Consider the following 121896-nt stretch of genomic DNA (forward strand, 5'->3'; position numbering starts at 1 on the left):
CCCCCTGGAATTATTCTGTAAAATTTTACTGTTTATTGTCCCCCCCAACTATGACATGGGATTTTCACCCCTGCTTTTGTCCATATGTACATTTTTAGTATACGCATTGATTTGTAGATGTAGATGTAGAAATTCAATCCAGGAAGTGAAGATGCAGCTTCCAGAAATGTGAAGGCCAACCTGAAGACTGAACAATGCCAACTATTTATAGTAGTGTGCGACTGGATTTTACAACTGTGAAAACTTTTCATAGTGACAGTCTTTTACCTTTGCTTTGGAATCCAGCAATGTAAGCAGTGATCGGCCAAAACGGTGTAATGCCAGATGAGATCACACTGTTTAGCTGACATCCTTGCATTTTTTTTACCTGCGGCCTCTGCCACTGCCTTAGCATCTCTATCGTGTCAACACTGTGCCTCATTAAATGAATGGGGTTGAGGCTTTTGCGTTGCATGGTTTATTGGAAGAGTAAATTCCATTTAATCCAGTGAAAATTGCTCACAGGTTTGTCAAACACATGTCAAATAAAGTTCCACTCTTCCACACGCACAGTGGTGGAAGTATTCTTATCTTTTAGTGTATTTAAGTAAATATAACAGTGTAAAAATACTCACACATACATTAGTATTAGCATTAAAAGAAGTACTCATTATGCTGTGTGGCCTGTTTCAGATTCATGTATGTTGATCATAATTAGGGATGCATCACTGTGTACATCACTATACTGTTGCAGCTCAAACGGATGATTTTAATTATTTTATATACTGCTAAATAAATAGATAGATAAAATAAATTAATTTGAAATTATATAATTCAAATTAGAATTAAATTAAATTAAACTAAATTAGATAATAATAATAACAGTAGTAGTGTAGTAAAAAGTACAATAATTGACTTTCAAAATGTAGTGCAGTAGAAGTATAGTAGTAGCATACTGTGTGGTACACTTTGAATGAAACATTTGTTTGATTCATTTAGTCTAGGCTGGTTTCAGTGCTGCTGAATTCTGGTCCAAACAACTGCTCTGAGCAGAAGCCTGAAGAGGAAAGGTTTCAGTCCAAGCAAACTCTAAATGGCAGTAGCAGAGGCTCAAAAGGCCTCAGGCTGGTCCTCGGGTGGGTACATTCTCTGTCATCAATCCAGTGAGTAGAAAGCACCACACATGCAGGCACACACACATACACACACACACACACACACACACACACACAGATATACAAATCACGCATCAGCACCATCCATGCAAGCATCCTCTTTCATGTAAGCTTGTGATGAATACAGTGTTGTTGAAAACAGCATTATGTGGCACCAGGGACCTGGCTAAAAAGGATGCCTGCTCCATCGAGGTAGATGGTTCCATTGAGCAGTGAAGTGTACATTCATGACACTGATGCTTTGGGATACTGTCTGTTCCACCAACCAAGCAGATAACATTACTGTATGTAATTCATAATTACACTGTAAACTTCATTCTTAGGATGCAGATACAATACTCCATTGTCTGTCCATATTACTTTGTCATTAGTATTGCCTTTATCTGCACCATGAAGTCAAACTACACAGATGTGTGTCCAGATTTTGCCACCAGTATAAAGGCACTCTGTTCGGACATGATTGACCGGCTCTTTTGGCACTGATCCTACGTATACAAGCACAAGTCCAGATGGACACAGATTATTAAAACAAAACAGAAAGAGGGGATGAGAGGCAGACAGAGAAAGACAGAAACCAAAGTGAGGCAGTGTTAAAAGCTTTAAATGGGTTCTCCTCATTATTTCTTCTCATACGCCAAACAATGTAAGTTGCGTGGGGGTGCAGGCGCATGTCAGGTGTCTACGCAAAGTATGTCCAACTGAAAGAGAGAGATGCATGCCAGAGAGAACGCCTCTGCCTGGCAACCACATACGATGCACTCTTGAATGCTTTGAACTGTATGTTTGCAGTATTTCTATCCCAACAGCATTAAAATGCACCCTTTTCTCTCAATCTCTGCCCCAAGACCTAACCGCAAGGCTGCTTGAAATTTTTTCTACAGTTAAAGGGCTTACAAAAGATTAAAGGTGTCAGTGTTGCATTGCACATATCAACTGCCATTGCTGTTGCATTATGCAAGAGAAATACAAGGTATGTAAATGTCTCCTGCATTGCATTAACTCTTGACAGTCTAGAACCATAGAAAATTCTGCATTCTCCAGTGCCTATGAATCAAAATGCATACCTGTCATTTCACATTGATCTGTATTTCACATTCCAACCACAGAAAGAAAGGACTTGTGAACTTACAGGGTCAGTTGCACGGCCATGTTTCTACAGTAGAATAGAACGGAAATAACAAACACTGGCTTTAGAAAGGGCGATATACATTTTCTCAGTGGCCACAACAGTTAGCAGCTCCTCTGCAACGAGCTGTCGGGAAAACACTGATTTTTTTAACGTGACACTGCTTTATTCAGGCCATGTTTACACGAAAACGATCCGCTGAAAACGGAATAGTTTCTCATTTTCGTTTTGAAAGAAGTTCCGTGTTCAGACGACAATGTATTGATAACAATCACCCTGCACACGGATCTGCAAAAATGACCAAAAACGCTGTAGTAGGTCTGTACATGCCAAGCCAGTAGTTGGCGGTATGATTTTGTGATGAAACAACACACGCCTGCACACATGCACTTCCTTCGACAGAGCGGTGATGTATAAATAAACAAAACCGCACAAATGTTTGTCTGGACGGACGACGAGGTGGAGTTGCTACAGTAAATCTATACTTTGCTGGAGAAGCGTCAATAATTTCAACAGGCTGAGCAGCACAAACAGAGCTCAGGAGTCCGCCAATGTTGTTGTGATGGTTGACTTTCTTGCGCATGCCTAGTGACTGGAACCCGTTATGTGCATGTGCTGAACTGCAAATCGCAAGTTTACATGACAACAGACATGATGCTGTTTCCAACTACTATCTGCAAAATCTTCTCCATCTCCTAAATCTTCGTAAGCATGGGTCAAAGTTTCTTCTATCAAGTCTGTTTTTATAGATCACAACTTTTGCGTGGAAAGTAGCGTACGCCTCTTTCAAGCCCTGTTTTGTGCATATGCAATGTTTAGAAATAAGACCCCTGGTCCGTATGTTTTAGAGAGACCTCTGTGGATAATTCGGCTCCTGCTAAAACCCCCTTAACAATGAACAGTAGAGAAATCCCAGCTGGGAGTTAAAGGAAATAAACTGGGTTCTCATTCACAAAACAATGCGTAGGATCCATACTTAACTTGTACATATGGACAAAAGTCAGAAATGATGTGCACCAAATTTTTTTTTAACAATTTCAACCATCAGGCTTCCACCTCATCATCTGCATCGTCGATTTCCTGTCTCCACACTGTTCATTAGTATGGGTTAAAGTTTCTCTCATCAAATCTGTTTTTATAGACCACAACTTTTCCGTAGAAAGTGGCCCATGCAATGTTTATAAATGCGACCATTTGTTTTGGAGAGAAAGAGACCTCTGTGGATAATCCAGCTCCCACCAAAAAACCCCTGAACAATGAACACTTGAGAAATCCCAACTGGGACGTCATGCTTGGCACATGGGAGAAGTGAATCCCACACACTGCTCCTTTAACTGCAAGGATTCTCATGGTAGCTCCTTAGACTAACCTGTTACGTTTTTTAATTAAGGTCATTACATTTAGCTGCCAGTGGTTGCTTCCCTCTCCTGCCTTCGTTAAACCCATGGAGACCCACAGATTGGACGCACCTCTTCAGAAACCAAGGGACAATGAGAAACAATTAGCGCATAATTAGGCCTCTCTGGCTGTGAGTGACACTTGCCACAATGCCACTCAAACACTGTCGTAAGCAACATTTACAACCCAGTGCCTAACTTGTCTAGCTCGTCTAATCAGCTAAGCATCTGCTTAATTATGCCTTGTCCATTAAGCCCTTAACAGTGACCACAGCTGATGCTGGTGGATCAGAATCAGTGCAGCACAATCAATAGCTTCACTTCCGCCCCCCCATGTCTGCAATGATGTGACTGACACTGCTGCGTCTGATGTGTTTGAATTTCAGCCAAGGCAGATCATCTTCTTAAATCCCTGTGGTCCTAATGTTGCTTTCCTCCCCTCCCTCTTGTTATAAAACATGAACACACACAGTATACACACTCTGCTGCAAAAAACAAGTGGGAGAAAAAAAAAAAATCAGGAGGATGCGCCAGAGACTTGGCTTAAAAACTGTTACGAGGGACTGTTACATAAGGACTTCAGAGGCTTTAACTTTGTGAAATATTAAACCAGGCTTTTCTCAACTCTTCTCACAAGCCTACACAAGAAACATGTAAGTAGCAACACCTCCATGAGCGACTAAGTTAGGTCATTTATGCCGAAGTGAAAGGGCGATTGGGAGGTTGTGGGAAAATGTTTATTAATTCCTGTTATGCCTCACACATGCAAAGCTCCCAGCAGAACTGACAAATGACTGTTCTGTAGGATTAGCTAACATCCAATCAGCAGCATGCAGCCTGGTGGAAAGAGGGGGGAGAAAACATGTCTCAGTTCAGCCAAGCTCAGCTCAGCTTGGTTCGGTGATTCGCCCCCGCTGCTCGGCGTCTGCCTTTTGATTTAACAATTGTTTGGGATTTAGAGCAAAAATATGTATAGTCTTTCCATTAGTTATTAGATGCAGTGTATAACATGTGTTGTTGCAAGGGCTATGTTGTCCATAAAATAAAGTCCCCCGTTAATAACTGATTTAAATCATAAAGTGATGCTATATTTCCTTTAATGCCTGCATAGCACTGACCTCTCTTGGCAGGTGTATGGCAACACCATTGAGCTGACATTCAAGCTCTGCATGAAATACTGATAAACCAAATTTTAAATACAAAGATAGGCTACTAGAAGTCCTCTGCAGGACTGTTGTTGATTCCAAAATCAGCATCAGTGACTCCCTACGTTATGTCAGTAGTGCTACATGCCAATACAGCAATTTTCTTTCAACAGCACACACACACACACACACACACACACACACACACACACACAGCCTGTGGTCTGAATGGCAGGTGGAATATTGGATGCTGACTATTGGCGGGCTAGTTGAGGATTAGTCAGATGAGCTCATCTCCCCCAACAAGCCGAAATAGAAATGAGGGCTTTAATCCGAAGTGGAAGGGCCACTGGCACAGAGGGGAATATATGTGATTTGGTATTGTTTCCCACATTTATAATCCACAGTTACAATGGCACTGAGTTTTGAGCCTGTCTGTGTGTATGCAATATAGCCTACCAGTGACAAATAAAGCTCAGGCGGTCCATCTCACTGACCCACAGTAATTTAATCCTCGCAGGGTGACACAGTTAATGGGCTACAAAAAGTATGAATGGACACAGTCATGGCTTCAAACATTATTATGCACAGTGAGGAGAGTCACTCACTCCGTAATGTCAGCGGTGCTTGATAAACAGCTGAATAAATGCATGTGCAGTGACATTAAATTTTAAAAGGTGAGTGTGTATGCAATTGACCCAGCTGGCCACGGCAGGTCTTGGTCAGCAGTTTTATAATGTATGAGTGAAATATATATCCAGTCTCTTGGCTTAACTCAGCTCAGAGTGAAGGTATATACTTAAACTATGTGGTATATATTTAATGGTAAATACTTAATAGAGCACCCAGTGGATATTGTATGAGCTAATCCCTCTCCTGGTGTGAAGATGCACAGAGTTAAGCACAAAATTCAGTCAATAAATGCCCATGTAGCATTCATTCATGATCCCTGTGGTTGTGATGTCAACATTTTTAGTGATCTATTTTTGTACTCTTGGATTTATGCCAGCACACACTCCTACTAATATGCTGATACTGCCATCTCATGGTGTTAAGTGGAACTGCATGTTGTATTTGTGCTCCAACTTGGACATGGATGGACACAACGAATGTAGACTGTGAGGAATTTATTATGGATCTAATGGCATAAACAGAAGCTTAAATATTAGTGCTTACTGCATACTAATGACCAGCATTGGAGTTTTATTGGATTTCATTCAATATCTGTGGAAGTCAAAAATAACCTCAGTAATGTCACCAGTGTTACCTCGTCTTGTGCTGCAGGTCTACGCATTTCTAACAGAAAACCTGCATTAGAAATGGGGTTCATGGATTGTTAGCAGCACTGACATGGGCATTTACCAGATACTGAAGAGGTGCTATAAAGGTAAGAAGGTGCGTAAGTATTTTATTTTATAAAGTGCCCCTAAAAAACAGGCAAACATTGATGAGAAATTGAACAAAACATAGATGGACAAGAGCAGAGAATATATGTTGGAATGCTACTACACAAGTAACCCCAGTGAAAGGGGCTACATGCAGAGGATGTGGAACATATGGATGCTTCGAATGAACCATCATGGAAGGACAAGCCCCTGCACCTCATGTACCACCAACACATTGAAGAAGTGGCAGACATCAAGACATCCTACCAGTAGCTGGAATGGCTGGACTGAAAGAGAAGCACTAATCCTGGCAGCACAAGAGCAGGGGGTCTACCACACCAGACAGGATCCCAGGTGCAGGCTGTGCAAAGATGCTCCTGAGACGGTTCAGCACATACAGTGATAGCAGGATGTAAGACGCAGGCAAGAACAGCATACATGGTGGCTGGCGTAGTGTACGGGAACATCTGCACTAAGTATAGGCTGGAAGTCTAAGTCAGAATGGAAGATACATCCTGAGGTGGTTGAGAATGACCAAGCCAAGATCCTGTGGGACTTCCAGATCCAGAGTGACAAACTGGTTATGGCTAACCAACCACACATCATGTTGATTAACAAACAACAGAAGAAATGGGGATTAAAGGCAACAGTGGTGCCAGTTGTAATCGGAGCACTTGGGGCTGTGACCCCCAAACTGGGAGAGTGGCTCTAGCAGATTCCAGGTACAACATCTGAGGTCTCCGTCTGGAGGAGTGCTTGGAACAGCTAAAATGATGTGCAGATACTGTACCTCAAACTTCCAGGCCTCTGGTAGAGAACCCAAGCTTGATAAATACCCACCTCTTTGTATCTATAATCTCTGGATGAACATTAAAAGCAATAAAGCAGAGTCAGTTTACTTGAATGTTTGCACATACTTGACCAATAATGCTGATTCTGAACTTTTATTTTAAGTTAACGGCAGTTTAAATTATGTAATGATTCAACAGTAAAACGTGAACTGTGTCTTTATGTCATTGTGAAATACTGACAGGTGTTTGATTTCTATAACAGTTCTTTTTTTTTTTTTACCTTTCCTCTTGTCCTCAGGCAGCTGACAACATTCATTACCTTTGCTGAACATCACATCAGTGTTGCCCACCGAGTCGTTAGGGATCATTTTAGTTCTCGTCAGCACCAGCACCTCTGTAGAAAATATGTCATGTGATTGCACCTTGTGTCATCATCGTGGGTTGTTGAGAGGCTGTGAAAACTGCAGATTCAGACACTTTTCTGTGATATTAACCAATCTTTTGAGGCTTGTGTTTTGCACACTAGTTTCACCACTTCTTTGAGGTACATTATTACAGGAGTTTATGAAAACCTGTTACGTAAAAATACAAAAAAAGTCGAACTTTCACTGCTATCTTCGCATCTTACTTGGAACAATGTGACATCATACAAAACACAACAGAGGAACAGATTATATGTCTGTATTTATTTTCATCAGAACACAATTTTAATCATTGTAGCAGTAGTTTTCATACTTTTCGAAAAGATCATGACTTGTGAGACTGTTTTATAAATCATTTCATCAAAGTTGTTTGTAAAAAAATTAAAGAAGTTACTTGAACTAAAGCATCTATAATATTACAATATACTGGTAGTATAATAGTAATCATAATAATCATAATCGCAATGATACTTCTATATGACTTTGAACCTTTTTCATTTCTATAATCATAAATCTTTCGCTTCCACACACACAGAACCACAACCTCTCACAATAAGGTTGCGAAGCTGAGGGCGAGTCTATTGGTTAAACCTCCCCACATTCTCTTTTAACATCAATGATTTCAGACGCTCGAAATAAAATTAAAAAAAAAAAAAAGAATTAGAAGAAGAAGAAGAAAGTAACAGCATGACATCAACTTAAAGTACACAAGGAAACCTGGACGCAAAGACATACATTGTTCAGCATACTAAGGAACGTATTTACAACCAAAAAAGGAATGGGCTTCTGCATAGATCCACAGGATAGAGAACGGAACTATTGTGAAAACAGAGAGAGGCTGAGAGGGAGTGAAAGAGGGCAATATTTGTGTACATACCATTTGGCGGTGGGTGCACGGGAGGGGGGGTTGGGGGCAAGAGGCATACATAGTCTATATGTGCAGGGGGGGGGAACACAAAATTAGTTTTTGTAGGTTGGTGTATTATGGAATGTGACAGACCATACCCTACGACTGCTACAGACCATTGTCGGGGATCTAGACTGAATCTATAGGACCCTACACAATTTCTTCTCAGTATAATGCAGTAAAAAGTGACAAACCAAAACACACAGGAAAATAAAAAGTTATCACAGCAGAGTAACTGTTGCGTGCATGCCTGCATTACCAACAAAAGTCAAATCAGAGATTTACATCAGTCAAATCTAATTCTATTATTGTCTGTGGAAGAAACCTTGCACACAAGGTCCGTCCTTGGTGCTGACATGTCTGAAGCAGCATGAAGGACAACGTATATGCACAGCATTCGCACCCATGCAACCGCGGTGAGGATGCATTCCTGCATGTAAAGCAGCCTCTGCATGACTTTATTGTATGAACACATGTCTGACAGTTGGTTTGTGATGACATCACAGCGTCAACTGCTGACATGATAGGCAGAATGGAATCACATGTACGTCTTGAGGAGATCCCTTACATGTGTTCATGGCGAGGGTTGTGTGAGGCTTATGAGATGCAATCCATATATTGCTAACATGGCACATTTCTCCGACACTGACAGACCCCGTTTTCCTCCTGTTGCGTGTCGTATTAGATTTGAATTGGGTTTGTTTTACTCAGGAACAAGGTATGCTTTGGCACCAGTTTCGGGTCATTGTCCACTTCATTCTCCCTGACCTTCTGTGCATCATCTCATTTCAGACAAGGGCTCGGGGATTATTCTAACAGGCAAGTGCTGTGGAAAAAATAGATCTACCCCTACCCTAGTCTGTGTGGGGGTCTCTGGGCACTGACACACTTATTACACATTGTACAGTACAGTGGTTTCATACTACAGTCCATGCAGCTTTAGGGCTGCAGTGAATAATGAGACGATTAATGTAGCAGGTCCCCGTGGGTCTAAAGACAGTGGTGGTTTGCCACACCTGTCCTGCAGGCCCCAAGGTCGTAGCAACGCTAATGAGCTCTCCAGAGAACACACGGCAATTAGCCACAGACACAAACACACATTTCTGCATATGCACACACACACACACACACACACACACACACACAACAGCGCACTTTTACCCACAGGCCCATCATTTTATCCTCTGAGCTCAGCCTTCCTGACTCTGTGTATATGACAGTCCTTGTGTGATAGGTCTTCAGCAGCGGTAGCAATATAAAAGAATAAAAATATCTCCATCTACTGGTGACCAATAGAATAGCAGCATTTTTCTATCACTGACTGCGGTCATCCGAGATGGGCATGGGTGTGCTGTGCTGAATGACAATGAGTAGTTATGCAAGCAGGAATGGTGATGTCTAGAGTGGGGCAGGGTCTAAACAGAGTAAGTGTCAAAAATAAGCCAATATATTGGTTATATAGACGTAAAATGTGAATAATGATGAATTTTAAATCCTCATATAAGCTGTATAATAAAATTCTTGACATCAGATATCAGATTGGACATCTCATTTATGTAATCAACATACTCGAGAGTGGAAAAAATGCATTCAATAACATCTGTTTGTCTTCAAATACCTGATCTCACAGCCTTGTTCATCGAAGAGACAAAATAAAATCTAGAAACTAAAGAAGAAGTCAGCCCTTAAGGTCACGCCATTCCTTTCTGTTCACATGCTGGTCAACATTTAGAAAAGAAACATAAGTGTCAGCTGACTTAGACGATTACCAGGTTATACCATTAGTGCTTACACAAACAATGACACGCTCCTCTCTCTCTCTAGATTTCTGCTCCTGCTCTCCAGCAGCAGCCAGTGGAATGCCTCTGCACTGCAGGTATTATACCAGTTAAAAAAGAAACAGGAAGTGAGCCATGTTTTTACCCTTTGTCTGCTAACAATTTGGATGTGCATGTTGTTAAGTGTGTCTGACTGTGTGTGATGATCATGTTTGTACTGTGTATCTTAATAAGCCCTTTACTTAATGAGACGCTAGTTTGATGTTTGGAGGAGAAAAGTACGAGACAGTGGGCATGCTACAGGAGCTGATTTGGGATTGGATGTGGTGCGAAGTGGGGCTGAGGACAATCAACAAAAGAGGCCATCATAACCTTGCACAGAGCCTCCACATGCAGTTCATGAGAGTCGATTACACATTTCGATTTAACAGAAACAAAGTGACCAATCTAAACAAATCGTCTCAGTGTTGGTGATATGTTGAGTGTCTTTCTGTACCTACTGTATGGCCAGGGAGCAGGGTTATAGTGTAATATACCTATCAGTGGACAGGGGATTTTCCCTCACACTACCTGAGGTAGCATGCTACCTTTCCTAGTGAGACGTTGACATTTTATCTTCATCATAACTGCACGGGAATTACAGTTTACCAATTATAAAAAGTCCTTAAAGGTAACATCCAGTCATCATTTTTCGTGTGAATAAAAAGGCCTGAGGTTAAAATGACACCACTGATATAGGCATCAGTAATGGTTCCGGGGCAAAGGTTAAATTTAGTTTGTGTTTTCAAGTAGTGGTGATAGAAAAAAAATCTTTATAGGTGAGCTGCAGGGAATAGGAAAAGGCTTTTGAGGCAGAGGAGACATAGGAACTTTCAGTAACCATCATTCTTATATTGCGGACATTAATTTTTGACTGGATAGTACCTTTAAAATCAAAAATAACAAAGCTTCTTCATCTGGAACAACAGTGAATAACATTGATCCAGTGCTATAACCCTGATGTCACTTAACTCTGCAGAGCAACGTTGCTGAGAAGTGACCACAATCTGACTGGGTTTTGTTAAAACGCCTGAAATAACATCTTTGGTTAAGACAAGCTTAACACAGCTTCATGTTTTTTTATATGAGATAAAATTGTCCTACCTGTGCTTTTTTAAAGCTTCCAGTGCAGTAGTTGCTAACAACTGGCTACATGTTCATGGTATTATTCAGGCTTTAATGGCTAACAGTTAACCCAGGTATAATATTTTATTAACTAGTATGATTTAAAGGGAGTAGTTAAAAAAATAACAGCAGCAACATAAAGATCCCCTCCTTTAATTTTAATAGAGTGTCTAATAAAAGCTTTCTACACATTCTTTGGCATCTAACCAGGTGGTCCTGCCTTGTCTTTTGGCAGCCTAATCACCAGAATAAATATTGGCATTGTGTATTTATGCAAACAACAGACATTTGCACATTTCATACAGTGTGTAGTTGATATGTTGAAACTTTACATTTCAACAATGCTGTGATTAACATGTGGTTAAGTATAGGCACAAAAACAACTAGTTATGGTTGGGCAGTGGGCTGCAGTGGGCCGCTGCTTGGCTGCTGTCTTGCCTGAATGTCACATCCACCATCCCCTCCTCCTCCTGATGACCAAATCAGCTCATATGCATGTGATCATAACTAACTAACATCCACATGTAACATAACCTTTGTTGGAGACATTGTTTTGAATTGTGTGAAATGTAATATCCCACCACGCCACTAGGTGGCTTATGTCGCTGGCTGAGGCAGGCCATGGTATTAAAGTTCATCCCAGTAAGCACAGGTGTTGCTGATGTTAGGGCGCAAACAGTATGTATTTATTGGAAGTTTGCGTTGAAAGTTGTTGGAAGTTATGTTCAGAGGTGAGGAAATAAACCAATAATGATATACAGCATTCAAAAAGATTGGGAGTAGTTTTCTGAGAACAAGTCCAATCAATTCAGCCAATTAGCAACTGCTAAGTATAGAGCGAGTCACTATCACCATGGTTTGCATAAATGTACAATGCCAAAAATTTTCCTTTGGCGACTCGGCCACTTTTGTTCATCTTCATTCAAAGCACAGGAGAGTGCAACCTGATGAGTGCTGATCCTAATGCTTTAGTTTAGCATCTTTAAAGCATGATCATTCAACACATAACTAAAATTAACAGTCAAGTTATTTTGTACGATCATTCTGATTCAGTTTCCATTCATTTGGCTCAGCCCCACTGTAGTGTTAAGCCTGAAGCTTAAATATTCACTCAGGTTTAATACAGCTTGGGCCTCACTTTTATAGTTTTGGCAGTCACTTTTATTGATAATGACAAGGTTTTACCCAACAAACTAACTGCTGAGATCTGGCAACACGTCAGCATTGTTACAACGAAGTCTAATGGAGCAAGAAAAGTGGTCAGATGAAATATTTGATATATATTCAAATGCATGTTTATAATATATTGTATTTGGTATACAAATTTAAAGTGAGTGATGTTGAAATGTTTGTAAAAATCTGTCATTGCAAAGGAAAACTGTCTTCATTTTATCTGCCACATAAGTTTGGTTGGTTTTAGGTTTGTCTAAACTGATTGCTTATGTCTCTTCCCCTGTCAGACTTCATTTTATCAGTCGTCCCAGAAAGCATAAACATGGTGAGTACAGCGCCGTAAAAGGAATCACAGTCAAAACCAAGAAAATAGTTCCCTAGTTGTAATAAAATTTGGATAGATCCTGATGTGTTTCACAGTTTAGCCAGGTGTTAGCTTTTCACTGATGCTAATTACTAAAATGTTTTGATCCTTTAAAACAGTGTTACCAGGCGAATATTATCTCATAAAGCAAAGTGTAGGACCATAAACCTGTGTTAAACACAGTGCTTATTATGGACATCAGAACCACATCCAAAACCCAGTGAAGTTAAAATGGGATAGTGGCCAACAAACCAGCATGGCAGAGCTAAGTGACATCTGGGTGTGTGTGTGTGTGTGTGTTGGGGGGGGGGACGACTCCATAAAAACATCATCGCTGCACCAGCCTGTTAGCTAGACTTTTAGGGTACGTGTCAGCAACACACACTCCTCCTCTCTCACACACACACACACACACATTTAAAGACATGCATACAAGCACACACACGCCCACACATACTCACGCACACGGTAAATCTAGAAACACAAACCATCTCACACAAACTTGCAGCTAATTAATTTTTTTTTTTACACATTATCTGTCTTAGTTAGAGAACACATTTTCTTCCTGTATGAGAGACCCAGAAACAAACACAAAGGATGAACATTAGAAAGAGAATATGATTGTGTTATTCCATAGTCAGCCAGTGCAACAGAAACCAATAATTGGAACACAGTGTAAAAAAGCGTAGTGAGAGAAACTCAGCCATGGGGAAGCCGACCTTCCCACTCAACAAAGGCTGTGGCATTGTCCCCTTTCTATCTAAGGGACTGGTTGAGTCCCTCAGTGTGTCTGTTTGTTTACTTATTTATTTGTTTTGATTGATTTGTGTGTCTTTCGTCTCAAAGCGTCCCACATTTTCCATTTGCCAGAAAGCGTTGCAGAATGTCCACAGGCACACAGCTCCAGCCGTTCGCACAACTGTGGCTGTATTTTTCCACACCGGTTGCCATGGTGAGGGAATCCCCCACCCCAACAACCTCACCTCCTCCTGGCAGCTCTATCACTCCTCGTTGGCGGGGCTCTCCTCCAGAGGCGTGATGGCGGGGAGGCCCAGTCCTGTTGCATTGTGGGATGCAGTGAGGCTGGCAACAGTGTGTAGGAGGACGAGGACCAGCAGGCAGAGTTTGAGCCGGCTGTTACACAGTCTGCAGGCTGCCGAGGAGCTGAGGGAGGTACGGTGCTGGCATGGCGGGTGAGTTCTTTTCAGGGTCCCCCGGGAACGGTTGTCCACTTTCAAGTCCCACCGCACGTCGCAGCACTCTGCTTTCGGGTCAACACCTGATGGATGGTCCTCCAGCAGCCCTGGGGTTTGTTTTTGGGGGAAGGGGGTGGTGGTGGGAGTGGAGATTTAAAATGTTAGCACACATGTTGTCTTAACATTTACTTTATAAATCCTGTCCTTGCCTCCTGTTACAAAAAGAATATTGCAGCTAATCCAGCTTCGCCCACTAAAAAAAAAAAGATAAAAGACAAAATAACATTAATACATTCCTATGACTTTGATCATGAAATTATGGTTTGAAAGCACTGTGGCCAAGAGAGCTCAGTGATCTGCAATGTAAGAAAATGCAAGCAAATGAAAAGAAAACTCACAAGTAAATACTGTTACCCAATTTACCAAGGAAAAAGTCTTTTACATGCTTATCAGTTTTTAGTGTCCCCCAAAAAACATATTTATTTGCAACTGGAGTTGAAATGAAGGTTATGATATTGTAACCTTAGTTCTATTAGCACAAGCAGAGCTCTTTACCTAAGCACTCTGTTGCTCCTACTCTGCTAGCTACAGACAGAGTAGGATGCTAAGACTGTCAGGCTCCTCTACATTCTGTGGGCTCTGCACATATTCAGGTAGGCACGTGCTGATTTGCCAGCTACCTTTATTCAAATTTCAGTGGTGATTGTAATTGGAAGAGTAAAACCCATAGAGTCCAGAAGAGGGTGGAGGGTGTTATTCTACATTTTCTATATTGTCAGAAAAGCCTGTGGAACGACCAAATCCAATTAAATGATCCAGATAACAAGTACTGTCAGTGTAGTTTATTCTAATGAGACGCAGAGCCCCATAACTGTCCCAAAAATATTAAAAACACACCAATGAGCTGCACTTTTACACTGGCAGGTAAGTTTCTTCATTACAATGAACATGACAGGCTGTAGCCTATTTTGACTCAACCCCATATACATCACCCTAAATACTCACTAGTGCAGTGGATCTGTATTAATCTTAAAATTACCAGACCATTGTACCTTTTTCTCCTGTCTGAGGAAGATTTGACGAAACCTACAGTGCTCAGCTGTTTTAGATCTTCAAGACAAATTTGATCTATCTCAGTTCCATTTATTCTGGCCATGTCAAACAAACATGCTCACATTTCAGCCTAGCATGGAGGAAAATGGAAGTCATGTCATTTTTATTGCAGGAACTGAGAGGTGATTTGCTTGAAGCTTTCATGGTAATTATCATCATAGGGTCCCATATACATACACACATAGACAATATGATAATGACTGTAAGCAAATATATATGTGTGTGTGACCCATTTTTAAATATTTCTTCCAATGAGATGAAGGGGCTTGGAGTTGAGAGCTACAGACAGGCTGGAGGCATCAGCTACTATTAAAAACAGACTAACATAGTTGGTCTTTTGTTGATGATTGTAAAAATGTGACAGAATATTGCCAGCCTTATCCTTCAGTTTCAAAGAGTGAGAAAAGCAGCCTTGTTTTGTATTCTTAATGAATACATACATTTGTTGATTAATAGAAAAACTTAACTAGTTATGACAAACACTTTGAATTTCTTCTTTTATACTGTACATGAATGTAACCTGATGCTCAATATGACCACTAGAGGGCGGCATCAACACATGATGTGAGTGTGTGTCTTTGTATTAATCAAGTTCTGGGGACAAAAGTCTGGTCACACAGTAAAACTGTGCTCCTGCTTATTTACCTTCCATGTACATTGACAAAAAAAAGGTCATCATGTGTGAATAAGCACCACATTCACTAACACTGACCAACAGAGTGCAGTACAGGCAGAACATACAGGTAGTGCTCCACTGTACAGCTGTCTCCTGGTGCTGTGAATGAATTGCTAAAAATTTGTTGTAATGGTGTATCACCTTGTTAGTCAGGTGATTAAACAGAACATCCTGTAACTGTAAAGTCACAAGTGTTCACTGTGAGACCATCAAAGGGTTGTGTTCTACTGAAGTATCATTGAGCAGGACCCTACGTTCAAATGTGTTAACAATGTGTTTGCTCATTGTACAATCCCAGTACACTGTTTGGCCCTTTCAAGTCTAAGGGAGGAGTGTCCTGATTCTTGTTGGGATAGAGGTGTAGGGCAAAGTGTTAGGGCTACATGGCCCTCAATACTAAGGTTTTTCAGAGGCACATTTCAAACCGAGTGTTATGAGAAATCATCAGAAAGATGGCTGTACAAAGAACAAAAGAAACTCCTAATTGTATTTTCTATGTTAAAAAACATTTAAAATTACGATACTCCTCCGAGAATCGCCATATTAACATGGCAGAAAGGTTTACATGTCCCTGTGATCGTGGGAGCTGTGTTGTCTGGGGCTAATAGCCCCTGGTAGGGTCTCCCAAGGCAAAGTGGTGTCAGGGGAGGCGCCAGACTAAGAGTGACTCAGGAAGACCTAGATTATTTGGCATATTGGGACTGCGAGTACCTCGCCCAGTATGGGGACACCAGCCCCAGTAGGCAGGGGACTCGCCAGTGAGCATCTGATGGCTGGGCCTAAGCCATCAGACCCTGTCACACTCAGCCCAAATAAATGACATGGAGCCACTGCCCTTTGGGCCCACCACCTGCAGGAACGGGTATCGGGGTCAGGTGCTTTGTGTGCAGAGCGGTAGGGGCAGTGCACTAGGTGTGTTCTTCTGGGGGGACTTCAACATTCACGTGGGCAACCATGGAGAAACCTGGCAGGGAGTGGAGGAACAGCAGGACTTCTGTGCGAGTCATGGCTTGGCCATAACAAATACCATATTCAAGTACAGGGAGATTCATAAGTGTACCTGGTACCAGAACACTCCAAAGATTGATGATTGACTTTGTGGTTGTATCATCAGATCTGTGGCTGTATGTCTTGGACACTTGGGTGAAGAGCGGAGCAGAGCTGTCAACTGATCCCCACTTGGTGGTGAGTTGGATCAGATGCTAGGGAGGCTGGCAAACCCAAGTGTGTATTGAGGGTGAACTGTGGAGAAGGACTTTTGGTTGGCATGAAGCAAGTTCTTGCAAACCATTAGACACCTCAGGAAGCGAAAGCAGGGCTCATCTCAGGCTGTGCTCAGCAGGGGAGGAAAACTGCCTGCCTGGACTGGGGATATTGTTGAGTCTAAAGACTTGAGAAAACTCTCGTCCACATCCCTGGCAGAGGTCACTGAGGTAGTCAAAAAGCTTCCCAGTGCCAAGGCGCCGGGTGTGGATGAGATTTGCCCTGAGATGCTGAAGGCTCTTGACATTGTTGGGCTGTCTTTGCTGACACGCCTCTTTAGAGTCGCGTAGAGGTCAGGTACAGTGCCTGTAGAGTGGCAGATCAGGATGGTGGTTCCCACTTTAAAAAATAGGGGACCAGAAGGTGAGCTCCAATTATCGGGGTGTCACACTGCTCAGGGTCCTGGGGAAAGTTTACTCCAGGGTGCTGGAAAGGAGGCTCTGACCTTGGATTCAAGAGGAGCAATGCCAATTCTGCCCTGACCATGAACCAGTGGACCAGCTCTTTACTCTTGCAGGGTTGCTGGAGGGGTTGTGGGAGTTTGCTCATCCAGTCTACACGTGCTTCGTGGACTTGGAGACAGAAGCTGCAGGATTATGGGGTACCTGGATCATTGATATAAGCCATCCTGTCCCTGTATGACCAAAGTGAGTTGCCTATTTCTCACTTTAAATATTGTCAGAAACATGCTTAGCTCACTGCTGATGTCTATGCTCTTTAAGTTATGAGCAATGGACTAGCATCCATGCTTTCCGATATCTATCAGATAAATTACAGGCAAATGTCACTGTGATAATACCATTATTGCAATCATCACGTCTATTTATGTAAATACCATTCATGACGATGCTGATGATGTTTCAGGGTCTTAAAGTGTTATCCCATTTTATAGTTGAAGATTTCCACCCCTTGAAACTGTTCAAAGGGGCACTCAAAACTAGGGGTAGGGGTAAAAAGAAATGGGATGGGGCCTAAGTTTCACAGGTGAAGAGCATGATCTATAGTACATAGGGTGGGCAGAAGCAGTAGAGATTTGAGATGCTTGTTGCTGTGGCTTCGAATCCTGGGATTTAAGGAAGTAATGCTCCTTTATCCCTCACATAGTCAACAAAGCACTTCGCTCCAAGTGCTCAGTTGAGTTGCTGAGCACTGAAGTGAGACTGGGCAGCTGCATGTGATACTAATCTTTAAAATAAGGTTAAAAGGAAACACGCACAGGAGCTTTATACAAACAGATGAATGCAAACACTGTAAGATATTTTTTGTACCTGTGCATATAAAACTGGGGCTGCCTCCATGAATGAGATCATCATTGTCGGGCAGGACGAAGGGGCACCGCTGCTGCACCTCCAGGCAGTACTGACCACAGGGGATTCGCTTACTGCAGTGCATCTGGGTGGTCTGGAAGTACTGAGAACACAGCCAGGGCTTATAAACCATCTAGGTGGGAGACAGAGAGGTGAGGGCAGGGGAGAGAGAAAGACAGGCGGAGGGGGTGCAGAGAGAGAGGATATTGATGAGTTAGGGAGGGTTGCTTCGGATGATACGCAGTCACACACATGCACACTCTCACATGTATGTGCATCATCCATGACCTCTACAGCTACTGATTCACAAAGAACTGAGCAGATATCCTGGTGATCCTGATAGCCACTGTTTAATGAATGTGGCTGTTGCTGGGCAGCTGGTCAATATACAGTATTACACAACTTCCTCTTTAGAACAACTGTATCAATGTGTGCTGTGCTGCAGCTGCATTTCACAGTCTTCAGAGGCATAATTCAGATTTGTATTATCCAGTGATGCTCAAAATACACAGAGAATCCACTTCTATTATGTACACCCTAAGTAAACTGTGAGTCAGTAAAAGCTAGTAGCTTGTAATTGTTCCTTCAGAAATCAAAACACCAAATTGGATGATCCATCACTACAACATTTACAGCTCTTTTCATACAATCTCTTTATATCAAATATGATAAATTCTAAGCTGATGCTGTTAGGTTGGTTTACACCAGCAATGCTTGTAAACACAGCAGGAGAATTGTCTTATTTTTTGAATCATCATCAGTTCACTAACATTTCATAGCAAAAACACAGGTGTGTTAAAAGGACAGTCCACCCCCAAATCAAAAGTGCATATTTTTTTCTTATCTGTAGTGCTATTTAGCAATTTGGATTATTTTGGTGTGAGTTGCCGGGTGTCTGCCTTCTCTCAAATATAATGGAACTAGATGGCACTCAGCTTGTGGTCCTCAAAGTGCCAAAAATACATTTGTAAAACTCAACAGCCATGTCTCTTTCCAGAAACAGAAATACATAGATAATCCACAGACATTATTGCGAGCAGTTTCATCCAGGAACTATTTTCTTTCCACCGAACTACTAATGCCAAACGCGTTACCATGCAGAAGGAAGAGTGCATCTACTCATGGATGAGAGGCTCGTGGTTGTGAATAAACATTAATTAATGATGCCCTTCTTAGCTGAGCTGTAACGTGAGCTAACAGTAGATGCACACTTCCTTTTGTGTGGCAACACCGTTGGCAAGTGTACTTCAGTGGAGAGAAAATAGTTCCTTTAAGAAACTGCTCCCAACAAGGTTTGTAGATTAACCTGAGTAACTGGGTCAAGATTTCTGGAAAGAGACATCAATGTAGAGTTTTTCAATTTTTGTAATGTAATTTTTTGGCCCTCTGAGCACCACAAGCTGAGTGCAACTAAATTCCATTACACTAAAGAGAAGAAAGTCTCTACATCCGATATCTTCAACACTCAGCAACTCACACCAAAACAATTGGTAAGAGGAAAAATATGTATTTTTGAAAACAAACTGAACTGTAAATTAAACTGTAAATGTGAGATTATCTTAAATGTGCAGTATATGTTAAAAAAAGGTTCATATTACATAATGTTGATGTTTGTGTACAGTAATTTCCTAATTCTTTTCTCACTTATTTTCTCAGCTCTACCAGTGCACAAGTGGGGACAAATGATTTACTTAGCACCTTATTTTTTTCCTTCCTCATGCAATAAACTTGTCACCTCATTGTGAGGTATTATCACCTGCAGCAATTTACTGGTATTTCCTGTGAAACACTCCAGGGATCGCAAGGCAAGCTAGCACCTGCTTGGAGCTAATCATCGCGCCTAAAAACAGTGCACCAAACCATGTCACTCCCCCATAGATACTTACTGTACATGTTACTGTTGTGGTGGTGTCCACGTGTGTGTGTGTGTGTGTGTGTGTGTGTGTGTGTGTGTGTGTGTGTGTGTGTGTGTGTGAGTGTGAGTGCCAGAAAGAGGAGAGCAAGATCAAATGTGTATGTTGAAATACAGTATTTATGTAATAGTAATGTATAGATTCTTTTGGATGACACATAAATACCAATAAATAAATAATCCCTGAACATAGCAAAGGAAAAATACACACAAGCACACAAAACAGAATGATCATTGATAAAAACTATTTGTCGAAGTGTAGATGTAAATGGTTGCAATCCAGCCAAGATGTAGCCTAAGTAATGTAAAGCAGAGGAGAGGAGAGGAAAAGAAAAGAAAATGATGGTTAAATAATATTCTTGAAGAGCAGACATTGCAGGCTATGTCTGGGATAATAGAGCTAATGATAATTAGCATTAACATCATAGCATAACATAATTAATGGGCTTATTATTTAAACATTTTTGCATAATGGAGGCGCTAACATTTCCTTTTGCATTACTATTTAAGGCATAGTTACAGCCTCATCACTCATTCTGTTGTCTTTTCCAGGGTTGCAGCAGTATACTGTGAACCCATATGAAAATTGACGGTTACCATACTGTGTACATTTGCTTGTCTTGCTATGGTCTTGCTTGGTAGTAAATGACAGCCTGTCAGACTTTTCACACATACTTTCATTTTAAAAAAAAGTTTCAGGTTTCAATTAAAGTGTTTGTTCAACCAACAAAAATCCTTATGTTTTTGTTGCTTTAAGCGTCATTGTAACTGATTATAATACCTTATATGCCATATATTGTCATGATCATGGGTTTGTTTATAGTCTGTCATCCTATGGACTTTGTTTTCTAGTTTTCTGTTTGTGTCCCTTGTTTCATGTTATTCATTCACGTTTAATCTGCTTCCTGTTTTATTTTGTAGATTCTTTCCTCATGTGTTGTGTCTGGTTTTACTTCCTGTCTTTGTGTGTTTTCTGCTGTCACACCTGTCACGTTAGTCCTTCCCTGTTCCCAGAGTCTTCCCTTCACACCTGTTGTGTATTAGTATTGTTTGCTTCACCCTCGTGTTCCCCTCCACACCCTTGTTGATAGCCAATCTCCATTTCCCTGTGTGTCAATTTCCCTGAGCTGTGTCTCGCTCTTGTGATTAGTTTTCTGTGTATATATACCTGTGTGTTTCCCTTTATTCTTTGTCAGCTCGTCTATGTTCATCTCTATGTATTCCTGAGCTCGTCGCTGTGTTCTTGATGTTGTCCATGCTCCGTATCCCATGTGATTTTCAATTTATTTTTTGTTCTGCTTTCATTTGGACTTTGTTACCTGTTGTATCTGGATGTTTTTTTATTGGCTGTATTAAAGCTCGCTTTTTATCACCTCAACCAGCCTGTTAGTCTGCATCTGGGTCTTCCTTGAACTGTTAAGTAGCAATATATGTTGTAATACATATAATAATAGTAATAACAGTGTAAGACTGCTCTGTAATACAGCATTAGTGTATGCTTGTGTGTCATTTTACAAATTAGTCCTCATATAAATGGGGAAAAGAGAAGGCAATATGTGATTCAAATGAGGGGAAAAAATGCAATGCATCAGAAAACTATTCTTAGAAAATGTCTGCCTTTGATTCATGTTAGTAAATTATTCAGAACTTGAGTGGGGGCATATTACTGTAAGTCAAAATGTTGCTGGAATAATAAAGAGAAGTTTAACAATTGCCTTTATTGTGACAAGTACCTATTGTCTGGTACTCAAATATCCTTTGTGCTTGTAATGGCCACACTGAGATGTCATTTTGTAGCATCTGAAATTTATCATAGTATTATATCATTATGCAAATATCACTTCAACATAACATGACTGCTCGGTTGAGTCATCTGTCATGCCTGTTGTAGACTGAGAGGCATATACTATATGCATGACTGAACATGTGCACCAATGGACATCCTGTACACATGCACAGATGCTGTACAGTAAATTGCTGTGCGCTAATAATTGGATTTGCAGTAGAAGATAAGGTTGCTTCCTGAGGACACCACACACACACACACACACACACACACAGAGGCACGTACACTGCCCTTCTGTCACTGTGTGAATGTCACAAATGAAAATGGCCTAATGTCACATCGTGTACATACAGCATCAGATGATTATTTCTAAATTATTAACATGCTGTGCATCTGCGTATGTGAGAATAGAAGCGTCCATGTATGTGTGAGTCTTTTGCATTTCGCTTGTGCAACACATTTTCCACCTCATGTCCTCCTGTTCCCTGTGTATGGACGACTTCTCCTAATGTAGCTGTCAGCACGAGGAGATAAAGACAAACTGAGTGAAATTCAGCAACGCATCACGTTAGACTAACAATGTCACAGGCAGTGAGTGTCAAGTGGTGTCTGTTTTGGTATTTATCAGACATTTCCCATACTCAGCAGAACGTCAGACAACAATGTTAAAGTCTGTCTGGTTGCACCGAGGCTCGGACATAAATCAAAAAATGAAAAGCTGAATAATCAATAACATCACAACTAAAGAGATTATCATTAAACAACGCCTCAAGCAGCCCCTTAGCTCTCACTTGAGTATGGCAACCATTTCCTAGCAGAATTGAGGTCAGTGTTCAGTAGTGGAACTTTCTATAGGCAACATAGGCCCCCATTTTTTTTTTAAGTTACACTTTACATCTATACCTGTCCAGACCCATATGTAGCCATGACAGTTGACAATACTTCAAATACGGATGTTGCTGCAAAGAAGCTAGATATTCTAAAACATGGTTGCTTCACACACATCTTCCGCCCGGCAGCACACCGAAGTCGTCGAAATCCGGCGCTTGGGCAGTGACTTACAGTGTCAGACACCAACGAAAAAGCCGTCCTCTGACTTCAGCATGATACACTGCGTCAGGGGGAAACGCGGCGAGACAAGGACGAAAGTTAATGTCCGAGTGGGCCAGGTGGGAAGGTTATGGATGGGTCTACCAAATGCTGACTTTCACCCAAGAGAGCGGTGTTTGTGTCCCGTATGATTCTCAAGATTCTCTCTAAACCTAACCATGTGCTTTTGTTGCCTAAACCCAACCATGTGTGTTTGCTGTTGAAGGAAAAACACTCAATTCGCGGAGTTGTACCGACATAGTGCGTTTATTTTGAAAGCGTTAAAACGATAAAAACTTCCTGTGAAAACGCATGTGTATCTTAAGAGAAGACAATGTATGTAGCAGGCAGAACTTGTCATGGTGTCCAGAACGTCACCAACCAGCGCACCCAGGGTACCTTGCACATTGTATGTGGACGTGGAATGTCCATGACTAAGCACGTCAATATGTGACGAGGTCGTTGTGAGAATGTGTTAGAACAGAAGGTCAGCACAGTTTCAAAATGGACACCCAAGATTAGTGTCACCAATTCTGTATCTGACCAGATATCTCTCCTACTGTTCCTGCATTATTAAGTTTCATAATGGCCAGCAATGCATTTTTCATAACACTACAATGTAACGGTGAAAGTGACCTTTGACCTTGTGGATATAAAATGTCACCTCACCATTTTATTCTATTATCTATTTGTGTGAAATTTTGACATAATTAGCAAATGAATTTTTAAGTTTAAGCCAAAAACATGTTTTTTAAGGCCACAGTGACCTTGACCTTTTGATAAAATCTTATCAGTTCATCCTTGAGTCCAAGTGGACGTTTGTGCCAAAGTTGAGGAAATTCCCTCAAGGCCCAATTTAAATATCATGTTCACAAGAATGAGATAAATGCAAGGTCACAGTGATCTTGACCTTTCACCACCAAATTCTAATCAGTTCAGCGTCGAGTCCAAGTGGATATTTGTGCCAAATTTGAAGGATGGATCGACAGATGGACGGATGGACGGACCAATGTATGGACTGCCAGACTACCCAGAAACATAATGCCTCTACCCACGTCTATCACCGGCGCTGAGGCCGGAAAACAAGAACACAAATTTTTCAAATTTGCACATAAAGTGTTCGCTTATTGTTTTTTGTTTTAATTCAATTTGTTTGCAATGTTGTTTCTATTGTTTTTTTTGTGTTGATTTATATAAAAAGATAAAAAGATAACAGCAGTAATTGGGGCGCAGGAGGAGCTTGCCTAGGATGCCGAAAGTGCTAGGCCCAGCACTGTCAGTGTAACTAATGCTTATTCACAAGGACAAAGAAGTAGGTTGGATCTAGGTGACTCTCAGACCACATGACCAGAACAAAAAAGGGCAAGCATGCCCCGTGAGCCTGCCAGTCACCAGAACATCTGTTTGAAGTGCAACAGATGTGGTGTAGAAACCACAGCTCTTTTTGGCCCTTCGTCACACAGTCATATCCTTTTGCACTCAGTCCCAGTTAGTGAGGCCCACTGCTGCTGCTGCACACGAGATCTCCACTCCCTCAACCATCAGTCTTCTGTAGACGCATGACTAGTAATTTATCATCCTGCTGTCAAATCTCAGAGAGGAAGAAAGAGATGGCAAGTGGGAGAGACAGGGAGAGGAGTGTCATGATAGAGATAGTGGTGGGATGAATTCTTTCTTTCCTTTATGTAACTTTTTTCCAATCTGGTGTCTTCTCTCGACCCCCTTGGGGAGAGAGTAAAATACTGCCTTCTCCTCAATCACCGGCTCAGTGAGTTAGAGGTCAGCCAGCTGGCTCTCAAATTTTCATTCCCCCTTTTCTGTCACCTTTCACTTCCTTTTACATCTCCCATCCACTTTTGCTGTGCTGAACTCCTGTCACTGTGTCATCTTTCCCATCGAAGGTGCGACTAACACGGTCTCACAACACAGGCGTCATGGTTCGATTTACTAGTGATGCTTTTACCGTAAATTCTCAAGTAGAGGCACACACGAAAAAAATGGAAAATGTATTTTCAAATAATGGAGGAGAACTTAATGGATCACAACACTTATTCACTACTTCAGTATTTATTTATCAAAAGTAGCCGACAATAATTAATGTCAGTGTGAAGTAAATACTATATCAATACAAGAACAAAGTGTGTCACAATGACTGCTGTGTTGTTTTGAAATTCTCTTTTTAACAGAACTATTGTTCTCACACACTAATCATTTATGATTGCCTCTACTTAGCTGTTTTTCTGTGCTTTTCATGCATGTTTGTGTGGTGGAAAATGTATGCTGCTTTGGATAAAAACAACTGCCAGATTACTGTATATAAATGCAATGCATGTAGTGTATGAGAATGCCCTCGTGAAGATACAGAACAAATGTATGTCATCATCTTGCTGTGCCAACACAACTGAGGTGGCAATGTGCAGTGTCTCTGCTGCCTGCTGACAATGGGCGCAGCAAAGGTGGTAGATTTTCTAAATCAATGGTTCCCAACTGGTGGATGGTGGGTCCATCCTGAATGGACTGCAAGTGACTCCAGAATGTTTTGAGTTTGTAAAGAACACATTTTATTTTGCACTGAATTTACAGCACAGAGCTTTTATTTTGAAGTGATGTTTCCTGCTGTAGAGTGAGTGACTAAGGGACAGCGACCACACAGAGACAGCAAACTAGCTCAATGCCAAACGCAAGTATGCGTTTGGCATTGACTATATTAAAATGTGTGGACCTTTAACTAATGACTGAGGAGAAATCTGGACACCGTGGCTGGACCAATTGGGAACCACTGTTCTAAATCATCTCAGCTAATTGATAACAAAGTTTGGAGAACGTCACCACAGTAATGACAACTTGTTTACATCTATTTGCGCAATGCAGCGATATCTAGAGGCTGCATGAATTTCAAACAAAGGTAATGGTCAGAAGACTGCAGAGATGAACAGATGCAGATGTGCTGAAGGTGAAAACACATCTGCTAAAGTTCATAATGACAACATTTTTATGAGCATACGGGGAACATGGATTGTATAAAGAGATACAGCTTGAGTCAAATTGGTCTGGTCTGAAAATTTGCTTTTGTAATTTAAAAATTGACTGAAAAGATTTAACTGATACTACAATCCAGTCTTTGGCTCTACAATGCATATCATTTTTGTATTGCAAAATATAATGCCACAATATTTTGTGATGGCCGGCTCCTCCCCCTGCTCTCCACTGGTTTGCTTGACTTGGTGATCTGCAGAGTTGACACTCAGCTGTCTCCTGGATTGGATTATTTCATAACGATTAGGCTAATAAGGTTGTAATTGATGGAAGGCCTTACTCTGCCCTGTGGTATTGGTTTTAAGTGGCCCCGGATGGCCCTGCCTTGTCAGTGCCTCGTCTTTAATGTTTTATCTGGACTTGTGGTTGTGGCTAAACTGCTGACAGAGGCTGAGGGAGATGGTAGCAACGCACCACTTTACTGCAACTCATTTCTCTTCAGCATGCAGTGCAGTGCAGTGGAGCTACAGAGAGGCACAGACACACATAAACACATGCAGAGTCTCATGAGCCGCCTTGTCAATTACAACTAACAGCCATTCACTGCTTCGATGCATTTGGGCTGTCCTCTTTTCTTGTATCCTCTTTTCTGCTCTGCTTATTTAAATGATCCTCAGCTTAAATAATGGACCAGGACAAGTGTACAGCACAATAGCCTGGTATTAGCATATTTGTAAGTTGTGTCAGACTGCAGCATGGGAGTAAAACAACAGAAGGATGTGATGAAAAACTTGTAATTGAGGTTACAAGTTTCACAGAAAAATACACTTTCATTTGGTTTTCTACACCAGATTTTTACACTGATTTGAACTGATTATATTTTGTCTCCCTGCACCAAACATTGTAAGTCCAGTCAACAGGCACAGCTAAGAAAATCTTTGGAGACAGAAAACGCAAATTCACGGCCCACTCTCACTGAAAAACGACCACAAAGGTTGACTGTGCAAGCAGCGTATTACGACCCATATTTAGATTTATTGTAAGGTGATGCCCTCTAGTGGCCGTAGTAAGCTAATTAGTACAGGACCAGAGAAGGAGGTGACGTGACATAACAAAAAAAAAGTGACAAAGTCGATGTAATGATGTACAAATATTAGGGATGAGGGGGAAATTAATCATTGGATGCATCGAGATGTGGACATGGACGATTCAGCACCAATTTGCAAATGTCAGTAATCGATTATCTCAATGTTTGTAAACCTGATGTTGAGCACAAAAGTCAGCAGTTGCAAGCATGTTTAAATTCAGTGTCTGATGATTACATTTTTTGCAAGATGAATATGAAGTATATTGTGTACACTTGCTATGCCATCACCCACAGTTACATTAGTTACATTAACAGTGCAGAGCAGCAATCAGCAGTAATATTAACAAACTAGACCAGCTGACCAACACACACAGCAGCATCAAGCAACTTATAACACCTCTGTGGTGAAGAAAATAACTCTGAGCTCAGTCTTTTTCACCTCAAAAACCCTGTACGTGGCATGCTGAGCGGCTTGGCTTTCCATGCTGCAGAGGCTGCTCGAGAAGTAAAGTTAACAACACAGAGGAGCACTCTGCCTTCCCTCATTTCGTTATTCTCATACAGGCAGAACACAGTAAGGTGTTTTCACATTAATTAATTCCTAAATGAATGCAGTTAACCTTTTAAAATAAAAAGGTTGCAAACCAATCATTAATCAACAGTATGTTAATTACATACTGTGTCCAGTGAAATATTACTGTATGCAAATACTAGACACAATATCCTTCAGTGGGTTAGCATGACCGACTGCAGATGGATACAATCTGACTGCCACTCCCTGGTTTAACAGCCAGGGCGTGGACCTAGACAAAAGCCACACTTTATGCAAGTAAATTCATATTTTTATTTAATTATAGATCATTGAAAATGCAGATGCACGCAATGTTTTAAAAGTATCAGGTAGTCGCACAGTGTCAAAAATAAATCATGAATAGAAATTGAAAATTTCGATGCATCAAGATGTATCGATAATTTTCTTAAAATCAAATCGTGGCCCTCTGAATCGTAATCGATTGAATCCTGAGGTGCCTGGAGCCTCCCACCCCTAACAAATATCAAAGAAACCCCTATAAGGTGGAAGGAAGGGGTGCTCGATGGGTCAAACAAACACAGCACTTTCACCCAGGAGACTGCTGTTTGTGTCCCAGAGTCAATGTTGACTTATTTTAATAAAAACTAGGCCTGTCAAGGGATTAAAAAAAAAGTATCTAAATTAATCGCATACGTCAACTTTTGCTGTGAAAGTATTTTTAAAAATTCAGTTCAAATAAGTTTTGGCAGATGTGTCATAGTAAAGCTGCTGGATTTTGGACACAATTGTCTCCCTGTCCTCTACCACCAAAACTGGCCTGGAGTCCATTGCAATCCATTTTGCAAGGGAGTTAATTAGTCGGTCACAGGTGGACTTACTCAGTTTGAACGCCTGGTCGAGCGTGGCTTGGCCAGACTAGCTGCTAGTGCTAGCGTCAGAGGCTGTGCTAGCTCAGACCTCCAGGCTTGCTTCTAAATGCTTTGCAATGAGGTGATATTTTTGGCTTGAAGCACTCCGATGGTATGAAAATTTCTTACTGCAGAAATTGCAGAGGACAGTGCTCCTGTCGGTGCTGTAGCATTGTTCCGACCTCCCATGGTTCCGACCTCCCATTAGTCTGACGTCCCGTTGTTCCGATACTGTATTTGTGTACCATAGAGGATCAGCAACGCAATAAAAGTAGGCTACTGGTCGAGATACAAGTGTCACCATAACCTCCTGTTATTAACTCTGGGGTCCAGGTTGTGTGGGGAGTTTTCCGCGGTGCTGAATGGATCCCAGTGGGCGTATTTCTGCCTTGATGGTGCGCCGCGACTGGCTTTGGGTCAGCTGGGAAAGGCTTGAGGCGAAGCAGGCTCACGGCTTATGTGTTTGCCACTTTCTTTTTCATTTTAACCCACACCATGATCTTTTCCTGACCCTAACCAAGTGTTTTTTGTGCCTAAACCTAACCAGACCTTAACCACAGGGCATCATGATGATTTCGGAACAACGGGACTTCGGAACAATGGGTTTAATATGGTTGGAACAATGGGATGTCGGACCAATGGGCTGTCGGACCAATGGGCAGACCCCCTCCTATCAACACTTCCATCTCTCCATTTTTTAAATGTAAATGTTCCACTCATGGGGCCAAGTAGCGCCTTTTGTCTGCCTCCATCATGTGACAAAGCAACTGTTATTTTGACAGCCCAGCCCTAAAAAAACGTAGCCTAGTATGCTGACATATGTTAGTGACAAAAGTACTTACAGTATTTAATGCCAAACCATGATGTTTTTCTTTAACCTAATCACATAGGTTTAAACCACAATTGTGTGCGCTTGGTGACACTAATCACCTGGTCAAAACTGCGACTGTTATGACAGTAATACCATTTTGGAGTCGGTCACATTAGTTCTTCAGAAAGTCAGTGAAATTCAACCTGTTCTGTTGTTTATGTGTGAGACAGCATTGCAAAATCGTCATACTTCCTCTGAGTATATTAAAGAACTAGAAATGGTTAAAGAGAATGCTTTTGGATTTGTGTCTCTTTGGATTTTCCTGCTTATTTTAAGACATTTTTTTGACCCTATGCACTATATACTGTCCGCTGATGAAAATGTAATTCCCCACACCCAGTCCACAGAAGCACAGATTATCATTCTGCATGCTCTCCACAGCGTTGGATAAAATGAGCAGTCCATTCAAGCAGTGACACTAGGGCAGTCCAACATGTGCGGGGTCAAATAGAGGTTGTTCTTTAGTAGGAGCCAGCACGTAAACTATCGCTTTAATTCCTACACCAGCAGCAGCAGCAGCAGTAGCAATGCCCCATGGGAGCTGCACCACAAGATGGGGGCTGAAGGGTCAAATCGCAAAGGTTACACCAAATATAATCTGTAAAAAAAACATCCACACTCACATATACAAACAAACGAGTGTGCATGGCTAAACACGTCGGTACGTCAATGAATGTGATCAAGCGTGAACTCAAACACAAAGAAAAAACAAACCATGGGTCCCCTGCAAGGAAAGTGCATGTATAATCAATATCACAGCAGAAACACCCCGCTAACTTCAGCAGATAACATTTAATTGGCTGGGATGTATTTATGTGCGTTTTCTTTTATGTACAGTGAAAACATGCATGTGTGTATATTGACTAGCCTGAGGCGCCAGCAGCTGGCAAGCACACCATGTCAACAGCAGTTACATAGAGAAAATGTTACATAGCTAATGATCTAAACAACAAGACAGGCTAAAATAAAAAGGCAGGTTTAGCCAAGGTGGTTAGAGGAAGCAGTAAGAGCGCGATTGTAAAACAAAAGGATGAGAGAGGCTGCTGGCAGACTGCAGCCACAACACAATGCATTGACTGAAAAGAGAAGTGGCGCAGAAAGAACGCGTGCAACTCCCTGAGAGGCACCTATTCAATTACATTCATGTTATATTTGAATGACTGTGTGGACACATGAGGCCTGGTTTTTCATTATGACCCACCTGCTGTTTGTGGCAGATGCACAGCTTAAACACACACAGCACACATACACACACACATGCAACAACAGCTAAACATATCTTTTTAATATGGGCTGCTCGTTTGTCAAACAAAAGCCATGCTAATGTAATTACCACACACCAAGGACATACAGTATTACATTAAGTGAGGTTATTAAAAGGAGAATATATGCAAACAAATAGAGGGACAGAGGGAGACGTGTGTAAAAAAAATTAGAATAACCTCAGAGTACAGACTGCACCGAGTTCACCAGACTGTTATGCTGAGACGTTGCCGGGCCATGTTTCAGTGTAGTGCGCTACTGAAAAGGGAAAAATACAACAAATATGATGAGTGCTGAATCGCAAAATAGGAGCGGTACAGGGAAACATGAAAAATTAATGAATGAAAGATACGGTCATGGCAGTGTGTGAATTAATAATGAAAGAATGAATTTCCTCCAAGCAGGAGGTGTTCACTGCCTGCAAGAGTGTGTCAGGTTGTGCAGGTGTGAGCCTCTGAGACGAGTTGATAGACCAGTTGATAAAGTTACCATGGAGCTCCCATCACACACACATTTATAAACATGAACTGTGCGAGAAGAGCGCAGAAAACTTCATTGTGATTCCATTAAGGTGGTGACTGTATTATCATGTTAAAAAGGAAAACCAGTTGCAGTGGTTTGTCTGATGTGTGCTTGGTGTGGAGTTCTGATTCAGGACATTTTCTCAGATTCAGACTTTTTCTCTATTAAGACTTTTCCATTGGTGTTTTTGGCCGCAGTCAAACCATGCAACATTGACTTAAGTTTCCATTACCAGTTTAAAAACACAGAGGTGTGCCAAGATATGCCTGAAATGGGCCGTCTCTGGAGTTGGGCCAACAGTGCGCCCAACCATACAGACTGAGGTGACTTCAGACGGGCTTCATCCAAAGCATCAAATTTCAATGTCAATCAATCAGTAAATTTAACTGTCAAATCATACAAGGTACAACTGAAGTTAAATGCAGCCCCCTCAGCTTCTCCAACTTGTGTAGATCAATTCAAATTGAGCACAGATGTTTAAATAAAGTGCATTAGGATTTTAAAGAAATGTCAGAGAGGCACATTTTATATACGTATAGTTAGCTAGCCTGAGAAAAAATAATTTAATCCACTGTGCCACTCAAAGTCTACTGGCAACTACAAGCAATTTACGCGCAGGCCGCACTGCCTGTGTGAGACGCACTGCTCCTGCGTGGCTCGGCTGCTGTTCAGAGATCCAGAGTCTCGCCTAGCTTTTCTGTGTGCGACAGGCAGGAAAAATAGACAGTGAAAATGGTTCTTTGATAATCATATTGACATCACACCACCTTTCACTACAGCTTCAACGTCTCAATTTAACATCTGTATAAAATTTTATTTTTACTTAACACTTTCTACGCTTTATGGTGAAATATTTGGATGTTTGTGTTGCTGACGAGTGTTTATTTGATATCATCCTTCATTCATTCAGTCATTATCCATAAAAGCTTATACTACTCAGGGTCACTGGGGGGCTGGAGCCTGACAGAAAGCATTCATGCTCACATTCACATTAGTGGACAATTTACGACAGTGCTAACCACCTGACTTCCTCACTTGGAGACAAAAAGTGAAAGAGCGTTACTCTGGTGTGCTCCAGCAGCACTACACCACTTCTGAGACACTGCAAGCAAGCTAAAGGAGATGGGCATGCAGTGTAAGGGAGAATTAAAAAAAAAAAAAAACAGCGGGCAGAAAAACGTACACAATGTGAAATAACATGGTTCACAAGGAAAGTTAGCACATCATCTGAAGACACACCCTCAAGCGGGGATCCCTGCTATATGGAGATTCCACACTGGGCTGACGTGCCGAGTCAAACTGAGTCAAGCCAAGCCATTTGTATAGAAAAGCCCTATAGCACTGCCAGTAGGTTGACATAACAAATGAAGCTTGGCAAAAGTTCAAACAGGAGGGCTTTCTTCATTCTTACTCTATTTATTCTCTCTTTCTCCCTCCTCTGTTTCCCACTTACAACTCAATCAGCTGACTGAGAGCGTCACACAAATCGTATTTTGCCACAGTCTCTGTCAGCCAATCATCTCGTTGATGCTGAATTTTAAAGCTGCTGCTTTCTCTGCTGCTGTCAGCTGTCATTTCAGCGTGAGATTGATGCAACCCTTTTCCACCCCATTCACCTCCCGTTGTCATCACAACCAGCACCCATGGGTTGTTCCTGCGAGCTCATCAGAAGTTTTGCTCCACGTCAGATCCATCCAGATCTTCAGCCATTGCTCTACAACCATTCACCATTAACTATACTGCATCACTGGATATTCCTGTGCAGCTCACAGCATCACTACAGCTTTAAAATAATAATGTCACAATGGGGTAGAACTGCCAAAGTCTCCCCTCATATTTCTTCAACTTTTCTATTGTGCACTATGTCAAATAAATCAATTCAGGTCTCTCCTGTCTGAACTATCGGATGGACTGCCATGAACTTTGGTACAGATATCCCTGCCTGTATATCTCATCATACAGTATTTGTCTCGTAAAGTTAACAGCTTTCCAGTCAAGCCAAAAAGTCTTTAAAAAAGAGGTCAGGACACTGAGATTTTTGTTCTTTTAGTCTGCTCTGAAAGTTTGTGATCCTGGTACTCTAAACCGTAAAACTCCTCTGTAAGAATAGAGAACGCAGAGACAGAGAGAGTGTCAGGGAAAGACGCAGCGATGAGAAATTCTGAATGTGAGGATGGAGATGGATGAAGAAGAAAGAGGACATTTTCTACAGGCAGCACATCCATATGCACAAAACATTTGCCCTAAAACTCATTTTGTTGATTAATCGAGGTTATCTGGATGTAATTCATCGGCACTGTCAGGCTGACACTTACACTGATAATTAATTTGACAAAGATAATTATCAGCAAGATGGGCCTACTGTGAGTGAGAGTGATGAATCAACACCCACTGCAGTCATACAGCCTGCTGTTAGCTCTACTGGGCCATGCTTGTATGCATGTGTGACGTGTACCTGCAGCTCAGTTATCAGCTCTTCCTGCCTCTGTGGGGTCCCATTCCTGCATCCCCAGCCATGCAAACCTGTTAAACACAGCGAGTAATCCCGGCAACAGACAACTGTTCACCATTACCGCACAGTATCGCAGGAAAATCCCTTCCTTCTCGCGCGACTGCTGTCTCTCCTGCTGCTATACATGCCTCCCCCCCACCCCTACCTCACTCCCCCCTTGTCTCCCTCTGCAGTGTGTACTGCAGCAAGTGGATGAAAAATGGCCTGGAAGGGGGGGCTGGCGCAAGGTTGCCAGCAGAGACATAACAGATATACACACTCACCTTCAGACATACACTGTGCTCTCTTTCTAGCTTCGCAGTGCTATTTCTCTAGCTTGCTCTCTTTCTGTCTCATTTACAGGAGAAGCAAACACACATGTAGAACAGAGAGACAGAGAAGGAGGGATGGTGGTGTCTTTCCAGGTCTTTACAGTATTAATATCCTACAGTTGTCACTAGCTTGTTGTCAGAGAGTTTTCCTCCCACGGGTGTCACTGACCCAGCCAGGCGAGCCATGTCAGGCCCGGTGGATCGGATCGTTTGAAACTGAGCTCATGTCCTAAATTGGCCAGCTGAATACCTTCTCTGTTTTAAAGGTGCACAGTACAAACACATGTGCATCCACATACATTAAACATTTCCTTTAATAACTCCCCTCAGATGTTTTGCTATTCAAATCCTCATAAAAAGAAAATCATTCAATCCGTGTTTATCTGGCACAGGCGTGAAAGATAAAGTCAGGGAGAGAGAGGAGAGAGGGATCTTCAAAGGGTGTCACTGAAGTTTATCTCCGCTTCAGTAATGAATACTTTGATTTTGTGTACAATTTGGGACCAAACTGTCAGCTTTTTTTCCAACAAAAATTGTTGCTCCCTGTAAAGATAGACTCTAATGATTCCAAGGTCATGCAGTAACCGTGTGCCGATGCCCCGTTTGTGTCCCAGTTGTTTCTGCTTGAGTCAGCAAAACCTCCTCACTGCTGCCACAGGGTGACGTGACACCTTATGCAGATAACAGTTCTTAAAACATTTCGCCATGTAAAGATATCATAATAATAAGTATAATTATGTTCACTGCAGCTAACAAAGTTCCAGCATAGCTTTAATTTCATTCTTTTGTTGCCAGAGTTGCTGAGCTGCATTCAAGTGTAAGAGGGACGGTCCAGTTACTGCATTGTATTCTTCTATTCATGAAACTGTGTCTTTAATCTTATTGTCTTTATTCCAGCCTCCCCATTACTAATGTGACCTTTAAAAGTCAATCTCTCACTCAGTGTCCCAAATCCCTCTTTAGCTGATAAAACAGAATAATTTTATAATAATAATAAACAGTATGAACACACAAATAGTTCACTCATTTTCTATAGCACTTACTGTCTGCAATAATGACAACACTGTCTCCTAGAAATGACCTCTATATACAGTACTAAATGGTTTTGGCCTATATGCTTTAGAGGTTTAAATGTGTATAAACAATATCAGTCAATATGATTACAAAAGTGGCACATACATTAATGCATCTGATGCTTTACCACAAGATGAACATGCGCTGTAGTGTGAGTAGATTTAGTTCAATATGAATGAGGTGTTTTCAGCATGAAGCCTGGAACATGTAAGAAACAAAAGCAAATACTGATGTTTGTGTACATGCTTGAAGTACACACACAAACACATGTACATGGGCAATCTCTAACACGGCAGAAAATCAGCACTATCAACTGTTTAATTATCAGATGAGCAGCTACCAGAGCTAAGGGGGCATTGATAATGGAGGTCTTGTCTGGGCAGGTCCAGCCACAGGCTTGCTGTGAACCCATGACTGGCTGCTAAAGCACATCATCACACACAACAAATCCGGTGTAGAGGCCAGCGCCACTGACAAGAGGTTTGACTCTGAACCTCTCATATAAAACAATGCTGTAATGAATTCTACTTTTGTGAAGCTCACAATGTTCAGTCTTTGTTGAAACTGTGTCACAGCGGTTTTTATTCAACTAACTCTGGTCATGTTTTCGGTTGTGGCTCATGGTGGTGTTCGCGCAGGGTTATTCCTGTGTTCCCTGTGTTGTCAGGGCCCTATGTTCTCAGGGTCCTATGTTCCCAAGGTCCTAAGTTCTTGGGGTCATATGTTCGGAGAGTCCTATGTTCCCAGGGTCCTATGCTCTCAGAATCCTGTGTTCACAGGGTTATATGATCTCAGGGTCATGTGTTCCCAGGATCCTACGTTCTTGGGGTCATATGTTCCCAAAGTTCTATGTTGTCAGGGTTCTCTGTTCCCATGGTCCTATGCTCTCAGGGTCCTGTGTACTCAGGGACCTATGTTCCCAGGATCCTTTCTTTTCAGGGTCATATGTTCCCAAGGTACTATGTTCTCAGTGCCCTGTGTTCCCAAGGTCCTGTGTTTCCAGGGTTATGATCTCAGGGTCCTTTGTTCCCAGGATCCTAAGTTCTTGGGGTCACATGTTCTGAAAGTCCTATGTTCTCAGGGTTATATGATCCCAGGGTCCTATGTTCACAGGATCCTACTGTAAGTTCTTTGGGTCGTATGTTCCGAAAGTCCTATGTTCTCATGGACCTATGTTCCCCGGGTTCTATGTTCCCAAGGTCCTATGTTCTCAGTGTCCTATGTTCCTTGGGCCCTGTGTTCCCAGGGTCCTCAGGGCCCTATGTTCCCAATGTAATATGTTCCCAGGGGTCTATATTCTCAAGGTCCTATGTTTTCATGTTCCTTTGTCACCATAGACCTATGCTCTCAGGGTCCCATGTTCACAGGGTTCTATGTTTCCAAGGTCCTAAGGTCCCAGGGTCCTATGTTTTTGGGGTCATATATCCCCAAGGTCCTTTGTTCCCATGGTCCTATGTTCCCAGGGGTCTATATTCCCAAGGGTCTATGTTCCCATCGTCCTTTGTTCCCTGAGTCCTATGCTCTAAGGGTCCAATATTACTAGGGTCTTTTGTCCTCTGGATCCTATGTTCTCAGGGTCCTGTGTTCTCAGGGTCCTATGTCCTCTAGTCTTTAGGTTAGAGGACTAGAATCAATTGCACTTGCACACTTGCACAGATCTTAGTCTAGATAATAGTTACTTTTATGTATGAAGAACAATTTCCAAACAGATTTCATCCCTAAAATCAATATTAATTAAGCAATTAAACGAGAGCAGAAAAACAAAGGATAAAAAAAGAGACAGGCAAAACTTGACCAGAACACAAAAGCAGGGATAATGTGTTTTACAGAACACTGAACTGGGAGCACAGGACCCTGGGAACATAGATACACTCCCATTTGGACTCCAGAACAGTAAAATGTGTCTCAGATTTCACTTTTATGATATCATTATTACAATACATTTATGCACCGTAACACCGTAAGAAAGTTTGTATATTCAAATATGTTTGACAGCATCCAGTGAGTGGTTTCAGATTTACACATTGCTAGCATCTGCTATCAGACAGCTACAGTTTTCCTTCTTCATATAAGCTCATTTATTCTAATAAATATGTTTTAATATCTTACATTAGCATCAAAACAACTTCCAAATTTGTCCTCAGACTTGGTTGGAGGTCATGAAAAACGATAAATTAAATGCAGACTCGTTTAAATAGCTAGCAAATTAAATGATGAATTGAGTATAATGTTATCATATTAAATGTTGAACCAAATTAAATGCAATTAAATTAAATACTGAAGTGTTGCAACCAATTACCCAAATTACATGATTTCACGGCGATCAAATGAAATTGTAAACAAATCATTTTATGAATATATTTGATCAGCCTGACATTTATTTTTCAACAAGAAATTTAAGCAGGTTGATGCAGTGCAATTTTGCTCACCACTGACTTTTTTTTTTTAAACTCGTCGCTGCACTTAATTTAATATTGCTTTCAACACCACCTCATCTGAGTTGATATCAGTTTAATTGTGTGTCATTCAAGCTGACATCTTATCACCCATCAACGTCATGTGTCCAGGCACTTGATAATGAACACATCTTGCCATTTAAAATGTCGTCCAAGTGGAATTGCACACATGTATATTTTAATGTGTACTTGTGTGGGGTGTAACACATTGTGATGGTCTCTAACATGACCTATTGAAATCGTCTTTGCTTCTAGTTGCATTACAAATCACGTAGACGAACGCATTTGGAATGGCAGGGCAGAAATTTGACTGAAATATGAAGTTGAGTTAAATAATATGACCTTAAACGCACCCTCTAATTAAAGGTGATAGCGATAGCAAAAATCTAATTAACTGCAGATGCACCATATCATTTGATAGCTATCGATTCCACCCCTCAAATCAGATTATAGGATACGATGGTGCACAGTGTATATAGTGGTTGTACCTATTGGCGGTGTATGACAATGCAGAGTCTGTTTTGACAATTTTATGCTGCTAATTTGAAGTCAGTGCAGGACAGAAGCAGGCAGAAGCATGGTTTCGTGAATTAGGATGAATTTAGTTTTGTATTCTTACAGAGGTTGATACACGTGCCCTGCCAGACTATTAATACACACATGAAATGCTGTGTAAGTTTCGTCAACTGGTGTTGCTTTCAACATAGAGCCTACCTAGAGGTGTGTGTGTGACAGTTGAGGTGAAACACTTCCTGATCAAAGTGCTGAACCTGCCATCACACAGCTTGTGTCTGCGAGACTGCTCAACTAACCAGGATCTCACTATATTCTGATGTTGTAGATTGTGAAACATGAATGCCAGCTCCTTAACCACAACATTACTAACAGCAAAAGTCTGTGTTTATTTTGGGGTGTTTTTGGAACAGCTCAGGTCAAACAAAACATGCTTTGTCAGCAACGCTTCTGAGGAGATTAATTTCTAATAGCATTATCCCATAAAGAAGGAGCAAACTCAAGGGCAATGCTCCATGTTATGTTTAAATGTGTTTATGTATGCACACGCTCGCATGGATACACAGTATACACATGCATGCACACACACTACATGAAACATGTCACTGCAGTGCAGTCAAGCTCTCTGTTCCCCAGATGTTGCAGTTTGAATCATCATATAACCTAGAGCTTTTGCACCGATCAAAATAAGCTCTTCATTCCCACAGAGGGAGATGTAATGGTTCCTATGGGAATCAATCCCAGTGATTCTGGGTCTCCATAGAGCCAGAGAGGTCAGGAGTGCCTGTATTGACCTCAATGAATCATTAACCCAAGTCACAACCCCCTAAATCCCTCAACATGTCTTCTCCTGTCACTTTTCCCTCTTATTCCCATTTCAACTGGTTTCTCTAGTTGCAGCGTGGCATCTGCTAAAAGATCACTGATCTCTTCTCTTTCACACATTCCTCCTCACCCAAAGCACACATCTATTGACTCACACATTTGTACACAGAGACAACATTTTCGACTCTTTCTAGCAACAGCACTACAGAACGCAGGTAGCTTTTCTTCTCTATCATTTTTACCCAACTCCCTCTATCATAGCGTTCCATCTTTTCATTTGTCTCTGATGTTGTCTTTTTTATCTCACATATGGACGGGAAAGTGGGCCAGGATTGGCCAGTGTCTGAAATGCAGGACAAAATTAGAAAGGAATGGTAGAATCCGATGGGGTCACAACGTCTGGGCCAAGCCTGAGACACGGCAGCTTTGCTGCCCCCAATTAGACTAAAAACTACAGGCAGAAAGTCTGAGTCTGATATATTCAACCAGGCCACATTCCGCCCCTGTGCTTCTATCTGTCAGAGAAAGAAAGGAAGTGGGAGAGCAAGAGAGAAATGGGGAGATGCAAACATTAGAAGAGGAGGAAGGAGAGACTGAAGATAAATTGGTCAGCCCTCCCCCCACCTCTCTCCCTCCCTCTGCCTCTCTCTCTGCCTCTCTCTCTCGGGACTGCTGTGTGCGAGACTGCAGATAGATTCTGATGTTCTCATTTATGTCTTAATGATTGGGTTAGTATGCAGCTTGTGCTCTGCAATGCTGCGCTTAGACAGAAAGCAAGATCACAGAGGCACACAAGCATACATGGGCGCTCACACACACACACACACACACACACACACACACACACACACACACACACACACACTGCGAGATAAAAGGATTAACAGAGAGATCTGATGCATGCAGTGCCACATATGTAGATGCATGTTTTAGTGGAGCCAGAGATGACGTTGTATTTTGCAAAGCTCACTGGTCGCAGCAGTAAGTCATATATTAGTTGGAATTCTGCAGTGCATTATTCTAAAATACACCACAAGTGAAGGAAAGTACATGATGCACAGACAGCCTCAGAGCGCTCTCGTATGCAAAGGGGGGATTGAGGTGAGAGGGAGGGAGGCAGTCACAGAGAGAGATGGTACTTGTAATGACATGTCATATCATCATGGGTGGTTAATGCTTGAAATTCCAGGATGAGTGTCCTTTTAGTAAACAGCCGTATCATTTGAATATTTCATTGAGGACAATTACTAGCTTGTTTACTTATTAATCTGATTGCTGCTGCCAGAATAAGCTGCGGCTCTGTATCATGGATAGAATGAGAGTTTGTGCAAGCAGAGGAGAGCAGAACAGAGCAGCCCCCACACTGCTGGTAGGCCTACTGCAGGGAGACGCATCACATTTACACTGAATTATAATGATAGCTTGGAGAATATTATCAGGATCCAGTTAAGCATTCAAGGCCTTCGAAGATATGCACACAAATGCATGCTCGGTGTGTATCCATGACCACCGTAAACTTATCAACCCAGGTGGACAACAGTACTGCTCCAATAGGAAAACAAGAAAAGCACAAACAGCTATGAATGAAAAGCTAACATTTCAGAATAACACAAAGTAACAGACTGTTTACTAAAGCCTTCCTCTTCAAATTACCCAATCATAGCTGAGCAACTGTAACTAGGCACAGTAGGCCTGTCAAGCTTTGGATTTCTAAAGGTGCTGAAGCAGTGTGCATGGTGCTCTTTTTTTTAACTCTCCAAAAACAAACATGTAACAGCAAAATTAGCATAAGGAAAGGATTAAACACTGTGTTTACCAACTCTACTGCAAACCTCCATTGTTAGCATGATTAGCTGACAAGGTCATCTACCTCCATTAGTAACTTAGCATCACTTCCAAGGCTAAGAGTTAGCATGCCATTAGCTAACTATATTATCGTGTGGTCACAGTGGCAGTGGAAAAAGCCCTGACCAGATGCTACTAAACAAATCAGTCTTTAGAATAACATTAGCCTTGCTCTCTGTTGGATTTGGGGAAGTTTACTCATGTTTCCTTAATAGTGTAGCTAACCAGGCTAACAAGCTGCTTCTTTATCACCATGTCTTAGATATGATTTATCATGGGGTGAAGATACTTTTACATGCGGCCATTAAACTTTAGCCTTTTTGCATCTTCATTACATAGAGATTAGCCATTAAATGCATATTAAGACCCTTTTTCTTTGGGCTTACTCACATATGAATCCGCTAGAAACATTCAAAAGTCAAATAGAGAGTTTTCAACCAACCAAACGTAATTTAGCTATAACTAAACTCTGCCAACACACTCTCACTCCGACCTCATCACATATCGATGTTTGGTCATGGACTTTCCACGTCCAGGTACGATGTGAAAGGTACCCTGGGTGCGTTGGATGATGATGCACTGGGACACTGTGTCAAGTTCTGCCTGTTATATGCATTGTCTTCTTTCAAAGTACGCCTCCGTTCTCACAGGAAATTTACAGTTTACATACAGTCTCTTTCAAAATATAATAATAATATAATAAGTCGATTGGTAAAAAACATTGACATTTTTTTGCCTTCAACTAACGCACATGGTTGAGTTTAGGAAAAAAAAAACGGGGTTTGGCTTTATAATCTTACGGGACAAGAACACCGCTCTCCTGGGTGAAAGTCGATGTTTGCTGGACCCATCCACAACCCCTGACACCCGCCCTGCTTGGACTTTCGTCGCCTTAACTTTCGATCGTGCTCCTCTGACACCACAGAGTGCCAATAATCTATAACAGCGACTGGCCACGTATCATACCAACGTTGAGGGATGGCTCTTTCGTCAGTGTCTGATGCCACAAGTCATTGCGAAAGCAACGGATTTCGAAGTCTTCGGATTGAGCCTGGGTTGAAATAGTCATCTCTGAACTTGAAACCCTTCATTTGTCTAATTTTTTTCCTAAATCAAAGACCCATGGTTAAAAAAAAAACAGTACAAATTTAGAGCGAACTGACCACCACTATCATTATAAAATGCATACTAGCAGAGGCAGAGTGAACAGCCACAGCAACAATAACTTAAAGGGCAACTACGCCCATTTTCAAAATTCATCCGTGTTATTTCTATGGTCTAAGACAGTCCAAAATTATAAGTAAACATAAACTACTCTCCCAAATCCAAAAACTAGAGAGCTAAAACTCAAATTTGTGATGTCATAAAGTATAATGTCAGGTGTATATGGGTACATTTTCTTTACTGAGAACACTATAACAAAATAAAGCTCATTTGGTTATAAAAAAAAAAAAAAAAAGGCAGCAAACATTCTGTGTGTACACAGAATCAGTTTCCCATCCATTGTTTATGGAGCAGCTCCAGACTTTATACTTGATGACATCACAAGTTTAAGACTTACCTCTCCGGTTTCTGTCTTTGATGAAACTGTCCTATACCATGGCAGTAATAAAGGGGTATTTTTTATTTAGGTGGTATTACCCTTTTTTGGTCAAACACAACACATGCCTTATTTTAGGGTAAGAATAAAGAAAAAATCACTTGAATAATAGATTTTGCGATACAAAGGTACACAGGCAGAGATAAGTAGGACAAGATGTGATTTTCCCAAAACAGCAACTTTGAAGATAAGTCAGGATAAAACAAAATATGAAGTGTTGATTAACGGTTTTCTCACATAAGCAGGAAATTATAAAACAAAAACATCTGAATGATGCTTCGGGATTTTTTTGCTTATCTGCTGGAAAATATTCTGAACTGAACTTCTCAGGTGAGTGTGGACCATATGTTCAGACCAAGCAATGACAGGTCCATTAATCTGAGCTATATATCCCATTACAAGAGGCTGTGTAGGAACATGGCTGCGTCCCATTACCTGCTGGCTCATTACAACTCAAGGGCCTACTCATACCACCTCGCCTATCATCTCATATCATCGATCTACACCGTGGTGTCACGTGTACCAGAACACGTATTTTACGCTCACATTCAAAGAAAAGCAGAGAAAATGGGCCAGGGTGGCAGAGGAAGGTGCACCGTGGTGTTCCAAAGCTTCCTTCGTCACATCCAATATTTATCTGAGACAGGAACATGGCTGTAATTCCATTGAGCTGTGATAACAAAATGGACCATCTAATAGCGTCATTGGCTGGGAGAGAGCGAGCCTGGGGGCCCTGCTCACCACTGCTTAGGGGAGTTGATATATGAGAGGATGAGAAGGGAGCATAAGGGAGGAGAGGAGCTTAGGGGCAGCAGCAGTTTCCCATAATAGTAACACGGCAATACCTGCAATACCCATGAGCACTATGTTGTGTGTACAGCACAGGTGCACAGAGTTTTACATAAATGGGGTGAGTGGAGCATGTGTGTACCGGTGTGTGTGTGTGTTTGTATGTGTGTGCGCATGTGTGCATTTCCCTGGGTCAGGCTCTTCATAATCCAGAGATTTTCCACTCTGCTGCCTCCATTGTGAGGAGGAGAGAACACAGGAACTCTTGGTGCACTCTGCTCCACTTCCAAACACAAGCTCCATGTAACAAAGGCTAATACTACACTTCAGCCTCATCAAGTATATGTGTCCTCTTCAGCACTAATCACTGTCACCCACTCATGGAGGGCTTGCTTAATGAGGAACATTCAACTGTCTGCGGTGATGAAAGTGCAACATTCTTTTCTGTGCGCAGCAATAATAGATAACCCATATCTGGCTTCAATAATTGATAGCCTGTATCTCTGCTGTTCAAGGTCTGGTCAGGTGGACGTTGCAAGAGCTTGGGGCCCTTTCACATATATCTTCCAAGAATAGGGGTTAGCACTTGGCTGTCTGCAGGATCACATATCAGGTCACGTGACAATTTTCATTCCAAAATTGGGCGCAGCATTCTGTATTTGTATTTGTTAACAAATCCTGTGAGAAGACAAAAACCAACAGTGCATAAGTCCGTCTCTCCATGTTTTCTGACTCACTGCGTCTGTGGCTTTCAGCCCCAAGCCAATTCATCGCTATTGAGGACATAAATCTTTAAATACAGGTCGAGATACCGTATATACTTTCATTTATTGTATAGGGCATATATAACAAGGCTGGGGCAGCATGGTGGTGCAGTGGTTAGCATTGTGGCCTCAAAGAAAGAGGGTCCCTGGTTCGACCCAGGCGTGGAGGAGCTCCTCTGTGTGGAGTTTGCATGTTCTCCCCGGGTTTTCTCCCGGTACTCTGGCTTCCTCCCACAGTCCAAAGACATGCAGGCAAATTGGTGACTCTAAATTGTGTGAATGATTGTCTGTCTCTACGTGTCAGACGACCTGTCTAGGGTGTACCCCGACTCTTGCCCAGTATCAGCTGGGATAGGCTCCAGCCCCATCACGACCCCTAACAAGATAAGCAATCATGGAAAATGAACAACCTGTAGTGCTTGGCACATGTTACTCAAACAGAAGTAAATAGCGCATTTGTTAGGGACTATTTTCAGCAGCAGGACATGCTCATGTTTTTGGTAACAAAGGAAGCTTTCACAGTGCAACAGTGTGGCTCTTTGGTGTGCTTTAAATAGGTTTTTTCAACAATGATGGTGCTCTGTGGTGCAAAGGAATACCAGGCTTTAGCTGCAGGCAATACTGCCTCCAATTTACCATTAACAGTATGTGCCTGCCTTCTTTTCTTCCATGCTCAAAAATATTCATGTTGACTTACAACCTAATTGCTAGAATACATGTCATGGTATGTTTTTGCAAACCGTGGATATGTTACATTTGTATGTTTCATAGGTAGCTGATATGTTAAAACTTTTCGTTTCTTTATGTTTCACTTTTCAGTTTTATTATTTAACGCTTATTTAACACTGTTGTTACCGTGTGATTAGGTTTAGGTACAAAAACCACTTAGTTAAGATGAGGAAAACATCATGTTTGGCTTAAAATACCTGGTCAGTCACTAGAAAAGCATCTGGAAATGTCCTGACCTGTCCTTAAAAAATAGTCTAACATATAGCTGTCTTGCCTAGATGACAATATCCACCATCCCTTCCTGTCCTGATGAGAAAGTCATTTCATATGTGTGCAATCTGAGCTACATCATAAATGCACAACATAACATATCCACAGAAATGTACAATGCCAACATCTTATGGTGACTTGGCTGTAAAATGTTCAGCCACACTGACCTGCCGGTGGGTTAATCACTGCAAGCATTTGTGCGGACAAAATTTGTTCAAATGAATAAACTTTATTTTAAACTCAAGCCAAGAACCCATAGTTTCCAAAGAAACAGGACACACTAAGATGCATTTGAAATAATGTGTATAAAATTATCCCAAAGACATCTCGTAAAATCCCCAAATCCATGTGAGTAAAACACTGATGAATGAATGTGACCTTTAAGAAATAACTGAGATTTGATTTGATTATTCATGTAAAGACTGTAAAGGTTTGCTTAGTCATTAAGACCTGTAATGTTCTCTTTAGAAATTAAGTACAGAGTTTAGCCGGGATGCTATGTTACCTGTGGGGCTATGATCACACACTGTGTTGCTGCAAATAATCCCAGTGAGATGAACCATCTGTTGGTGATAGACTGTACATTTGGCAACCAATTAATCTCTTTTATTCCAGTGATCTCCCAGTGTTGCACTCACTCGCATTTGTTTTTCTTTTTTTTTTTAACTGACCTTGACTACTACTCCTTCTTTCCCAATTTCAGAGCTTTTTTTAACCACTTTCCTTCTCTTTCATGTTCTCTCGTGTGTTTTTGCTCACTCAGTCCCTCTAATTTGCCACTGCTTACAGTCCTACAAATAAAGGAGGGGTGTAAGTATGATAGATCCTGTGTGAAAGAGTAGTATCTGAGTGTGGAGACACAGTTTGCTGAGCCATGACAATGTTTTTTATGGAACTGAAAATTTGGAGCATATTTCTGCAGACTCACAATCTCCAATGACTCTGTTCTTTTCCATTATGTAAATCAGTCTGTAAGAGTTACTCCTGGGAATTTATGAAAGCGGGGCAGGCTTTTATAAAGAGCGGACATATGCTTTGTCCTCCACTGGCTGCAGAGGCTGGACTTGTGGCTAACAGAGTTACCGTGACATTATGAATGGACAGTAATCAACAGCTTTGGAAAATGTAAGAAACCTGCGCTTGCTGTAGCTGGCACAACAAGTGTGCTGACCTTCTTCAGGTCACTCTCTGGTAGCCGTAATGATCCCACCAGGTCCTGCCCTTGGAGATCTTTACTGACAACAACTAATCATGGTTAATATACTCAGGCCTCTAAACATCCCTGTGCACACATACAGTACACAGCCCGCTTTCCTCGCCACTCCTGGTGTCTCTGCACTCTCCTAGAAGCTCACATTCCCAACATTTGCATTTAAATTGGAAACAGAGTAAGTAATTCTTTAATTCCCTGAGAATCCATGGTCCCAGATGACCCCACTCCACAGTGTCCTCCCACACACATCTACAAGAACAGAACAATCTTTTCCTGGATACCACTGTGTGCTTGACACCTCCTCTTCCTCCCCCGCATACTATGCACAAAAGGGTGTGCATACACGTGCGTGCATGCACATGCATGAATAAACAGGCTGAGCACACTCGTACACACGGCAAGCAATGTAAGCGTCAGAAGAGGATGTACGAGGATCTGTGTTGTCATGGGGGGTGCACAATGACTCCTGCACCGCTGTGAGCTCTTTGCTTTCTTAGTGATGAGTGTGTTATGTGGGCAGCGGCTGTGGTCTGAGGACACTCTTTGTCTGCTGCGTTCCATCAAGCAGGCAAATGATGCTTAGGAAGGCACAATTAACTCATGCAAAATGTAGTAAGTCCCTTTGTACCATACTGACATAATGTTGAATGGATTCAATCACAGTGTTGACATTGCCAGGCTCCTGCTTTTAACAGTCTGTTGAAACACATAAACCCGTATCACCCCTGCTTAGACTCATCCGAACTGTTTCATAAGCAATTTGCTCTTTTCAAGGCTTGATACCTGTTTACAGATTGTAAAGCCCTCTAAGGGTTACATAAAAAAGCTGATCCAAAGGGCCACTGGAAGCAATACTTTTTTGAATGTGTCATTTTGAATATGGTGCACTGCAGACAGGAGATTTGAAGCATCAGCAGTGCTTTCACCTGCGTTTCAACCCTGTGGGATGCATGAATGAAATGAAGTTAAACGGTTTGGGCTGTTACCTTTCCCTCATATCTGGTGACTAGTTTGAAGCACAGGTAAGTACAGTGTATACTGTTATTATATTACATATTTCAGTCAGCTGACTCACATGGAATGGACTGTATGTGAACGCTGTCTATCGGCAGACAGCCTGTCTCAAAGTGGCCCACCCTTAATTGTGTGTAACATTAAGCCTTAATAAAATGTTAACAGATGAGTTGTATATACACTCACTCCATGTGCAGTTGAGACCAATAGCGACTAAAACCTTTTTTGGACTTGGCTCTAAACATGTTTATTTCTGCCAGGCATTTTAACATGGTCTGAGGAGATTGACTGGCTTCTGGTGCCAACCTCTAGTGGCTGTTCAAAGAACTGCAGCTTTTCGCACTTTCGTGTTTGCTTCATTTTTTTAGCCCTGGACGTTGCTTGGTACAGCATTAGGGCTCTGACCTTGTTGCGCTTCACAAGGAAACCTTAAGCTCAGCACACCAGGAAATGGACAGCAACTATGTTATCTTCAGGGTAAAGGTGGACTCAGAGCCTAAAGGTGGATGCTGGAGTGATTTTCAAATGCTGTAGGCAGTAGGTATGCAGCAGAAGAGGAAGCAGAGCACTGATGGGTTAAGTACACTGCCATGATACAAAGGGTGCATTCAATATACTGTACGTTGCAGAGCAGGTGGTTCTCATGCACTGTTCATACGTATACCTACGAAAAATAATAATAACACCGCACCTCATACAACCCACTTCATTATGAGCCAGTAATTTGTGTATACTCTATGTAATCGGGAAGGCTGCAATTACATGACCAATGTGCTGACAGGAGTAGTATAAAGGGAGAAGGTCCATGTAAGAAGGCAGGCTGGGGTGGTGGATGGGCCAAACAATGCAGGACCTTCCCCAAGGACACCGGTGTTTGGAACTGTGTGAAACAAAATTAACTTTAAATTGTTTTAAGGTTTGTCGTCACCATGTTTCTTTTCCTAAATCTAACCTACGCATCTTTACTTCACTCGTAAGGCGTTCATTTTGTTAGATATCATACGAACCGTTGTAGAGTTCAGTGGTTGAATTGAGTTGGGCTACCTGAACTTGCTAGCAGTCTTTGCTACATTTTGTTCACAATATTGTAATTCAGCTTTTGCATAATCTATCAATCAAACTGTCTTTATAGAGCACCATCGATAAAAAAAAAAAGATGTTAAAAATGGTAGTCCTGTGAGTCCTTCTTGAAGCGGCCCAGGTTTGACTCTGACCTATAGGTACTCCAGATCCACTGGAAGATTGTTTTAGCAACTTGGATTATAATGGCTGAAAGCAGCATTGCCAAATGTTTTGTTCTGCTTTGTGGCACAGTTAAAAGATCAGACCTTGAGGATTTGAGGAGCCTGCTTGGTTCATAAAAAGCATTTCTGACAGACAGCCAGGTATAGCCTTAGCCTTAACTAATAAAATAACTTAAAAATCAATATTATACAGGTAACATGTAAAGACTTTAAAATAGCTGTAATGTGTGCTCTCCTTTGAGTCTTAGCACTCATGCAGCAGAATCTTGAATTCATTTCAGCTGATTTATTGTTAGAAGAGTGTAACAATAGTCAAACCTGCTAGTTATAAAAGCGTACATCAGTGTCTCTGTGTGGCTCAGAGAGAGAAATAGCCTCACTTTGAAGATGTTCTTCAAATGATAAAATGCTGTTTTTGTGACACCCAGTACCTTGAACCTTGAAATTGAAATCAGAATCAAAAATAACTGCTAGATTTCTTGCTTCTTTGCTCCTGCTGAGACCTTTTGTATTTAGTTTGGAGTCCAGTCTCTCTGTCTGAGGCTTTGGACCATTGATCGGTACTTCTTTTTATCCTTGTTGTGCGGGAAAAAAATTCTGTGACATCCAGGCCTTTATATCTATAATACCTGCTAAATCACTGGTCACTGAATTAATTTTCTCTCATCTGAATTTGTGAGTCGAAGTCAAGGTCTGCTTTGGTTTGTTCGTAGAGTTAGAAAAAAATTTAGTGGAAAAAAATGTGTGGAGCTCCAGGTGATAATCATGCAGGACTGTGATACATAGTATGTGGTGCTGAGTCACGGCAACAGCAACCACGCCATGCTTTCATATGACACATGACATATGATACTGCACTGGCCCACCAAAAACATTTAGGGTGTGTGAAAACACGTGCGTCTGCTGCCTCAGGTGCACCATGGCCTTAAATGTTCCACAGTGTACAAGTGGTTACATAACACAGAAATGCCAGGATGTGTATCGCCTGCCTTCTCGCTGGTCTCTGCCAGTGTCAGCTTTGTGGCATCACAGCGGATTGTGTCATCTGTATGTGACTACTGCCCCCCACCCCAACCTCCACCGCTGTCTGTCTGCCTGGCAGCTCTACAGGCCTGCTGAACAGCATGCTGGAGCATAAACACCAGCAGGCCTCACTTCTCCTCTCATTTACCTCCCATCCTTTCTCACAATGGAAAGATATGCGTGTAACTTAACACCTTGGAGATATCAAAACAGGAACAAATCATTAAAGGTATCTGCAGACTCTCTCAATCTATGTTCTGCTTTACCCGACTGACATGCACAGCATAGATAAGTCGATTTTTAAATAACAAGCAGGGTGTGAAATCCCTCTATCAATTTAAGAAATAACACACAGGCACTGGTGTGGAGTTATTTTCCTCTTTACTGGAGCTTATTCTGGGACTTCCTCTGTACAAGATGCAGCGATGACAAATGTGTATGATAATAGAGCAAACAAGCACGTCTCTCGGGGATTCGTTCCACTTATCCACATTATTGGGTTTGATATTATGACTTTGGTCTGCCAGCTTACAGCCATGTCTTAATGTCTCCATCATCTAAATAAAGTCCCCTGACTCCGCACTCAGCTAAATGTCATCAGCATGCGAACGCAGTAGCCACAAACCTCCCATAAGTGGCTTCTGCCTCTAAGCCTTGAAGAAAAAGGTTCCTACCTTAATATGCTAAGTAAAGATGAGCGCCCCAGTGCTCTCCTGGCCTGTATCAATTATTAATAAAAGAGCTAAGAGGTCCGCTCTCTGGGGTTCTGATCAATGCTGAATCGCTTAATGTAGTTTAGTGGGCCTGTGTGTGTATCTGTGTGTGTATGAGCGTGTGTGTGTGTGTGCATGTTTACACGACTACATACAGAAGCCATTATATGTGGTTTAGATTTATTTACTTCTTGTATGAACATGATAGATGAAGGCTTGACCTTTAGGGTTATATAGCTTAAAAAATAATATTGCAATATTTTTAGGCTATATCGCAACATTTTAAAATCTCCTCTAAACTACTGTAGACGACTAAAATACAAAACTAATCAAGAAACTACAGTTACACTCAATTCAAATTATGTCGCTACTGTCATAAGAAAGTTAAATATGGTGCTGTTAAAATGAAATTAAATAAAATACTCTGAATGAAGTTCAATAAAATATTGTTAATACATTTTAAAAATTGAAGCGTAACCACTGGTGCTCTTATTTTGAAGCATCAGGCCAGCAGTGTTGGTGTTTTTGCTCTAAACTTGAAGCCTCCAGGAAACTATCAGATGTTAGCAATTAGCATAAAGTTGAACTATTAACGCAGCACCTTTAAACGTGAGGATTTATTCACTGCGAGCTGGAAAAGTGGTGGTCTGGAGCAAAACCACACACATCACCTGCTCACTCTATCAGCCATGCGAGAGTGGTTTGGATGGGCGAAGGAGTCTGAGATGAGGTGACAATTTATACTTGACATTCATGATAAAGTCATTTTACACATCCCACATGGAACACCCTGCGATACATCAAGTATAATCAATATATCACCGACCCCTAGCTTGACCTATGATTAAGAGGGTGACATGCAATGTGAAATATTAACACCTAAATATTAACACATTGTAGAATGTGATTACTGACACATTAATGTTATACAATGCAGACAATATACAGCCTCCAAATTCTGTGTTTTTTGGGGAATCCTCAATATTTTGGGGGGGATTCAGGGGTTGTAGTAATATTCCACTTCCAAAAAAAAAGAAGAAAAAACACACAGTGAGTATTTAACAGACTTATATTAGTATTGTAGACTAGGTTTGGACCAGCGTACAAATGTTCAAACCAGTTTTATATTAGGAGCCAGATCAGATCAGTATACCAAATTTACCAGGTGTGGCACTTGACTCAGCAGCCACGCCTGAGTGGAACAAATTTGCACGTGTCCTAATAGCATACAAGTGTCAGACTATTGCGTCACATTGAATGTTACCAGAGCTCTCTGTCCACACTGAATACATTAACTATGCACTTCTGTTACTTCATGTAAAATATCAGCTGTGCACTTCAGATAAGACTGAATACATAACAACTTAAAAGATGGATGATTAACTGACTTGCTATCTTCCTACCAGAGTTGGGTATACAACAATACAAAGTAACGCGTTAGAGTACTTGGATTACTTTTTGCAGTAACAAGTAACCTAACGCGTTAGTTTGCTGTTTGAGTAATCAAATACTTAAGTACATTTTCAAACAAGACATCAGCTACTTCAGTTACTTTTAGAACGCTGGTCCTTCAGCTCCGAAACAGCAATGGCTGTTGTTTGGTTCTAATAACAGAGATAACGTTAAACCTATCAGTCTGAAAGAAGCCACGGAGCTTGTGGCTCGCTATGTGGTCGGAGAAATGCTGCCGTTGTCTACGGTGGAGTCTAAATAGGTGGAGTGGACTCGCTGACAGACATATTTCAGACTCAGGACTTGCATTATGCCTGGTACACGCTACACGCTGGTACTCACCAATTATCCCCGGTCGTCTTTCACGGCGTGTGTGATGTCATCAGATTATTCTTGTCTTGTTTTTATTACTTTGACTATTATTTGAGTCACTGTGTGTGTTCATGTGCCAGCCGACATGTTGTTGTAGTCACCTAAAAGCGTCAGCAGATGGCATGAGCTACATTTGAAGCGCATATGTAAACTAACAAGTTACTGTATCTTCCACAGGAAGTTCTGACAAATGTTTCAGAATAAAAGCCTATTTAGAAAATGGAGGGATTCTCTCAGCTGAGGTTATAAGGGGCTTTTAATGTGAAACTAGTGTTGAGTTTGAAATGATGGTGCGATATGTTAACTTTATAAAGACAACAGAGCAGATAAAAAGTAAATATATGAACACACAGAGGGATTAATAAATAACGGACCATCTACAATGTAGTTTGTTTCAAATGAAGCTGGGAGCCTCTGCAGTTGTGGTGAGTAAAAGCCCCGCCGCTATTTGTTAATGTTATTACTTTATGTCCGACCGTGAGGATGTACCATTGTTTGCTAGCTTGATGCTAATCACAGTAACGTTAACTCAGCGGGTTGACAAAGTGCCTCTGCTGTTTCACACCATCATTTCCCCTTTTACTCTGTGTGGTAACATCCCTAGAGGAAATATTAAAAACGCTGGGGTGTTGTTGTCATACAGTTGTCTACGGCAGCAGATCGTTGTGTGTTTCTACTGGTCAAAGTGACTGCTGTGATGGGAGAATTGGATCTCAGTGAAGGGCAAGTGGTCCATAACTTTAATTTTGGAGACAAAAAAATGTAGGCTTAGCGCCCTGTGGTCCATTGCCCAATAGGAAATGTAGAATACTCAAAAGTACTTTAAAAGTGCTTGAGTTACTTTTCTCAGGGAGTAACGCAGTAAAGTAACTCCTTACCTTTTTAGAAAGTAACGCAGTAATGTACTTTGATTACTTTTAAAGTAACCCTTACCCAACACTGGTCGCTTCACAGCAGGAGGAACCTGGGGTTGGGGTTTCAAACTCTGTGATGGGGTAGGCCTTCTATGCAGATTTTGCATGTTCTCCCTGTGTCAGTGTGGGTTTTCTCCGGGTACACCAGCTTCCTCCCACAGTCCAAAGACATGCAGGTTAATTGGTGACTCTAAATTGGCCATAGGTGTGAGTGAGAGCGTCTGTCTCTATGTGTCAGCCCTGTGCTAGCATGGCGACCTGTCCAGGGTGTACCCTGCCTCTCTCCCAGTGTCAGCTGGGATAGGCTCCAGACTTAGACCATTTAATTTTGACTACTTTTTGGGTGTTGTCAGAGGTGAAGCAGGATAAAAGCCAGCTATCATGCGTCTTCCCTTCTAAATGTCTCCATGTCTCCCATCAAGAGCTCCATCCTAACTTTTTCTTTAGGGACAAAGTCAAGGCTCAACTTGTTTTCTCAAACAGCTGGCCCTCTCTTTTGGCTTTCCTTGGATATAAGTGCTTGAAATAAACATGGGGACAAAATCCAGTTTGAAAATTTGACACTTGATTAAATTTGAAGTAAAACGTCCTTGACTGAGGGTGTTTTAACATCAGGATCACACTTCAAATAGTAGCTGTAGTTGCTCAATTCTCACTTCACTTCTCACTGTACCAGCCTTACCAAGTATGTAGCAAGCACAGAGCAAAGGAGGGGCGTCCCGAGGTGCCAATGAGTTAAAACAACTCAAAAGAAAAGACTGCATGTCTCCTCACCGATGGTTGAGATGCCAACTTTTGACAGAGAGGTGTGATGTGGAAGAGAAGAGGATAAGGATGCAGCATGGTCGAAATAAATAAACCCATGAGTGTTTTTAGCTGACAAAGAGACCAGCTGCCTCAAACACATCTCTCCGCCAAACAACCAAGCACAGGTGAAATCTGCCCATTCATTTCCTCAGTGCGAGCTGCTGCTGGAGCTGTTTAGAAATGTTAGCTACAGTAGCAGGTTATCACTCCCTTGGCACACATAAACAAACCAACATCACAGGCCAGTGTGATGCGAGTAAGCTACATTGCTTCCAGCTCCTGAAGGTGTGCAAATGTGTGTGTGTCTGTGTGTGCATGTACACAAACAAGGTCTGTTTATATGACAAAGTGTGTGTAATGCTCATGATTCTTACTTCCTATTTCAGTCTTTCCACTTCAATTTTTTCAGGTTTAATAATTTAATTTTTTTCTGTTTTGTTTCTCCTTATTAGCCATATTTATTATTATCATTTCTGTTGTTTCCTGCAGACAAAATACATAATTACAGAATTGTTTTAAATGATTATTGCCTGTGCTGTAAAAGGGATATATTTATTTAGTTTACCTGTGTGTCTTTCCTTACAGCACCTGCAGCACGGAGATAAACAAGCAGCAGCTGAGCCACAACCGCTTGTCTTAGATGAAGATAAGCAAACACAAAGAGACCATAGATCCCAGACCATTATTAAATTATTAAGCTTGTTTTTATGTCGCTTTCTATCTGGGTCCCACTTTCATTATTGAACACAGCTAGAGAAGGACTTGAGTTTGACTGCAGTATTGTGAGAGCTCTTGAGATCTAAATTAGCACTATATACATGCTTTTTCCTATGGAGCTAAAAAAAACATCCTCGTTTTTCTGTGTTATGGCAACGCATTTGGTGATAAGGAATTCTTTGCATTTACTTCCTATCACTTAAACAGTTACTGCAGCACTGTACCCGGGCAACAGCAGCTCCATATCCTCAGGCAAACAACAATAGGTTGTACTATTGAGATGACTACAAATGACTGTGCTCTCAAAAAGAATTACAATTCAAGGAACACTTCTGTATGGTGTTCAAGAGGACATGGACAAGTTACACATTTTGACGTTTAATTTGGAGGACTTGTTGGGTCGACTACAGTTTATCCTCCAAAAAATGCCAGTTGTTTCTCAAACATTATTTATGACCCATTCAAACCAAAGCTAGCATGGTGTTTGACCTTAGAGGGCACAGATCAACTACATAACCAGGTTTAAAGCCTTCTAATTCCCACCACTAATTCTGTTGGGCTTGGGTATATGAAATGGTGAACCAAGGTTACTGTCTATATACAGTGCATACAGTATAAATACAGTATAAAAAACTTCAGCCCAAATTTTTCTCAATCACAAAATAGTTTCAGCTTGATTGCAGAAAGCCACCTGTTCCATTATTATTTTTCATAAGGTGACACCATAAAGAAACACAATCCTGTTAAGCTACAACAGATTGTACACACCATACAGAGGGCTGAATCTCCACTGTAAAAAAAAGGAAAATATCACAAACAGCACCTTACATCACAAGTGTAAGGAAAGTGTAAGCCGAACCTCTGAGGGCATCCTTGTTTTATGACACATCCATACAAGAACAAGAGGAATATATCAATGGAACCTCAGGGCGCCCCTACTTTGCTGCACTGTTGGTCCACCACTTTGGTACGGAATGAAATATCTCAGCAGCTATGGGACCAGGGGTCGCGTTAACCGGATATTCTCGGTCACTGACCGTTTTTTTACAACAATGACTGGAAAATCTGAAGGCCGTCAGTCATTTTGACCAGTTGCATTTACCACCCCTGCCCACTCCAGTGGCGGAGTGCACAGTCAGTGGTTTAAGTGGCTGCCGTTTTCACACTGCAAAGAAAAAGTCATTCATCTGCTTCATGTAGCGTTGTTGACATAACGGCCTGGACACACCAGATGCGTTAGTGCTGCAGAAGTCCTGAGAGTATACTCACAGGCGCTTGACTGTCCACACAGGCAGCGCATTTGTCCTGCGCTCTCCGCGCCGGTTAAACATCGACTCCACTCGTCTGTTCCCGTCAGTACACGTTTTTCACATCAACAGTTAATGACAGTTTGTCATTGCATATCCATGTATTGAGCGTGTTGGATAAACACTGAATGAATAGGGCATATTGTTCTGACCATTTAATTCATGTAGTTATGTCTGTAGGCTCGGTGACACAGAATTAAAATTGTAATGAAATGATTAGAGTATTGAAAAATGTGTTCAGTTATGCACTGTTGTGTTATTTTAAATTATAAACACGGTATTTTCTCCTCACGTTCATCGTGCATGCTGTTGTTATTTTATTTTGAAAATTGGCTGGATTCTCTCGTCTTTTCTGTGTCCGACTTTCTGTTTGGTATGATCCACTCTATCCAGCTTGACAGAAGCGCTCACGGCTCGCGTGAAAAATAGACCAGATGTCAAACTGAAGCGCTGCGGTGTATGGATGTCTGTTCATCTTTTCGTTCATGTCCTTATTAATGCACACTTTATAACTTGCTTGTTGGACTTATTAAAAACGAACGAATGAAAACGAAATGTCTTTGAATATCTTTATTATCATTTAAAAGCGAAAATTTAAATGACCAGTAAAAATAGATTATGACCGGATTTTTATGACCCTGTCGGTCAAAATGACGACAAAGTCGAAAAAGTCTAGCACAATGTCTGTATGGGACAGATTGCCATTTGATTGCTCAGGATCAGTTGTGATAAATTTTGTGTTGCCAAGATGTTTCATGAAGCACCATCATTAGGTAAAAACTCTGGTTTTCCCATTTAATCTCTGTCCATTTCATGTGCCTGAAAACACATAACACATCATGACCATTCACATACATTAGATGCCCGTACTGACTGTCTACTCTCTGACTGGTTGCTACGAAAAATACTGCGGATATGGAGAAAAGTAAGACCACAGAGGAATCGGTGGTCTTACTTTTCTCCATATCTGCAGTATGTTTTGTTTTTGTTTTATTGATAATGAGTATAAAATGGCCGAGGCATTGGAAAACAGACTGAGTCGTTGCAAAGCAAATGCAGCGACATATTAGAGCAGTACCTGCACCAAGGGAAGTACCCACACAAGAAGGTTGAAAATCACAAAGGGGTTGTAGACCTTGTTATGATGTTTTTTGGCTTAACATGCCATGAATTATAAGACCCAACCAAGAAGTGGACATCAGTGTCTGTGTCATCGTTTTCTGAGGTCTCCATTTTCACCCATCCACACTAAAACGCAACCACGGAGTTTTAAAACTAAAATGGATCATCAGTGTTTCAAATTGTCTGTTTAAGGGGTTCCAAAATGCAGAAGAGTGTGGATGCTAGATGTCAACTTAGCAATAGTTACGCATTTTTAAACAAATAGTAGAGTAACGTGAGGGTTCAATGTGTTGTGGTTGGGGCACTCTTGTAGAGAGTACACAGCAGGATGGAGACAGATATTCTCTTAGGCACTTTACTGTTCTCACACTTCAGCAGCTTCACAACAACATTTCGTAATTACTCTTCTTTGTTATGGGTCACATGTCTCTTAACTAACCAATGAGAAGCTAGAAGGACTTAGACTGAGGTCAATGTATGTGAGAATTACTAAGGCAGATCAAGAAAATTATTTAACTGTTTTTAACAATGCTGCTGCGAATATTTTAATATTTAAGTATGTAAATAATAATTGTGAACATAAATGTGTAAATAGTTGAATGTACAAACACTGTAAATGTATTTTTTAGCATGCTAATATGCTAAACCTGGATAGTGAACAAGGCAGACATATCTTCATAACATCAGCATGTTAGCGTTGCCATTGTGAGCATGTTAGCATGACTGTCATCTCTCAATCCTAATCGGTCGGGACTCAAAAGTACTGACACCAAGCGCCGCCTTCAGCCTTTTGAAGGAGAGGCTGACATCATGATTAAGCGACGTATTGACAGATCTGTAAACCAGTCACATAAATAGGGTCATTCACAACATCGGAGTTATCTTTTAAATATTTTCTGCATACAGTAATTGCTGCTTGTGTGCGTGTGTGTGTTTGCGTGTGTGCCTGTTTTGATGCATGTGTTGTCTTGCTGTTCTCCAAAGCTGAGTGTGAGTGAGGATAATAAGTCTGATGCTCTGTGGAGTGAGAGAGAGAGACACACACACACACACACACACACACACACACACACATACACACACAGAGATGGGGGGGGGGGTTTAGCTCTCACAGAATGCACAATGGAGCAACCAATGAGACAGGAATGTCAATATACCCTATGAGCGTTGCCTGGAATACCTAAACGTGGTGGCAAGTAGAGACACAGTAGGACAGTCTCAGCCTTGAGGTAGTGTGTGTGTGTGTGTGTGTGTGTGTGTGTGTGTGTGTGTGTGTGCCTGTATTGCAGTAGCGTACTCTCTATGTGTATGTCAACAGCTACCAGCACCGTCGGCTCTTCCCAGACACACAAGACAGAGTGACATCCACGACTCTCCCAGCACCTTGCAAGGTCAACTCACAATTTCCCATGTCATCAGAAACGTAATAGATTCAAACTGCAAGACAGATGTAGGACAAATAACCAGTAAATACAATCACAGTTTATACTGACAAATACACACACACACACACACACACACACACACACACATCAAAACACGCATGTGCAGCACTTGTGTAATGACTGAGTGAGAGAGACAGATGGTGACTCATACCCCACTTTAGATTGCCAGCACTACATTTCCCATGAGGCCACTCGTAACGCCTGCTGTCAGAGGCAATGTTCTTCCTGTTTTTCTGTGATTGGAGTGCAGCCTCATGGGAACAGGTCAGATGTCAGAGCAAGAGAGGGTGACCAGAAGCAGCGCGTCACATAGGAAGATTACAAATAGCATCAATTAGTTATGTTCAATGGAGGCCAGAAGTTATTTTCAAATTAAGTGGACTAATTTATTTTCCTGCCTGCCTCCTGCTGTACTTTCATTTTTTACATTTCCCAGAATGACTTTCAGTAACCTCTAAAGAGAAGGGGTAAACTTGTTCCACTTTGCTGTGTGGGACTAAGTGAAATTAGCTTGATAGCAAACAATTGCTACTGTCTGAATATATATTTTCTGTATAGCACCAACATCTAGAACAGATGATTGGTTTTATTTGCTCACAAGGTTTCATAATTAAGATCTGCCTCATCTTATACAGGGGTTTATGTATCAGTGAGCCGGTCCAGACCGAGTGAAGGTTGCTGCCCTTATTCAAAACACAGTATGTCTTGTTGATGTGTCCTCTGAGGCAGCTGTCAGCGGAAAGATTAGTATCACTTCCTCCTTTCTGATGGGCTTGTCCCTATTGAACCTTACAGATTACATTATTGAGTCTCTACAGAAGTTGTCACTAGTTTCAGGGTATAACTAAGGATTATTTCCATTATGAACTAATCAGTTGATTACTTTTCCAATTAGATTGTAAAATGTCAGCAAATACTAAAACATGCCCAGGGTGACTTATTTAAATTGTTCTTTCTGTTAACACTCCCAAACTCCACAGTATTTCATAAACAAGCTTATAAAATGAAAAGAAAAGCATCAAATCCTCACATTTAAGAAGCCAGAACTAGCAAATGCCATTAGTGAACCTAAATGATTAACACATTATTAAAATAGTTGCTGTTCAATCCTCAAAATAATTAACACCCAAAACTGACACTGATTTTTGATAAATCATATTCAATTTAGTGTGTCTGTTAAACTGGGGGAAAAAAAGAAAAGAAGCACTTGTACTGCAGCTCTCTGAACACACTTTAAGCTGTTTATTTTGGAGGTTTCACTTCCAATTTTTTAAGGTATTTAGCTCTTGGACCTTGAGTTCCTGAGTTTGTCCCCTGGGTTTAAAAGCACCTATCATAAGTCACTTTGAACAAAAGCCTCTGCCAAATTACTGAATGTAAATTACTGCTCCGCTGCTCGCTCTCTGACTGCACACAAACACCCAAACCATCAGTGGCGGCTGGGCAACATGTTCAACATCAGCAATGCATTCACCAAAAGGAGGATGTTAATCAGTGTCTGCAAATCATTGGATGATCTTGTTGACTAAAAACATGAACCAGTCGCTACCTTAAAGACAAAATATCACCCCGATCGCTTGGCAACACATTCTCTCGTGACATCAGCCCATTTTGAAGGCTTGAGTTTGGCATTTCAGCCTTCACATTCTTGGGTTTTTGGAGCCAGAGGTGACCATATTTATGCAAGAGGCCATCGCTGTGGAGGAGCGAGGAGTGGATCTGACTTAGAAGCTGGGGGCACTATCAGCAGACAGCCTGTTACTCAATGCACCCTGTCCTCAATTATGCGTAACTATATGCTGTAATAAAACGTAAACAGGTGCAGTTGTTATGGAGGGTGAAATTATCATGTTTGTCATGTTTATTTCTGCTGTAAAGTTGGGCATTTTAACATGGGTGTCTATGGGGACTGACTGGCTTCTGGAGCCAGCCTCAAGTGGCCATTTGATGAACTGCAGTTTTTAGCACATCCATGTTGGATTCATCTTTCAGCCCCAGAAATTGCCACTTGTTTTGGATGCTAAGGGATGGTATGTCAACTTCTGCTCGTCACATGCATTGTGTCTTTTCAAAATAAATTTGTTTTCATGGGAAATGTACAGTTTCTGCTCATTAAATGTATACAGTTTTCAAAATAAACTTAGAATATAGGCTTTTAGGTTTATATAGGCAACAAAATTATGTGGTTGGGTTTAGAAAAATACATTATGGTTTGACTTTATAAAGTATGTTTGTTACTCTCGTATCATATGTTATGTGACATATGTCACTAGCATATTATTTAAATAACCCAACTGACTGTTGGTTTCACATGAGACACAAACAGCGGGCTCCCGGGTGAAAGTCTGGAGTTTGTTTGACCCATCCACCACCGCTCCCACCTACACTAAACTGACTTTCTTGCTGTTTATACTACAGCAATTGGTCAGAGCATCAAAGAATGCCGCCCCCCAGTGCATCTTATCCGCAACTACACTATAAAAATGATTAGAGATCACATTGTGACGTTTTTGTCCTTTATTTTTGTCTGTGCCCTGTTCTGTCCGGTCCCCACATTTTTTGACTCATTTCGAAAGTGTTCTCTCACCTCAAAATCCTACTTTTTTTTGTTATGCCAGTACGCTGTGTGTTATCAGTAAAACGCAAGTCCAAAACTATTGTGTGATCTATATTTTGCCTGATGATGTGGAAAAACTTTAACTCGTCAGTCCTCTTTTTGATGAATACTAAAATAAACTCAATGAGCTGCAGTTGTTCTTACTTGAATAAACTGTATAACTGTAACTCAGATCTGATATCAGAGAAGCCTTCTGCACCGTACATGTGCATGTACAGAGACATACTAAAATCTTATGGTACAGAGCAGTAATTTCCGCCTGATACAGTGTCTGTCCTGCATCATTCAGAATCTCCTATCATTACATCACCAGACATGAGTCAGACAAAGGATGTGTGTTCCATCAACAAGGTCAACATCTTATCTCCCAGACAGGCAGGAGCCTCTCAATATGAAACATGCTAAGTGCTAAGGGCACTAATGTTTCTCACATCAATTACATGTCAACGCACAAATTAAGCATTTTTATGAGACACACAATCAAACATTTTTTATGATCGAAAATTCCTTCACAGCAGTTACACATGAGAGCGGTCAAAGTGAGAGCTTGGCCAGTGGCTGTTTGTTCAACAGTGTTGCAGTGTTAAGGGGAATTATTCCTCTTAAATCATTTTGCTTACTATACTCATACTAGCATGTTGGCTATGGCGGAGCTTAAGGCAGGATGAAAGGTCTTTCTAGCCACCTTGTAATGCCCTGAGGCTATCGCTTGGAGCTCTTTTACATTTCCCTTGAAGGGAGAGTAGGATTGATGCACCAGGAGCATAAGGAAAGTGTGTGTGTGTATGTGAATGAGTGTGTATATGTGTCAAATATGTCTGCAGGGACAGACAGATCCTCACCCTCAGAACTAAAAGCTGACAGCTGCTGGTCAGATACAGTGTGCGCTGAAGAAGACATCCGTCTACATCCATAAAGGAAAGTGAGTCAGCTGAAGCCAAGACAGTATTTTCACGATAACACGGACAAAGGCAGAGCTACACAACTACAACTCACCCACATTAACATGTGTAAGCCCTTGACACTTAAAGAACAGCCCAAAATATGTATGTACATTAAATTTATTGATGTTTTAAAGTTTGTTCATGCTGCCAAACTTGCATCATAAATTCATATTTGGCCTGTTTCCAGGCGATTAAGCTGAAATGTCCAAGGGGGAGAGCAAACAGGAAGCAGTCGTACATCACCCGGCATGAATAGAGCGGTTACCATGACAACCAGCAGACCTAGTTCCACCAACAGCACTTGTTAGGAAGTGTGAGTGGTGAAAAGTATAACCATGTTTTACCATGGTTACACTCGTCTGTAAAGTGCTAAATTTATGATCTATCAGGGTGTATTATAATATTCACTGACACTAAATATAGACATGGATATCGCACAAAGGAAATTTTCAGTTCCATTGTAATGCTCCATGAACTTTGCAATCCACAGCACATAATACAATGAACTACATTAAACCTCTGTAAAGCTCGAGGCTGTAACATTCGTTTATTGTTGAATTGAAAAATTGACACCAAAGCCAAGACATTTTCAACATTCAGTAATATAAAAATGAGTTTAGATTAACCCATGACATAGGAGAGATGGTTTTGGATTTAAGGATTTAAACATTCACAAGGTAGCTTATGTATGTACTGTATAACAGCTCTTTCCCATTCCTAGGGTGTCAAATACAGCAGATGGTCAGTGGCTGTCAGCGTCTCATTCTGACTTACAAGGCACCCTTTAGGGTCTGTATAAGATATACCAGGCTTTCAAATGACTTCAATATAAACCCATCCGCAGCAATGTTGCAGATAAAAGAGTGAGAAAGTTGGAGAAAGGGAAGGGTGGTTGATCGGTCAAAGAAGCACAGGACTTTCCCCCAGGAGACCACTGTTCTTAAGTCTCGTGACATACTTGTTAACACTAACATAAGTTAAGTTATACAACAAATATACTAATTTTAACTCAAATCATAATCTTTTTTCTAAATCCTACCAAGTAGTCATGTTGCATAAACCCATGGTAGTTTTTGGTGATGAAATCCAAGTTTCCTTTAGATACAGAAGTTCATTTTGAGAAGACATTATGCATGTAGTGAGCAGCAATTGACAAGCTGTCCCTGAGTGTCCAAAATTGATGCTAGTGGGGTACTTAGAATTTTAGGTGTAAGGTCACTGACTAAGCTGCCATATTAATATGTGTGTTATAAGCAGACTCGTAAAGCACAATGTTTTAGTAAAAACTATCAAATGAAAATATGAAAATAATATGTGACAATGTGAAAGGAGTCTCTCTTTGTGTTAAACCTACAGAACTATCACCAGACTCTGCAGTTAAAATTTCAGATACGGGCATATTGTAAACACAATATGGTGTTTACATGTGCCAGCCAAGTTCAGTGCAGAACATTCGAATATCCACAAAGTAAATGTGTGTGTAAACACTCAGTGGCAGTCAGACGACTGCATTCTTCCCGCAATCTGAGTGAAATTTGGAGAGGATTAGAAAAAGAAAGGTTTCACTTGGCCTAATCCTAAAAACAAACAGCTATATTACAACTGAAGATTTTCAAACACATTCACAGAATACAGAACTGTGTATCTCTTCTTTGTGCTGTTGATCAGACGTAGCCAGCCATGTGTCATGCCCGCAGGTTTTCATTCCATCTCAGCAACAAGTTCTTTCCGTCGACTTAATACCCAGTTCAGACCAAAGATTCGCAACGAGAAGAGTTGAAACAGGCAACTACCTGCAATGCGCAATTCTGCAACGTTCTAAAAACCTGCCGGTTCGCACCAATGCAACTAGATGAGACGGTGTATCATCTCTATTCAACAACTTTCTGTACCTCCATCCTGACTTCCATCTTTTCAGGCTTATTTTGTGGCTGAATATAATCTGTAGCTTCTTAAAATATGAATGAGGATAGTGACAGTAAGATACTGGCTACAAGTGCATTTAAAGCGGATGAAAAGACAGACAAAATGAGCATCATATGGACTGTATTCATAATAAATATGCCACAATAATACAAATAACCAGCGCCAATTAATCAGTCAATGAGTGTGTGTGTGTGAAGGGGCATAAGCACATACTGTATAGTGAGCAGCAGCAGCGACCCACCGACCAGCACCGGCACACCATGAGGACGGAAACAGAGGGCTTGGCGTGGATGGAGCACCTGCCGCATTAAGTGAACATGCCGTCTGTCGTCATTTTGACCTGACCAGTGGACTTCACTACAAGCTGATTGGCTGAAGAAACAGGTGACAACTCGTCCATGTGTGTTTATGTGCAAGTGTTTTAAATACTAAGGTTTTAGCATGCATTCTTTATCATGTTTTAGATTCCCTGTTCACCATGGAGGCATGCAACAAAAGCAACGTTTTCTTCCAGGACTCACCATAACACGGGTTAAGTTGATATCCAAATGATTATTTGGGGAGTGAAGTATCTTTAAGCTCTCTTAGAAATTTGAGACCATACCATCAGAATTTAAATATAATAAAATAAGAATTGTTGGCTACATACCCGAGGGGAAAACTGTTTCATGGATTTTCGTATAGCACTTGCGAGAAGTGAGAAAACCCAAATGTGGTTTGTGCAGGAGATTTGAACTGAGATGGGTTCCACCAGCGTAGAGGTTGAAACCATCATGCAAGCAAACAAATCGCTAAATATCCCTACGTCTGGTTATCTTCTAAAAGGTATTTTTTCCAATACTGTTGCTATGGAGCAATGTTATCCTATTTTTTTGCATCCCATGCACAGTGTAGCTGCATACTGTACAAGCTATAACAGAAGAAGTAAAGCAGGTGAAATATTTTCCACGGAACGTAGCAATACACCAGCAAAATGCAGAGAAGGGGACAGCTAGTCGATGTAAATGTGGTTGTTAACAATGCAGCTTTCAAAATGTTAAAAAAAATGGCTTTGCAATTGTTAAATAAGATTCAAAATTCATTCAATATGCTTGTTAGGCCTAAAAGATACACACAATCTGTATCTGCACAGAAAACTCCATAGGGTAGCTTTGATGGAACGAGTCTTACAATGTCCAAAACGACAGGAATGAAATGTGGTTTTTTGGACTTTTAAAGATGATTTACACAAAAAACACAGACTCAGCATCCAGGAGGAACAGACCAGTATCACTCACTGGTGATAATCTGTGATACCAGTAAAGGAAAAGTAAATGAGGCGCATTTGCCTTAAATATTAAAAGCGTAAAAGCCATTACAGCACCAGTGGTTTGCTTAAAAATACTCCAGGGCTGTAGTCATTTTACACTGATAAACAGTTTCATTGCTCTGGTTAAACATTTAAGCAGTTTTTCTTTTTATTATTGGCGCTGAAATGCAAAAGTAAAGCCACAGTTTAACTGCAGCTCATACAACATGGGGCAAATGTAGCGGTTATTCCTTAATGACATTCTAAGAAGACATATTTGTTTTCTATAATATTATGATCTAAACTACTTACTGTAAACCCTGTAAATATCTTTTGAACACTGCAATCTGACTTCAGGATGAGCTGTTTATGGAAAGAATATGCAAATGGTTGAAATAAATTGAATTACATCATATTGAATGATACCACTCTTGCGTGTTCTGTTTACATGTGGCTGTACAGTAGCTCTCACTGATAAATGAGTAGAGGGACATTTATGAACATGTGATCAATCAGCTTATTAGGCTTATCTGATGACAAGGTTCCTCCTAAACACAAGCGTACACACACGGATACACAAAGCCAGTCAGGGTCTTTCCGGCAATCTCCTCTTAGATCAGTCTTGATTCTTGCACGGCAGTCTGGCTTAATACCAGTTAACAAACCGAACCCAAACAAATGATACATTCCATTATGTCATCCCTCCTGCATGTGTGTGTGTGTGTGTGTGTGTGTGTGTGTGTGTCTTCAGGGGGAAGAGAGATAGCGAGAGAGGAAAAGGCATCCATGCTTGTGTGCTGACATGAAAGATTTTCACACCATATTTCTGTGGCTGCAGATACGGAGCAAATTGTGGATTTATCTTTCTTTTTCTGGGCCAGAGTTAGGCCCATAATGTAATCCCATATTGGACTTTTTTTTACATGCAACATGACAGAAGATAGATAACATGTTGCCAGTTGATTGATGTCTTTATTTAAAATGTTTGCAGGGACCAAGTTGTAAGACGTATGATGATGTAAAGGTTAATAATCCATGTTAATACTTTGTTTTAGATTAAACCAATAAAAATGTTCATGGTATTTGACCATAGAACATATGTAGAGAGGAAACAAGAACAGAAAGAGAGAGGTGGGTGTAAAGACAAGGTCACTGGCTTGGGTTAAACTTAGAACATATGTGAGAGAGACGATATTTATTCACACCAGGTCTTGTCACCTACATAAGTACTGATTAGACTACAGACACTCATGTGACTTTATATAAGTCTGCACAAACAACATAATAATGAAAGTCATTGATTTACATGGTGGCCATATCTAAATTGTGTACGTCATACTTTCTACGAGACACCAACTGAGAGATTTGTCGTCAAAGCACCAATCACTAAGCTGCTACATGAATCAGTATTTCTATAACAACACTGGATCAGATGACTGCATGTAATGTGAATTGGGTCACCTGTAGTGATGAAACCACAGACCATTATCACCTCTGCAGTTCCCCTCATCTCCATGGAGATTTATCACGTCTTTCAGCTATATATTTCGGCACATTCTAGAATAATTATAGGCCACGGCAGGCAGCTGTTTTTGGCTACAAGATCCTAAAGTCCCAGTGTTTCCCACAGCAAAAGGATATGTGTGGAGGAAGCTGAAACTGTTTTAATCATTATTATTTTTAATTCTGAGTGCAGGCAGAAGTTTTTTTGTCTCCTTAGCAGTTTTTTGAGTTTAAGCTGCTAAGGAGCCAGATATGTTTCTCACAAGTTGGTGGTGACCAAAACAGAGCTAAAGGAAGAGTAAAATACTGGACCTAAATTTTTCAGGTGGCCAGAGACACAACTCGCAATGAATGCAAATGTTGCTACATGTCCTCTGGATAAGTAAGGCCTCGATCAGACGGAAAGGTTTATACCACTAGTAAAAAAAAAAAAAAAATGCTTGCTGCGCCTTTTTATTGTTGCCAGGCAACTACCCCATCACCTCCCTACGCTAACCTTCCCATTAGATCAACCTCCTCTTTTTTTCACAGTAATTAATATCTAGTTCCTAAAATGTTGAGGCACAGGGTACTTGCTGTAGCTCTGACTGAGGGTAAGGCTGTCAGTAAATAGTTTGTTGGGCACAGGGAAACAGAGATCTGTGTGGGTACACGAGACCCTAAAAAAGAGGGTGGATCACGGAGAGTACCACCAGTTGGTCCAAAAGCTTCACCTCCATGATGGCCGTTTCCAGGCATATTTTAGGATGACTCTGGGGCAGTTTCACAGTCTGTTGTCTATCATCATGCCGTATAGCTCTGGGTATCCAGCAACTGCTACCACCAGTTTCTCCTCCATTGTTTACCAGCTGTAAACTTGTTGTCATGACCACACCAGACCTGCCTCTCAAATCATCCAGTTGGACAATGGGAGAAAAGATGACAAAAATAAGAGATGAAATGGAGTGCAGAAATGCGAGGCACATGGCTATGCAAAAACTGCGAGCAAAAAGCTTCATTCTTATTAAAAACAATTACATAAAGGTGCCTCCAGCTGCTAAAATGCTTTCAATGTGATCAGGGCCTAAATTAGCAACTGTCTGCCAACAAGTTCGCCATATTAACTATATAAGGTGATAAGATGTCCCCCTAGTTTCCCCTAACCCCAAGCGGCAAATCAATATGTTATTGCAGATTTAAACTCTTCTGGCTAGTCCAAACTATAACTCTCGTCAGTCAGCCTCACACACACGATTATGGTTGTACTGGGCAGCTTCCAGATCGGAATATGTGTAACAGTGCCTAAGAAATTACACCTCCATCATAAAAAGTCCAATATGAGTAATATTATGCAATCAAACACCGGTTTTGCATTTGTATTCACCTTATGTCCATCATCAGCTACTTCAGTGCCACTGGCTTACCAGATTTTTGACACCTTCCATTTACTTCACCTAAATTCTGCACAGAATTGCAGACTGAGGCTAACTGTTAGCGGGACCAGCAGTATAAGCAACTCTAGTATTTGATTGAATGCTTATGTGAAAAAAAAGGCTTTATTTATCTTTAAATTAAAATAAAATTAGGTTTTTCTATCAAGGAGATGAAATGATTCCACTCATCTCTGTTAGAAGTCAGCAACTGAAAACAAGGCAGATCATAATGACTCTTGAATTGAAAACTCATCATCTCACACCACAAGCACTACATTTTTTTAACACTCCAAGACTGACTGCTTGATTGAATTACCTCAGACAATGATTTGTTTGTTTAGTGCAAAAAAAAAAAAAAAATACACAAAACAAACACACACAAACTGATAAGCTGCACAGACAAACACACACTCACCCAAGTGCACACAGGTGCTCTAACCGGTAACTGATTGAATTTACGGCAGCCTAAGCCTGGTGAGTGGAGCCCAGAGAGCATCCATGGCGTGTGTTTAGAGGTCCCCCAGGACCATTAAATCAGCCCAGAGTGGATCAGGAAGTCATTGCCATAGCGACGGGGAAGAGAGGGGGCCTGATTTACAGTGGCCTCACCAAATGCTGTAAACACATCCTACTATCATGATCAATCATACACACTATTGTCACACACATGCACCGCGACACACACCCTGGTCTCCCTGCTTCTTCTCCCTTTGGCCATTTAATCTTGGGGTTGACGGTGTAAAGCTGGGTCCCGTTTCCCTAGGCAGAGCTCTTGAACAGCAGTAGCCCGTCATGGTTCAGTAGCTGAGGAGTGCTCAGCCTACCCAGGCTGCCTCAGCTTCAGGAGAAGGCCAAGACCTTGTGTGAGAGAGGAGGCTGAACATCATTGTATATTTCATGGGCTCAGCTGTGGAACACAGGGCCAGGCCATGTCTGCAATTTGTCCTGTTTAACAAAAGACGGTGATGCTCTTATGTGATTTTATGTGCCTTTTCTACTATGGGAACTTAACAGCATGTGACTGTAATCATGGTCACAGGTTCTGCTTTTGTTTGTCTGTGCTTTTGTACTCCTGGGCTTTTGAGATCATGAGCTCCTGGAGCTATATTTCTGCCACAACTCAGGAGGGGACACCAGAGTTAAATACAAGTTGCAGGTACTCTTGAGGGTAGGGTTGGGTACAGAACTCTGTACTTTTAATGACACCTACCAAATTACATGGGTATTAATGAGTACCAATTCACATTAAATGCATCGGTGCTAAACGTCAGTACCTGAGAGTGCATCTTGGTGAGTTCACCAGGTTTAGACAAGAGGCAGAAGTACCACAAAGTACCCTGAAGCCTCTGTGGCTGGCAACAGAGCTCTGGGAAGCTGACCACGAACTCTGTGGATGCTCCATTAGTTTCCCAGCAAGCCAAAACTATCACCACAGTGCCAATCTGCTGCGATAGTTTCAGGGTCTGGTCTAATTTCTTTTCTATATTATTTTAATAATAGTCTAGTATCAGAGTAGTAAAACTCTGACATTTTCATCTAAATAAATTAATCATGTTCAAAAACACTTGCTGAAAATGTGAAAATACAGAACTATATGGTATGGAATTGTGGAGTTAGGCCCTTCAACTGTCTGTGTCCAGGATTTTTGAGACAGGGCTAAAAGCAAGCTCAATGACACAATGGAGTAACCCTTAGCGTAAACCCCGCCCCTACACTATATAAGAACTATAGCTGTTGAGTTACCTTTCTGTTGCAGACTGAGAAGAACTAGGCTGATTTCCAACCTCTGGCTCCAATAAAGTCCAATAAAGCTGCTAGATGGAGCGTCCATTGAAGTGCTACAATTTAAAGTAACCCTTTCTCACGCCAACCTCATCACATATCGACATTAGGTCATGGACTTTCCATGTGCAGATACGACGTGAAAGGTACCCTGGGCGAGTGGGCGTGTTGGTTGTTGACGTTTTGGGACGTTGTGTCAAGTTCTGCCTGTTACATGCATTTTCCCCTTTCAAAATACGCTTCAGTTTTCACAGGACATTTATAGTTTACATACAGTCTCTTTCAAAATAAATGCACTACGTCAGTACAACAACCCAAATTGACGTTCCTCCAACAACTAACACACGTGTTTGGGTTAAGGAAAAAAAACAGGGTTTGGCTTCATAATCTTACGGGACAAGAGCACCGCTCTCCAGGGCGAAAGTTGATGTTTGTTTGACCTGCAAACCCCTCCTGCCTAACGCTCACTATATTGTTTTTTCTCTTGAAGACAAAAAAAGAAGCTCCTGAATGATCGTGCTGCATCTGTTCTTCCCCCATCTAATCCTGGAGGGAATAGAGCTGTGGGCTGGTTTAACAACCCAAAGGACTAACTTTTATGGCCTATCCAAAGAGGTGTCATACTTTCAATAACATTTATCTGACAAATTTCACTTTGTGATATACAGCAGAAACACAAGTCAGAACCAGCCAAAAGAACCAGCCACAATCTTACAGGTTCATGAAAGTTTTTGGGAAGCTTCACGTTACGGGTTGTTAAGTTCCAGCAGTGGAAAAGTGCCATTATTTCTCCCACAGTCGATGTCTGTATTTCAAAATCGATGCTAACAGGAGGATTATCAGCCTTCATTTGCCCCGAAGCAGCCCACACCTGAACACACGTGAATGAAGCGCTGCAGTGTTTACCGAGAGAGAAAGAGGGACAGAGGGAGGGAGGGAGGGAGGACTCCTGAGCACTGAATCTGTAGGACAGGAGGAGATGTTAAGTTGGAGGTGAGAAATAACTGGTGCAATGCAGGTGAGTGAAGAAGAGGTTTAGCAGAGGGGTAGAGGGGAGTGCGAGTCAGGCCTCTGCAGTGCTTCGCTGTGGAGAACATCAATCCAGAGCCCACTTAGCTGCCATCTCTGCCTTCAGACTCCAATGAGACCCTGTATTCAGAGAACAGGAAGGACATGGGCCGGCCCTGCAGCACTGTAACCCGCCAGCTGCACTATGCAACATTACTCATTCTTATTATTGACCCCATGTGTGCATTGCAGTGAATATAATTATCTTGTATTCAGTTCCTTAATCACCGCTCCGTTTTCTGTAAGCACTATTAAATCTACTGTACTGTGACAAGGATGAAAAAAAGGTGATGAGCTCAATTTCTCTTTTCTTCTCTTTTTCAGTGTATTTTCTGTTTTTCAACAGTTTCCACTGTGATGACCCTCTAAGCCCTCTACCCCTGTGACCCAGCTGCTGCATTTATAACGCACTACAGTGATACAGCCTCTTCACACTGACACAATAAAGCTGAAATGTGACACAAGGAAAAGTCCACTCCAGCTGTCCAACGCAGACCATCTGAAACGGGATTCATTATCAGCATTATTCACAATGCTCCAATCTGTACAACATTAGCCCATTATCCATTTATCTCTGTGTAGTTTGTGTATATTCTTGTCCCCTTCCCTCTGTGTTGTTTGGTTTGCCTCCCATTAGAGTGTTGACAGACAGTGGATGCTCCATGCTGTGGAGATGCAGAGAGCGTGGGAGTTGATGGCCGGGATTATGCCACACAGCGCAGTAGATGCCTGCATCCTCACATTTAATGCATCTCAAAGAATCTATATGAAGCAAAATGTAGTATCTTTCAGTTGTATGTTTTTGAATTAACATTTGAGGTGGTTCAAAAGCAATCATTTGCCACGTGGGAGTTTATTTCCTATTACCTGAATGCGACTATAAAATAACCTAAGCAAAGCTTTTTTTTTAGTATGATACAATGCTACAATGTTTGTACCCAAAACATCCATGTTAATACCTTACTCAGTTTAGCCGCACACCTACAGTGAATCTCACCATTTCTCCTCATCCCCCTCTGTGCGGATTAACTGAAGCTGTTTTTCTTAACCTATCATTCACTGTCCTTTGCCTCCTTGTATGTTTTCATTCTTCTTTTCTTCTCTCTCAAAATCTCTTCTCAGCTTTATATCTGATTCTTTTTAACTGCAATCAGAAAACATATCATATCAAACTGTTGATTAATCATATGGTTCTTTATCAAAGGCTGCTGAACAGCAAATAGATGGCCTTCAATAACGCAGACTCCCTAGCACTCTCACAAAGGCCTCATTTCCACTATATCTTACAGTGCGGCTTGACTCACCTCAGCTTGTTTGCAACTGTTCTTTTTCAGTTTTCCATTTGAAAACTTTGTGGATAGTACCCGTTACCTTTTTGGTACCACCTTGTTCGAGGTGTAAGCAACTGAGGTGACACTGCTGAAGAAGGTAGAGTCAAAACACTGCAGACCACTGATTGGTCAGGGACTAGTGGGACACAGGACACACTGCACAAATCCGCCATTTTGGTGACTGTGGCTCAGAGGTAGAGGAGGTTGTCCACTAATCCAAGGATTGGTGGTTGAATCCTTGGGCAAGACACTGAACCCCAAATTGCTCCTGATGGCTGTTCCATTGGTGTGTGAGTGCGTGTGATTGGTTACTGAGTAGCAAGTGGCACCACGTATGGTAGCCTCGGCCACCAGTGTGTGAACGGGACATACAGAGTAAAAGTGCTTTGAGTGGTTGGAAGACTAGAAAAGCGTCATACAAGTGCAGTCCATTTTTAAATAGCCAAGTTACCATCAACGGCAACCATATGTTTTTTGATTCACTCAGCTTCTAAAAAAGTGGAAGCTCACAAAACCACAAAGTGCAGACATTACTTTATTTGGTTGCCAATAACAGGATCCAGCCAGATCTGGAGGGGCATCACCCGCTGTTGCGTTGAAGATGATGTCACAGCAGTTTCATGTGGCGTTGCTATGACGATCAGCTAAGAATCCTGTCCGCATTGAAGGGCTATTGCTTGCAGTAGGAAATTAAATTTAGAAAAGCAACTGGAACCAAAAGTGAGAGTGGAGCTGAACCATGCAGTGTAAATGAGGCTAAAGAATATAAATCATTCTAACCCAGACATGGAATCTGTTACATTATTGTCTTGATCTGTCCGTTAAAGCAGTGGTTCCTAACCTTTTTCCTAAACCACAGACTTTTCTGTCATTAAAATCGATAACCCCTGACAACCCCTGACTAGGTGACATATTTCATGGATCTTCATAGTATATTCAAGGCATTACGATAAGAGTACAAAACAACTGATAAACTGTACAATTGACCCAAACAGTGAAATCAATAACTGCGGAAAGTTTGTGTGAAAAGTGATTTGGATACATGTCTGAAAGTGAAAATCAAGACGGCGTTGTGACCTCCCATGAAGCTTTGGTGAACCCTTTTGGAGTCGGGACCCTCAGTTTGGGAACCACTGTTTTAAAGTAACCATTTTTTGGCAGTCAAACATCTTTGTAGCATAAATGCTCAACATTCGAGTTATTCAAATTTGACAGGATCACAATGCAAAGAGCTAGAATCCCCATGCAATATTTGGCCCATGGTGAGTGAGTGATGGTGCTGAGCTGAACAGTAATAATTTTGAGGGAGAAAGTATTCACAGTTTTTCAGACTTATCCCTCAGTTTAATGACTGTTTATCTCTGTGACTTAAAGGTACCCTGTTAAGTTTTTGACCACTAGGAGGGCTGTGGAGCCACATCTTCACAAGTAGGTCCCTGTTGTGTTTGTATTGTGCACGCACACATAGACACACATGCACAAGCTTGAACATGCAAGTGTTGCATCTCACAGGCTGACTTCAGCTCCATTCAACACCACTGATAAGTAGCTGGTGGAGGGAATGTGTAGGAAACATGTAATGCACTAACAAAAGAACCCAAGAAGGCAACTGCAAGCTAGCAAATAATTCTAAAAAATGGCTTTGAAAAAATGTTTTATGACGAAGTAAATGCATATAATACATTTGTTAGAACTCAAGGATACACACAATGTGTATTCATGCACAACACTGAATGTAAACATAACTTCTGTTTGTTTACAAGAAAACTCCACAGGGCACCTTTAATTAATGACAACTGTGAGTGTAAGTGACACTCATCAGCTCTGCTCACTGGTTCAACCAACCCTGACAGTTATCTCAATATATTCTGTCTACAATCCCACAACACTGAAGCAGATGTAAAAAAAAGAAAAAAAAAGACATGACATTAGGTTTTGTCTGTTGCTTGAGTTCTACTAGCTTACATGGTGTATGTAGTGTAACTTTTATTGAAAGATAAAAGTTTATGTTGATGGTCTGATGATTATTTTATTTATTAAATATAATTAAGGTTTTTTTGTATTCATTCATTTTCCATATATGCTTATTCTGTTGGAGATTTGGTGGGGCTGGAGCCTATTGGGCGAGAGGCAGGGTACAACCTGGACAGGTCGCCAGACTATCATAGGGCTGACACATAGAGACAGACAACCATTCACGCTCACCACTCACATTCACACCTACGGACAATTTAGAGTCACCAATTAACCTGCATGTCTTTGGACTGTGGGAAGAAGCCGGAGTACCCAGAGAAAACCCACACTGACATGGGGAGAACATGGCTCCCCCACCCCGGGTCTTGACCCCCCCACTCCTGGTTCAAACCCCCCAATCTGCGTTCAAACCAGGAACCTTCTTGTTGTGAGGCAATAATGCTAACCACTGCACCATCGTGCCACCATGCTGCCACTTTTGTACTGCACCAAAAAAAAAAAAAAAAAAAAAAAGAGTTCGGGGATTTTTCTCATGTCAGATCGGTCCATAAAATGTTATGTTTTGTGGTGCAGTAAAAAAATAAATAAATAAAAGTAAAAAAAAAAAAAAAAAGAAATTCTGTTTTGTACTAAACTACAAATAAAGTTCATAAAAAAGTTTATGGACTGATCTGACATGAGGAGAATCTCCTGCACAAATTTAGATTGACATATTGACACTATTTTGTGGTGTATTAAACTGATTTTATTTTCTCTGTGCATGATATATGATAATTCAGTAACAAAGTTACTACAGTGCTTATTTAATCTCTGTTTTTTCTAAGTTTGACAGAATCACATGAGCACAACTTTTGTGGCAAAGTAACTCAGAGGTTTATTCAAACATGAGACTGACATAAAATCACCATCACATGTTTCTTCACATCTGAAGAGGGGTTTTAGAATACAGTATGCTTTCTGTCTTTCCTGCCTCAGCACTACTGTAAGAAGATAGCTCATCTCACTGATGCCATCTTCTCTCCATTGCCAAAACAGGGGCAGTTTTCCTTCTCCTAACTGGATTATCAGTAATCAATAGTGATTATGGGGTGGAGCTGCCCTGGCCTATAGCTGGTGTGTGTGTGCCAGGAGTCAGGAGTCAGTAATCAGTACAGCAGAGGGTTGGAGAGGGCCAGAGTCTTTTCTCAGCCAAATAACACCACTGCCAGGTCATCACTATCTACTCCAGCAGCAGAAATCATCCCAGTTACACTGCTGCACCCATCACCCCCCCCCCCCCCCCCGCACACACACACACAGACACAGAAAGGTACGCACTGTCCTGTAAAGAAATGGATTGATCAGTAGACATACTGTGTGTGTTGGAGAGAAACATGTATGCAGGAATATTTGCACACATACACACCTACAGTAGACACACATACTGTAGATCAGATGATATACCTGGAAGCAACAGACTGACAAAAAAAAAAGGTATGAACGTGAGTTATCACTCAGGGTTATTTTCTGATACCCCTGAGGCCTTCATGCCACGAGGACAATTAGTAGTCCTGAGTCATAACTGGCTAGAACCAGGAGTGTAGGAGTGAAAGCTGCTAAAAACAGCAGCAACAACACCCTGATGTGAGAGTGAAAGCTACTGTAGAATGCTAATTTCCCAACGTGAAACAGATTCTGCTCAGTGAAACATTGCAGGTAGAGACGGCAAACTTGCCAGCTGAGATCTGAGTGGAAATTCATTTGAAGTGCAAAAATGGGCTCAAGCTCATACAGTCGCAGCCGTTTAAAATGTTGAAGGTGTGGTGCATATGAAAGTGTTGCCTGGGATACTGTAACAGTACGGTGGCTTGGTTGCATAATGCCCTCAAACTTCTCTCAGGGACCGTGCCGTGATGCATTTTCTTTGACTGCAGCTTGGCTTTAGGCTCGCACCGAATGCATGCAAATTCACATAACAAACTGAGAAAATGGCTGGAGGCCAGTCAGACGCTTACTCATACACACACACACACACACACACACAGAAGCCACGTTAGGTTACATGAAGTCATTCACCCAATCGAAACTCGAACACTGTTAAATTTTGTTGGATGCACTTTAAGATACCTGCATGCACAATAAACATATTTTAGAGACAATGTAAACTGACGGTTGGTCAATTGGTTATGCTCTTGTCTGACCAAATTCTCATTAGTCAAACAGTTGCTTGTGTTACTTTTATAAGGCCGTCTGTCAACCACAACCTTTCTTTTCCCGGCTGGAAACAGCAGGTGTTGCACCTCTGTGATGGTTGGTCTTTAAGGTACTTATCACGCCCCCACTCCCCAGTCATTTGACGGCTGGTGACAGTGACGAGCGCAGCATTTTACTTCCATTTTTAACCAGAAAACAGATAAATAATCACAGAAGACATTCAGTTTTGGATTTTATCACTATGGATTTAATTTACTAACATCTCAGAAAAAACACTGCAGTTCAAGGCTGGATTATAAAGCTTCTGAAAGGAATAGGATCACACTGGAGCCCTTGTTGAAGCGGCAGGATAGCTAACGTTAGCTACTGGACTAAAATATGAAGTCTCTCTCTTGCATGCAGCGTTACAGATATTTAACATTAGTAAACTTATGTCAGGAGCAGTAAGGTGGCTCAGTGGGTAGCACTGTCGCCTCACAGCTAGAGGGGAGTTCAAACTCTGGGGTGGGGGAGCCCTTCTGTGTTGAGTTTGCATGTTCTACCCGTGTACTCCGGATTCCTCCCATAGTCAAGAGACATGCAGGCTAATTGGTAACTCTACATTGACCATAGGTGCGAATGTGAGTGTGAATGGTTGTCTGTCTCTATGTGTCAGCCCTGCAATAGTGTGGCGACCTGTCCAGGGTGTACCCTGCCTCTCGCCCAGTTTCAGCTGGGATTGGGTCCAGCTCCACCGCAATCCCTAAAAGGAAAAGTGGTTATGGAAATGCATGAGTAACCTTATGTTGTATATGACATCCTAAAATCCAGTCTTAACTTCTGCAATGTCCAGTATGTCGGATTTTTCCCAAGATCCACCCTTGTTCAGTGTTTAGTGGTGAGAAAGACTCACATATGCAGCTCAAGTTGAAAAGTGTTAAATGTGCGTAGTTTATTTTCGTACAGTATTACATTTGAGATCACATTGATTTGTCACTGGAAGTAACTAAGTTCACTGGAAGTTAACTTGCCCTGAGCAAGTGTTAATGTCGAGCCTTGTGACAGGAACAAAACACTTTAGTGGAAACACAACACTACCAAGTAGAGTGCACTCAGAGCACTGTGGCCCATTCAGATGATCTAGAGATACGATAAGATTAGGTGCAGTTCCAGCTGACTAAGATTTTCTTTGGTTGAGTTTAGCCCTGCTAAACTGAGATATGTCATAATCATTTTATTATCGTTTCATGTCAAATCTTAAATCTTTTATATTTACTTTTAGATCTTCCATACAGTATGTGCACCGTGTCCTCGTGTATCTACTTTGTCCTGAGGTGAACTCTATGCACACAGTTGAACTCTTCCCTCAAGGCTCCTCTGGCAAGTATTGAGAAATATAGCAATTGGTTTTCTGCAGTCTGAAGAAAACCTTTTACGAAGCTGTTTTACTAACATACAAATGGACAAACTGATGTTTTATCTGGCAAGGTGGGTTAGAGGTGTGTTCACAGTGGTGTAGTGGTGGGTGTACTAAAAGGTAGATGGGTATGCATAAGCCTACACAGCCACACCCATAAACATCCCTGCGCAAACACCATACACACCAACTCATCAGCATGCAAACCAGGCTGTTCTCATGCACTGTCTGTACATTTTCCTACGAAAAGTAATTCACCAAAATTCACACATATCCCATGTAATCAAGTGCCAGTAACTTATATATAACCCACGTATTTGGGAAGTCTACGAGACCAATATGCTGACAGGAGTAAAGAAGGAGGTGGCCCCATAAGGAGGTAGGTTGGGGTGGTGGATGGGTCATGAAACTGAAAACTTCCCCAAAGGCTTTCCTCAGGAGTGGTGTTTGGAAGGGTGTGAACTTCGAGTCATGTTAAGCAGGCTGTTCTCACAAATTGTTCATATGTTTTCCGACAAAAAACAGTGTAGCCAAATTTTGTTGCCATGTATTTTGAAGGGCTACAATCACGTGACCTATGCGCTAATGGCAAGAAACAAGAAAGCAGTCCCAGGTGCTTGTAAGAAGACAGGTTGGGGTGGTGGATGGGTCACAGACATCAAACCACAAAAAAAAAATGGACTTTCATGTACAAACACACACTCTCAGTTGATGTAGGTTAACTGATGCACTTTGTGCTAAGTCAATCTACCCCTGTATACATGAATTAAAATTGCCTTAATGAAGAGTCCTTGTGTTGCCTGATTGATTAATCTTCTTCGGACTTGGGTCCTTTCTTTCACCCACGATTATAAGCAAGAACAACAATAAATGTGTGATGGGAACGCCTTGGGGTCCCCCAGGAGGAGCTGGGAATTGTTGCTGGGGAGAGGGACGTCTGGGGTGGTTTGCTTGGCCTGCTGCCCCTGTGACCCCAAGTGGATGAAAATGGATGGATGGATGGAACTTGCAAGATTGTTCCGAGTATTCAGTTTCTATTAGTATGAATAGATTCAAGGTCCAGTTAGTAAAATCTAAAATGACTTAGTAGTGTCAAGCAGTGAGGACTGCAGATTGCAACCAGCTGAAACCTCTCCCAGTTAGAAGTCCTTTAGTGTTCATCAAGAGGATTTTGCCAGGAGTCAAATTATCCCCAGAGGTTGCTTCCTCTCTAAAGAAAATGGATCTGGTGATTTAAACCTGTAAAAACACTAAATAAAGCAGTTTTTAATGTTACAAAAAACTGTGTTTTTGCAATATCGCTTGTCGTGGAGTGGCTGCTAACTACCGTAGCTGACGCAAAAGTGCAAATAGGCCATATAGAGCCAGTGCTCGGTTTGTCCGTTCTGGGTTAGTGTAGAGACGTGGCAGTGAACATGGACGAGCACCTGTTTCCTATATAGATATAAAGGGCTCAGTCTAACGTAACGAAAGACGCATCGATTCTTACTTTGAGGTGGTTATACACTAAAGAACATATTTGTTATATTATATGCCATTTTTGCCAATATATACCCCTACATCCTACGCACTGGACCTTTAACTGTGGCACATTTTAGTCTTATTTTTGCTTCTACAAGTCTGTAAAATACATAAAGTTACAGCTCAAATTATTCGAACTATATTATAAGATTATATTTCTATCATAATAACATCTCACAATGTGCTTTCTTTACTATGTCAATGTTATTAGTATCAAACTATAAATCCATAATGAAGCATTATCTGGGATTCTTTTAAAGCTGCTACATGCAAGTTCCTTTATGATGAGACCTTTTATTTTGAATGAATGACTTCCTTGGGCTTTAAACTTCCAATTCTACTCGTATCGAGGCTAATTACTGAGTACACACACATACACACAATGCACTTGGGTTTATCTTATACTCTTGTAATTAACATGCAGACCTTGGTCCCTGCTCTCTTTGTTTTTTTCCTTCTGGTCTTGCAGTGAGAGGAGAAGAGTTGGAGAATTAGGTTTTCTTTTCCCCTCTGGGTTGATAAGCTCAATAAACCATCAATCACAGCTCGTGTGCATCAGTCTCTCTCTGCTCTGCTCTCTGTGGAAAACTTTATTCACGGGCTGGCAAGATGTTATTGCACCTGGGACTCGCAAAACAAGACAAAGGTTTTCATCTGCGTTCCTGTATTGGTGTGCGTATGTGCGCTTGTGTATGCACGTGTAATTATTGGTTTCCAGAATACTTTGCAGCTAAATATCCAGAATCACCACCTGCAGAGAGACCTGGTCAAAATATCTTGTCTCTATCTACCTGCTCACACACACACACACCAAGTGCTATTCATTCCAACACTCTCAACTGTGATGACTATGACTCATTATTGAGACATCTGTATCTTTTTTGGACCCAGAGTGACATTCTCACATCACAACACGCTTGTTAAATAGAGAAAACACACTCTCACCTCTGTCTTAACATCTACGCCTGAAATAGCAATGAGACTTAATTAAGAATTGGAAAATGTTCAATGGAAAATAGACCTTTTTTTTTTATTATTATTTTTTTTTTACTTTTTTAGCAGCCATGTGTCAAAAGCTAAATCTATCTCTCCAAATGTTCCTCTCTGTCTGTCTGACTCTCTCTTCCTTACACACACACTTTCACCTCGCTCTCTCTGTGTTGCTCCCCAGAAGCCTGAGGTAACTCTTGGCATTTCTATGGTTTCTCTCTGAGGAAACCAACACTATCCCTCAGCGCTGCCCTTCTGTCCTTCATTGTCCTCACCTCATGTCCTCATTTTCCCCCTACTTGGTTCTCCAGGCTGTTTTTTTGTGCAGATGCATAACAAGTACAGCTTTGACAGACAAAGTTGAATATGCCTTCACCTTTTCTTTGTTTGGAGACTTTATTCATTCTCACTCATTATCAGTGATTATCAGCCTAATAGTCATGGGTAAGAGGAGGCCTTCTGAATCTTCTACTGTTGTAGGTCATTATCACTTGTAATGAGCATAGAAGGCGACCCCTGGTGGCTGTAGTAATTGTGAGCAAAGGAGGGAGTCAGGTGACATCATACAAAAAGCGACAGAGTCCATGATCAGAGGAGGTTGGGGTGGTGGATCAAGGAACACAGGACTTTGACCCAGGAGACTGCTTTTCGTGTCCCGTGGGAAACCAGTAGTTAATCTTGACTTATTTTAACTGATGTGCTCATGTTTGTCATGTTACTGTAGGCCTAGTTTAGACCAATGATTTGCAATGAGATGAAAACGTTTTAGAAAGTTGCAGAGAAAAGTTGCAGCAGTGTGAACTGGCTGGTCTGAGGTTGACTCAGGATGGCTGATGGTGTAGCCTGCAACTGAGCTGGTCAAGTCGCCGGCAGCTGGCTTTAGAACATAAAGCAACGTGACCTGTTTCAACAGCCAATCGGCTTGTAGGAAAGTCCATTGGTCAAGTCAAAATGGCCGCAGACTGCGTGTTCACTTGCTGCAGCTGCTCTGTCCCCACCAAGCCAAGCCCCCACCAAGTTTCTGCTCTACCAGTGTGCCGATGCCTGATTTTCATTTTGTTTGTTTTTCGCAATTTCATCGTTACTAAAAATGCAACTGTAGCCAGTATCTCACTATAACTATCCTTATTCATATTTTAAGAGACTACAAATTATATTCAGCCACAAAATAAGCCTGAAAAGCTGGAAATCAGAACAGAAGTACAGAGAGTTGTTGCATAGAGATGATACACCATCTCATCTGGTTGCATTGGAGTAAATTAGAACCAGAACGTTGCACAACAGCGCTTTGCAAGTAGTTGCCTGTTTTAACTTGTCTCGTTGGGAATCTTTGGTCTGAACTGGGCTCTACATTAACGTTACGCAACACTCTTGCTTATTTTAACCAAAACAATGATCTTTTTTCTAACCCTAACCACACAGTTTTGGCACATCAACTTCACAGAACTGGAGGAGAAACCCAAAGAAGCTGCAACCATTTTTATGGGCTGATACTACTACTAGCAGGTGTAGGAGGCCCCTTATAACCCACATCTATGAGACTAATACCCATTCAATCCACTGATAACATTCAAAAGGAATGATCAAAGGGAAGCAACAGTTGCAATAGGTGTATCATTGGCAGTGAAGTGGGGCACTGCACTTCTGGTGTAAGCTATGACTGTGTTTTGTATTGTTCACCACCCACCTGCTCAGACCAGGTAAACAGGATACTGCACAGAGCACAGATTTGTTTGGTGCTAATTATGCCACTTTAAGGCGGAGGAACACCCACATGTTACTCTCCAAAATAACCCAACAACCACATGAATGTTTTTCATTTTTGCTTCACTCTGACTATAAATAAGAAACACATTCAGATGTATAGTGGAAATGCAAAGTAAATCCAATTACTGTATGACAACAGGGCCACCGGTGTACAGTACAGTTATGAAAAATGGAAGCTAGCTGATTACATCTTGTGCTTGCAATTAGAGTGCTGCAAAATAATAACGCACACTTGTGCACATCAGAATTTGGATATACCTCAGCATTACTGCCTTCCAGTATAATCAGTTACTTATCCCACATGTATTGTAGGTGATATCCTCAGGACTTTCTGAACACACTGTACACACAATGTCTGAGAAAGTTGTGCACTAAGGATTTACGTCATGGTGGGATACTGCTTGTGTGACTGATAGCAGACTGTAATCACCTTCTAGCATGCCCTCAATCTATGTTAAATAATGCATTACATCATTTTCCACTCTGTGCAAGTTTACCTGGGTGCAGGTGATACCTCTGGCCACAAAGATACCAGAACACCACGGCCACACCGTCTGTGGTCTGCACAATGTTTGCCTGACTATATGCTGCATGTTAAACAGCAACTTGCCTCCAAATATCTCCACCTTTATGTATCCATTTTCCCTTGGTTTGTGGCAAAAGAACTAGTCCCCATACTGTATTTGTTGTGAAGTGGAGGCCATCGGAAATAGGCTGGTACAGTAAGTGATGACTGTGCCGGCCACAATGACACCCAGGAGCCTAGAGCTACAGCACACTCACTCAGAACGTAGCACAGTCTCTAATTAACTAATGAAATATTAAGCACCTCTTCATTCTCCTTCTATTCTGTCTGCCGCCTCCTACACTTTTCTTTCCATGCTTCTCATTACCCATCCTCCTTAGCCCCATTTTTCACAGATGTTTCATGTTCTTATATACTGATTAGATGAGGTCAAACCTCTGTAAAATGGGGGTAAAGTTACAAGATGTACATGTGTTCTCATTTCCCATGATTCATTATGGTCATTATTTAGATGAAACAAATCGTGACATTAAAAAATGAGAGCCAGAAGTATGAAGAAAAACGACTGGAGCCTTATGACTATACACTCTCCTTCATTGCATATACTTCATGACTGGCTATTGTACTTTCCATTGCAGAGTTGTGTATTGTTGGATTACATTGTGCAGGTGTGTGTGTGTGTGTGTGTGTGTGTGTGTGTGTGTGTGTGTGTGGGAGAGAGAAAGCATGCATGGTTGCTTGGATGTTCAAAGGCTTTTTTTCTTACATATCAATAAAGGACCTTCTAACAAAGATGGAAAACAAAAGCATAAAAAAAGAAGAAAGTAAAAGTGCCACAATATAGAGACACACACGGAGAGTACACAAAAGAGCCACACAAATCCACACTTAACAACAGCAACTGGGTCCACGTGCTGCTGTGATATTGGCAGCTCGGCTCGGTGCCTATCAATAAAGCTCTGGAACAGGCCAGAGGGCCGGGACCCCGTGCTGTTCTCCCAGGTGCCTGATCTATATTAAGGTGGGTTTCCAGACCAGAGCTGGCGGGGGGTGCACAGCGAGGGGAGATGAGGCGGCCTGAACAGTAGTTGGTTACCTCCTGCCACGACTCTCAAAGAAAAACACTTATTAGCCACACAGACGCAAAAGAGCAAGTAGGTTAACACATACAGTCCAGAAATTTTAGTTTTTTGTGACAGCGGTTTGGCAAAGGGAGGTGGTGGCAGCAAAAGTGAAGCGTTATGGTAGCTGGTTACTGGTTACTACTTCATCTCTGGATTTAATGATTTTTATATGTAATCAAAGTTATTTCTCTTGTGTCTTTTGGCTTGTGAACTATTTCAGACCGCTGTCAACAAAGGGATCAGTCTTTTAAATACTGACTGGTTTCCTTCAACGTCTTCCTGCTTTTCTATCCTCAGATAACCTGCATATTTGTGTGTTTCATTCATATCTGTGACGCTGAACACTACCAGGAAGACTGGGGAGTGACACAATACCCAGGCCCTCTGCTACCTTTCAGGACACTGAGTTTATATCAGGTGACAAAGCTCCCGGTTCTCTGTCCTCAAGTGCAAAGAGAAACCGAGGCACTTCATTGAAACAGGTTTACATCAGAGAAAGGTTTTCAAGCTTTTGGTTTTTTAAAGAGATACTGTACCTATTTTCAGCAGCTTTCTATCATAACAGTCTGGGTAGCGTGTGTAAATGAACTATGGTAAACTTTGTGCCATCTTACCAGCGCCTAGATCTCCCTGCTCATCTTTCAGCGTAATATTTCCTCTACCTCTAGGGCTGTTGCTCAAACCACAGATTGTACTTACACATTTTCATATACCCACCACCTCTTTCTTTCTTTCTTTCTCAGACCAAACTCAGATCAAACTGAAAAACTACAGTGCTGATCAAATACAAACCAAGATACTATAATCGATGTCTTGCCTAAAATGTCTTTAGACACATAATTTTTGTGCATTGTTTAGCTGTAATAAGAGAATTTTTGAAAAGGAAGTGGGTGCCACACTGTTTCCTGTACTGTAAGTGGCTAAATAGAGGGTATAGTCCTACTTGTTCCTGGTTGGCTTTCAATGTGAAACATGAGCAGGAAGTAGCTTTACAGTGAATGAATGAAGGGCAAAGAAACTGGATTTTATCAGAGCTTGATATTAATGTTTGTGTTGAACACAAGAAAAACAGAAATTCAAGGCAGCAGATTGGTGAGTACGGCATACTTTGTTGTTGTACTGATAAAATTAATGTAATATAATCATTTTTGCACTGTACTACTTACAACTCATTTCACAATTCATTTAAGAAATTAATTAATTTAGCATAGCGTTAGTTCAGGCAGGACACAACGTCAAGCTCAGCTCACATCCCAGCTACATCAGCTGATCTCAAACACCCCAATAAACTGATGGATCAGCTGACTGATGGAAGCGAGTCAGCCGACAGATCACATGATTCCGTTCTATGCAACCAGTTGGCGAATCTCATTCAGGGCGCCCTATTTAAACTGCTCTGGCCTGACTGCTGTTGCTGCTTCCTCTGCAAGCTGCTTTGCAACCTGCCTCCACCCAAGCTCCTCCTTTTCATGCTGTGTCTGACTTATCAATGTCATTTCTGTTTGTCATTGTTGCTGCTCTGTTCTGTTCCAGGGGGGGTCTTTGCTGCTGCTCTCCCTGGCTAAAGCTTTCTACACAGGCGCATGGAGGGGCAGGAAAGTTTGCCTCTCTGCCTCAGGCTTTCCTCATTTGCACGTGGAAGGGCAGACAAGTGTGCTTTCTCCGCCTTTAGGCTTTTCATGTAGGCACGTATAAGAGGCTTTCTGCGTAGGCCTGAGGAAAGGCAGAGGGGCCCCAGAACAGAGCCATACCACCAAATATAACACTGTCAATGGAAATAAAGTTTTCTTTGACTAAAGTGTTCCTGACTGAATTACAGTATGTGCAGCTACTGCGCTCTTCGTACATTCAGAAGTTTGCAGAAGTGCCCCTACCCTGCATGCCTCTCTGAATGACCACGGAGTGACTTTAAAAAATGAACTTTGGCATATCTTTCTAACAGTTGCCAACATCAAAAGTTTGTCTGTACTTTTTTTAACAGTCACAGTAATTCAGTCCTGCGCTTGCTGTATCTCAAGTGTAACTGTGGTCTGATTGTCTGATACTGACAACCAACTTATGCTATAGGTACATATAGCAACATTGATTAAAAAAAAAACATCCAAAAGCCCTTTTTCTTTAAGAAAATAACTTTAAAACACTCGAGCAGCATTAAGCACTAGCAGACTAAATATACACCTTGCTGCCTTAAATTACATGTCACTTATTTTAAAGTTTTTTCTGATGAATTTTAAGAACTCTAATCAAGTGATCATGATGAACCACAAGCAAACTTATGTTCCAAAGAGTATTCCTTCACTTAAATTCAGGACAAAACCTTAGTGAGCATCATAGTCAAGTACAAATATATCCCCCAACTCCCCAAGCTTCAATGACAAGAGGAAAGTAAACAGCTATGTACACACAATTCTGTTACGTTTATTGACAAACAGCATGTTCAGGTACTATGCAGGGACATACAGTCCTTCTATTCCTTACAGCTTCCTCATTTCCTTCATAGTAGCATGGCAGCATCGCTGAAATATTCAGCAGAAGCTTCCTCGCCTAATATAAACTCAGTGTCCTGAAAGGTAACAGAGTGCCTTTGGATCGTGTTGTTCCCTAGCCTGCTCGGATGTATTCAACGTCACACATACGTAGATGCAGCAAGAAGTGGAAGAAACACACAAACATACAGGTTTTCTAAGGATAAAAAGGGATAGGGAGATGTTGAAGAGGATGATTCATTTGAGGATAAGGGGAGTGTGTTTAGTGCTGCCCTGTTTGAACTCAATGGTTCTGCAATCGCTCATCAAAAATGCATCTGGTGAACAAGACGACAGCCATTCTCTGAATTATTTTGTCAGTAGATCCGTTTTTAGCTATTAGATGAAGAGCAGCAAGTGACAGGCTGCATACCTCCAACTTCTCAACAAAGACGCCAACTTTACTGTGTCTTAAAGATCACAAATTCAAGTGAAACTCTATGTATTATTTGCACAATAGGGTTGGACCCAAATATACACATGAATAAATATAAATCTCAGTGTTTCCATACAATGACGTATTTATTGTTATCCACCACAACATCAACACTGACCACCTATCCTATTGAGAACCGAATCATGAACTGTTACACCCCTACCTGGCATACATGTTTATATGCTGCTCTTTACATGTTTTATCCAATGAGACCAAGTCACACAATCTTTATTCAAAAATATTTTTCCACCTTATACATATAATATCAATGATGGTAAATATAGATATCTAAATCTTCAAAAACTACCTCAGACTACAGCATAGAATAGACTGCTGCCCATATAGCTGGTTCTCTAAAAGAGTTTCAACAGAAACCGAAACTTATAACCTTCATGGAGATAAGATTTAGTGCAGGGCTGCTGTATTAGACTGCATTAGCTTTTGCTTAGTGTACCTAATAAAGTAGCCACCAAGTGTATGTTCCACATGTTCCACCATATCATCTGTAATCAGCCAGTCATTGTACAATTTCAAAAGGTTGAAAGAAATGCAATTTAGCCAATTAAGTCTACATTACTCAGTCTTGAGCAGCCACAAGGTGCTTCATTATCATGGTGACTGTTCAAGGCACTTGGTCCTGTGAGAGATTATACAAAAGGATGATAATAAATCCAAAGGGATTTAAGATTTGATTCAGACCCATGCCTAGACTTGAAACTCGACCGAGATTAGCATGAAATAGCTTAATAACAATCATGAATGCTCAGCGAGGCCCATGAAGGACTCTCTCCTCTCCTCTCTTCCTCTGCCAGGGACACCTGGAAAGGACAAAGTCTACCTTTCATCACCAGAGGTTGATAACATCAGGCTTCAGAGAGGCCACGCTGACACAAGACAAAATATACACAGGTGCACGGCTCACACTGACTCTCTCTGTCTGTCTGTCTGTCTGTCTCTGTCTGTGAGTGTGCAGGGCAACAAACACGAGCACACACAAACACACACACAGGCACTTACACGGGCAAACCTCTGACAGCTAAAGGGGAAATCTTACAGCAGCTGCAGGTGTGATATGGAATCACAGCTGCTCTATTATCATCTTTCACAGAAATCTCTGCATACCCAGTTCAACAGATTGACCTGTAATCTAATTGTAATGGTTGCAGAATTTGTAAAGTCGCCTTGAAATATTCTCAGAGCAAGGCTTACATACATTAAAACCACATTTGAGATGTGCAGAAAGTCTAGGTAGATAGGTTATTGTAGTACAGCCCACTTGATAGTTAAATGCAGGCTGTTTTCATTCACTGTTTGTACTTATACCTACAAAAAGTAAAGCACTATAATTCATAAATCACCCATGTGATCATGAGGAGAATGTGAACCTGAGGCCTGTGAGCTGCAGCGTGGCTTTGCTCATATGTATATGAGGCAAAAGAGAAAGATCTTGTGATATAAAGAGCGACAAATTCTGCTTAGGGATGTGGTTGGGGTGAATGGATGGGTCAAACAAACACAGGACTTTGACCCAGGAGGCTGCTGTTTGTGTCCCATGTGAAACCAAAAGTCAACATGAAGTTATTTTAAGTTACATTAAGTGCGTAACATGACGACGCCCAACCAAGATTATTTTCCTAAACCGGTAGAAGCGGTAGAGGTGCTAATTGATAACATATGCAAACTGTTGCATAAGCATATGAACTGTTTTATGATACACAGTGAAAGACCATGCGTTCTTGGCAGATTACCATAATCAATGGGTCAAAAGGTGGAAACATGTGGTAACACTGGGATATATTAGCATCATTTCCAGAACAGCCTTGGAACTGACACATGTTGAAATCAAGGGGTTATTTCAAGTCTGAAAAGTGAGGCCAACGCGAATGTGCTTGAAACCTGCATTCTTTCTAATGGCCAGCAGGGGGTGACTCCACTTGTGGAAAAAAGAAGTCTGATTGTATATGAGTCTATGAGAAAATGACCCTACTTCTCACTTGATTTATTACCTCAGTAAACATTTTCTTAGTGTCAATCAATACTTTAAGTCTTCAATACAGCATGATGTTCATTTTGTACATTATCGTCCCATCTAGAGTCAAATACATGATAAAGCAGGGTATGCTTTAGGGCGTGGCTACCTCTCAGTGAGATCCACCCCTCACCCCTTCATAGCTCCAACTTCATTACTCCAAAGATGGTAATGGCCAAAATGCCAAACCTGCCAAATACAACTGACTATTGAACTGTGCAGTTTAGTTTGTCCCACCATTGGAAATAATTGCTACATAAAGAAGACCAGTTTTCTCAACTTTTAGTGTCACTTCATTTTTATATTGGTTTAAGTCATGTCATGATTCACCAGACTGAAGCTAATATCATTGTCTCACTATTATATGCTCATATGTGACAATAGTTGTGCTCAAACCTTGTTGGTTGTCCTGTATAACTACATGTAGATACCTGTACAAAATGACTGTAACATCTTTTTTTTATTCCCAGTCCTTGTTTTTGTCACATAATCCCTAGTAAATGAATAGCTGGAAACTCAAAGTGAAAAGTGAACCAAAGCAATTTTCACAGAGTTCACAAGAATGCGAAGAAAAATAAGGCTGACGAGGGTTCACTCGAGGTGATGCAAATTGAAGTTGAAAATGTTTTAACTTGAGTGAGAATAATGTGTTCGGAGCTGTGTGACTCACGTAATGAAATATAGAGACAGGAGTATAAAGGAAATGGTCTGGGGGGGAAACAATAAAAAGAACTGTTTCTGGTAAATTTTAAAATCTGTCTCAAACACACTGCAGACAAACATAAAATGTGTTGTTAGCTGGCTAACTTTGTTAGAGGAAAAACATCCGATAAAGGTTCAACGGTCAAATCTGTGCTAAAAATAATTGGTGGAACTAATGCTCAAACAGTCTGGAGTCTCAATCACTGTGTGTTTGAATGTCTACAGCTATACAACCCCTTATAATGACAATAATTTTGATCACGCTACCTACCTACCACTTGATGAAGCAATAATATTTCGTACAACATTAAAAAAGTGTTCCGGTGTCAGGGTCAGGTGCCCATAGCTGTGTTACATTTTTATATGTGGAAAAAAAAGCCGGACAAAACACTGTTGGACAAAAAAGGTCATGAAACTATCCTCAGCAAGTTACAGACCATGTAATTGTGGAGACTTTAAGAACCAGTCAAAAACAGTAATGGCCAGTCAGGGCAAAGGTAGGACAAATGTTCTAATTGTGGGCTTTATACAGAAAAATATAAGGACTCATGGGCCAAACAATAGTAAATGCACAGTTTTCAACCAGTTACACGGCAAGAAAATTTGTATTTTTAAAGCAGAAATGCCTGTAGAAATTTCTCTCTGTCGCCATGTTTACTGAGGTAAATTTACTTGTCAGTGAGTAATCAATTATTGCAGGTGAAGTTGCAACATCTAGTTTCAAATTAAGTTCAATGACAGGGTTTGTCATTAGTAGCATAGATTTTTAGGATGACAGTGACATTGTGTTTCAACTGTACAGTGTGCAATGTACATACAGTGCAGTCTTTTAGAAATATGCTGAAGCCATATTCTAGTTCATTTTGCTGGCCCACAGGCAATAGTTTGTCCACCCCTGCTTTACTAGCTGTGACGCCTACTAGTGCCTAATCCCTTTAATAATGTAATTGGAGTGCTATCTGTTAAACTGGATTTACAAACACACAAACATGCCGCAGTACACATAGTCTGGAGCAGTGCAGGAAGACTTGGAAAAGGTGAATGGTAAACGGACTAAATTTATATAGTGTCTTTCTACCTCTCCAGACAAAGGGCTTTACAATTTGCCTCCCATTCACCCATTCACACACATTCATACACCAGTGGGTTCAGTGTCTTAATCAAGGACACTCTGACATGCGTACAGGAGAAGCCGTGGACATGGCCGCAAACCTTGTGATTGAAGGACAACCCAGTCTATCTTCTAAGCCAGAGCTGAAACCATTATAAGTCAATAAGAAGTCATTTTCTTGCTACTGTTGCTGGACCGCCCCGTCACGCCACCCAGGTAGCCTGCCACAATTAGATCTGCTGCTAGCAAGGGAGCCAACTAGCCCGCGGGGACAACAGATAATATCAAAGCTGTTTTGCGTTATCGCCACCAACACCACTAACTGGGAGAAAACAGTGGCTGCCTAACTTGCTTAACAGAGTTTGATCCATTGCATAAGGCCAAGTTTTGATGCAGTTAAGTCTATTTCCCAGTAGGACCTCCTGTGTGTAACGGTACAAGTCTACTTTACTGTGGGCCCTCATGGCTAAGTCTGGCCCTAGTCTCGCTCACCAGACCTTTCTCAAGAAAAGAAAGGTCTGGCTGGGCCGACTCTCACTTTAAGATTAGAGAAAAAAAACCCATCTTTTTTTATTTCTTTCAACCAATCACAATCGTTCTTGGCGGTGCCACAGCAACGGTGTGCTTGCAAAAGTATTGCCGGGGGGAAACAGGTTTTGGTGTAACACGCCCACAAAAATATCGCCTACAGGATGCGAACCATGGCAGAAAAAATCTATGCAGCGAACTTCCGCCCACTCAGACTAGTCTGGCCCTGGCCCTAACTGTGCAGAAATACCTGGTTTAAAGAGAATGGACATGAAAAAATAAATAAAGCTGCACAGCATTCCATTGTTGATGTTATAAATGAAGCTTTAAAGCTTTGAACTATTCAGTACAGCCCTAGTGACTATGAACATTATCCACAAAAATATGAAGACAAACTGCTGCAGTGGTAAAAAGACATGACTTGTACTGTAGTTTGATTACCCTTCAGCCTGGATGGTCATTAGTTGATATGTAGAAGAGCCCTTGAACATATGCTCAGTGAGTCTTTTAATTAATGACGAGCTGAGACCCGGTGCGATGAGGAAATTAGAATAATAATTATCTTCCTTCCTGAACTTACACTAAAAGGTACATTCAGTGTGTGTGTTAATTAGGGATGTCCTTTTAAAGTCGGAGATTCGAGTCATCAGTCGGAGAACCCTCAGTCGACTGAGATTGCTTCAACTTGAGCAGTCTGTTTTTTTGGTGGGTGGGGGCTAGTCAGTGTGCTGTATACTGTACTTCTGGGAACATTTTGGTCCCCAGATTTTGCTGCTGAGTGAGCATTCTTAACTTTCACGCTACTCCTTGGTACAGAGAGCTGCAGACATGATGCAGCAGCACAAAGGAGGAGAAACTTTCCACCGCAAGGCTCCGTGATAACATTATCTTCTCTCTTCTGCTTGGAGGTAGTGAATCGACAGCTCACAGATACTTAACACGACACAGTCTATGGCTTTTGTTTGGCTGGACACATTTTCCCCACAAATACAACATGCTAATGTTTTTAGCACAAGACTTTGGTATTTTACATTGTATAAATTAGCCTAGCGGTTAGCGCACTTTTCCTCTACCCATATGAAGCCAGGGACAACAGCAACATTTAACAAAGGTAATGTTACAAAATTCAGCTCCATTACAACTCACAAGGTTCACTGGCAAAACAACTGTCTTATACTAAACACGTTTTCCAAACAAATATAACATGCTTATGTTATTAGCACAAGCCTGTGGCATTTTACATTGTATAAATTAGCCTAGTGATGACCTGAGATTTCCTCTGCTCATATGGTATCAGGCTAAATCCTAAAATATAAATCACACACAAGACTTAAAATGCTATTTTTGTGGAGGCTTTACTGTCTTCACAATTTATTGTTTCTCATCTGTGAAATTAAAGCAAATAAAAGCCTCCTTTCCACTGAGAGAAATGATTTCAGCTTACAAAAATAGACAGGTGGTCTGCATCACCACGACATGTAGTTACATTCCTGAGGAGGTGCATGTCAAGCTACGGCACAGGTTATGGCACGTGTCAGTTTGATGCAGAAGTATAAATCCCACATAAGTGTGTAGGCAACAGATAACTTTGCTACAAGTATGGTGTATTCATCTAGTCATTTGATTCTTTGATTTTTTTTTTTGATTGCAGCTTCAGAATGATATGTCCAACTATATTTTGTTTGCTTTGTGGTGAGGAACAGGCCCATGATGGGATTCCTCAATGGTTTATGAGGTTAATGTGAAATTTTCTCTCGGATGTTGCATGGTCACAACAGACACAAACATAGGCCACTTAGCCTTGCGGAAAAGTAGTGTTTGTTATTGCTGAACCAGAGAGCCATTTTCCCACTTTCACCTGTAGTATTCATGACGAGGAAATTCAGAATCTAGAGAGTATACACCGATGACATGCTCTCTTTGTGCCTGCTTGTATTACCAGTAGAGGAGGAAGTACAGAATGCTTTATATCTTTGAAGAATAGATTCAGTAAAGGCTCGGAAAGACCATTTAGAATTTTCATTCATTCTCTACATTAAATATTGACGAAACTGATATCAAACATACTCAAAGTGAATGTTCAACCAAATGCCCTTGTATTGCAGGATTAAGTGTTCCATCTTGAATGCATTAACCTTTATTAATTAAGCAAAAGTTTTCAGTGGTCCATTTATAGAACCACCCCGACTGGATTAGTTTAAAGATGGCTGGTTAAAATTTTATACTGGCAGAATGAAAGCATACATTTAATGAACCCCAGTCCAACATTTTCCTTTGTATGGTAGTAATACATCTTGCTTTATACTCACACTTACACTGAAAGTGTTTCAACTCCAGAAATGTTGCCTCATTCTAATTCAATTGTTCTGTGTCTACCTACAGTATATATTATAAGAGTGTCGAGGGGCCCTGACAGACCAAGCCGATGGCTGCTCGTTGGTCAATGTCAGGCCGTTGCTAAGCATCTGTCCACCTAGTTTTTGCAGTTTGTCCCACAATGTTGGCACTAGTCTCCCCTTGTTAGTTCTTTTCACCCAACTCAGTATGTTAAATTGGCAGCAGACCTGGCGGAGTCGGTTAGTGAATGACATTCCTCGGATTAGAAGTTCAGTTCAGTGCACAAAAGGAGAAACATAAGTGAGGAAAGTAAACAAACAGCTTAAGTCAAGGATGTGTGTGAGATCGAGACAAACTTGTTATAATTGTTAAGATCTTTTTGTTTTTTCAGCTATAGAGGTCTTTAGCAGAAACAGTTTGTAATTGTTTTGTTATTGATCTTGAGCTTATATAGCCTTTATTTTTCAACATCAAGTTTTGTTGTTAATATGCTAACTGGCTAACTAGCATTGTCCTGGTTTCCCTTTAGTAATGTCGAATACAAACCACCATTGCATGCTGCTAAGAAGAGTTATTTCCTCTCACACAGGCACAGAACATACATGCTAGGTAGCCACTGACTGTAGTATTTGGGGTGTGTTCAGTGCAACTTTTGGGCTGAGACACAGGGGACCTGAGGGGACGTAGCAGTCGGCCTTGGTCACCACTAGTTCTTTGTGTGGTGAATCTGGGTCTTAACACCTTTCTCTCCTATTTGTCTCAAGTCTCACAACCCTAAATTCCAAACCCTGTTTCTGCTCTCTGTCCTCCTACTACAAGAATCACAAGGTAGGGATGATCAAGCAATGAAGCCTTACTGAGAAGTTCCCAACCTGAGTCTAACTCCAAGCGTTCTTTCTTCTGGCCCATAATCGCTTCTCAGTCAACCCTCAGTTCATCCCCTCATGCTCAACCACCATTTCATTCCACCCTTCAACCCCTCTCATCCCTCTATCCCACACACACTCACCTCAACTTTTCATCCAATAAACTTGTTTTCATACTGTACATACATGGCCCAGTATTTGTTAGTTATAGTTTAAATGTAAGATCGGAAGTGTGAAGAGACCGGAGCATACGCATTGATTTTAAATGTTGGATAGTGAAAACAGACAAACATTCAGGGATGTCTGCTGTCCCTGATCTGAGAAGCACCTTATATAATGCATTGCAGGAAGATGTACAGAGAATGTCATGTAAAACTGAAGATATTTCAAGGGCAGCAAAGTTATAAAAACAGATGCCTACCATTTAAAAAGCTGAAACATGCAAATACTATCTGTGTTACCAAAATGTATAGTTTTACTCAGGAGTATTGGTACTATCCTGGGCACATGAACACACTTCTTAGCGCTGAAATATTTGCACCACTGCTGCTGTTGTGTGCATGTGCGCAGAGAACATTTGTTATTTGCCATTGAAACCTGACTTGTGTTAAAACGTGCATGCGATTAAGTAATTAACAGAGAAGAGTCATATGAAATCTCATGTTTGGCAAATTATTCAGTGGTAATTAAAGTACTTTTAGCAGGAGACAGTTAATAATCCATTCACCTAGGAAATCATGACATATTTCTGTCTCTTAAAAGACAGCACATTAGCTGGTTATCGCAATAAAAAGTACCAATATTGGCGACCCTGGCCCTGGAATTACTTGGTATTGGATCAAACCCAAATTCTGTAGCATTGTCCAACCTTAATCCAATTTTTCTGAATACATTATAGAGATCCTGCATATTCAGTATTTTTAGCTAATGTTTTCCTTTGTGCAGTAAAAGGTGTAAATTCAGTTAAATGGGCAGTAGGGAAAATGGTATTGGCAGTAAAAGATGAGCGTCTGCATGCTTAAGTTAAACTGTATACATAGCTGAAGTGGTAATATGCTGCTGTTACAAGAGCACCACTCAGCAGGTGAGCATAGTAAAAAAAAAACACTGGCTGTCATCAAGCTAACTCTGCATGACTAAGTGAGCCTTCGTGCTCCCTCATTTACCTCTAGAACAGGAGAACACTATTATTTCATATCATTAAGCTGGCTGTGAGTACGAACCCTTTTCATTTAGTGACTATAATGCTCCTTTACTTCATGGGGGGGCGGTCTTACCAGTGTTGTAGTCAAGACAACCTAAACCAAGACCAAGTCATCCTGACCAAATAGAAATTAACATTAAAGAGCAAAAATAAAGACCTTTATTTAATCAGGTAAGTCCCTTTTAGATTGAGATCTCACTTGTCGAGATAGACCTGCATACATAAATAAAGTCAGTCAGCAAGCAACTCAAAATGTACAATTTCAGTCACAGCCCAACGGCACGGTGGCATTGTTGCCTCACAGCTAGAAAGTACCTGGTTCAAACCTGGGGTGGGGGGTTCAGACCGGGTACTCTGGCTTCCTCCAACAGTCCAAAGACATGCACGTTAATTGGTGACTCTAAATTGTCCGTAGGTGTGAATGTGAGTAAATGGTTGTCTGTCTTTATGTGTCAGCCCTGTGATAGTCTGGGGACCTGTCCAGGGTGTACCCTGCCTCTCGCCCAGTGTCAGCTGGGATAGGCTCTGCTTGAGTCTACCTTGTCTATAAGAAAGACAAGGCTGACTAAAAAGTCCAAGATAAGGTGACACTTTCAAAAAGTGGTTTTAAGGCCAGTCTAAAGACCATGATGGAGCTCGAGTAGCCAAATACAACACTGAGCCTTACACAGCTCAAAATAGTATGAGACATCTGTTAATGAAGTTGAAGTAGCCCAGCACTTCACCTCATGTTTCCAGCTTTCTGCATCCATTCTTTAATCTCTGCAAAAACACTCTAAGATTCAACTCCAAAACTGCAGCTCTGGGCTTGTATTACCCCCTCCCTTACACACACACCACCAACAACAAATACGACATGGTTCCAGCCCAAAGGCCAAATGAGAAATCTATTCGTTTCAACACCAAATCAAGCCCAGCTCCTGACAATAAAGCTGATATTTGTCAACTTTGTATATTGCAGCAGAGCTGGCATTGCAGCTAGGATGCTGCATAATGCAAATCAGAGACCCCATTTCCTCCAGAAAAAAATGAACTACTGTTGCAGCCAAGTCCCACTGCAGGTGCCGAATGTTCACTCCCTGAGCTTCACTGTTTGTCTCAGCCCCTGACCCTCGAAATGTACTCTCTTTCTCTCTGTCTCCCTCTCTCCCTCTCTGTTGTTCCTACTGCAGAAAAACTGCAGATCTGCGTCACCAAGGACACAAGAGACACGTCTGATGGATCTGCTATCACTCCCTCCACTCCTTGCTTTCACTTTTTGCAGCTTTTCACTAAACCTGCCTTTTTCAAGAAAAAAAACATTCATTCAGGGAAAACCATCCTGAGCTGCATCATCTATTCTGTTTCAAAGCTGCAGCTAAAAACAAGAGAAACCAGGCTGCACGTTAAAATGCTAACATCCAAACACAGACTAGCTATGAATCAGTTTTTAGTGCAACACTCTTACACAGTGGTGACGCCATGCTGGACTGCCTTAAAACACCACAATATCCACCACAGGATATAATTGTTGTGCATAACAGAGATGATTAGCACCATGTTAGCATGTTAGCATTATCCAACCCCCTAAGAACAACTACTAGGGCAGCTTGCTTGTGCGTTAGCATGCTAGAGAGAGCGAGGATGCTAAGTGTTAGAGGCTGATTAGCTGGGATGTGTGAAATCAGACAGAACCGGCCTGAGCGCAGACGCTCATATCCTCCTCTGACCCACTTCTCTCACTCGCTCTGGTTCTTTTACTTAATATGCTTGCTGCAAACAAGTCAGACTAACTTGGTGCAGAGTGCTTACAGCCATGCTTATTGAAACAGCGTTCAGAGGGGGGTCAAGTGATGGGTACAGAAATGGGATGCCGATATCTGGCTGACAGGGAGAAAAGAAACAGCTGCACAGCCGGCATCTCTGGTTACACCAGCAGCGGTAGACCTTGTTGTGGTTTCAACTCAGTAAACTGGTCTCCGCCAAATCTTTCACTCAATTCCAGCCCGTTTCCTGTTACCATGGTAACCTGTCTCGTCCTTCTTCCCAACTATTCCTTCTTTCCACCTCTTCTTTCTCATTCATCCTGCCTTATTTCAGCTGAATCAAACAGCGTGTCTATAAAGAGAACTCTTAAGTTATTTAATGAAAACGTGGTGCGGCAAGAAATAATTCATCGCACCGTTACATATTATTCCCCAACTTTTTAATAGTGCATGCTGTTAAACAAAGCACTCGTGTGCTGTTTTATCTAATTTTGCCTTCATGAGTAATGAAATCGACAGCACATTAACAACGACTAAGAAAAGAAAATGTGGAGAATGGGTGCAAGAAATCATCCAAACTGTTAACTTAAGGAGCTTTTACTCTCTCTCTCTCTCTCTCTCTCTCCCTCTCTCTCTCATGCACACACACACACACACACACACACACACACAGATATACACACACAGACGTGGTGGGTAGATTTTGCTGCAGTGGATGTGTCGTTGGTGTCTTCACAGTGACATTGGTGCTGAGTTACAGTGCTAATGAGAACTTTAATGTCACCCACACACAGACTCCTGGCAGACAGATTAGAGCTGTGATTACACTGAGCCCCAAGAACACACAGGAACACAATGATACACACACACACACACAGACAATCATTACACACCACGCACATGCCCAAACCACACTCACCCATGTCGACAAGCAAACATAAATGGGGTTGAAGTTTCAAGCAAGCGAAGACTTGTAAAAGCATTATGTGCTCCACCTGCAATTTTCTCCTTTCTATTGCTGCACTGTGCGACTGTTCATGCAGCTTCAAGAGTGAGAGACACATACACACACACAGAGAGAGAGAGAGAGAGAGAGAGAGAGAGAAATACAGCCAGGCAGGAGAAAAGAGTAGAGATGCAGCAATTTGAACGTTTGGATAAGGTTTCAGCACTGATACGCTTCTACTGACCTCATTAGGCAGGTCAAGTATCAGCCAAATGTCAGCGATCCACATCAAATACAGTTTTCTGATCCACATGATTCATTTAGAGCTTTAAGCAAACATATAGGCTGCCACTTCCTGCATGTGCTTCACTATAAATAGCCAGAAGGCACAGTCAGGTCTTTTCTGCAAAACTGGAAGTGTTGACAATGACCTTAGCAGTTAGCTAACATTACCAAAGATTTACTCCATATACTTTTTCTAATGATATATTTAGATATACATTTTGATATTGTGCGTGGATTAAATAGCCTGCATACTTGACTTGATGAAGTAACACAAGTCAGGAAACACTGAAATTTCATTTTAATAAACTTCTAGCAACTGCATAGCAGTGGAGGCACCACATTCTTTAGCAGTTTTGGTCTGGTGAAAAGAAAAAAAAAACGGAGTCACACTCAGGTGAAGTGGTTTGGTGAAGAGATGCAGAAGCTGTAATTATGTAATTACGCTGAGGAAAGCCTTTTCTATGTGGACACAGAACACACTGAGTGCAGCACCAGCTCTGATCCCCGTTGCTCACAGCAGCTCAGCGCTGTTTGTCAGGTCTGTATCTGCTCACAACAGCAGTTACTCCACAGCACAAACTGTGTGTGTGTGTGTATGTGTGTTTGTTTGACAGGAACTGGTAATTTTGGAAATTACCTTTCCAAAACCAAAAACACATGCAAAGGTGTAAAAAAAACTGATTAAATAGTGTTTATCTGCTCTAACATAAGCTGCAAATGATAGCATGCCCAGATAACTGGCTTACTACCTGCAGTGGTAACCTTGAGTTATTTCAAGAGGTAAACAAACTATGTTATGACATGGGGTAACAGCACCTATTTGTGACTGGACAACCACCCTGTGATAGCCAAGGTGCATCATATCTGGGTTTAGAAGGGGGAAGTTTTCACACCAGCAGCTCCAGCCAAATTTGTGATAGGCTTCGATCAGACAGAGTGCCTTTTAGCAGCCTGGGCCAGCTTTTTCCACTCTATACAATCAGGCACAGGAGCACCCTGAATGCCTCAAGTTTCAAAACACTTCAACCCTGGAAGCGCCAAACGTTATTGTCGTTTTTTCCCACTGTGTAATCAGATGAAATGAGAGGTGGGCCTTCTGTGTTGGCTCTAACAACAAGTAGTAGCGTACATGGCTTGTGTGAAGCTTACATTAGATAACTTTCGACGTCACCCTAGACAAGCTGCAAGACATGTCTGAATAAACTGTCACCTCAACTACTTTCTAACATTTTACCAGCCGCAATTAGGCCCAATGATTGACAGTGGCTCGTCGAATTGTCCCCGACTTATTCTAAAATAAGCCTCACATCGACCATCATCCAGGCTCCTGTACCAGCTGCCGATACCTCCTGTGATTTGTCCTCTTTCTGAGGGTCTCATATACCCACATGGATCTCCACTTTCATTTTGTAACAGCCTCTCACCCTCAACCAAAGCCGGGGCAGGTGCCCTCTGCCTGTCCATTTTATATGCAGCTTTTAAAGTACAGATCTGCAAGTTTACTTCCCAGCAAAATAGCGGTTAAACTAAGGACAAGTGATTCAGTGGTTCCCTGGCAACAATTTAAAAAGACACAGCAAGCTGCAAAAAACGCTCTCTGTGTTTGGGGCAGGCTTGCGTTTTGCAACCTGCAAACTACGCTCTTACTCTTTAAGAGGTTATTCCTCATCCTTGTTTTCTTGTCTCTTACAAAAGTAAAGCTCAGTGTTTGAACATGCTAACATTATTGGCATGAATCTCATTACTTTGTTGCCTGGCACAGATGTTTTTCTATGCATCCAATCTATTCAGTACCATTTTAATTACAGTTTTATTGATACAGCATTCCTGTAACCCAATCGGCTATCGATCTGACAATGATTTAACCTCTGGGGACAGCAGCCAATACTCGAGGGGTTTCAGCGTGGCCATCTTGATAAAGCATATCCAGGCCAAGACCTCCTCTTATGTGTGCCATTCATTGTTTACAGTCCTATTGCCAACTTGATGCTCCACCAATAGATATCTGCATATGAATGCAGATAAATTAATAAAAAAGCTTAACTGACATCAGATGATATCACATCTGGTATAAACATCTGGTTTAAACAGCTACTTAAATTTTGAAAATGTCAGAAATGGATCCAGCATCCTCAGTAACCCCAAAACCACTCCAAGACTGTCCAAATCAAATGCTAATTATGCTAATTACGCACATTTCACAACATATGTGTGTGATATTTTGAAATAAAATGGCAGCAAGTCCCAGAATCTGATATTACTTCTTTCCCCTTTGTGTCAGGACACTCCTCACCAAATTTCATCGGACAATCAATGCCATCGTAGTGTCCTTATATTTGCATTTACATCATTTTGCCAGAAACGTGTCCAAAAAAGGGGATCTGGGCCCCCAGAGACCAAACGGCCACGAGTTGAGAGTGCTTGTAATCAACCTGTGATGGCCTAAGTTACAGACTAACAGGAAATAATAATGAAAATAAGGGAGCAGAAAACATCATGAGGGCTGGACCTGGCTACTGAGCACATAGTGACGGGTTCCGGACTGATTACCTGCATGCAACCAAAGCTAGCTCAAAACTGATTGGTTGGTGCTACTAGGGTTACAAATAGATGACAAACAAAAATCACAATGCTTCTGAAACAAAAAAATCGTGCCCTGTTGCCTACAGGATCAGCTGGTGTGGATGCTGACTTTGTATCCTGGACATGAAGTTTTAGCCTCTGTTAAGAGAGATGAATTAGAGGACCGATGGAGACAGAGGAAGAGATGAAAGAGAAAGAGAGAGCCAGAGTAATTCTGTCAGTAACAGTCCTGCTGTCCTCTGTACAGGATATGACCCTCATCGTCCCCTATCAATCAATCACCATCATTTCCTATGCCAGAGCTTTGCTACCAGCATCTGTGTGTCTTGACTGAGAGCATCAATCTTGGATGGGGAGGGGAGGTTGTAAGGTCAAGCCCTTAAATTCCCCATCCCCATCCCTCCCCCTGTGTGTCCACTCTCCTTCTACATGTGTTTCCAAGCATCATCTGTATTATTCTGTTGTCAATCTCTGACAAACCCCCGCCCTCTCTCTTTTTGTCTTTTCTTTCCACCTCATGTCTTCCTTTCTCTTGACGACTCCACCTCCCAATCTCTCCCGTCCGAAACCTCACCCCTGCTTTCAAATGGGAAATCAATAAGTCAGTTTGTGAAAGTCGCCCTCGTTCTCTCTCACTCTCTCTTTTCGCTTACTCACTCGCACGGTCACACACACACACGAGCGCAGTCACGTATACAGTAATGCCTTCCCCGGTCGTATCCCACCATCACTGCTACTAACACAAAAACAAATCATTAAATCCCAAATGTTAGAAATTTAGAAAATCTGTCTGACGAAATCACATCTCCTTTTCATCCTGTCCTATTCAGAGACACTGCACTGCGGGGATGAAATAACACACACACGCTAGATTATACTGTAGGAATGACGGCACACAACGCTCAATACTGAAATGCATGCCACAACCAACTGACACCAAGGACAAGAGGACACTGAGGAAAAACGGGGAGCCCAGACATTTAATTGCCCGACTCAAAGTGAGGACAATCACATTTAAAAAGGTTGACGATGAAAATGAATGGGAAGCCCCTCGTCTTCGGTTCCCATTGAAGAGCTCAGGGAAGTGGCTGTGCCCTGTAGTTTAGCAGAGGTGGAGCGCTTAGCCAGAGGTGCATTTTTCAAACCAACTACTCAGTCCTCATCTTTAAAGTCATTTTTCTTTTAAGGTTAAAAAAAATACAGGTTGAAAGAATGTCCAATAAAATATGAATTTGACCTTCGTGTGTCGTGTCTGTTTACGGCTGCAGCGTCTTCTCGGCCATATTGGAAAACAATCTTCAAGAAGTGACAGAAAGGTGGGATTTATACTTTATCTCAGCTGTTTTTAAACTGTATTTTTAGAGGACAAACTGGAGATGAACTGGTCGGTTTGGCAAATGTTTATCTGGTTAACTTCCCCTCGTCATTACCATGGGTTTTTGTTAATATTATGTTATCTTGTGGACTTTGTTATGGGGTTTTCTCTTTGTGTTCTTTCTTGTTTCCTGTTTTATTTTGTAGATTCTATCCTTGCGTCATGTCTGGTTTTACTTCCTATCTTCCTTCCTGTGTGTTTTCCCGCCTGTTTCTAACCACACCCTTTTCATAAGCCAATCCCCATGTCCCTCCTTTTGCCCATGTCCACCTACTCCAGCTGTGTCTCATTCTTTTGATTGGTTTTCTGTGCATATATACCTGAATGCTTCCCTTTGTTCCTTGTTGGTTCATCTGCATTTATTCCAGTGCTCACTGTGTCGTTCCTTTCTGGTCTCTCATGTTCTATTTTCTTCCCCGAGTTCTTCCCTGTTGTCATCATGCTTCCCTGGTTTGTTTCAGTTTTGGTTCTTCTTTCATTTGGACTTTGTTTTGTTGCCAGCCTGTTTCAAGGATTTCGCTTTTTGTTTAACCTTAAACCTGCCTCCTGCTCTGCATTTGGATCCTTGGGTCCTTCCTGAACTGATTCCTGACACTCCATCTCTGCTAAGAAGCAGCACACAGCCGCTTCCCTGAACTTTCCAATGGGAACCAATCAATATTGTCCTCCATGTCTTCTATGCCGACTGCCAAGACAGTCCTGAATGGAGCAAGGGAAGCCCCAAGATTCACTGTGCTACAAACAACCTGTTTTATAGACTATCACAGCCTGTTATAGAGAGGTTTACTTGACAGCTGGTTAAAACATAAATGTGTCACAAAGCCAATTTAGAATCAATATGGTCTCCACTTCCAAAATGACCTTCCCTGACCTTTCTATTTTGTAATTTCAGTTCATCGCAGTAAAAGTTTGGCTACTTGGACCTTCAGGGATTTCCTTCCATCCTGCCACTGAATCGTAGGCTCTTCAAAGAGCACAGCCCTGTAACACTGGAAGCTACCATAAGAGTGCTAAAAGGGGGATATGAAGGGGTGCTGCTGTAAATCCTGCCATAAAGAGAAAGGATGGGAGACAGCTTTATCCAGCTAAGAGCCTGCACAGGAGGATTAGGGCTACAGGGAGCAAGATAGGGAGAGGAGGAGGAGGTGACGAACTGGGGCAGCGATCGTGTGACGTTTCACCACCTTGATAAAAATGGAAAGAGGAACGGAAGGGAGGCTGTGTAGGATTACAGTGAGGAAATGATATCTACACCAAAACACATTCATGCCCTCCAGGTTAGTGCCATGCAAACACACACATACAGTGGCAGTCCGGACACCATATAAAGCTTAATTTTATGTAGAGCTTATCCCTACTGTCTAAATACTCAATGACTGCTGTCTAGCAAATACAGATGAGAATTTGGTGTATGTATTTGGACTCATCAGGCACATATAAATGGCTATTTCTGATGAAACCCTGGGAGAAAATTCAGCAACCGAAATTGTGTTTTAGCATGTGTGTTTCTGTTGCCGTGGCATTTCAAGATATGCGAGGATCAAGCAGAGTACAAGGCATCAACCTTGCTTGAGATGTGATGTTTGTATGATACAAGACATGAGTCATGAGTGCTTTTTTATTTACAGTTGTGTGCCTCTGATGTTTATTGTAATATGTTAGATAGAGGATGTGCGGAGGTTGACAGGGAGATTAAAAAATCACAAAGGTAAAGACGGCTGTTTCCATAAAAAGTTCTCAAGGGCATTAAAGGTCCTGTGCATATATATTTGGGTGTGCTTGCATGCTTTTTACCAGCCCGGCCACCAGAAAAAATGTTGGCAATATACATTTGATGATTCAAAAACAGCACGCACATCCAAAAGTGATAAATTCTGGATGCTGGACAGAAGAACAAATACAAAAATACAAAAACAGGTCCGCTCATGTGAAACTGCTCCTTTTGGAGATGTTAATCGTATTACCACATCTGACGTTTCAAGCATCAGCTCATCATCAGACATGAACAAGATAAGGAGACACACCTCTATATGTACAACCAACGCCCAACAGATCATGTGATAGCACACCCCGCTATACAAATAGCTACAAATGTACAAATATACCTTCCTGCAAACGCTTCATACGTACCCTATCAACATTTCTAATGTGACGTAGTTGAGATTACATGTATATGAGCTGAGGTTTTCATCAGGAGGGGTTTTAAAACGACATGTCACGACACTTCCAGCAGTGTTTGTGGCAACTACAACCAGGGTGATGTCAGCAAATTTCCAGCAAAGACTAAAGCGACAACCGGGTATTTTTTAAGATGATGTCAGCACAATTCCAGCAATGACTGAAGCAACAACAACCGGGTGTTTTTTAAGGTGGTGTCAGCACATTTTCAGCGGTGATTGTGGCTAGGTACCGGATATTTATGAGGCAATATCGGTAAATTTCCAGCGATGGTTGTTGCAACAACAGCCAGGTATTTTTTAAGGAGTCATCAGCACATTTCCATGTTCTTTTCCTAACCATGATAAAGTGTTTTTGTGCCTTTACCCAACCACACATTAACCACAGTGTGTCACAGCAAGAACTATAAAACTTAAATGTAAAGAAACAGAATTCTTCAGTGTATTTGCTCCATATGAAATGTACAAATGTGTCATATGTGCGGTTTGCAGAAATGTAAAATGCCAACATTTATTCTGGTGATTTGCGCGTGTGCTTGCTTGCAAAAAAGGCACAAGAGAGTGTCACAGGGTTGTGGGTGCAAGAGACAGAAGTGTCCCAGTTCCTCTTCAGTGCTTTTGAAAAGTCAATGGCAGATGAATAATTTAAAGAGAATCAGTCAGAGGCTGTCAATGCCAATGTAAAGGAAAACTGCTATAAAAGAGACAAAGCAGGACAGGACGAAAGCCCCATACATGTTATACAGGTAGTTCCCGAGCGAGTGCTAGATGGAAGAAAAGTAATAAAAAAAGAAGAATGAAGAATAACAGTGTGAAAGATGGTGTAAAAGGATGAAGAAAGAGTGACACAGCTGCGGTTGACAAATGGCACATACTGTAGGGGCTGAGGACAAATGAACAAAAGAGTCTTAGACGAAGAGCAAAACTTCAGCAGGTGAAAAACCCCCAGTAACCCCTCCACCATCCATCCACTTCACACACACATACACACACACACACACACACACACACACACATGCGCGGCAGGTGAAAAACCATTACGAAGAGGTGCCGATAAGACCCTCATCATCAGGTCAAGCTCCCCTCCATTCCTCTCCTGTCTTGCTTTGTTCCTTTTCCATGTTCCATCTGTGTCCATCAATAACCCCCCTCTCTCTTCACCCTCCCCGTACGCAATCAAATTACCGCGTCAGGCTGGAGGAGGTGTGTGTGCGGGGGGTGAGGATATACCACAGACCACCAAACTTACTGTAGGTCTCACATAGGAACTGTAAGCCTGTATCAGGCACCAGGAAAGGCTCCTCAGTGGTGAGGTGGTTGCTAGGTGCCACTGGAATAATGATGTGAATAATCAGCCTCTTTGGCTTCATAATGAGGGCTGTGAAGAGGACAACACAAACTCATTTGCATCCGTTTGAATGGAGGCGTTTAGTGTAATATTGCCTAAATGCTATTTTAGATGTTTTTCCACCCCACCTGTAAGAAACAAGCACACAGAGTGATGACCAGAAAAGCAAAGATTTTTTAAAAGTTTGATCACACTGTTGGTTTTTACCCTGAATGCAACCTTTCATGCACTTTGTGATCTTTGTCTGTGAAAGGCGCTATATAAATAAACTTGCTTACTTTTATCACGCTGCTCTGGAAACAGTCATAAAACAATGCAATATTGTTGTCTTGATTTCTATTATTACTAGGCGGGGATAAAAATATCCATCATGACTGAAAAAAATATTTAGAGCATCAAAGTCACAGTTTTATTTCAGAAACATGAACCACTGCATCAACAACCCCTTCTGCTTTTATTTCTCAGTGTCTCCAGTGTCTCCAAATGAATATCAGAATATTGCCCCTAGAGCTGAAACAAGTAATTAATTATTCGATTAGCGATCGACATGAAATAAATTGGCAACTACTTGTATAATCGATTTGCCATTTCAATTACTCTTCAAGAGAAAATTCTTGACTTTCTGTGCATCCAGCTCCCTGAGTGTAACGATTTGTTGCTGTTCTTTATCATTCATGATGGTAAATTGAATATCTTTAGGCTTGGATTTATGGTAAAATAAAACAAGTAATTTAGATATGTCACCCTGGGCTCAAGGTAATTATTATGGGCATTTTTCATTATTTTCTGACATTTTATGGACAAAATAATTAATTAGCCAACTTAATCGAGAAAATAATCAAAAGATTAATCTAGAATTAAAGTAATTGTTAGTTGCATCCTATAAAATGAAAATGCCCCTAAATTCAAGTGACATAATATAAAACTTTAAAGGAGCAGGTCAACATTTTGGGAAATACCCTTATTTATTCTTTTGCTGAGAATTAGATGTTGGGATCAATAACATTGTGTCTGTATGGTCAATATGAAGCTAGCACCAGCAGTTTGTTGGCTTAGCAGGGGGAAACAGCGAGCCGGCTCTCTTCCAAGGTAACAAAATGTATCTACCCGCACCTGTAAAGTTACTAATTAACATAAGTTTAATCTTGTTCAACTAGTTAAAAAATGCATCAGTTTTAGAGATCATGGACATTTTAATTTAGGCTTGTTACATGCATCATCTTTTTTCAAAACAAACTTCCATTTTCACAGGAAATGTGGCTACAGTTTCTGTTCGTTAAATGCATGCAAACTTTAACTCAAAGCTAGGTAAGAACGTGGGTAAATAAAAATACATTTTCAGGTGAACTTCCTTATGTTTAGGCAACAAAAGCACATGTTTAGGTTTTAGGAAAAAAAAACACCATGGTTTGGCATATAATACGTACCTTTTTTCATCAACGTACATATGTCACTCGCATTGTATACTACACATGCTAGCAGACTTTATTGTTATTAGAGTAACTTGAATTGACTTTTGGTTTCACACAAAACACAAACAGCAAGCTCCCAGTGGAAGTCCAAGATTGTGTCTGGGACACACACAGTGGGCTCCCAGGTGAAAGTCCGGGTGAAAGTCCCTGACATCCCTCCCACCTATGCAGACTTTCTCACCTGCAGCATCAACAAATGCCACTACCCATGGCATCTCATACCTCCAATAAAAAGTGCCTCTGCACATTAGTGTCCGACGCCAACCAGTTTGATTTCCCTGTACTTTATTGAGCTAAGCTAACTGTCTCCTGGCTGTAGCTTCATATCTAACAGACACACAAGAGAGTGGTTTTGAAATTCTTACCTAACTCTCTGCAAGAAAGCAAATTAATTATTTCCCCAACTGTCACAATTCCTTTAAAGAAGCTGAATGCAACATTCAGAGCATTTCTATGATTCGGAGTCTGAGCTGAAATTGTCTGCACATGGCTCTCAACATGGAGGTGGCCGAGCCAGCAGCTAGCAGATAACAATGCTACAAATGGCAACAGTGCTGACAGAGCCAACACTGTTAACATGGGGGTGGACATTATGCAGCAGTAAATGCCATGTGAGTACGGTGCAGAGCAGAGTCGATTGGTTCGCTAGTGGGATACACAAACAGGGACTCACATGCGCAAACATGCACCCCTGGCCAGACCAGCTACCACAACAAAGATCAGAGAAGCTCAGATTATAACACAAAGAGGAAGCGTGACTTCATTCTGTGCTCAGGCAACATTAATCTGCTCTGTCTTTACATAGCAAATGTTTGCTTACCGCTATACTGATGCCCTGAATGTCCCTTATATAGCTCTTTTTAGACCAAGATTTCATAACAAATGGACAGATGGAAAGGTCTACAACATCCCACTATGCAACGCACTCATGCATGAAAACATGCGCCCTTCACTCAACAAATACACACACACTCATCCATTGACAGAAACACTAGCCTGATTAAAATTGAAAGGATTAGGTAGGACCAGGTGCTCAAATGAATTGTTTGTACAAAACCCAGAGAGAATACAGTATGTCAGGGGATCTGTCATGAGCCCATCATGCTGCACACATCACTGGGTATTCCCTCTAATCTAACCATTCATTTGTCAGTCTCTCTCTCTCCCTCTCCACCCCTCTTCTGTTTGCTTCCGTCACCTGATAGCTGTCAGTCTCTCTCCCGTATGTGCTGTCGTCGGTTAATGCTGCAGGATGTGTCTGCTCATGCTGTGTACGTAAAGTCTGCGCGAGTTTATAAACATAAAGCTACATGTTCGTGTGACTGTCTCCTCTCGCTTCTCTGCTCTCCCTGAATCAGGACATGCTGTGAGCGGCTGATGATGATGATGACTCAGTAATGTGAGAATGTCACCAGAGTCTGGGAACTGAGACTGGTTTTTGTCTCTCTGCCAGTGATGCTCAGACTGTAGCTTTCTCAGCACACTTCACTTTTGCTGCTGTCAGTTCCTTTTTGATCTTGTTGTTTTTGTTCCCATTTCAAGTGTTCTTTTGTGCAGGTGAAATCCAGATGCAATTTATTAAACTTTTGTTGACACCGAGACACGTAATGCCTCTCCGACAGATTGCAATCCCAGGTTTATTCAGGCTATGTACAAATCAGGATCAGCATCACATCAGTCCAAAGGGGGGTTGCGATGCCCCTGAAGCTGTTTCACTGGAAAAACACCAGAAGAAAAATAGCTTGTGTGACGACAACAACATTAGCAGCTTAGCTAGGTGGCTAACAACCAGCACAAACACACGGATGAATCACTTGGACGGACTAGCAATTAGGACAAAAGTTTTCCTCTTCCTTACGCCACGTCCTCACCGGTAACAGATCACCCACACGGATCATCCGGTGGTTAAACAGATCAGGGATCGGATAATGCCACAACAGCACATTACGTCTTCTGTACGACCTTCTGTGCTGGAATTGCTGTCATGCTTTCTTCCTGTTGCTTTTAATGTGACACTAACAATGATCGAAATGTCAGTGTAATTTCAGTGTCACTTCAACCACCATTATCACAGGGGATAGGCCGTGTGAGTAGCCGCTTCCACAGGCCATTTACTGACGTAGTTATTGGGAGGACAAATGATTGTGTTTGTGTCTTGGAGAGATGGATATTAGGCTAGAATGGCTGCATTTACATTTGTCTGGTGTCTAATACTGTTATCTGATTCACCACAGACGCATGAAGTGGCAAAGTGTCAATGGGGGGAATTTTTACCAATTTACCTTTTTACCTCTGGTCAAGATTGTTTATTATAAACACTGGTGACCTGTATTTGCTTTGAAAATCCATAAAAATGAGCCTTAGCCATCCTCAACTACAGTAACACCCCCCTCAAACCAATAGTTCAGCTTCAAGATGTTTCAAGTAAGGGCACAGATGATTTAGGGTAGATCCAGAGGGCACAGGCGGTGTGTAAACAACCTGAGAGGAAGTGCTTTCACAGGAGTCAAACTCAGGGGAACAAAGTACCCTGCTATTCATGCATGTAAGCAGGAAGTGGTTGGATATTTGAACACAGTCTTGTTTAAGATGAATCCATTCTCGCCTCGTGGCTGCAGCCGGGGGAGGTGACAAAAAGCTACAGTCAACTTGGGCAGTTTCCAACAGCATCAACAGTATATACAGGAAGTCACATACACATTTATCAGATCCTGAGTGGAAAAGGAAAACATGTATCAGCCTAAACTTTTGCTCAGTCACCAAATGACGCCGATGTTCTGGGTGATAGACCACAGAGGATTAAACAGCACTGCACTCCTGTAACGACTCGTGATGGGCAGTTTTTCAAATCAATGCAGCAGAATGAAAGATATTTGCTTTTATATTCCACAAATGTTTCTTGCTTTTCATAACCTGGCACCTACGTATGGTCGAAATATTGTTATTGTGCTAGTAGCAGCTAATATCCAGCCACAAGCCTCAAGCAGAGATGAGGAGCAAGCTACAGAGGTCTCCAACTCCACACCCAAGATTCATTTATTTTTCAAACTTGTCTTTAGACCCAACCCACAATTTCTTAGATTTAACCCAGCTCCCTCTGGAGCCACAAGGAGTATAGGAGCCTGCTCCCCTACACCGGTAAACAAATGTTCATTCATTCATTCTCATTCCTCATTCATTGAACTATTGTAGAGAGACATTTCATGTAAATACCCTTTTCGCTTCAAGTGCATTCATAATTCAGATGCTTTTACCTCCAGGATATGAAATGTGATGTGCTGTTCCATTCACTTTCTCACCTAATACGAACACCATCAAATAGCAAAGTGACATCACTCTAAAAATAGAGTCTGTGGAGCACATTCTTGCACTCTCCGCTTTGTAAATCCCTTCAATGAAGTTCTGATTAAATGAATTCCATTTTTATCAGTGACTAATTCTGTTAAAAAGCCCTATTTCTCCTCCTTTCAAATAAACAATTGAGTCTACAGATCAATGTCATGCTTACGCACAAGAACTAAATTAAGATGTGCATCTCAACACAAAGGACCTTGGGACCAGAAATGTGAAACTGCGCTGGGCTGTCATGGTGGCACTTGTGTATTTCTAATGGTTTGTGCTAAAAAATCAGTTTCCTCACATTATTGTTTTTGTTAATCCAATTGTCATCTTCCTTTTGTTCGCCACCAGCTAACACTGAATAAACAGAAGTGGCAGATATTGGCCGTATCCTGGACACAAGTGCAAAATCTGTTGCGCAGAGGCCATTTTTTCCTCCTGAAATCGTGAAGAGGCTGGGTATTAGATGTAGATACGGGCTGTTAAACACCTAAAATCTTATTAGATAAATAAATGCCTTATGTTTACTGATTTTATCGGGCAGTTTAATGCATTTTGTATGGAGTCAGTTATCAATAGGAGCCATTTCCGCTCTCTCTAGCCCCTTCTCTCTCTTCACTTTGTCACAGAAAATCAAACATAACACATCACCCACTCATCAAATCATTCAACTAAGCATACCACTGAGACAGAGGAGAGAAGAGACAGATAGCAAGTGTGCATTTGTAAAAGTCATAATTTGTTTATGCCATAGATCTGATTGAATTGGATGCATTAAAAGGACTCACTGCAACTTTTATCTTATTATGAGCGGAGCTGATGTATGGCCTACAGTGACTGGCTGGATACATGCAGCTCTTTCCTACACACAGTCACACACAAGCGCACAGACGAGCTCATACTGTTTTCTTTGACTTTTTCAGCTGACCTAAAAGGTACCCACGCACCAGGCAAACAGGACAGCACTCCTCTGAATGAGGGAAAGGACTTTTTTTTCAGAGTATTGCAGCAAAGAGAGAGAAAAATATATGGAAAGAATGAAATGGGTGTGGATGTGTTGATTGGAGCTGAGGCCCAAGGCAGTGAAGGAGGGAGCTGTATGGTCTCATTGTGCTGCGTAGACGGGGAATCGAGGACGACGAGGAGGCGTTTCCATGGGAGTGCTGCTGTGTTCTTCTCGAACAGACGCATTCCCTTATCTCCTGCCTGGGGAGAAACAAACACTGGCAGCTCATATGAAGGGGAGTTTCCCTGGATCTATTTGAGCTGCGTAGAGAAGCAACAGAGCCCTAATTGAATTTGAGGGAGAGAGAGAGAAAAGTGCAGGACTTGCAGTGAGGCCATGCTGTCTGTGTGGATAGCAGAGAAATCTGTGCATTATGTGCTCTGTCAAAGCCGACTTTCATTTGCATGCAGAAGCTGTTCGTTTTAACAAATGTGTAGTTTGTAGCGTAGCACACCATCCACTTGTAATAAAGCAAAATGTGTTAACAGAAACATGTGCTGAGTCAGTATTTTTCCTGCCATCCCAAACTTAGTATATAATACAGATTAAATACTGCATATATTATTGCATATATCTAGGTTGAGCTAAAAATATCACTATATTGGGTCATGTGCTGCATCTAACTGAATTTTTTTTAGCTATGCTAGCAGTGGAGCTCTCGGGATGGCAGTGTCAGTCTGCTGATTGATCACTTATTTCTACAAATATTGGGAATGCCATCACATTTTTGTACATACGTTGATGCTCCCCAGACAATGCATGCTATTGACTCTGCTGCTCCTCTTACTTTGTTTTGGTTCAGAGTGAATTTTTAGATGAACTGACGCAAACAATCTCACCACACACCTGTGTGTCTGATTTGGAGCTTTCAATTCAACATAAATGTACAAGTATTTCAACAAACAAACAATCAGACACTTAAAGAAGTAAGGTGCACTTAAGAACATTCATGACAAGGAACTATCTCATTAAACCTTGCTTTAAATCTGATCTACAATCAGCATTACAACTGGACAATCTCCATCTCCTGAGGAAGACAGTCAAGAGGCCCAATACAGCAACTAAAAGTTTCCATCTCACACATGGGTATACTGGGTATACCCACTTCATTTTGTCAGCCAAAAAGCCACTGGACTATACAGGAAAGTATACCCACTTCCTCCTTGGTAAACTACCCATCTACCTAGTAGTACACCCACCTCATCAACTACCATTACACCCCTGGCCAAGCCAACATCTGTATGTGGGGCCCATATGGGTCGTAAATGAACAGAAAAATGGGCCCTATATGGGATTACCAACAAGTTCCACATTGGCCCTATGCCAATTGCCCACATGGGTGGGTTTACCCAAGTGGGCCCCGGATAAGGTGCCCATTTTGGGCCCATACCCACTTTGTACCCAGGTAGCCCTAGCATAACCTATATGGGCCCACTTGATTAAACCCAACCATGTGGGCGACTGCCATGGGGCCATCATGGAACCAATGCACAATCCCATCTAGGGCCCATTTTTTTTAGCCCATTTACCACCCACATGGGCCCTACATACAAATGTTGGCTGGGGATCTCAACTAGTGGACAAACTGCTGTGGAATGTGATACAGATTAAACAACTGTTTTCTATGTAAAGATATAGTGAAGTAATGGCATCCTGAGCGGAGAATGAAGTCACGCTACCTTCATGTGTGTTGTAATCCAAGCTTCTCTGTTTGTTGCTGTGGTAGATGTACTGAACATGCGTGTATGTAAGTGCATGTGAGTCTCTGTGTGTGCCTCCCACTGGCTAACCAAAAGCCACCGCTCTAGAAGATGTCATCACATAGGTGCAGGGGTTACCCTTCTTCAGACCTGGGTTCTGCCTTTTAACCATCATCAGGTCAAATTTATAGTGGATATAGTGCTGATTAGCAGATGTTAGCATGCTAAACTAAGATGGTGACAATGGTAAACCTGTTAGCATTATCATTACTGACATCTGAATTCAACTCAAAGCACCTCTGTGCCTTAAAACAGTCTCACAGGGCTGCTAGCATGGCTGTAGACTGGTTCCTACCTACTGAATCTCTGGTCTGCTTCTCGTGGTGCTGTAATGCAAAATTTCCCTCCTGGGGATCAATAAAGTTTTATCTTACGTTATCTTTTCTGAATTTTACCTTGACATACACTGGAACTCCGGCAGGGACTTTTTGTAATTCTGTTTTATTTAATAGAAAACACAATCGGCCCATCTTCACTGCAGAGTTAAAACATAAACAGCTAAATTAAATAGGAGCTTAACTGAATAGTCTTGTAGAAATAGAGAGTGATAGAGGAGAAAAGGTGATTGAATAAGCAGAAGGCCAGAGAGGCTGGCTGAGGGAGCACACAGTGGGATTTGTGTGGACAGGCCTGTAATTCAAGGGAAGGAAAGGACCTTAACCTAGATCAGCATCCATCACTCCAGCAGCAGAGAAGAGCTCAACACCCACATATCTCTAGGAAGGGAGAGGGAGAGAGAAACCAAGGCCCCTGATGGGAAGTGAGTCTATAAGGAGGAGGGGAGAAAGGGGCAGAGGTGATGCAGAGACAGATACTGGACACATGTGTACGTGTGATGTTGGTTCCTCAGCGCTCTGACACAGATGGGAGAAAGACAAAGAGGGAAAGGATGTGAAAGTGAGGGAGAGACAATGACAGGTCGAGGGAGAAAGGAGATCAACATGTTGAGACAGAGCCCTGGAGACACAGCCACCAGAGAAGCAGAGAATTATGGGAGTGCAAATTAAATTACACCGGAAGGGACAGTCAGGTCTGGACCTGCAGGAAACACTGCACATGGGGCTCTTTGTGTGCGTGTGTGTGTGTGTGTGTGTGTGTGTGTGTGTAATCACATGTCTGTGTGATATAAACAGGTACATACAGAGATCAAAAGGTGCAGAGAACACATGAAGTGTAATAGGAGGAGAAAAAAACAGGTAACAAAGAGGAGGGGTGTAGCCAGGGCTGGTGATACTCGAGTCCAGTGTTGAGACCACTTTTGAAGGTCTTGCATTTGTTTTGTTCTCATGCCTTGTTGGACTGGGAATTAGTCTTGGTCTCAGGCTCAGCTATTGAGAACTGGTCGTTCCTGGCTGCTGATTCGGGAACAGTTGTACAGAACGTTGCCTAATTTTACCAACATGATACGTGAAAAGAAAATACCCCTCCCTCCACCTCTTCCTCTGTGATATTGCACCAATTTTGCAAGCAACTCTGGCACAACACAACAAAGAATTTAAAGTATTTTGGTTAGCTTACCAGTAGGAGCCTGTAATGGGCCTCAGACCTAAATTCCATGCATTGATGAGTTTGATGTTAGGAGATAGATCAGTTATGTTCACTCATAGTTTATTTCATTGTCCATCCTAACTCCTTAAACACTATATTAGTATTGGACAGAAACTATTGCATATTCTGGTCTTGAAAAGGACTCGATTTGCTCTGTCGTGACTTTGAACTTAGTCTAGACTCGGACTGCACTTGGACTTGACTTGGACTCGATTAAGTTGGTTCTGTCTACAGCCTTGGATATAGCATAACAATTTGCACACCTCTTCCATTATGTTTCATTTGATACACATTTTTCTGATGACCCTGTGTTGGTGTATACGGTACTGTACGCACCACACTGTGCCAAAAGTTCTGTTTTTTTTCACCTGAGTTGGCTGTAGCAGATTTTACTCACGATAATGTAAACTTCCTTTACCTACATGTCTGTAGAGTTAATCACATGTCATTTTTCCATCTCAAATGAAGCAGAAATATTGCCTGAAAACATCAGATATTGAGAATCGTAAGCTAATTTAGGGCTGGGTGACATATCAATCTTACGTCAGTACTGTGTTATGAGACTAGAATTCATCTCCAACGTTGGATATCGTAATATCATAAATGTTGTCTTTTCTTGGTTTTAAAGGCTGCATTACAGTAAAGTGATGTCATTTTTTGAAGTTACCAGACTGTATTAGCTGTTTTATTACTTGCATTTACCCACTTTATGCACTTTGAGTCAACCCTACAGTGTCAGTGCAACATCAATATTGAGGTATTGGGTCAAAAATATCCTAATGTTTGATTTATTCCATATCGCCCAGCCCTACTGTAAACATAGTTTCCAGACTTGTCCTGAAATTAGTTTCTTAGAGAGTAATATGCCTTGTAACAGCAGACATTTTGACTTGTAATTGTAAGGAAAGCACAAGTTACTAACATTAGGAATGATTTCATTATAGTCATGACAGTGTGACAATGAGCCAACAATCAACAACCAGTACCCTGAGACTGAAGCAGCTTAATTGCATTTATTTATTTACACCTGTGCTTTTACTACATGTCAAGCATCTCTGTAAAAAAGGCCTATACCAAATGAGCGTGTTTAGTTCAGGAGTAAGTTAATACAAGAAGTGGTTGCTATGGTCTTGGACTGGCAATTGAGCAAAGGTGGTGCAAAAGTGGGGCTTTAAAGTCACTAGTCGGAGTAAGAAAGACCCGTCTCAGTCAAATGCAGCATCTGAAAATGAAACTTCTCTACCCTGTCTGTCTGTGGTACCCATACGCTCCTTCTGAAGATTTAAATCTTTTAAAACATGTCACAAATATAAAGTTATTTTTAATAGCTAAGTCATTTCCTAAAACAGCTGTGCACTGTAGTTTTATCGAACATTACTCAAACAGAAGTTCATTTTTTAGGAACTATTCAACAGATACATACACATTCAGATCACTAATGAGTATTTGCAACAGCAGGACGGGGTATGTGGTTTGACTCTAAATCAACTACGGTGCCTATTTTCATGGAAACAGATAAACATGTCACTCAGTACAACACTGTGGCCCACTGATGTGTTTTTAATAGGTCTGGGGCAACAATGGAGGTCTATGACACAGAGAAATAAGCTCAATGAGGCTTTAGCTGCACAGGTAACGCTTGCCAGTAAACTCTAGTAACACATCATTCTCTGACAGTAAACAAGGCAGGCCTGGTGCCAAACACCATGCTGATGAAAACTAGCTGGTTTGAATGATAATGACACCCACAGTTTACATCTGTCCATGAAGATTAGTAGACTAGTTATGTCATATTATGTGTGTGCGTATCGTATTGATGCCTCTTGAAATTCACCTGCCTCATATTTTCCATTATCCCTTTTCCTTTTATATCATCTAACGGCTTATCTGTTCTCCCATCCCATGTACATATACAACACTGACATAACATAAACAAACATCACGTGATGTTACAGTTTCAGATGATTTAAAGGAACAGTTCACCCCACCTGAGTGTTCCTCAGTTCCTGAGTGTTAAAGATATTGGCCGTAGCATTGTCGGCCGTCTCGTGGATATAATGACCAGGGGTCCTCCTCGGCTGAGATGTAACGTTAACTAGCTCAGTGGTGCTAGGTGAGCTAGCAGGAGATGCATGCTTCCTTCTGTGCAGTGATACAATTGGTGGGTGTGTTCAGTAGAAAGAAAATAGTTCCTACATAAAACTGCTCACAACAAGCTGTGTGGATTATCTTGAGAACCGGGGTCATGATTTCTGGAAAGAGACATTGCTGCTGCTTTACGGACAACAAGTCAAGTGCTATCTAGTTCCATTATATTGGAGAGAAGGCAGACATCTCTATGGAAGATATCTCTAACACTCTGCAACTCACACCAAAACAATCTAGACTGATACATACCACTACAGGTAAGAGGAAAAATACGCATTTTTGGTTTTGGGGTGAACTGTCCCTTTAAACTATTTGAAAGAAACCTTAAGCAGTTGTTTAAAATGAAGATGAAGTAAAAATGTCCGAGACGAGAGAGATAAGAAAGATACGAGTGACTCGTAATAATATTGTTTCAAGCTGTCTCTTATTGTCCAGCAGAGTGGTTCTTCAAGGAGCGGTGGTTTGTGATGCAGGCCTGGGGTGCTGTGCTTTCACAAAGGTCACACGAACACTGGAGCAGATTAGCAATTCAGATTGGGCTAAAGGGGCTAAAAGGCTGCTGTAGCCCTGCCTGAGTCTGATTACATTAGCAAAGAGTAGGAGTGCAAATGCACACTGGTGATTAGATGGCATGAGAAGGAAGCAGCTATATGATGTAGTAGGAAACAGCCTCACGCACATATGTACATGCATGCACACAGTCAGAGCCTAACAATAAGCTATGACTCACAAGAAACAAATATATAAACGACACATGATTACAATGTGAAGGTTTATCCTTGGTGTATCCTCCCACTAACTGGCCTTCCTCACACACACACACACACATGGATTATCAGCACTCACAGCCCAGCACCCTGACCATCTGCCCTTGTACAACATCCATCTTGTAGAAATGGGGTTTGGGTTGCAGGACCATTATGAGGGCAGTTTTGACGGAAGATTTCCTGCTTTCCGAAGTTCATTTCCTGACCTGTTACTACACAGTGCTTTTGTGGTGATGCTGCGGCTCTCCTGGCTTTGGATGCATTTTATAACAACTGTCATTATAATTCCTCAAAACCTTAATGTTCAGGACAGGAAACTTGATAAGAACATGATGTGGCACAGGTAAAAAGTTTATTTGCGAAATAAATGAAGCTATACAATAGACACAGCAGAGTATCAGACCCAGTACAAGCCACACTAACATACAGTAAATCTCTTTTGTCCTTGTCAAGCCATACTCCCACATCCCTCATGTCATGAACAATATTCCATATTTATTATACCAGCAGTTCTCAATCTTGTTAATGAAAGACCCCCAAACTGCACATTTCCATCTATCCAAACATGAACACATCAACCCACCTGACTGAGCTAATCAGGTATGGATAGAGGTGGGAGGACATGTAGTGTGGTCCACTCTGTTTAAGAGATGAGGCTGGTCCTTGGGCCAATAAGGTGAACAAAAACAACCGTACTTCACTGCCACACTAATTAAATCAATTGATGTCGTTCCATAAGTACACAGCCACAGGAGCAAGCATGTCTTCCTGAAAGGCCTCTTGCAGGGCCTTCTCTCAGCAGCGTGGACAGCGAGCACAGGAGGATGCACAGCTGTCGGGGAGACAGAGCCTCTGCAACAGTCCAGCGTGCAACAAATGATCCAGATTGAAGTGTAATATCCAATGTATCTCCACCATGTTACTATTTACAGGTGCGTTGTCTTTGTTCAACACAGCTGAGAGGGCCCTGATGCCTGAAGTAAAAGTGTGTTTGTCTGTATGTGTGTGTGTGTGTATGTATAGATGATGTAGACCTGGGTATGCTACACTGCTAACATGCACAACATGTACTCCACAACCTGAGATATGTGCTGTCTGAGGCTGCCATGTTATCGAGACAACAAGCAAACTGGGGACAATACAAAGCCTGGATTAGGTGCAGAAATCACTCGTGTGCTATTAACGATATTGAAATGAGCACCACTCAACAGCCCTCTCTCCCCTCATTTCACAGAGCTGCAGTGCAAGCCTGGCCCTTGCTCCAAATGTCAAACGTCACTTCCACAGTTACAGTTCACAAAGTGGTCCACGAGATTAGACTTAGAGAGGCAGAGGAAGAGAAAGAAGGGGGGAAAGAGAGTGATGAGGGACTGTAGGAGTCTGCTGGCCTGTCCTCTGGTCCCCCATGGTACTGTCATGTGGTGCAACTGTGTGTTTGTGCAAACCCTGACAGACCAGCTGATGCAGTAAAAGCACTGGTTGCCTGATCTCTACAAAATAAATAAAGAATAAATACCAATATACTGACAGATATGCCCAATGGTTGCCATGACGACTGTGAACCCACCCCCTTAAAAGCACTTGTGTGTGTGTGTGTGTGTGTGTGTGTGTGTGTGTGTGTGCGCGTGTGTGCGTGCGCGCCTCGTTAGTCCTACCTTGCATTCCTCCATGCACGTCCTAACCGAGTATGCATCCGTCTCATATTTCTGAACCAGCAGTTCAAACTCCCGGTAGATTTCCTCCGCCTGCTGGTCAAGAAGCTGATAAGCCCGGACACACTCGGTGCATTCATCCGCCCCCATGGGCATATCCAGGGTGCAATTCACAACGTCCGGACTCGTAAACCCGTAAAACAAATCCAAAAGTGAGTAGGAATTACAAAAAGAAAGGTACAAATCGCTCAGATTCACGTACGCCAACTGTGTCCCCTTTTCCCCTCCACCGGAGAGGCCCTGGCACACGGTCTTCGCGTCCGTGAAAGTAAAGCAGTCTTTGGACAGGCTGTCTGGATGACAGGTGTCCATTCGCCACAGAGGTTTGGTAGAATTCCCTATAAAAATAACATCTTCCTCTCTGGCGAGGCGGTTGGGGTCAGGTGATGTTGGGATATGGTGTCGGTGGAGGGAGTTTGGGTACTCGCCCATGTCCGTGTATGCAAGCCCCTCGTCCGACCGCTTGTCTCGGGTTCGCGTCAGTTTCGCCTCGGCGCAGAACCACAAGTGATCAGAGAGCAGGACGGTGATGAACAGCAGAGAGGCCAGCGACAGTCGCCATCTCTGGGCCCGCTCCGACTCGGTAAATGGCTTCTCGTTCTCTCGGGGTGCAAACCAGTATTTTAAGCCCTCATCATGCTGCCGACGCATCCAAGCACCCCTGGTCATATTTTAGGAAAGTGCTGCCCTGGCCGACTCCACCGCGGGGGCTGCTCTGCCACAATACTCATTGACTTGGGGGGAGACGGACTCCGGTTGGTTCTCCTCTGTAACGGTGGGGTGCCGTGCCTCCGCCGGTCCAGGGCGCTCCTCTATCGCGCCCGCAGCAATCGGTGCTATTCCGATCCAATTAGCGCGCCCGCACAGATTAAGCTTCGCGCTGCCGCATCCCGGTTCTCCATGGCTCTCCGGGGGGAAACGGCGTCCTCTTTGACCGCATGCCCCCCTCTCCCTACCGTCCCTCCCCGGGTTTGTTCTCTCGTCGGGGGCGCAGGGAGACCAGCTGTTGCGAGCCTCTCGGTGCTGATGCTGCGCGTCTGCCGCCGTTCGCTTTGCAGATTGACTTAAAGGAGAGCAACGAGCCCTTTCGATGCACGCACACTGTCCGGTGCTTGGGCGGAAAGCCTAGAATCCTTTCTCCCGTTGGCCATTGTCATCTTGGACCGCGGTTAAGTTGCCGCCATGTTCGTCTTGAAACACTTTTTCGGAGAGCTGGGTCGGTTTGCGTCATCTCCATCGTTGCGATAGCTCCATCGTTGCGCAGTGGCGGAGCAGCTTATTACCTATATGCACACAAACACACACGGAGACACATGCACACACACACGCAGGGAGGGAGAGGGAGAGAGAGCACAGACACACATAAAGGTGGTTAAGGGTGTTTAGGCTATCCTCTCTGCTCTTCATGAGTAATAGTCCCCAAATGTTGTCTTGGCAGCACAAACACACACTTTTGGCGACATCTTGCTTTTGGTGCAGGATAGGCGCGAGTCCATTCACAAGAACAACAATGCAGTTAAGACATCACTCTGACTGTTTCAGTCATTTAAAATTCCGGCTCATTTCATACACGCAATGCAGGCTGTAAATCCTCACATTACACAGTGTTTTTCATCATCTTACCCAGAGAAGACGCAGGTGGAATTAATATTAAGGAACTTAAGGCTTTAACAACACTGACTCTGAACAAGCAGCTGAGCAAGCACACTTTGTACTTGTAGGTTCAGTATCATGTACCTGCTCCCTGCAAGTGGGTCCCACCTTATCACCTGTGTTGTGTTTGGTCAGTGGGTTTAAAACAAACACATGACTTACAGTGTGACTCCATATATAATGCACCTGTGTGTGTGACAGAGGGAGAAAGAGGGAGGAGGGACAGGTAGTTGCTCTCAGGGTGCTGAAAGTAAATTACTGTATTTATCCTTGTCCTCAGAGCTACTAATCATTGTCAGTGTGCATGGCTTGGAGAACCACCAAAGAGAGCGTTGCCTAATGTTAATGGGCTGTATATTGGGGATAAGACAAGAGATGATTACCTGATTAATTCGTGCTTAAGGCAGGGCGGGAGGCGGCTTCTTCTACAATTTGTTGTTGAGGGGGAGAAGTGCTCATCCAACACCAGTCCAATTAGTTTTAGTGCAGCCAGTGTCCCCTGCCAAAAAATGATGCAACAATATACTGAAAAGTGATGGGAATTAAATGAAAATGTTTTATATTGTGTGGTCTTTTTGTCCTGTGGGAGAGCAG

General features: G+C 41.7%; 1 protein-coding gene across 1 annotated transcript; it reads right to left on the reverse strand.

The window, feature by feature from the left end:
- Positions 1-13115: 13115 nt before the first annotated feature.
- LOC125900062 (NALCN channel auxiliary factor 1) lies at positions 13116-121007 on the reverse strand. The gene is made up of 3 exons (XM_049594826.1): positions 119593-121007; positions 18323-18494; positions 13116-14109 (listed from the first exon to the last, which is right to left on the reverse strand). Exons 1-3 carry the CDS (start codon positions 120316-120318, stop codon positions 13808-13810), a joined length of 1200 nt encoding a protein of 399 aa, XP_049450783.1. The 5' UTR covers positions 120319-121007; the 3' UTR covers positions 13116-13807.
- Between the last annotated feature and the right edge of the window lie 889 nt (positions 121008-121896).

The sequence above is a fragment of the Epinephelus fuscoguttatus genome, linkage group LG13 (genome assembly GCF_011397635.1).
Source record: "Epinephelus fuscoguttatus linkage group LG13, E.fuscoguttatus.final_Chr_v1".
NCBI classification, from domain to species: domain Eukaryota; kingdom Metazoa; phylum Chordata; class Actinopteri; order Perciformes; family Serranidae; genus Epinephelus; species Epinephelus fuscoguttatus.

Coding starts and splice junctions, on each gene's coding strand:
- LOC125900062 (XM_049594826.1), bottom strand. CDS start 120,318: ATGACCAGGGGTGCTTGGATGCGTCGGCAGCATGATGAGGGCTTAAAA. Junction 18,495..119,592: donor CGTGCATGGAGGAATGCAAG/GTAGGACTAACG, acceptor TCTCCCACCTAG/ATGGTTTATAAGCCCTGGCT. Junction 14,110..18,322: donor CCCCAGTTTTATATGCACAG/GTACAAAAAATA, acceptor AACAAACCCCAG/GGCTGCTGGAGGACCATCCA.